This window comes from Bufo bufo, chromosome 4 (genome assembly GCF_905171765.1).
Source record: "Bufo bufo chromosome 4, aBufBuf1.1, whole genome shotgun sequence".
NCBI lineage: Eukaryota > Metazoa > Chordata > Amphibia > Anura > Bufonidae > Bufo > Bufo bufo.
The window spans coordinates 117310394-117428108 of NC_053392.1; the positions used below are offsets into that span (position 1 = coordinate 117310394).

General features: G+C 44.4%; 1 protein-coding gene across 1 annotated transcript; it reads left to right on the forward strand.

The window, feature by feature from the left end:
* Nucleotides 1–17910: 17910 nt before the first annotated feature.
* RAB6B (RAB6B, member RAS oncogene family) lies at nucleotides 17911–88306 on the forward strand. The gene is made up of 8 exons (XM_040427699.1): nucleotides 17911–18133; nucleotides 54210–54268; nucleotides 57544–57597; nucleotides 61018–61123; nucleotides 74995–75106; nucleotides 84638–84731; nucleotides 85381–85447; nucleotides 87503–88306. The coding sequence occupies exons 1-8, from the start codon at nucleotides 18064–18066 to the stop codon at nucleotides 87565–87567; spliced, it is 627 nt and encodes a 208-aa protein (XP_040283633.1). The 5' UTR covers nucleotides 17911–18063; the 3' UTR covers nucleotides 87568–88306.
* Nucleotides 88307–117715: the final 29409 nt, after the last annotated feature.

Here is a 117715-nt window from a genome sequence, read left to right on the forward strand (position 1 = left end):
TCCCAAGAATATTGCTGAACTGAAACAGTTCTGTAAAGAGTAATGGTCAAGAATTACTCCTGACCGTTGTGCACGTCTGATCTGCAACTACAGGAAACGTTTGGTTGAAGTTATTGCTGCCAAAGGAGGTTCAACCAGTTATTAAATCCAAGGGTTCACATACTTTTTCCACCTGCACTGTGAATGTTTACATGGTGTGTTCAATAAAAACATGGTAACATTTAATTCTTTGTGTGTTATTAGTTTAAGCAGACTGTGATTGTCTATTGTTGTGACAGATAAAGATCAGATCACATTTTATGACCAATTTGTGCCGAAATCCATATCATTCCAAAGGGTTCACCTACTTTTTCTTGTAACTGTGCACCAGATGTGAGAAACAAGACCAGTGGAGTAAAAAATGGAGGTGCGTGAGAGGCAAGAAAGCCGAACCCCTGAATATACATATACACCCAGTATAGAATGGCGGAGAAGCATGGCCCCCTGGCTGCGGTCCAGCTCCCGGCCTTACAAAACAACATTTAAAGAAAAATATATATTTTTAATTTATTAATTATTTTTTTTAAAACTTTAATTGCAACACCAAAACACAAAGTAGCAGTCTCCCGGGAGAGCCCTGCCATGCGCTGCTCGAGGAGCCAGGCGATAAACGAGGGAAAAACTACCAGAGGGGCATTGGGCTGCCCTAATGAAATATGAGCGCCCCAACTGGAACTGATGATACGCTGCGGCCGCGTAACCATGACAATGGACGCCGTTGACAGGGGAACCCCACCCCCTGACGCTACGCCGAGTGGCGCTGCTGCCAGAGAGGAAGATAGCTCGGTGGGACACGTGCAGGTGATCGGTGTCCTGCCGGAATGGAAAGATGAGAGAGAGCCGCCTGCAGGCAGCCACCCGCAGCAGCCACCGGGGGCTCTTCTTACTTACCCGGACGTACGGGGAGCAGTCGCTGGGAGGAAGGTAGGACGCCGAGCCTGACCTGTCCGGCGAAAGACCAGGGTGCCACGAACTTCGGACTGGAAGTGAGGCACAGGAAGTCTGTGCGTACCCTGGTACGGGGCAGCAGGGATTTTTAAAAGCCCTGCGCCCCTCCCACAAATGCAGGCTGAAATCAGCCTGCTAGATTTGTGTGTTAGCTTGGTGTACGTTAAGCTAAGTTTCGTGTCATCGTTACTTACACAATCTTGTATAAATCATTGGCAGGTTCGGACCCTCTATTTCCGTCGTATTTAGCTTGTTTTTCACCAGGGTTCTGGTAAGTTTCTTCGCCAGCTGGCGGTTGCCATGCATTGGCACTTCTCTTTCTTTGCATGCACCTTACAAAAAAAAAAATATATATAATATTCTTTTGGCATGTGATTCGCACGAGCTAAATGTCACGCTCAGGGGTGGGTCACGGTTTAGCATTGTCACAGGGCTGGCCTAGGTTTGCACGTTTCCACCTCCTCGAGGCCTTCTGTTGAGGTTTTGGTCTCCACAGTCGGCTTCGGGGTGCATGCATGCCTCTCGGTTCTGCAGCGGCACTCAGTCAGTTTCAATTTACTACAAATTGGGCTCATATTGACACTGAGCTCTTCTGCAGACATTTCGCAGGGCTTAAAGCACCGGCATGTTCTTTGTGCCAATCTATATTACATACGGCCGAATGGAGTCATCTTTCTGCTGTCGGTGCAGAGACAGCCCCTAGAGCCCCTTCAGCTGGCCCATCGGATGCTCTCAAAGGTACTGGCACGGTCGATAAATTAGGTCGCCCTATCAAATTTTTAGGGAGATCCCAGATTTAAAACAACTTCAACTTCGCAGCGTGCAACTACGGTCAATGTTGTCTGCTCCATGTGTGTATCAATTGTTTCCGAGCTCATCCTAAGGTAGGGTGTACATTAAAGTCAGACAAAGCGTACATGAGTGTCGTTAACACTGATTATTTACAGTCATGTCTGCTAGGTCATCATGACCCGGAGTTTGTTAACTTCCTGGTCACAGGTTTCGTGCCAGGTTTCCACACGGGACTGGTCGCGCTGCCTGAGGTCACGCATGAGTGTAGAAACTTGCAGTCTGCCGAGAAAGCACCAAAGTCAGTTGACAAAGTTATTACAGACTGAGGTCGAGAAGGGGTTTCTTATAGGGCCTTTCAAAGTGTCGCTGTTTGAATGGTGGAGGATCAGCCCGATAGGGGTAGTTACCGGCAAGTTTAGCAAGAAAGAAAGGCTGATTTATGATCTATCGGCCCCGCATGGGTCTCATATCACTAGTTTAAACTCCCTTATCCTGTCTGAAGAGGTGAGCATGAAGTATTCCACTATAGACCAGGCCATAGCAACTATTATGCAGTTAGGTCTGGATGCCCACCTATCCAAGGCTGACATATCTGATGCTTTTAAACTCCTTCCCATCATGCCTGCGCTCTGGCAATGGCATGGCATTAAATGGAGGGATTTTTATTATTTTGCCACAAATGTAACTTTCGGCTCCAAGAGTAGCCCTTGGTTATTTGATCAGTTTGCGCAGGCCCTGCATTGGATCCTGGAGTCCAAGTTCCACTGCGAACATGTTATACACTACCTGGATGACTTTTTATTGATTGAATCCCCAGGTGGTACACCGCACAGACTCAAAACTTTGTTGGCTGTTTTTTCTCAGCTAGGTGTGCCGGTGTCACCTAAGAAGGTTGAAGGCCCTTCCTCTCTTATCACTTTTCTAGGGATTGTGTTGGACTCTGAAAATATGTTAGCCAGACTGCCAGAAGATAAGTTAGTTAGGATCAAGGAGGTCATTCACAAGTTCACCGTAGTGAGGGTGACAACGAAGGCAGATTTACAGTCATTATTGGGCATGTTAAACTTTGCGATGCGTATTATTCCCCAGGGTAGGTCCTTTATTTCCCGATTGTTGGCCCTCCTTCCCGAGGCAGCGCATCAGGATAGCTCAGTGCACTTAGATGCACATGGCCAAGGCAGCCCTGGCCACGTGGGACCATTTTCTGAGCCACTGGAACGTTTTTTTTTTCTTCATCCCGGCCACCAGTAATTAGTCTCCCCATGGTCTTTTCTGACGCGGCAGCTGGTTATGGTTTTGCTGCCATTTTTGGCACCCACTGGTTGGCGGGTACTTAGCCCAATGAAGTTAGGCAGGTTCCGAATTTTCTGCAGACGTCTGCTCTGTTTGAATTATACCCTATCGTGGCGGCTGCGTATGTGTGGGGTAGCTTGTGGGCCAATTCTACAGTCGTGTTTATTTCAGATAATTCATCCACTGTGGATATTTTAGCGAAAGGGAGGTCTAAATCACCGTACGTTATGTCTCTCGCGAGACGTCTAGTTCAGCTCTCTCTGCTACATAATTTTCATTACTGTTGCTCCCATGTCCCAGGCTCACAGAACGTCGCGGCTGATGGGTTGTCATGGGCTAACTTCTCCTTTTTTTCGCAGGCCAGAAGCAGACGACATAGGGGCCACAGTTCCTCCCTACGCAGCACTAGTTCTGGACTAACTCGTTATCTGTTGCCTTTTCCCATTGCACCTCTCACTACCTCTCAGTTTGTGGTGCATGTCCGCATTTTAGTGTCTAATTTAGGCTTAAATCCCTACTTACGTGTCGGGGCACTCTTTCAGGATAGGAGCTGCTTCAGTTGCCTCCAGAAACAAGGTCCCGGCTCATGTTATCCGTAAGCTCGGTCGATGGCGCTCCTCTTGTTTTAATAGATACATTCCGTAGCCTAAACATGAGATGTTGTCGGCGTTTCAGAAGTTGGTTATGTGATACTGTTGGTAATAAACTTGCTACTCCCCAGTTGTGGTGTTTTGCCCTCTTTCAGGTGTCCCTCCTACGCAGCGGTTATGGCACAAATCAAGCCGCTTAGTCCAGTTAGATCGGTAGGTGGGGGGTTGTCCAGGGGCTTGTCTTTCCTAGATAGCCCCGACTACAAGTGTTAAGGCCGATTTATTGGCCTGTGTTTGTGGGAGGGGTACCTGGAGCCTTCATTAACAGACCAGGCTTCCTCCCCTGCGTTCTGCATCAGAGCGGCGTTCCCTCCTAACCCGCCCTTATACTGGTTACATTCTCCAGGGTATGCCCTCTTTCAGGTGTCCCTCCTACGCAGCGGTTATGGCACAAATCAAGCCGCTTAGTCCAGTTAGTTACGTAGGTGGGGGAGGGGGGTTGTCCAGGGGCTCGTCTTTCCAAGATAGCCCCGACCACAAAGTATTTGTGTATATAAGCTGTGTGCATGTGTGTATATGCTGTGTATGTGTGTGTATATTGTCTGTATGTGTGTATATAAGGCTACTTTCACACTAGAGTTTTTTGCGGATCCATCATGGATCTGCAAAAACGCTTCAGTTACAATAATATTATACAACCGCCTGCATCCGTCATGAACGGATCTGGTTGTATTATGTCTTATATAGCCATGACGGATCCGTCATGAACACCATTGAAAGTCAATGGGGGACGGATCCGTTTTCTATTGTGTCAGAGAAAACGTATCAGTCCCCATTGACTTACATTGTGTGTCAGGACGGCTCCGTCTTGCTGCGCACCACATAGCGGACAGAAAAACGCTGCTTGCATCGTTATTCTGTCCGTGATGGGAGCGCAACAAACGGAACGGAATGCATTTTGGTGCACTCCATTTAGTTCAGTTCAGTTTTGTCCCCATTGACAATGAATGGGGGCAAAAAGGAAGCGTTTTCATCCGCTATTGAGATCCTATGACGGATATCATTAGTGGAATTGAAAACAATAGTGTGAAAGTAGCCTTAACTGTGCATATGTATATTTGTTACAGGTGTGTTATTGACTATACTGCACACCTTTTCCTGGTTATATGGCAGGATATCTGGATTCAGCTCCTGCAAGCCAAGATCAGGGCTGCCAACTGTCCAGAAATTCCTGGACTTCACCACAATGAGCCATAGTGCTACCTCATCCTCTCTGCTCTGCTTGTCAGGAATCATGATTCTGAATACAGGTGAATCCTTGTGGGAATGGAGATAATGAGGAGACATGAGAGGAGGGTGAGGTGTGGATAATGAGCAGCAGCACTTGTATGCAGTCTCCATTACCACAGCAACACATTACCACAGCCTGTCCTGTCCATCCTCTCTGTACTTCATGTCTCCTAAAGTTCTTATCATCTGTATTCAGGATGATAATCCCTGACAAGTAGAGAGGAGAAGGAGTATGAGGTAGCTCTTTACCTCAGTGCTGTAAAGTAACTTGTCCTCATGTGTGATCAGGGCAGGTTTTGTGTAAACTAATGGGACAGCTGCCATTTTGTTTCCCCTGATGATTGCTCCACAGACAATACTATCCATTATAACTAATGAAAGGAATTTGAGAATATATTTATAATAAAGTAATATTTAAATATTTTCATTTTCTTAGTTCCCGGAGAATCCCTTTAAACCTAGTACTTTTGTCTATAAAAGCTGCTCTGATTTTCCTACTCTGCTCCGATTTTCCTAACCCTGCTACTGGAGTGAGATTGCGACTATTTTTGCAACTTTAAAAAAAAGTCTCAGTGATAAATCTGGAGTGAAACTCATTAACATAGCTAACCATGTGCACTTTACAGAACTGGAGTGAATGGAGGAAAAATGCAAAAAGTCGCCAAATGTTTGCTGAAGTGAGCCTGAAAAAAATCGCAAAAGCCCCATTTTGAAGCCAGAATTCTGGAGTGAAGGCATGATAGATCCGGGATGTTATTTGTAGGCACTGCACTGCTGTTCCTACATGCAAAATACAAACCTAAGGTTCTGTTCACATGGAGTTTATATGTTCTCCCAGTGAGAAATAACCAGTACTGCTCATTGATGCCAAAATGTTAGCATTCTTCTTAGGCCTTGTCCACATTTCCATTTTTCACTGTTGTGTGCTGTCTGCATTTCATGTTGACAGAACACGTACCCATTGATTTCAATATGTCTGTTTACATTTCAGTATTTTTACTGACCGTAGATCCGGCACTACTTTGATCCGTGATGCGGCCCAAGCACGCCATGGCATCCGTGTTGCATCTGTTTTTTCACTAAAGACTGATAGGAGATTCTTTGGAAATTAATTTTCAGCTGAGCAATGTCAGTGAATTACGGATGACACATGGATGGTAAAACAGACACCCGGACCAGCCACGGATCCTTCATGGACATCTTCATGGATGAAACACGTATGCTTTCTTTCACGGATGTTACGCTGATGCAGAAATGAGGATGAGGCCTTAGGCTAAGTTCACACGAACGTGTGTGATCCGTGGCCGTATTGCGGCCCGCAAATCGCGGGCCGCAATACACGGCCACAGTTCCGTGTGAATTCCGCATCACGGATGCGGACCCATTCACTTCAATGGGTCCGCTAATCCGGAATCGCGGAACGGCCGCACGGGACGGGACCCCTCGGAAGCACTACGGAGTGCCTCCTGGGGTTACGTCCCGTTGTTCCGTTCCGCTAAAAGATAGAACAAGTCCTATCTTTTCGCGGAACGGCCGGATCGCGGACCCATTAAAGTGAATGGGTCCGCGATCCGATGCGGCTGACCTACGGCCGGCGAACAAGCATTGCGGCCCGCTATTTGCGGGCCGCTTCACAGGCACGGGTCACACACGTTCGTGTGAACCCGGCCTTACTCTTGTCTGCACCCCAGTTTCAAGTGACTGTTCTCAAAGCGGAAAATTGTAAAAAAAAAATCAGCTGTGGTCCTTGATAAAACAGGAACTTTTAGAGGCACTTATTTTGTTGAACATTGGGCGTTATTTTACAAGGGATTTAAATTATAATAACATTATTAAAGGGGTATTGCAGTTGGTAAAAGTTATCTCCTATCCACAAGATAGGGGATACCTATCAGATCGGTGGGGGTCCTACTGCTGGGACCCCCACTGATCACAAGAATGGGGGCCCCGTACCCCCTGCAGCTCACCTAAAAAGAATGGAGCATTTCTATGGGAGTTCTGAAGATAGTTGAGTACAGCACTCATAGCTGTAGCAGGCCACGGAGCAATGAGAAGGCCCGAGGCTGCCACAGCAACCAAACAGCTCCCTCGATCTTGGAACTGGGGTGCCATGGGGCCCAGGAGCGCAGTGCTCCCAGGAAAGACCTCTCAGATACTGTGGTCGCAACTGACCACTGCATCTGTGGGGTTAAATGTCCGTGATTGGTGCTGATCATTGCTTCCGTGTGTCTGCTGTGTAAAACAGCAGTCACACAACTATGTGAGTGGGCACTATGTTTAAATACCCAACTTTTGCCGCACATGTATGGCGGAGGTTGACAGGCTATTGTCAAAATTCTTTTTTAATTCATCCAATAGAATCTGCATGAGCCATAATCAGTTAGCTCCTTTGCCCATCTTTTAAAAAGGCAAGGGGATCTAGACCTGAAAGCAGGAACTATTTGAATTCTCAGTCCCTTGGGCACTATCTTGTTCTTTTTTTTTTTTTAATAGTGTTTATTTAACATTTTTGCATTTAATACAACACTCCCTGAGGGAGAACAAAGAAGAACAATCTTCCATGAAACATGCACTCACATCGGCAAGTCCATCATTAACATGTATCTTGACCATAAAAGACATATAAATGACTATAATACAAGGTGTCACTGTTGTCACTAAGTTGCTTCTAGAGCTCACTCATACACAAACACTCACACAAACATACAATGGGTGATACATTCGCCATCGTCAATGACTTCAAGTCGTACCCTCCGCCCGGACCCAAAGGCCCCAGATATTATTAAATCGATCAGTCAATCCCCTTGCCTCGTATGTCAATTTATACATTTGCAGGTCATTATTTATAAGGATTACCCATTGGCTCACTGTAGGACACTTGGGCGGTTTCCAGTTCAAAAGTATATTCTTCCTCCCATAGAACATCAACAATCTTAACAGTATTCTATTATATTTGGAAGGAGTAACTTCAGAAACTAACCCTAGTAAGCATATTACTGGATTACAGATCCCTGGGAGCCCCAACTTAACATTAATAAAGTTACAAATTCCTTTCCAATATGTCTTCATCACCGGGCAGAGCCACACCATATGGAAGAAAGAGCCCCTCACCTCCCCACATCTATCACATCCTGGATTCGGCAACTGCCGCATCTGATAGAGACGCAGTGGGGTCAAGTACACTCTGTGCATCCATTTCGCTTGAATGAGCTGATCTCTCGCACTTATAACCGACGTTTTCCATCTCAGACGCCACTCCTCCAAATGAGAATCTTCCAACTCGGGAATATCCTCAGCCCATTTAACAAAGGATCGTCTAATAGGAGATTCTTGCATTTTAACAATTTCAGCATAAAAGGAAGAAATAGGTTTACATGGGACTTTCCTCCTGGCTACTGACTCTAGTGGGCCGCACTCTAAATTTAAGGATAGGGCTTTAAATTGTTTCTCACAAGCATGTCTCAGTTGGAGGAAGCGGTAAAAGCTCGTCTGGGGCAGCTGGAACTCCGCTCGCAGGCTCTCAAAGGAGCGGAAGCTCCCTTCATGAAACAATTGTGTCAGATATTTAAGGCCCTTCCTAGGCCAGAATTCAAAATCGGAAAGGTGCAAGAGCTCTGGAAGGAGCTTGTTACGCCATAGTGGAATATAAGGGGACCAGGTATCCCCCTCCAAACCCTCCGTATGTATCTCCACAAACCTCACCCAAGCCTCGCTAACTGTCATCATAGAGTCCGTATAAATCCCAGGACCTATGGGTCTTCCCCTCCTGTATACCAGATTAGTTAAAGCTTCATATGATCCAACCAGCGCCGCCTCTAATACCACCGCGGGGTTATTGGCATCTGCCCTAATCCACCAAGATGCATACATTAGGCGCGTAGCTATGTAATAAATATACATATCTGGAAGCTGCAAACCCCCCTGTACATAGGAGGCCTTCAGCGTCTTTCTCGCCAGTCTAGGGGACCGATGGAGCCACAGGAAACGGGACAAGGTTCTATCCAAAATATCAAAGTGGGACTTAGGGATCCTTACTGGCGCCGCTCTATAAATATACAGAAGTTTGGGTAGCAACACCATCTTAACAATGTTAATTCTTCCCACCAGGGTCAGCGGAAGATTTTCCCAGGCCTCCAGCTTACGCGTGACATATTCCATGGTAGGCCTCAAGTTCAATTGACAAAACTGTCTAGGGTCCCTATGAATATGTATCCCTAGGTAAAGAAAGCTATCCACTACTCTCAGGGGGGATACCGGGGAAATATCTACAGCTTCATCTACATCTATTATACATAAACTAGACTTCGCCCAGTTTACCCGTAATCCCGAGTACCTCCCATAACCATTCACCACATCCAGCAGAGTTTCTAGGGAGGGGCCAGGGTCGGCCAAATAGACTAACAGGTCATCCGCGTATAGTGATACTTTCTCCTGAATCCCTGCCACCGTCCACCCCTCTATCAGAGAGCTGTTATTGATCAGTTGTGTCAACGGTTCCATTATCAGGGCGAACAACAATGGGGATAAAGGACACCCTTGTCTAGTGCCTCTATACAACCTGAAGGGCCGGGATATAACTCCATTCACTCTAATCCGTGCTATAGGTGTCTGATATAACAATTGGACCCACTTGATAAAGGAGGAAGGGAAACCCAGACAGAACATTGTCTCCCAAATAAAATGCCACTCCACCGAGTCAAAGGCCTTCTCATTATCCAGGGACGCCAAGGCTCTTGAACCCGCATTATCGTGCCTGACCTGTAAGTTAGTAAATAATCTCCTTAGATTTATATCGGTCGTCTTCCCGGGCATAAAACCAGATTGATCTGGGTCAATAATGGACAGTATCACCCCGTTAAGACGCCTAGCCAGGACTTTGGCTAAGATTTTCGCGTCCGTGTTTAGAAGGGAAATCGGCCTGTATGATGCACACTGATCCGGAGGCTTCCCGACTTTGTGAATTACCACGATGGTCGCCTCCCCAAAGGAAGAAGGCAACATCCCGGAATCACATGCATAGTCAAAAAGCCTGAGTAAACGTGCAGAATGCAAATTAACGTCTAACCTGTACCATTCAATCGGGAAGCCGTCCGGACCAGGTGACTTCCCAGGTGCCATGTCCTCGATTGCTGCCCTGACCTCCCCATCATCAATAGGTCTCCCTAGATATCTACTATCAGCCGCAGCCAAAGGAGTAAGTGGGATGGATTGAAGGAATGAACGGATCCCATCTGGGGAGGAGGTGGATTTAGAACTGTACAGGTCAGTATAGAACTGAACAAACTGTTCACAAATATCCGCCGGCCGATATACCTTCAAGCCATCCCCACAGGTAATGTGCGGAACTACCGTCTGCGGTGCCTCAGTCCTAGCCAGGAAAGCCAAGGCACTCCCATTTTTGTCACCATCTGCAAAGACCAGGCGCCTCTGGAACAGCAACCTCTTCTGTGTATACTCAGTGAGATGCAGGGTAAGATTCCTCTGTGCCTCATCCCATAAACCACGGTTCACATCATTGGGGTCTGAGATGAAAGCCTGTTCCTTTCCCACTACCTCATCTTCTAGTTTAGTTCTGGTGGCACTCAGCTCCTTCCTGTAAGATGCAATTGCCTGAATCAACGTACCACACAGGACAACTTTAAAAGCCTCCCACTCCACCAGAGGGTTAGTAGAACCCTCATTAAGTTCCCAATAATCTTTCATCCCCTGTTGCGCAGCCCAAGCCACCGGTAGCACCTCAAGCCATTTACTATTTAGTCTCCATTGCCTTTCGGCAGGTGCAAGCGGTTGTCTCAGAACCACCAACAGGGGGGCATGGTCAGAAATGCCTCTCGGCAAGTATTCCGTGGCCACTAGTGAGGGCAGCAGTTCCTTACTGAGAAACACTAAATCTATCCGGGAGAGCGCTGCATATGAAGCCGAATAGCAAGAGTATTCCCGAATATCAGCGTGCATATATCTCCATCCCTCTGTAAGAGCAAATACCTCTGCCCAGGAGTTCAACGCTTCAGTATGTGACCCCCCAGGGCGAAGCCTATCCATTGACCGGTCCAACACCGCATTATAATCCCCAAGCACAATCAGAGGCACCGGAGGCAACGTTGCAACTCGTTTCATAATTTCATCCAACACATCCCTCTGAAAAGGGGGGGGGACATATACTCCTATCACAAGATAATCGATGCCTCTGATTGCAGCGTGTAGGATCACAAAACGCCCCATCATGTCAATCTGAACAGAGTAGGAACGGAAGGGGAGGGACCTCGCCACCAGAATTGACACACCTCTCGCTCTGGAACTATACACCGAATGATAAGCTGCTCCCACCCAAGGCTTCTTCAACGCTAGCAGCTTCCGCCCCTGCAGATGTGTCTCCTGCAATATCAACATATCAGGGTTATGCTTCTTTATAAAATTGAAGACAAGAGATCTTTTAATTTTATCATTTAGTCCCCTGACATTCCAGGAGACAAACCGACAGATAGCCATTACGGCGGAGTGTCAAAATTATACCATACGAGGAAAATGCACCACCCAAGCCATACATACACACAGTCATACCCATACATCAAGAATGCAGTAAAAACATCCCAAGCTGCCCAGAACAGCGGGCAAAACCCCCCACCCTGCCCAGATAACCCCAACCTATCCAAGCTTAAATAACCCATGAACAATCTCCTCTCTAGTAGATCAGGACGGGGAGGCCCGTGCTGCCACCCACCCCTCTAGGTAAACCCAAAAACTGAACCTAGGCAGTAGGGCAGCACAATTTTAGCACATTCAGCTCCCACATATAAAGTGACCATCCTGAACATAAAATAAGACTCTCAGTACACAAGTCCCATTATACTCAGCCCCTGCGGTCGAGCTAGTCGGACGCCTCCTCTGGGGTGGCAAAAAATTTCACCACTTCTCCATCCTGGACTCTGAGACGTGCTGGATACATCATGGCGTAGACAAGGCCTTTCTCCCTCAACCGAACTCTCACTGCTGTGAATTGCCTGCGTTGTTTCTGCACCTCTGTAGAGAAGTCCGGGTAGAAGGAAATCCGGACGTTATCAAAATGAATGTCCTTCATACGACGGGCCGTAGCCAGAATAGCGTCCCGATCCCTATAATTTAGCACTTTAAAGATAAAAGGACGTGGCGGGGCTCCAGGGGGCAAAGGACGAGTAGGGATCCTGTGCGCCCGCTCCACTGCAAAAGTCCCCGATAAGGTGATTGGGTTCAGGATTTGTTTGATAAGGCGCTCCGTAAATTCCTCAGGGGACGGACCCTCTGCCCTCTCCGGTAAGCCCATAATCCTAATATTATTTCTCCTGTTTCGATTTTCAGCGTCTTCCACTTTTGCCGCTAGGGTTTTAACTTGATTCTGCAAGGCACGGACCACCGAATCTTCACGTTGAACCGTATCTTCCACCTCTCCCAGCCTTCTCTCCACCTCAGTTGTTCTCTCACGGATCTTATCGATATCATGCCTGAGGAGGGTTAGGTCGGCCTGTACATGGTCAATTTTGACCGTGAGTGTCGTTTGGCAGTTAGTAATGGCCGCCATGACTTTTGCAAGATCCACCTCCGGACGTTCAGAAGAAGCCCCAGCATCGCGGCTATCTGTTTGGCTCATATTGTCGAGCATCAGCTTAGGAGGGATAGCAGGCCCTGAGGTGCCCGTTTTGCGGCCCATAAAATCTTCAGTACACCCCTCGCTTTGATATTATAAAAAAGGGGGGGAGAAGGAAGCAGCACTCCAGCAAACAGCGCCTGTGGCCTAGTATAAAGGATGCACCTCTCAGTGCTGCGGATCGCGTAGGCCCAGTGACCCCGACCGGCGTCACACCGCCCCAGGTAAGTCTCTATGGTGGTACAGGAGCAGCGAAGATTCTCTACCTGGAACGCTGGCTACAGAGGGAGAGGTGTCGCCTTCTTCAGCGCTGCGGCCAAGATGGCGCCCGCCGCGCCAAACGTGCAGGATACGCCGTGTCACCGTCCAGCCAGGGAAGAAGCCAAGGAACCCACCGGATTAAGCCTCCCGGCTCCTCTCGACCTCCGGAGCAGATAAGTATGGCAGGGAATCCCTTTTCACCAGGTCCCCCACCGATAGATCCGGCCAGCAGGCAGGGAAGCCGTCTGGTATGTAGGCCCGGCCCCAGGGTATTGTCCGGCAGCCGCCGCAGGTCACAGGGTCGGACAAAACATAGGGGGGACAGTCACAGAGACTCACTGAGGGTCTTTAGATAAAAAAAACAGGGTCCACCAGAGCGGATGGTCAGGATATGAGCAGGATAAAGCCGGAGCTGAAGCGACCTGCGTCTTCACTCCATGCCGGTCAGGCCACCACTATCTTGTTCTTTAAGTAAATTTCCAGGGACTGAATCTCCCGCCACTATTTGATATTTTCACGACAACCTTCGAATGCAGGTTTAAGAGTATCTGTACTAAGGGAAAATTTACTGATGTCCCATTCAGAAAATGCTTCTTTTGCTTCATTAATCAATGCCTCGCAAGAAAAGTGCCAGACAAGAAGGCAACCATAGTATACAAAAACCAAATCACAGTTCAATAGGGTCAGAGAATTGAAATACCCATATGCATTCATACAACAGTTATCCTAGGGTCACTACTTCACACTATTACATTTAAAACGTTCATTTTATTATTTCTCTTAAAAGTTAACTTATTCCAAAAAAATAAGGAAAGAAAAGACCACACACCCTTTTCCCCCAAGAAACAAGCAATTAGAGCTGCTGGTGTGCATAGTATTAGTAGTGTCCATGCTTATAATTGCTTTATGGAGTGGGGCTGCAGTGAGTGTGTGACTATGAGTAGCCCAAGTATTGCTGATATTGTTATTCTCCACAAATGTGTCTGGAGAGCGATGAAATAGGTACTTCTCATAGTATCATCATACTTTTCAAGTTCTCCAAAGTTTTTTGGATAATAGTGAATATACCACAAAGTGTTAAAAGCTGCTTTCCAAGATTTTTTAAACTGTTGACCTATCCTCTGGATAATTCATCAGTACCTGATCAGTGGGGGGGAGGGTTTGACATCTGGGACCCCCGCAGATCAGCTGTTTGAGAAGGCAGTGGTGCTCATAGTATTTCTCCGGCCTTCTCTAAGCTCCAAGCACAGCGCCATACATTTTTAGTGGTCATTCTTGGTATCGCAGCTCAGCACCATTCACTTCATGGGGCTGCTCCTAAGCCATGTGACCGATGAATGTGACATCACATGGCCTAGGGAAAGCTGCGAGAAGGATGTGGTGCTGACGTGCCTTCTCAAACAGCTGATTGGAGGGGACCCCAGGTGTCAGACTCCCACCGATCAGATAGTAATGACTTATCCAAAGGATAGGCCATCAGCTCAAACATCTTGGAAAACCCCATTAAAGTCACTGTGATATTTCAATTGGTATTGCAGCATTCCTGTCATACAAGCCTAGCATTCAGTGCAGGTTGCTCTGGTGGAGTCTAGTCCGGCTGCAGTCCGTATGCCAGATCATCCCTATGCTGAAGTACACCAGCTCTTAAAATGATTGTCTACACGCTTTGTCAAGAGTATAGAGCAGGGATGGCCAACCTGAGGCACTCCAGCTGTTGCAAAACTACAACTCTCTGCATGCCCAGGCTACCTACCGCTATCAGCCTACAGCAGGGCATGGTGGGAGTTGTAGTTTTTCAACAGCTGGAGAGCCTCAGGTTGGCCATGCCTGGTATAGAGGCTTATGCAGTGTAATCGAGGGTGTGGGATGTATTTATAGGCTGGTGGTGATGTCATCAATGAGGTAACATCCCACTGGACCAATCAGGAGCTTCCACATGATGGGCATGTTTTAGCTGTGGAGCGACATTTCTCCCGGCCTATTGTGTAGCAGAATCATAAGAGTATTGGAAGCTGTCTCCCATCCTACCTTCTACCTAATGCATGCTGTTTAGAAAGCAGTCTACCATTCCCCATGTTACCCTAGGGCAGTGATGGCGAGCCTTTTAGAGACCGAGTACCCAAACTGCCGCCGAAAAAACCCACTTATTTATCGCAGAGTGCCAACACGGGTATTTAACCTGAACACTACAGTCCAGTATACTATATCTTCCATGTACTTTATCATTTCGCTATAATATCCTGCCTACATTTAGTGCTGCCTGTGCTGTTCATAGTGTGCCCTGCGCTGATGAATGGCAGGAAAAGTCCAAGGCATATTGGTACATCATAGACTTTTTCCAGGGTGCAGGTGCCCACAGAGAGGGCTCTGAGTGCCGCCTCTGGCACCCGTACCATAGGTTCGCCACCACTGCCCTAGTGCATGCTGCATAGCACCATTCTTTTACCATCCTAGGTCATGCCGTTTAGTATTGGATTTCATTTGTTTATAACCTGCAGCTCTCCAGATGTTGCAAAACTACAACTCCCAGCATGCCCAGACTGCCTACAGCTATCAGCCTACAGCAGGGCATGGTGGGAGATGTAGTTTTACAACAGCTGGAGAGCCGCAGGTTGGTCATGACTGGTTTATATGATGCACTGCAGCGCAGGTTCCTAAAGCAGAGAATTTTACATTTGTATAGGGATCGATAGGGTATGGGATATGGGGTAGACTGCACATGATAATAGGATAGTGTATCAAAGGTGTCTGTAATTATATCCAACTATTATTATTACAAAAGACAACCGAAAAAATGGCAGTGGTCCAAAATGAAATGATTTTCACATTAACTAGATCCCAAAACAGCAAACTATACGAAAATAGCCCGTATGTAATTATACTGATCCTATTAGGAATTCACAGTACTCAGGGGTTAACTATTCCCTATGGTTAATTCTTTTTTTTGTTGATGAAGTAAAAATACTCCAGCCAATACTCACTATTAGTGGTGGTCTGGATGATATATCAGGATGATAAGAAACTTACCATAAACATTCAAATGAGGTTAGATCAAAGTTCCTTATAAAAATGCTGCAAAGGAGAACCCTTCATTTATACTTAAAGGGGAGAAGGAGTCCGGTCTATATATCCATTTTATCTCTTGAAATAGGCGTTTGTCAATATCAACTTTTCTGTTGGCAGATACCCCAACTCGGAGAATAATAATATTAGCAAATCATTTGTTTCTCGGGGGTTGTGAATAAATTGGTCACCAATGTATAAATAAATAAATATATATTATGTGGCCCCCAAAGGTGCCAAAGACTTTTTAAAAGTGATTCTACAGGATTATAAAAAGAAGCAACGCCACACCTGCCCATTAGTTGTGTCTGGTACTGCAGCTCAGGTCCACGGAAGTGAATGTGCTGTAATACCACAGACAACCAGGTACGCTGCCATTTTTGGAAGAAAGCAGACACGTTTTTCTAATCTTTAAAGGGGTTCTGCACTTTGTTTTAACTGATAATCTATCCTCTGGATAGATCATCAGCATCTGATCGGCGGGGGTCCCACACCCGGGACCCCCGCCGATCAGCTGTTTGAGAAGGCAGCGGCGCTCCAGCAGCGCCGCGGCCTTCTCACGGTTTACCGCAGGCCCAGTGACGTCACGACTAGTATCAACTAGCGTGGGCGGGGCTAAGATCTGTTCCCTTGAATGGAGCTTAGCCCCGCCCATGCTGGTTGATACTAGTCGTGACGTCACTGGGCCAGCGGTAAACAGTAAGAAGGCTGCGGCGCTGCTGGAGCGCCGCTGCCTTCTCAAACAGCTGATCGGCGGGGGTCCCGGGTGTCGGACCCCCGCCGATCAGATGCTGATGATCTATCCAGAGGATAGATCATCAGTTAAAACAAAGTGCAGAACCCCTTTAATAACCCCCTTGAACCTGTACCCACCTTTAATTACAAATAATGCTGGAATGGAGCGGGTGTGATTCATCTCCTTTGCAGATGTCCAACCATAGAGCAAAGAAATAGCAGACATAAATGCTAAATATAATATATCCATGCTGTGGAGGTCACTGTTAAGGGGGCAGGCTGCTTGGGGGGGGTCACTGTTAAGGGGATGGGGCCCTGTGGAGGTCACTGTTAAGGGATAGATTGCTGTGGAGGGTCACTGTAAAGGGTGCAGGCCACTGTGGAGGTCAGTGTTAAGGTGTCAGAGTACTGTGGAGGTCAATGTTAAAGGGGCAAGGTGCTGTGAAAGTCACTGTTAAGGGGGTGGGCCACTGTGGAGGACCAGTGTTAAGGGAATGGGCCACTGTGGAGAACACTGTTATGGGGGCGGGGGGCTGTAAAGGTCACAGTTAATGGGGTGGGGCACTGTGGAGGTGACTGTTAAAGGGGCAGGCTGCTGTGGAGGTCAAAGTTAAGGGGGTGGGCTGCTATGGAGGTCACTATAAAGGGGAGGGGTGCTGTAGAGGTCTTTGAACCTCACACACAAACATTAAAATAAATAGTTGAAATATACCCGTGTGAAGCCGGGTCATCCTGCTAGTACAATATATATATTATCAATTGTTAGTGTTCTGGGACAGGGAACGAGTGATGACAATCTTAATACAGCGATATGGAATACGATGGCGCTATATAAATAAATAAATACAATTCACATCTCACGGAAAATGTAATTATTATAATTGCAAAGAACTGTTATTCGAAAGGGTCATTCACTGAGGAGAGCTATACGGTAGATATAGAATCCTATGGAAACGTATTGCTATGTCTGTATGATGAGGCCTGGCGGCACTACCGGGGCTGTGTCTGCTCCAGCTGCACAGCAGTGCAGGTATTTCTACAGCAGCGTTCTTCGGTTTCTCTGCCTCCCCTGCTCCTTCAGTCTCTGAATCAGCCTGTGCACTGACATCAGCAGAGTGTGTGTGAGGGGGGAGAGGGGAGACGCAGGCGTATTGCACATGGGTGGGGAGGGGAGAGCTGTTGAGCAGAGCTGCCTAAGGCATCCTTCTTCACCTACTGTATTGCCTGCTCTGCCTCTCCTAGCGAAGATATTAACCTATTCTGCAGACACCACCCAGTTAACCCACATCTCTTCCTGCATCTCCAGCCTCCATTCAGCATCGCAGTCTCCAGAGCAGACACACAGGACCAAGAGAAGAGAAGACCATCCTGCAGAAAGGGATTTGGCTGCTCTTTTTCCTGGTCCTGTCTCCTGGTCCTTCCCCGAGCATCATGTCTGCAGGGGGAGATTTTGGAAACCCACTGAGGAAATTCAAGCTGGTATTTCTAGGAGAGCAGAGCGGTAAGTGCCGTTACTTTATCCAAGGTACCTCGCTGCTTTTTCTTTCCACAATAGGCTCCAGTACAGGTAATACTATATTGTATTTCCCCATATAGACAGGTAGATGGGATTTACACCACCTACCAACCTTTCTTCATCACTGAGAATATTTCATCCTCATATAGTCAAAGCCCCCAAACCCATTTATAACCGAGGGGGACGAACAGGTGAGGTTTATCCCCTCCCACATTGACGCAGAAGTGTCGCCCCATACCGGTTGCCCTGTCTTGCGGGGATATAATAGGGTAACTAACATTTTGGTAAAATTTTATTTCAGATCTTATAATTAATTTGGTTTAGGTATCATCATTAAATTGGCTGAAGGGGTTGCCCATTGTAGAAATTTCAATGCCCTCTAATACCAGTCAGACCATTACTCCACATCATACATTACTTGTATTGAGCCAGGGCCTAATGCTTCTGTTAGAAGCTTCTCGTAAGACAGACGGTAATTAGATTTTTTTTTTTTCTTGAAGAGACATAGAAAGAGTTACTGCACCCTTAAAACCGCCTGATACCCACAGCATTATTTTATTACACAGCAGGTTGCAGGCTTCCTATGGTGTAATGTACATTTTTTTCAGTCGGACACACCCTTAATGACTCCTGGGATATGTACAGGAGACACAGACGCTTCTGTTATCTGTAGAGCAGGGGAAGATGTGTTAGTCCAAGGCGGTGGTAGACATACCTATATAGTTATTATACCGTATTAATCCCCTATACATAAAGTAGTGAATTACTTTATATTTACTGATGTCTAGCAAGATGGAGCAGAAAACTAGCTGCTGTTTTAGGGGTTATTAATTGAAGGGGGAAAAAAACAGATCAATAGATATTAACCGGCTTCATACCAATGGCTTCAACTCAACAGTGACTGCTGTCTGCTAAACTAGGTCTACGGTTAATGGTTAATTACAAGACTGATGACTAGCTTCAACTTTCTTGAGGTTTTAGGAATGTACAGTGGATTTATTCATAGTATAATGCATCAAGATGATCAAAGACTCCACAGTGATTCAGCCAAACTGTGCTGAGATGATCTTTGTGTGGACCATACCATTGTTTCAGAGTCAGACCTTTGGAAATCTGACGCATCAATCACAAAAAATTATCAACCTGTTTTTTATACGACATATAATATAACAAGTGGGGAATTTTACATATGGTGCATGGTAAAATGAATCTTAGGGCTTTCACCACCATCTTAAAAATTGTACCTCAAGGAAAGGACTGGCTTCAGGTGTATGTGGACCCTTGATTTGGCAAGTTTAATGCATGTTCACCATCTGCCCTGACGGCTGACGCTGACTCCACCTGGGTGTATATACTAAATCTGATGTATATGTGATCATGGTTCAGGAATTTCCACCTAAAATAAACCCAGGAACTTGAGCCACGGTGATTCCAACAGCAAAGAGTACATTCTGCCTTTGGTAAAGCTTGGAGATGTCATTGCATTTGAGACAAACTGATATTGAGTTCAGTGGATCTGAATCACCACCCTTGTATATTAGACATTTTCTGTGACAGTAATCTCCAAGCAGCACTGAAGAGGTTCAGGTATTTTACAGAACATGATGGGAGTTGTGGTTTTGCTTAGTTGAAATAGTGGGGTTCAAGGATTAGATAGGCAGGGGCGTTGCTAGGGTCTGAAAACATCCGGGGCATAAGCCCACTGTGTTGAAATTGCACATTAAAGGCATGCTTAAAGGGGTGTTCTGATTTACGCAAATGAAGTGCAATACTACAGACTGCAGTCATCATATAATACAACATTCGGTAACTTTCCAATATCTGTTATGTTTCATTTCCTAACCACTGCAGAAATCTTTAATATTGATGGGAGTGGACCCTGGGCAACCCCACAAATCATCCCCCCACCCCCCTTCTACTTGTTCCGCTGAACCGCTACTTGCGGGCTGCACGGGCATGAGTTCAGTCACTTTGGAGCACAATCCCGTCCTGCGGCGCGTGATCCCGCGAGACCCATGACCTCCCACGGCGGGTCTTGCGGGATCATGCGCGCATGACTGGATTGCGCACCGAAGTGACTGAACTCATGCCCGTGCAGCCCGCAAGTAGCGGATCAGAGCAACAAGTACAAGGGGGGTGGGGGGATGATCTGTGGTGGGTTGCCCAGGTCCAATCAATATTAAAGGGCCCTCTGATAGGCCTCTGATGATGTTGTCTACTAAAGTCACATTATATCACTTGCAGATGTTGTGAATGGTCAGTCCACTTTTTTAAAATCAGAATGGTCGACACTAAATAATCAGATCATAGATTGTCCTACTGTGAGACCCCCTAGTTATCTTTGTGGGCCCTTGACAGCAAGTATTTTCAATTTCTCAGCAGCGCCACCACAGGGAAAATCAAGCCTTGTAACCAGTGGTCCATTCCATTCATCTTAGCTGAGTGTGTATGTTTTCTGAATTGGATGGGGAAGAAAACTGGTGCCGGACACCTCTGGTGGCTTTTATCCTCAAGAACAAAAGGTTCAGGCACTTGAAATCCAACTACCCAATCCTTATCTACCCCAATGTCTGGTGTGGGAAAGGCGGGCTGCCCCTATACACATAAAATGGTTGCAGATTCTTGCTGAAAATCGGGCAAGACACATCTAACTTATATTACCAGCTTAGGCTACTTTCACATTAGCGGCAGCCTTCACCGGCAGGCTGTTCTGGCGGGTGAACAGCCTGCTGGATCCGTTTTACTAGCAGCAATACGGATCGGGCAGGCTGTTCACCCGCCGGAGAAGGCTGCCGCTAATGTGAAAGTAGCCTTAAAGTGGTTTTCTGGGATTCTTTGACTGAAGACCTATCCTCTGAATAGGTCATCTGTATCTGATTGGTGGGGGTACAACCCTGTCAATCAGCTGTTTGAGAAGGCAACAGTGCTTGCAGTACTACCGCGGCCTTCTCTCAGCTCACCTAGCACAGCACTGTACATTGTATAGCGGCTGTGCGTGGTATCGCAGCTCAGCCCCATTCACTTCTATGGAGCTGGGCTGCACCTAGTGTTGGGCTCGAATATTCGAATAGCAAATATTAATCGAGAATGTCGGCACTTCGAGAATTCTCGAATGTTTAGAATATAGTGATATATATTCGTATTTTCGAATATTCTAGATTTTTTTATCTGAACCCATGATCCCGCCCTGCTTCTTGCTTGTGGGCCAATGAGAAGGCAGCAATGTCTTTGTCTGAGCTTAGCAACATCCCTAGCAACCAATAGGAAAGTTGCCTACCCCTTACTATATAAGAGCCTGCCCAGCAGCCATTTTCTACAGTTTTTTACAGTTCTAAGAGAGAGAGAAGTGTCATTGCTGTGCTCTGTGCTTTCCACTCATTACATTAGATAGTTAGTTAGTTAGTTAGTTAGTTAGTTAGCTTATATATATAATACAGATAGTTAGTGGGAGATAGTCAGTGTAGGTTAGATAGTGATATAGTGTAGCTGATAGGTTCCAGTGCAGGGTGTTAGGTAGTGTGATAGGTTCTGCTGTCCATACATACATGCTACAGACACAGTGCTGTGATGTCACAACAATACAGTAATATCTACTCAGACCTGCTAAAATGTGAAGTTGCACGTATTGAGCCAAAATATGCGCATCATTAATTGCTGATTAGCGCAATTGCGAATATATTGGAGCACTCTATCTGCATATAAAGCTATTGTAATGTTCTGCCGTGCCAACCATTTTCTCCAGTTTTAAGAAACTTCTAGCGCGTTTTACGTGAATATTACATTGCCTATTTTCGCAATCAAGAAAATAATAGCGACGTCTCAAATTCGCGAATATATGACGAATATTCTACAAAATCTTCGTGAAATATCGCAAATTCGAATATTGCCCCTGCCACTCATCACTAGCACCTAGATCATGTGGCTGATAAATGTGTTGTCACTGGCCTAGGGAAAGCTGAGTGAAGGTTGTGGTGCTACCGCCAGTGCCGCTGCCTTCTCAAACAGCTGATCGACGGCAGTCCCGAGTGTCAGACCCCCGACGATCAGATACTGATGACCTATCCAGAGGATAGTTCATCAGTAAAATTATCTCAGAAAACCCCTTTAATACACAGATGGGTCAGGTCCTTCAATGATAGACATACGTTTTGAAGCCATTTCTGCTCGAACTAATTGAGAATAGTCCCAAATTAAGGATCCTCCCATATTAACTAAGACTGCCCTAATGGGATATTTAAAACTAGGCTCCCAAAACCAGGCTACCCCTTTATGTTTCCTTAGGAGGAAGAAGATTGTACATTTAGAGCATTCAATCTCAATAGAAGGGAGGTCCAGTCACCTTGCATGGAGAATATATGAGCATTGAAGGACGGACACTAAATGGCACATGGCTGTCTCGTGAGCCTTTCACATTAAGAATATTTGCCCGCTTTGTATAACACATAAAGCTTCAGGTCAGAGGTGACAGCTCTGGACTAATATTTAGGGACCCTTTGACCCGGGACAATCTTTATTCCTAGAAGCTTTTATGTGCAGCTGTTATTAGAACGAGGCTTGTGTATATGGACAGAGGCGATGGTGGAGGAGTATGTGTGTATATATAGCATATAACAGCAGCTGTATCTTTATTATCCCTCCTTCGTTATATAGGCCACTATATTCTACAACACTGTGTGGTATTCATTCATTTCAGTTACTTTTGCAAATGTCATTTATCAAAGTCGTGCACAATACACTCTGGCCTACTTAGGCTGCTTTCACATGGAGGGAAATTTATCAAAACTGGAGCAAAGGAAAACTGGCTTAGTTGCCCACAGCAACCAATCAGATTCCACCTTTTTTTTTCCCAGAGGTTCCTTGGAAAATGAAAGCTGGAATCTGATTGGTTGCTATGGGCAACTAAGCCAGTTTTCCTTTGCACCAGTTTTGATGAAGGTTGCGTCTGATATATACCTCCTGCTCATGCCACAGTATATACGCACAGTATGAAAATCACAAAAGACTGCATTCTGTCATATAATTTGTTATGTGCCAGGTGGAAAGGATTGGATCCTGACTATAGTCTGGCGTTTCGGTCGTGTTGTGAACCTTGGTCACACAGTCACGGTCTTTATTCCCAAAAAAATCGATATCTTGTGATATACTTGTCTTACTGCGTGTGTCAGTATGGAATAGTACAGTTTGCAGCAAACATAAACTGCAAACATACATGTACTGTGAAAGTTGCCCTGAAAAAGAGTGATCGTTGATAGGTGGCACTAGTAGCTGCATACTTCAGGCAATTCTCCCAACTTACGAAAATCGCAAAGAGGGACAATATGTGTGGCGTGCATCACAGCAATCTTTTCTTACTAGGCCACGCCTCTGAGTACGCCCAAAGCATAACACCGCGCAACAATGATTTTGCTATTGAGAGAAAAACATGTGATTTATACTAAAATGAGCGCACTGATTCCAAATATGAACTCGGAATTTGCCTGACGCGTCTAGATTTTAACCCCTTAAGGACCCTGGGATTTTCCATTTTTGCGTTTTCGTTTTTCACTCCCCGCCTTCCCATAGTCCTAATGTTTTTTTATTTTTCCATTCACATAGCCTTATAAGGGGGTTATTTTTTGCAGAACAAGTTGTACTTTCTAATGGCACCATTTACGGTTGCATACCATATAGTAGGAAGCGGGAAAAAAAATCCAAATGGGGTAGAATTGGGAAAAAATGCAATTCTGATAAAGGTTTTTATTATTTATTTTTTTACACTGTACACTATGCGGTAAAATTGACCTGTTATCTTCATTCTCCAGGTCAGTACGGTTACAACAATACCACACTTCTATAATTTCTTTTACATTTTAATACAGAAAAAAAAAAATGAAAACCTTTGAGGAAATTTTCTTTTTTAGAACCTTATTCTGACCCCTATAACTTTTTTGTAGTTATGTGCACGGGACTGTGTGAGGGTTCATTTTTTTGTGGAACGATCTGTTCTTTTCAGTGATAGCAATTTGAAGTGTGTGCGACTTTTTGATCACTTTTTATTAAAAATTTATTGGGTAGTTGAAGTGACATTTGCCGTATGCCATTAATATTGTTATATTTTAATAGTATGGGCATTTTCACACGCGGCAATGCCCATGATGTTTATTTTTTTATTGTTTAAATATTTTTATTTAAAGGAAAGGGGGGTGATTTGAATGTTTATTTTTTTATCTGTGGGTGACACTTATGGGGGATCTGTGGGTGACACTTATGGGGGATCTGTGGGTGACACTTATGGGGGATCTGTGGGTGACACTTATGGGGGATCTGTGGGGGACACTTATGGGGGATCTGTGGGGGACACTTATGGGGGATCTGTGGGGGACACTTATGGGGGATCTGTGGGGGACACTTATGGGGGGTCTGTGGGGGACACTTATGGGGGATCTGTGGGGGACACTTATGGGGGATCTGTGGGGGACACTTATGGGGGATCTGTGGGGGACACTTATGGGGGATCTGTGGGGGACACTTATGGGGGATCTGTGGGTGACACTTATGGGGGATCTGTGGGGGACACTTATGGGGGATCTGTGTATGACAGTTATGGGGGGGATCTGTGGGGGACACTTATGGGGATCTGTGTATGACAGTTATGGGGGGGATCTGTGGATGACACATATATAGCATCTTATGCTATGTGTCATCCACAGATCCCCTCCATAAGTGTCCCTGTAGTGAATGACCCTCAATACACGGGCTGGGGGCTGGCATCTGCTTTTATAATGACAGCGGGGCCCGTGCAGTGACTGTATTCTACTACACGGGCCCCGCTCACTGTACATTATTGTATCTCTAATAGTAAATTGTTATGCATATAATCGCATAATGAGCGCTGTGTATTACTTACAACTACAGTACAAGCGCTCGCCGCTCGGTAGGTAGCAGAGAGGAGGGAGGAGGCAGGCCGGGAGGACGGGCCCTGGCAGCATGAGTCATACGTCAGGCGCCTGCTTCATTCATAAAGTAGGCGGCGCAGGCGCGTGACGTATGACTCACGCTGCCAGCGCCCGTCCTCCCGGCCTGCCTCCTCCCTCCTCTCTGCTACCTACCGAGCGGCGAGCGCTTGTACTGTAGTTGTAAGTAATACACAGCGCTCATTATGCGATTATATGCATAACAATTTACTATTAGAGATACAATAATATACAGTGAGCGGGGCCCGTGTAGTAGAATACAGTCACTGCACGGGCCCCGCTGTCATTATAAAAGCAGATGCCGGCCCCCAGTCCCGCCTCCCTCACAGCTGATACACCCGCCGCACGGCATCGCGGCGGGTGTATCATTGAAAACTCGGCAAAATCAGCAGCATTCGCCGTATAAGACGCACTGCTATTTCCCCCCCACTTTTGGGGGGGGAAAAGTGCGTCTTATACGGCGAAAAATGCAGTAAGTATATAAGGCAAGCTGGACAGATTTTGATAAAGTGATCTGTTATAGTGCTATCAGTTTTGAAACTTAAGATGGATAAACACAAATGTTAACGATCCAGACAATTTCTGCTACATATGTGGCAAATACACTACTTATGATCAGCACAAGAATCTGACAAAGAGAGTGCGTCTTGCAGCTTGGGATGCATTTGTGCTAGTAGTGCACAACTTCCTTGGGAACAGACGAGCTGCAAACTATGCTGAATTAGTAGACAACATGCTTACAGCATATGAACAACTTGGCTGCCGAATGTCATTGAAAGTGCATTTCTTACATTCCCATCTTGACTTTTTCCCACCCAATTTGGGACACTTAAGTGACGAACATTGAGAGCGGTTCCATAAAGATATTTCTACAATGAAGAACAGGTATCAAGGCCGCTGGAATCCCAACATGATGGGGGGACTACTGCTGGGTTTTGCAATGGGAAAATATGACCGTTCACAAATGCAAAAGCAGATGCCTGAAGCACTATTAACAGTACTCGGCCTTGCTCAAGTAAGACTTTTAAACTGAAAAACGAGACTTTTTGAAATGTTGTTATTCCATTACATTTTCATACACTGTTTTACTACGCAAACTCGTTCTGTTCAAAATTATTCAATGCTTTGCAAGTGCTTAATTCATTTAGGCATACTTATGCATAGCAAAATTTTGGGACGTGTTACAACAATTCTGACTTCGGATTTGTAATCCGCACACTCAATTTAGTATAGGAAAAATGTTTTTTGCCCAGTAGCAGACAAAAAGTTTTTTATTTTATTTAGGTGAATAAAAGTTCCTTTTTTTTTTTTTTACAGCATTGCGCTTCAATATCTATTTAAATATTAGCTCATAAATCATCGGATTATAGATATTTTAAGGTCCAAATTGCAGCAAATAATGAAGTTCTGGTCTAGTATACAGTACAGGTAGAAGCCCTACAGATAGTTTAGTAAGGAGCAATTTAGTAAATGTAGTAATGCACATTTAAGCATTTTTCCCCAGGTCAAAAAGAGGGACATTTAAGGATCAAAGAGGGACAGAGGGACCTGGGTCAGAAAAAGGGACTATCCCTCCAAAAGAGGGACACTTGGGAGGTATGCTTCAGGGCATGTAGACCCGCCACCACCCCTTTCTGGGAACACCCACTTATGGACATAGTTTGTGTCAGCCCCATCCATTTTCGGTTCAGAACATCACAAATTTACCAGGGCTATGAAAATCAGGGACACTCCCGCCAAATTCGGGACAGTTAGCAACTATGTAGCTAGTGATCACTGATAGGCGGCACTAGTACCTGGTGACCAAAGATAGGTGGTAACTTGTACCTGGTGACCACAGATAAGTGTAACTAGTAGTGGATGATTACTAATAGATGGCACTAGTAGCTAGTATTCAGATAAATGTCATCTGTACTTGGTAATCACTTAAAGATGGTGTCGTAGCTGGTAATCACTAATATTTGGCACTAGTATCAAATAATCCCTTATAGATGGCACTAGATGGGGACTAGTAACAAGTGGCCACTAATAGATGGCACTAGTAACTGGTTATCACTAATTGGGGGCACTAGTAGCTGGTAATCTTTGATAGATGGCACTAGTAGCTGAATATCTGATAGATGGCACTAGTAGCTGATTAGCTGATGATCACTGATAGATGGCACGAGTAATTGGTGGCACTACCTGGTGATCTCTGAGAGATGGCACTAGTAGTGGGTGATCACTGATAGGTGGTACTACTAGTAGGTAATCACTGGATAGGTGGTAATAGTAGCTGGTAATCACTGATAGGTGGCACTAGTAGCTTGTATCACTAGGAGGTGATACTAGTTGCTAGTATCACTAGGAGGTGGCACTTATGGGGGATCTGTGGGTGACACTTATGGGGGATCTGTGGGGGACACTTATGGGGGATCTGTGGGGGACACTTATGGGGGATCTGTGGGGGACACTTATGGGGGATCTGTGGGGGACACTTATGGGGGATCTGTGGCGGACACTTATGGGGGATCTGTGGGTGACACTTATGGGGGATCTGTGGGGGACACTTATGGGGGATCTGTGGGGGACACTTATGGGGGATCTGTGGGGGACACTTATGGGGATCTGTGTATGACAGTTATGGGGGGGATCTGTGGATGACACATATATAGCATCTTATGCTATGTGTCATCCACAGATCCCCTCCATAAGTGTCCCTGTAGTGAATGACCCTCAATACACGGGCTGGGGGCTGGCATCTGCTTTTATAATGACAGCGGGGCCCGTGCAGTGACTGTATTCTACTACACGGGCCCCGCTCACTGTACATTATTGTATCTCTAATAGTAAATTGTTATGCATATAATCGCATAATGAGCGCTGTGTATTACTTACAACTACAGTACAAGCGCTCGCCGTTCGGTAGGTAGCAGAGAGGAGGGAGGAGGCAGGCCGGGAGGACGGGCCCTGGCAGCATGAGTCATACGTCAGGCGCCTGCTTCATTCATAAAGTAGGCGGCGCAGGCGCGTGACGTATGACTCACGCTGCCAGCGCCCGTCCTCCCGGCCTGCCTCCTCCCTCCTCTCTGCTACCTACCGAGCGGCGAGCGCTTGTACTGTAGTTGTAAGTAATACACAGCGCTCATTATGCGATTATATGCATAACAATTTACTATTAGAGATACAATAATATACAGTGAGCGGGGCCCGTGTAGTAGAATACAGTCACTGCACGGGCCCCGCTGTCATTATAAAAGCAGATGCCGGCCCCCAGTCCCGCCTCCCTCACAGCTGATACACCCGCCGCACGGCATCGCGGCAGGTGTATCATTGAAAACTCGGCAAAATCAGCAGCATTCGCCGTATAAGACGCACTGCTATTTCCCCCCCACTTTTGGGGGGGAAAAAGTGCGTCTTATACGGCGAAAAATGCAGTAAGTATATAAGGCAAGCTGGACAGATTTTGATAAAGTGATCTGTTATAGTGCTATCAGTTTTGAAACTTAAGATGGATAAACACAAATGTTAACGATCCAGACAATTTCTGCTACATATGTGGCAAATACACTACTTATGATCAGCACAAGAATCTGACAAAGAGAGTGCGTCTTGCAGCTTGGGATGCATTTGTGCTAGTAGTGCACAACTTCCTTGGGAACAGACGAGCTGCAAACTATGCTGAATTAGTAGACAACATGCTTACAGCATATGAACAACTTGGCTGCCGAATGTCATTGAAAGTGCATTTCTTACATTCCCATCTTGACTTTTTCCCACCCAATTTGGGACACTTAAGTGACGAACATTGAGAGCGGTTCCATAAAGATATTTCTACAATGAAGAACAGGTATCAAGGCCGCTGGAATCCCAACATGATGGGGGGACTACTGCTGGGTTTTGCAATGGGAAAATATGACCGTTCACAAATGCAAAAGCAGATGCCTGAAGCACTATTAACAGTACTCGGCCTTGCTCAAGTAAGACTTTTAAACTGAAAAACGAGAATTTTGGAAATGTTGTTATTCCATTACATTTTCATACACTGTTTTACTACGCAAACTCGTTCTGTTCAAAATTATTCAATGCTTTGCAAGTGCTTAATTCATTTAGGCATACTTATGCATAGCAAAATTTTGGGACGTGTTACAACAATTCTGACTTCGGATTTGTAATCCGCACACTCAATTTAGTATAGGAAAAATGTTTTTTGCCCAGTAGCAGACAAAAAGTTTTTTATTTTATTTAGGTGAATAAAAGTTCCTTTTTTTTTTTTTTACAGCATTGCGCTTCAATATCTATTTAAATATTAGCTCATAAATCATCGGATTATAGATATTTTAAGGTCCAAATTGCAGCAAATAATGAAGTTCTGGTCTAGTATACAGTACAGGTAGAAGCCCTACAGATAGTTTAGTAAGGAGCAATTTAGTAAATGTAGTAATGCACATTTAAGCATTTTTCCCCAGGTCAAAAAGAGGGACATTTAAGGATCAAAGAGGGACAGAGGGACCTGGGTCAGAAAAATGGACTATCCCTCCAAAAGAGGGACACTTGGGAGGTATGCTTCAGGGCATGTAGACCCGCCACCACCCCTTTCTGGGAACACCCACTTATGGACATAGTTTGTGTCAGCCCCATCCATTTTCGGTTCAGAACATCACAAATTTACCAGGGCTATGAAAATCAGGGACACTCCCGCCAAATTCGGGACAGTTAGCAACTATGTAGCTAGTGATCACTGATAGGCGGCACTAGTACCTGGTGACCAAAGATAGGTGTAACTTGTACCTGGTGACCACAGATAAGTGTAACTAGTAGTGGATGATTACTAATAGATGGCACTAGTAGCTAGTATTCAGATAAATGTCATCTGTACTTGGTAATCACTTAAAGATGGTGTCGTAGCTGGTAATCACTAATATTTGGCACTAGTATCAAATAATCCCTTATAGATGGCACTAGATGGGGACTAGTAACAAGTGGCCACTAATAGATGGCACTAGTAACTGGTTATCACTAATTGGGGGCACTAGTAGCTGGTAATCTTTGATAGATGGCACTAGTAGCTGAATATCTGATAGATGGCACTAGTAGCTGATTAGCTGATGATCACTGATAGATGGCACGAGTAATTGGTGGCACTACCTGGTGATCTCTGAGAGATGGCACTAGTAGTGGGTGATCACTGATAGGTGGTACTACTAGTAGGTAATCACTGGATAGGTGGTAATAGTAGCTGGTAATCACTGATAGGTGGCACTAGTAGCTTGTATCACTAGGAGGTGATACTAGTTGCTAGTATCACTAGGAGGTGGCACTAGTAGCAGATGATCACTGATAGATGGCACTAGTAGCTGGCATCACTAGAAGGTGACACTAGTAGCTGATATCACTAGGAGGTGACACTAGTAGCTGGTATCACTTGGAGGTGACAATAATAGCTGGTATCACTGGCAGGTGGCACTAGTAGCTGGTATCACTGTCAGGTGGCACTAGTAGCTGGTATCACTGGCAGGTGGCACTAGTATCTGGTATCACTAGGAGGTGACACTAGTAGCTGGTATCACTAGGAGGTGGCACTAGTAGCTGATAATCACTGAGAGGTGACACTAGTAGCTGGTATCACTAGGAGGTGACACTAGTAGCTGGCATCACTGTCAGGTGGCACTAGTAGCTGGCATCACTAGGAGGTGACACTAGTAGCTGGTATCACTGGCAGGTGACACTAGTAGCTGGTATCACTGGCAGGTGGCACTAGTAGCTGGCATCACTAGGAGGTGACACTAGTAGCTGGCATCACTAGGAGGTGACACTAGTAGCTGGTATCACTGGCAGGTGACACTAGTAGCTGGTATCACTGGCAGGTGGCACTAGTAGCTGGTATCACTGATAGGTGGCACTACTAGCTGGTATAACTAGGAGGTAGCACTAGTAGCATATGATCACTGATATGATCACTGCTGGCTGATAATCGCTGCTGCAGCATTTTTTTAGCAAAATATGACTAAGGCCTCATGCACACGACCGTATTTTTTTGCGGTCCGCAAAACGGGGTTCCGTTTTCCCGTGATCCGTGACCGTTTTTTCGTCCGTGGGTCTTCCTTGATTTTTGGAGGATCCACGGACATGAAAAAAAAGTCGTTTTGGTGTCCGCCTGGCCGTGCGGAGCCAAACGGATCCGTCCTGAATTACAATGCAAGTCAATGGGGACGGATCCGTTTGACGTTGACACAATATGGTGCCATTTCAAACGGATCCGTCCCCATTGACTTTCAATGTAAAGTCTGGAGTCCCTTTTATACCATCAGATCGGAGTTTTCTCCAATCCGATGGTATATTTTAACTTGAAGCGTCCCCATCACCATGGGAACGCCTCTATGTTAGAATATACTGTCGGATATGAGTTAGATCGTGAAACCTCATTTCCGACAGTATATTCTAACACAGAGGCGTTCCCATGGTGATGGGGACGCTTCTACTTAGAATATACTACAAACTGTGTACATGACTGCCCCCTGCTGCCTAGCAGCATCCGATCTCTTACAGGGGGCCGTGATCAGCACAATTAACCCCTCAGGTGCCGCACCTGAAGGGGTTAATTGTACTATCATATCCCCCTGTAAGAGATCAGGGCTGCCAGGCAGCAGGGGGCAGTCATGTACACAGTTTGTAGTATATTCTAAGTAGAAGCGTCCCCATCACCATGGGAACGCCTCTGTGTTAGAATATACTGTCGGAAATGAGGTTTCACGATCTAACTCATATCCGACAGTATATCCCTCCCCAGTTTGAATATCATTGGTGGCCAGTGCGGCCCCCCCCCCCCCTCCTCCCTCTATTGTAATAATTCGTTGGTGGCACAGTGTGCCCCCCCCTTCCTCCCTCTATTGTAATAATTCGTTGGTGGCACAGTGTGCGCCCCCCCCCTTCCTCCCTCTATTGTAATAATTCGTTGGTGGCACAGTGTGCGCCCCCCCCCCCTTCCTCCCTCTATTGTAATAAATCGTTGGTTGCACAGGGTGCGCCCCCCCTCCCTCTATAGCATTAACAACATTGGTGGCCAGTGTGCGGCCTCCCATCTCCCCCCCCCCCCCCGATCATTGGTGGCAGCGGGTTACTAGCAATAGTACAATAGTAAAAGATTCATACTTACCTGGGAGCTGCGATGTTCGTGTCCGGCCGGGAGCTCCTCCTACTAGTAAGTGACAGTTCATTTAGCAATGCGCCGCACAGACCTGAGGCTGTCACTTACCAGTAGGTGGAGCTCCCGGCCGGACACGAACATCGCAGCAGCAGCAGCCAGCAGCAGGTAAGTATGAATCTTCTACTATTGTACTATTGCTAAGTAACCATGGCAACCAGGACTGTAGTAGCGTCCCGGTTGCCATGGTTACCGATCGGAGCCCCAGCGATTAAACTGGGACTCCGATCGGAACTCCGCTGCCACCAACGATGGGGGGGGGGGGAGATGGGAGGCCGCACACTGGCCACCAATGTTGTTAATGCTATAGAGGGAGGGGGGGCCGATGGGGGGCGCACACTGTGCCACCAACGAATTATTACAATAGAGGGAGGGAGGGGGGGGCGCACACTGTGCCACCAACGAATTATTACAATAGAGGGAGGGGGGGGGGCCGCACTGGCCACCAATGATATTCAAACTGGGGAGGGGGGGGGAGGGTCTGCCCCCTGCTGCCTGGCAGCCCTGATCTCTTACAGGGGGCCGTGATCAGCACAATTAACCCCTTCAGGTGCCGCACCTGAAGGGGTTAATTGTGCTGATCACGGCCCCCTGTAAGAGATCGGATGCTGCCAGGCAGCAGGGGGCAGTCTTGTACACAGTTTGTAGTGTATTCTAACTAGAAGCGTCCCCATCACCATGGGAACGCTTCTGTGTTAGAATATACTGTCGGTTCTGAGTTTTCACGAAGTAAAAACTCAGGTTTGAGAAAGCTTTTATGCAGACGGATCTTCGGATCCGTCTGTATAAAAACTAACCTACGGCCACGGATCACGGACACGGATGCCAATCTTGTGTGCATCCGTGTTCTTTCACGGACCCATTGACTTGAATGGGTCCGTGAACCGTTGGCCGTGAAAAAAATAGGACAGGTCATATTTTTTTCACGGCCAGGAAACACGGCTCACGGATGCGGCTGCCAAACGGTGCATTTTCCGTTTTTTCCACGGACCCATTGAAAGTCAATGGGTCCGCGAAAAAAAACGGCACAACGGCCACGGATGCACACAACGGTCGTGTGCATGAGGCCTAATACTGTACATATTCTAATTACAGGTAATAAAGATTTTCATTATCCATATTATAAGGCTACAGGGAAACCCGTCTTAGCTGCCGTCATGAATACAGAGGCTGTCATTTATTATCATAAGCAGCATTTCTTAGAAAATTTTAATTAAACAGTAATTCTCTTGCTACAGGTATCATCGGTCAGGTTCACCCAGTTATTTGACAATACACATTAATGTGATGAATATTAAAGGGGTTCTCGAGGCTATGGATATTGATGACATCCTCTGTTTCCATTCACTGTTTAAGGGGCAATCACACGACTGTGTTTTGTGGTCCACAAAATGGATAACGGCCATGTGGACGTTGCATCATGGTGCAGACCTATTGACTTCAATGGATCCGTGGTCCGCGTGTTGCAGTGAAGTATAGGACTTATATATCCCATATTTTACGTTGTGGCCACGCAGATCCTATGCTTCACTGCAACACATGGACCACAGAAGAACCATTGAAGTCGAGGGGTCCGCACCATGATGCAGTGTGCACATGTCCGTTATTCGTATTTTGCAGATCCACGATTTGCGGACTGCAAAACACTGCAGTGGAAAAGCATGGGGGGTACCGGGTGTGGGTCTCCCACCAAACTGATACTGATGACTACTACCGAGGATGTCGTTGGTACAGTGTTAGTGTATGGAGTGGGCTCCTATGCTGCGGCAAGGAACAGGATTAGAGCTAACGCCAATTCCGTTTATTTAACCTCTCACATGGCACAACCAATAATGACCATGGCATCTGAGTGGTTAGACAGAGGAAGGGGACTCCCTCTGTCCTGTGATTGCAGCTCTTGCGGCAAAATTACAGGGCTTCAATCAATTGCTATGACAGCCTGAGGCCTTGTGAATGCTCCCAGAGCTGTCATAGTGACCTGCCTGCAAAGCCACGTGTAACGCCCCAGAGGTGCATTACCCCTTCTGCACCCTGCTACTATCTCTAATGGGTTAGTGTCATGTCATTTATGTATTTATTTCCAGGCCCTGTACAATGTGCATTCATAACCTTGTTATGTAACTGTTCAAGTGTAACATGCCCGGTTCACCAGCAGGTGGCAGCAAACATGGCAGAGCTATCTCACAGAGAATGGAGCTTTTCCTTCCATTCTAACACCCCCCTCTGTGGTGTGGTGGACATGTCCTGCTTGCTGCAGGGAGGGTAGAGTCCAGTTCCTAGTCATTTCAGCTTATCTCCTTCTAGGGGAAAGTCTAGCTTACCCCCTGCTAGGGAAAGGAAGCAGGAGCACAACCCTGTTGGACGAGCCCTGTCTGCACCAGCTAGAGCACCTTCAGCTCTGCTGGATGTGGGGTCCACAGCTGGAAGCCTCTGAAGCCAGGAAGTAAAGTTCCCTGGACAAATTAGAGTCAGACTACAGAGAGAAGTTGCAGCACCCAGAGAAAGCTAAGTTATAAAGCTATCCTGTCAGCACAGCAGAGCCAGAGAGCAACAGACGTAGCAGAGAGGAGTTTGCCTGCCACAGTTCATGCTAACGCCTGCTGGAACCAAGACAAAGCTTGAAGATTGTTTCTTATGAACATTTATTCAAGTAAAGCTGCTGTTCAACTATATACAAGGTCTGGACTCAAGTTATTTTTTCATCTCCTACTACAACTACCCTTTTTTTGTCTGCTTTCGGAAGGCAACGCCTGAGGTCCAGCGTATCCAGGTAGGAGCACCGTGACACATGCACAAAACCTTAAGGTACATTGTAGGCTGCCCTACACCACTCTGGCATTCCTATACCTGGGTACCATCTACCACATAACTAAAAGGGGCCCTGTGCCCTTGTTGCTTCACTGCAGCTGGCGTCTTGACAAACATGTACTTTAAGGGACTCCTTGCCGTGCACCCGACGACTGCACATGCCTTAGACACGGTCTAACAGGCAGCCTGTGAAAATCACATAGGATGCAAAAGTATTCTGTTGCAGTCTATGGTACAAGCGATCATGAGATCGCATATACAAGTCCCTTGAGTGAATTAAAAAATACAGTAAAACAAAAGGGAAAAAAAGTCTTTTTTTAATTTGAAAAATACAAAAATATTAAACATTCAAATAAATCACTTTTCCAATTTTTACATAGAAACATAAATAAAAAAGAAAATAAACTGCTATTGCCACGTCCGAAAATGTCCACGCTATTAAAATATGTCATGCCGCCAGCCAATCAGCCATCCCCTGTGATGTCACAGCCCTATAAAACTCTCATCCCGCATGGTCTCCACTATTGTCTTGTGAGCTGAGCATTGGGAGATACGTGGCAAGTACTCATGCGCTAGGGACAGTGTTGCTAAAATAATCCAGTGGCCATGTTTGATCCATACACCATCTGCGGCATCTGGTTTTAACTCTAATTATTTTAAAAGCGAAATACCATTAGATTCATAGTAAGGAGGGGTCCTGGACCTTTTGGATAATGGTCACCCCTGTTGTGAATCCCTCAATTTTATTGCTTTGAGGAAGGTTTTCCTGCCTCGATGCATTATACCACCTCTGGTACCATCACACAGGAGGACAGGGGCTGCTGCATACATGCTCTGGCTCCCCCGATCCCCACTGGGAAGAGCCAGAGCACACCCAGATGACCACGGCATCTGAAGGGTTCAAAGTCCGCGACCGGCATTACCGCCGGTCGCGGACATTAGTGCAGGGCGTATGCTCTTTAAAACAGCAGACACTTGACGGCCCTGGTGCCTGCTGCACGTGCCAGTGGGCGCCATTTTTAAATGCCCGACTGCCTATGTAAATTTACTGTTGGTGGCCGGGAAAGGGTTAACTTCCAAGCCTTCCCACTGAGATTGAACCACCAAGTGGGAAGAATATGATTAGGCAAAGTCGCCTGGGTATACCTGATTTATAGTCATTTGGAACAGATCAAATTTCTTGGTGAACTTCGGCGAATGGGCCAAATCGAATTTTTCAAATCTTCGCTCCTCTCTGATTGTAATCATACTGATCCGCAGAATAAGGTTGTTTTTAGTGCACAGTAAACAAAACAAAAAATAATAATATAATAATAATGGTAATTTTTTTCCAATTTCACCCCAAATAGAATTTTTTTATCCTGTTTTCCAATACACGCTATGGTAAATCAAACGTTGCTATTAAAAAAAATACTACTTGTCCCATAAAAGACATGTCCTCGTACGACTATGTGAATGGAAAACTAAAAAAGGCAGGGAGAAAAAAAGGGAATATTAAAAATAAAAATAGGTTGTGTCCTGAAAGGGTTAATGTGATAAGTACACTCATAATGTCCTATTGGGGCATATAAACATCATAGATGGGGTTTGCCACTCGGGACCCTCCTTTATGACCCAGAACAGGGAGCAGCTTTGTAGGAGCGGCTCAGGGTTTGGTGGACCTGGGTTGCCTTTGTATTGCAAGACAGCAAGTCATCTGAATGGCCACCATGTCATACTACATATCCCCCTCAGCCGGAAAACTCCTGGCTGGCAGCGCCATCCGCTGGCAGAGTCAGTCTTTGGCCAAAGATGCTGGGGTTTCGGGTCTAGTAGCTATGTATCATGGGGGGGAGATTTATCAAACTGGTGTAAAGTAGAACTGGCTTAGTTGCCCATAGCAACCAATCAGATTCCACCTTTCATTTTTCACAGCTCCTTTGGAAAATGAAAGGAGGAATCTGATTGGTTGCTATGGGCAACTAAGCCAGTTCTACTTTACAACAATTTGATAAATCTCCCCCATGTCTTTATAATGGCTCATGCCCATGACCGTATGTATTTTGCGGTCCGCAAAAAATGCATCCACAAAAAATACGGATGACGTCCATGTGCATTCCGTATTTTGCGAAATGGAACAGCTGGCCCCTAATAGAACAGTCCCATCCTTGTCCGTAATATGGACAATAATAGGACATGTTCTATTTTTTTTTGCGGAACGGAAATACGGACATATGGAAACGCAATGCACACGGGATTGCAGACCCATTGAAATTAATGGTTCCGTATACGGTCTGCAAAAAAAACCGGAACGGACACAATTAATATGTCCGCTTATCTGATACAGAACCTCAACAATGTTGTGTCTCTGACATTATGATGTGATCTACGGTACCAGGCAATGCAGGACTTACTATGTGAGCAGGAACATAAACTGCTTACTATTACATCTGAGGCTCTCTTGGATGTTAAAGGTGGAATAGTGCAAATGCTGTAGACCACCATTCCTAACCGCCATGAAGCTGTGCGTGCTTAATCCCAGAGTGCACCAATTTCCTTCTTAGGTAATCAATACTTAATGAGGTCTTCGGCTGAATACGGTTAATGGCTTCCAAATGAATCTTCCTCCATCTTCTCTCTCAGTGTTGTCACGTGTTCGCTTTCCCTGCACTCTCTATTGAAATGGTCTTTTATTTAACCATAAAAACAAGCATAATATCATATAATAATAATAAGAGTATAGTAAAAATACTATACTGAAGTAAAATAAAATCTCGCAAGTTGTGAAAAATTCATTATTATTATCTGTTGCTGGGAAAGGCGGGTGACAAGTATATAGTGGAGCCATCATAGCACTTGGTATGTAACCCAGCTTTGCTAGTATTATGCGGAGGTATAGAGTTGCAGTATGGTAGACAGATTTACTATTTACCATTTAGGTGTCTAAAAGCACTTTCACATGGGCTGAGGATCGGGCCAATTATCCTACGAATGCTCGTTCCTGTTAATTGGCCTGTGTAAATGTGCCACTGATCCGATAGTTTATGCAGCACTAATAGTCTCTTATGTCAGCCGCAGATCATCCTGTGTAGACAGAGATCTGCTTCTGACAATGAATCGGTATGGGGATGAACAATTGGAGTAGCGATCATTCATCCCCACAAAGAGAGGATAATAGCCGTTGAGCGAATCGAAGCAAAACAAAATAACTTTGATCCAAATTTCAGGAAAAATTTGAATTTCCTTGCTCGTTGTGGTAACAAATATTTTTCCTGAAAAATGATGTCACCACGCCTGGCCAACATGATGATGTCATCACATCACCGAGCGAGATTTTGCGTGGTGTCTTCAATCAAGATGGTCGCAACAACCTATACGCGAGCAGATGTATGAGATGAGTATTTATTTATTTTTTCTTTTAACCTGATTAACTCCTGAAGGGCCAAAATTGTAGCCTCAGATGCCGCGATCAGCGATGAACGCGGCACCTGAGGGGCTGAATGTTGGGGGACGGCACGATCGCCATTCCTCTCCGTTGCGCCCGGGACGTACAAAGGAATGCGCTTTGTGAGAAAGTAATTTATCACAGTTTCCTTGTGAAATTCGGCGAAGCAGCCGAATCGAATTTTTCAGAACTTTGTTCATCTCTAATTGCTGCACGTAATTGCAGCTCACACAATCGGGAACGGTTCATTCCCAATCATTGCCCTGTGTATCAGCCTACGGCATCTGGAAGGAGTTGCAGAGGCAACCATATTAGTTATCATCCTGTTTTCTCAAAAACAGATAAGACCACCTTGAACATCTTGTAAGAAGAGGACAACTCAAGGGCTCCCTTTTACTGATTTTCTATTTTGATAGGGAAGTGCCCTTTATATGTCCTTGTAGATGTTTTCCCAGTAAAATGGCCTCCTCTAATATTCATCTCTAAACAGAATAATAATGTCAGGTAGCTCTCGGCTTCTTGACAGCCAGGCTGTTCCTGCAGACAGTGTCGGTGTTGTTATAGGGGAGCTGTCAGTCATCCAGACCAGACATGGAAAGTGCTTTGTGCCGGCTACAAGGTCTGCAAAGCGATCACCTTTCTCTGGGATGCGAGCAGTTCACAGAAGGACACAGCGTCTTTGAGGAGAATCCTAATGACTTGGTTCAGTCTGGGATTAATTGTTGGGCATCTCAGTTCACTGGAGAAATGACTCTCTCACAGTATGTTGGACATTACAGTTAGAGATGAGCGAATCGAAGTGGAATTTGATCCGTATTTCAGGATAAATTCAATTCGCCTAGAAGCCGAATTTCCTCGTGCTTCGTGTCAGCGAATCGATTTAACCTGAAATAGTATTAAAAAAAAATAATAATAATAATTCAAACTCCTCCATTTGCTCGCAACGGGCCGCCAGCCTACATCTTGCTTGAAGATCTCGGTCGAAATCCTGTGCAGCGCGAGATGACATCATCACGCTGGCTGGCGTGATGACATCATAATCTAGTGCTGCGCAGGATTTCGGCCAAGATCTTCAATTAAGATGGCGGGTGCTGGCCCGTCGCGAGTAAATTGAGGCGGTAAGTTTAATTTTAAAAAAATTATTGTTAATTTTACACTCAGATGCTGTATGAATGCGGCATCTGAGGGGTACAATGACGGGGGTGGCGCTATCACAGCTCTCTGTCATTGCACCCACTACTTACAAAAAAATGCGATTCGTGACAAAGTAATTCATCACGAAGCAAATATTTTTGTGAAATTCGGCGAATCAGCCAAATTTTACTTTTATAAAATTCGCTCATCTCTAATTACAGTTCTAGGAACATATAGATTTTATATCACTTAGGCCTCATAAATACGACCGTATGTATTTTGCGGTCCGCAAAAAAGGATCCTCAAAAAATACGGAACGGACAAGGAAAGAATATACGTTTGTGTGCATGAGGCCTGCCGCCTTACAGTTGAGCTTACAATGGACACGGATGAGCGGCCTGGCTGCATGGTGTGTTCAGGGCTGGTATACTGGGCACTGCCTTTCCTGCAATGTAGCTTCTTACTATTGTGGACCAGAAGAAAGATTTCATTAGGAATATTTACTCTGAGGGTTGTTCTCCTGCAAGGTCTCTGGGGAAAATCTGAAGTAAGGCTGAAAGGTCCCTTCTGTCTTTGTTGCTTAGTTACAATACAAAAGAGACGGGCGCCTGTCAGACCCTCTCGGTCAGTTAAGGTGGCTCCTCTGCAACAAATATGTGGAGGTTTTATTTTAACCTGATGAATACTGGCAGTAACTAGTAACTACCGTCACAGCAATTCCTTAATGCTTATGGAGTTGTTCTCTATACGAACAGTGATCCAGCTTTAATGTGTAACTGGCCTTCTTTTTTTTTGTAATGTGTAGGGGCAGTGATATAGGGGTCCACTGTCAGTTCTACATAGTTGCAGGACAGGCTCGTGATACTGAGGAAGGTCCCTTCTTGGACCGAAACGTCTTAAAGGGTAACTGTCATGTTTTCATCAAAAAATCCATTTTAGCATATGTTACTACTGCAGCAGCATTAAGCATAAAACAATCTTTAGTTTCTTCACATACCATTTTCCTTGAGTTTTTTCCTTAGTTACGGCTGTTTAAACATTTACAATATGATGACCTTCTCAAGATGGCTTCTCTGCCAGTTCTCTGAGGCCAAAACTGCTTTCCCTCACTTCCCATACACACTTGCTGTATCCTGCAGCTCCCTGCCAGCCAATCAGATTGGATTACTGAGAGACACACCTCCTCACTCTGAAGCCTAATGCAGGCATGCAGTGTGTCTTCTGTTTACATTAAAGGGAAGACAGACAAGCCCTAGCAACGGTCTTTTAATGGAGCAGTGGAAAGGGACAGAGGATATTAATGAAAGCTGTTATTATAAGGTAATTACAGATCTTTTGACAATCATTGGCAGACTAACTCAGGTATACATGCCTAGCTCTAATAAACTAGCAAATAAAGAAAATATGACAGTTACCCTTTAATAATGTGAGCCGTATCAATTATTATAATTGTTATACTTTATGGACCAATACTAATAATCGAACTGATTTATATTATGAAATAAAAAAGCAAAAGAAAGACGAGTGCTGTGGTGATATCTTATGTACTATGGGCAACAGCCTTCCATTGTCACCATCGATCCTACTTGGCGTGCAAGTAGCATCACGTTATAGGGACAGTGATACTGACCATTTTTCTAATATATTTAATTATTGAAACCAAACATTTCTATGAGAAAAATATCTCTGAAGTGGCTAATTTCTTGTATTAGCAACGTCCCATCTTCTGTTTACTTAACTGTGGAGACGCACTCCACACTGACTGCTGCTGCCCTCACTGCCTCTCTCCATATATATGGATGTATATACAGTCAGGTCCATAAATATTGGGACATTGACACAATTCTCACATTTTTGGCTCTATACACCACCACAATGGATTTGAAATGAAACATACAAGATGTGCTTTAACTGCAGAATGTCAGCTTTAATTTGAGGGTATTTACATCCAAATCAGGTGAACGGTGTAGGAATTACAACAGTTTGCATATGTGCCTCCCACTTATTAAGGAACCAAAAGTAATGGGACAGAATAATAATCATAAATCAAACTTTCACTTTTTAATACTTGGTTGCAAATCCTTTGCAGTCAATTACAGCCTGAAGTCTGGAACGCATAGACATCACCAGACGCTGGGTTTCATCCCTGGTGATGCTCTGCCAGGCCTCTACTGCAACTGTCTTCAGTTCCTGCTTGTTCTTGGGGCATTTTCCCTTCAGTTTTGTCTTCAGCAAGTGAAATGCATGCTCAATCGGATTCAGGTCAGGTGATTGACTTGGCCATTGCATAACATTTCACTTCTTTACCTTAAAAAACTCTTTGGTTGCTTTTGCAGTATGCTTTGGGCCATTGTCCATCTGCACTGAGAAGCGCCGTCCAATGAGTTCTGAAGCATTTGGCTGAATATGAGCAGATAATATTGCCCGAAACACTTCAGAATTCATCCTGCTGCTTTTGTCAGCAGTCACATCATCAATAACTACAAGAGAACCAGTTCCATTGGCAGCCATACATGCCCACGCCATGACACTACCACCACCATGCTTCACTGATGAGGTGGTATGCTTAGGATCATGAGCAGTTCCTCTCCTTCTCCATATTCTTCTCTTCCCATCACTGGTACAAGTTGATCTTGATCTCATCTATCCATAGGATGTTGTTCCAGAACTGTGAAGGCTTTTTTAGATTTCGTTTGGCAAACTGTAATCTGGCCTTCCTGTTTTTGAGGCTCACCAATGGTTTACATCTTGTGGTGAACCCTCTGTATTCACTCTGGTGAAGTCTTCTCTTGATTGTTGACTTTGACACACATACACCTACCTCCTGGAGAGTGTTCTTGATCTGGCCAACTGTTGTGAAGGGTGTTTTCTTCACCAGGGAAAGAATTCTTTGGTCATCCACCACAGTTGTTTTCCGTGGTCTTCTGGGTCTTTTGGTGTTGCTGAGCTCACCGGTGCGTTCCTTCTTTTTAAGAATGTTCCAAACAGTTGTTTTGGCCACGCCTAATGTTTTTGCTATCTCTCTTAAGGGTTTGTTTTGTTTTTTCAGCCTAATGATGGCTTGCTTCACTGATAGTGACAGCTCTTTGGATGCCATCTTGAGAGTTGACAGTAACAGATTCCAGATGCAAATAGCACACTTGAAATGAACTCTGGACCTTTTATCTGCTCATTGTAATTGGGATAATGAGGGAATAACACACACCTGGCCATGGAATAGCTTAGAAGTCAATTGTCCCATTACTTTTGGTCCCTTAACAAGTGGGAGGAACATATGCAAACTGTTGTAATTCCTTCCTTGTGGTGGTGTATAGGGCCACAAATGTTAGAATTGTGTCGGTGTCCCAATATTTATGGACCTGACTGTGTATATATATATATATATATATATATATATTTATATCAGCACTCCACACTGACTGCTGCTGCCCTCACTGCCTCTCTCCATATATATGGATGGATATATATATATATATATATATATATATATACACACCTAAAGAATTATTAGGAACACCATACTAATACCTTCAGAACTGCCTTAATTCTATGTGGCATTGATTCAACAAGGTGCTGATAGCATTCTTTAGAAATGTTGGCCCATATTGATAGGATAGCATCTTGCAGTTGATGGAGATTTGAGGGATGCACATCCAGGGCACGAAGCTCCCGTTCTACCACATCCCAAAGATGCTCTATTGGGTTGAGATCTGGTGACTGTGGGGGCCATTTTAGTACAGTGAACTCTTGTCATGACAATTGTCATGTTCAAGAAACCAATTTGAAATGATTCGAGCTTTGTGACATGGTGTATTATCCTGCTGGAAGTAGCCATCAGAGGATGGATACATGTTCTCATTCTGTTTACGCCAAATTCGGACTCTACCATTTGAATGTCTCAACAGAAATCGAGACTCATCAGACCAGGCAACATTTTTCCAGTCTTCAACAGTCCAATTTTGGTGAGCTCGTGCAAATTGTAGCCTCTTTTTCCTATTTGTAGTGGAGATGAGTGGTACCCGGTGGGGTCTTCTGCTGTTGTAGCCAATCCGCCTCAAGGTTGTGCGTGTTGTGGCTTCACAAATGCTTTGCTGCATACCTCGATTGTAACGAGTGGTTATTTCAGTCAACGTTGCTCTTCTATCTGCTTGAATCAGTCGGCCCATTCTCCTCTGACCTCTAGCATCCACAAGGCATTTTCGCCCACAGGACTGCCGCATACTGGATGTTTTTCCCTTTTCACACCATTCTTTGTAAACCCTAGAAATGGTTGTGCGTGAAAATCCCAGTAACTGAGCAGATTGTGAAATACTCAGACCGGCCCGTCTGGCACCAACAACCATGCCACGCTCAAAATTGCTTAAATCATCTTTCTTTCCCATTCTGACATTCAGTTTGGAGTTCAGGAGATTGTCTTGACCAGGACAACACCCCTAAATGCATTGAAGCAACTGCCATGTGATTGGTTGACTAGATAATTGCATTAATGAGAAATAGAACAGGTGTTCCTAATAATTCTTTAGGTGAGTGTATATATATATTAGCGCTCCACACTGACTGCTGCTGCCCTCACTGCCTCTCTCCATATAGATGGATGTATATATATATATATATATATATATACATACTAGAGCGCCACACTGACTGCTGCTGCCCTTACTGCCTATCTCCATATATATGGATGTATATATATATATATCAGCGCTCCACACTGACTGCTGCTGTCTTCACTGCCTCTCTTCATATATATGGATGTTGTCACGATCCCTACTCAATAGGTCACATCACTGGGGTGAATTATACTAATGAGCTCATCAAGTGACCACAGAAATTCCCACCCACCTATTCTAGATGACGGAATTATGCTAACTTACTCCCCTAGATTCTAACACCCCAATATTTTCTATCACAATAGCTGCCACCACCTATACTATAAGGCAATAGGGGCCTATACTCAGATATTCTTTCAACCCAAATTTAACACCGTAACACAGGTTATCTATATAGGACCTAAAATACTCTGAAACACTACTGGTAACGTTATTCCCTCCGAAAGAGCAAGTTCTATAAGACCACAAGGAAGGGACTTAATAATGTTTAAATTTAATACACAATAGCGCAGTGCAATACAAAAAGAAAATAAAAAGGGGGTCAGTCAGCACATCCCAAAGCGCAGGGGCACGTTGCTATGGCTGAGAACAACACTGTAAAACAAAACATTCAATGCAACAGCTCTCTGCAAACCAAATAAAGTACAAAATTGCATAATAATTGCAAGTGTTATACTAATAAGTTAGAGATGCTTGGCAAATCATTTTGTACAAAATTATTTGAGCCCGTCTGCCGCACGTCAAGGCGATCTCTGTAAGACTGGTTCCTAACACTAAATTCTACCTGTTATGTGCCATGACGGCTACCATACAATTCAGGGAGTGTAGGTTCCACATGCATGCTGGGCCTGCTTTAATTTCTCTCATTTTTGGTGCCAAAATGGCCTCCATTATATCCAAGGAATGCAGGTACCAACATGCATGCCGGGCCCACCCCACTCCAGGTGCCAAATGGCCACCAAAGACTGCAATGAGAGTCCACAACTATACCTCTCCTGGTGCCAAATGGCTTCCAGTGAGTGAGGGAGAGCAGGCCAAGCTATATACTCACACTAATTAAAATCAGCCTATGGGGCAGACGAGCTGGTCAGGAGTGCACGACTGAGGTGTCAGCCACACATCCAGTACAAACTGCAAAGAAAAAGGGGGTCAGTCAGCACATCCCAATACGCAGGGGCACGTTGCTATGGCTGAGAACAACACTGTGAAACAAAACATGCAATGCAACAGCTCTCTGCAAACCAAATAAAGTACAAAAATGCATAATAATTGCTAGTGCTATACTTATAAATTAAAGATGCTTGGCAAATCATTTTGTACAAAATTATTTGAGCCCGTCTGCCGCACGTCAAGGCGATCTCTGTTGGTACCTGCATTCCTTGGATATAATGGAGGCCATTTTGGCACCAAAGATGACAGAAATTAAAGTAGGCCCAGCATGCATGTGGAACCTACACTCCCTGAATTGTATGGTAGCCATCATGGCACATAACAGGTAGAATTTAGTTTTAGGTTCCCGTCTTACAGAGATCGCCTTGACGTGCGGCAGACGGGCTCAAATAATTTTGTACAAAATGATTTGCCAAGCATCTCTAATTTCTAAGTATAGCACTAGCAATTATTATGCATTTTTTTTTTACTTTATTTGGTTTGCAGAGAGCTGTTGCATTGCGTGTTTTGTTTTACAATACAAAAAGAAAGTGTCAGATAAAAGATAAAAACAAAATATACATACAATAACAATGCAATGAACAGATAAAATAAACAGGATAAAATACAGAATATTGGCTTACTGGGATGCAGCAGTTATATTCTGGCTGTGGGGACAGCTGAAGATATGGGCAGTCACTCCAAACGATGTGGATCCCCAAAATGGCTGACCATTACCTGTTCCCAAACACCCATTTTTATCCCCCCTCAGCCGAGGGGTGGGCTGTGAGGGAATCTCCCTCCTTTTGGTCTGCCTTCTGGGACATCTGATATTATTCAGGTTTCTGCCCCACCTTCCCAGAAGACTGACTGAGGTGGCAATATGAATCACAGTGATTCCTCGCTGTATGACAGGGACTGCGGGTACAGGCATGATCCCTCCAACTCGGTAAAGGAGGAGAGCATATTTAAAAGAAGAAAAACTACCACAAGAGGACACAGTTTTAAATTAGAGGGGCAAAGGTTTAAAAGTAATATCAGGAAGTATTACTTTACTGAGACAGTAGTGGATGCATGGAATAGCCTTCCTGCAGAAGTGGTAGCTGCAAATACAGTGAAGGGGTTTAAGCGTGCATGGGATAGGCATATGGCTATCCTTCATATAAGATAGGGCCAGGGGCTATCCATAGTATTCAGATATATTGGGCAGACTAGATGGGCCAAATGGTTCTTATCTGCCGACACATTCTATGTTTCTATGTTTCTATCCCATAATCTGAGTTGCTTCGTCCCGGTCATACAGACACCAAATATGATTGAGTTATGATTTCCAGAAGGCCAGATCCTGAATACCGAAAAATGCCTTCTGTCCAGTATGGCGTGCATAAACTCTGCCCGAAGCCCATGTCAGGCTGAACACAATTATTAGGGTTCTGAGGCTGTGGGTGCCATGAGGTCGGAGTTATGGCTTCTGATATTATTTCATTCATCTACTGAATGGGTTAGACCACCCACTGGTCTAGCAGCCAACATGTCTAGGGTGGCTGTGCATTTTAAGTATCCCCCTCCCAGGTCTTCATTAGGATGCCCAAATAGTTTGCAATTAGCAGGCCTGTGCTAAATGGGGGCTTCCTCTGAGAATGTGGAGTTTCTCACCTAGTCTTCAGACGGGCTGGCATCTAGAGGCACCATTTGCATTTGCTCAATAGATCAATTAGCCACTGCTATACAATTAGCTATTGATAATGTAAGTTTAGGAGAATATGAGATCTATCTATCTGTCTATCTATCTGTCTATTCACCTCAGATTTCATTACAGAAGTGTGTGTGTGTGTATGTATATATATATATATATATATATATATATAAATGGCAGCACTCCATGAAGTAAAAAAATGCAAAAAAAAGTTTATACACCCATACAGGCAATGTGACGTTTCGGCTCACTACTGGAGCCTTCCTCAAGGAAGGCTCCAGTAGTGAGCCGAAACGTCGCATTGCCTGTATGGGTGAATAAACTTTTTTTTGCATTTTTTTACTTCATGGAGTGCTGCCCGTTTTTCTATTTCTATATACTGGGTTTGCTTATCCCAATTGGGCCAGTTGCACCCTTCTGTTTTTTCATCAGATGGTGCTGCCACTTTTTTCTATATATATATATATATATATATATATATATATATATATATATATACACTGCTCAAAAAAATAAAGGGAACACAAAAATAACACATCCTAGATCTGAATTAATTAAATATTCTTCTGAAATACTTTGTTCTTTACATAGTTGAATGTGCTGACAACAAAATCACACAAAAATAAAAAAATGGAAATCAAATTTTTAACCCATGGAGGTCTGGATTTAGAGTCACACTCAAAATTAAAGTGGAAAAACACACTACAGGCTGATCCAACTTTGATGTAATGTCCTTTAAACAAGTCAAAATTAGGCTCAGTAGTGTGTGTGGCCTCCACGTGCCTGTATGACCTCCATACAACGCCTGTGCATGCTCCTGATGAGGTGGCGGACGGTCTCCTGAGGGATCTCCTCCCAGACCTGGACTAAAGCATCTGCCAACTCCTGGACAGTCTGTGGTGCAACGTGACGTTGGTGGATAGAGCGAGACATGATGTCCCAGAATGCTCAATTGGATTCAGGTTTGGGGAACGGGCGGCCAGTCCATAGCATCAATGCCTTCGTCTTGCAGGAACTGCTGACACACTCCAGCCACATGAGGTCTAGCATTGTCTTGCATTAGGAGGAACCCAGGGCCAACCGCACCAGCATATGGTCTCACAAGGGATCTGAGGATCTCATCTCGGTACCTAATGGCAGTCAGGCTACCTCTGGCGAGCACATGAAGGGCTGTGTGGCGCTCCAAAGAAATGCCACCCCACACCATTACTGACCCAATGCCAAACCGGTCATGCTGGAGGATGTTGCAGGCAGCAGAACGTTCTCCATGGCGTCTCAAGACTCTGTCACGTCTGTCACATGTGCTCAGTGTGAACCTGCTTTCATCTGTGAAGAGCACAGGGCGCCAGTGGCGAATTTGCCAATCTTGGTGTTCTCTGGCAAATGCCAAACATCCTGCATGGTGTTGGGCTGTAAGCACAACCCCCACCTGTGGACGTCAGGCCCTCATATCACCCTCATGGAGTATGTTTCTGACTGTTTGAGCAGACACATGCACATTTGGAGGTCATTTTGCAGGGCTCTGGCAGTGCTCCTCCTGTTCCTCCTTGCACAAAGGCGGAGGTAGCGGTCCTGCTGCTGGGTTGTTGCCCTCCTACGGCCTCCTCCACGTCTCCTGATGTACTGGCCTGTCTCCTGGTAGCGCCTCCATGCTCTGGACACTACGCTGACAGACACAGCAAACCTTCTTGCCACAGCTCGCATTGATGTGCCATCCTGGATAAGCTGCACTACCTGAGCCACTTGTGTGGGTTGTAGACTCCGTCTCATGCTACCAATAGAGTGAAAGCACCGCCAGCATTCAAAAGAGACCAAAGCATCAGCCAGGAAGCATAGGAATTGAGAAGTGGTCTGTGGTCACCACCTGCAGAACCACTCCTTTATTGGGGGTGTCTTGCTAATTGCCTATAATTTCCACCTGTTGTCTATACCATTTGCACAACAGCATGTGAAGTTGATTGTCACTCAGTGTTGCTTCCTAAGTGGACAGTTTGATTTCACAGAAGTGTGATTGACTTGGAGTTACATTGTGTTGTTTAAGTGTTCCCTTTATTTTTTTGAGCAGTGTATATATATATTTATATATCCACACTGACTGCTGCTGCCCTCACTGCCTCTCTCCCTCTATATATATATTTATATATATTTTAAGGAACCGTACCCACTTGACCAGTCTACAGAAGCAGGGACACCACAAAGTTCATCAAAGTCTTCTTTATTTAGATAAATCCGGATCACAGCCGGGTCCAACAAACAGGAGCACACACTGACAGTGTTACCTCACACTGTCTACCTTCTTCCCCAGACTGAAACACACCTAAGTCCAACAGCAGGATTAAATAGAATCTCTGGACATGAGCATGCCGCAAGTCCCGGACTGGAGCATGGGGAACAGGCACCCACCCAGCACATTGCCTGTTCTTAGTAAAAGCCCGACCCGGACTAGCTGGAACCAGCTATGCTATCTATCAAGGTGTCCACCAACTACCTTAGTGGACACCTAATCTAGGGGCCTTTACTCCACCAAGGCCGGGCACCTTGGTGACACGTTCCCGGTGCAAACAAAACCTCTTTTAGAATGCTTCCTGCAGCATTCTGGGTGACACATATCTCCCATCATAAATGACTCCTGTCACTGCCTCACTATATATATATATATATATATATATATATAGTTGCAAGAAAAAGTATGTGAACCCTTTGGAATGATATGGATTTCTGCACAAATTGGTCATAAAATTTGATCTGATCTTCATCTAAGTCGCAACAATAGACAATCACAGTCTGCTTAAACTAATAACACACAAATAATTAATTTAATTAATAAATAATTTCAGTAAATAAAGTACATTACAAAAATAGTCATTATCACTGCCTCTACATACTAAAAAAAAAAAAGAAAAAAAAAAAAAAAAAGAATTATCGTTACACTTCAAGGGTAGAGCAGGCAAAGGAAATCCAGCATCTCTTCCTGGCACTGTTGATGCAATACAGGTAGTGTTTATGGAGCCTGCAGTCTGTAAATGGTGAAAGTATGGAGACTGCAGTGGTGTAGCAATAAAGGTCACAGTCATTAATCTCCAATAGTATATACGTGAACAGAGGTGCAGTCAATATGGAGATTCAGTGATGCATTTTAATAGTAGATGTAAATAAATCCAATAGCTCCAGTTGTGAGTGTTTAATCTGCATAGCAATGTGCACATCCACCTGCTGTGGTGGTCGCACATGCTCAGTTCCATTTTTCAACAGCCACCAGCCGTATCTACTAAAGCTGTGACAGGCCCCATTCACATGACCGTATTTTTTGCTCCACATCCGATCCTATTTTTAAAATGGGACCACAAAAAATGCGGACAGCACACAGTGTGCTGTCTGCATCCGTATGTCCATTCCACAGCCTCGCAAAAAAGATAGAACATGTCCTATTCTTGTCTGTTTTGTGTAAACTGCTTGTTTCCATGGTTATGACTACCCCTGCAATCTGTCACCAGTGGCCGTGCTGGCACAATACAGAAAAAAGTATTGCTTTCTCTGGTGGCCGGGACCGTGGGAATGTACATAGGCTGGTGCTTTTTTCTATGGTGTGCAAGCACAGCCACCGCTGATGGATTGCTGGGTGGTCGTAACCATGGAAACAAGCAGTGTATAATGTGATGGAAAAATGAATCCAGCCAGCAAAGGAGGCAATATGGGCAATCACAATAAATTTGTATATTAACATTCTATACATAATAAATGCTATTTGTGAAGTGACACAACCCCTTTAAAGTGACCCTGAAAAAAAACTAAAAGTAGCCCCATGTAGTTGGAAGCACAAAATACCATCCCAGCAGAAACAAATACCACAGTGCAGCACAAATACCATCCCAGCAGAAACAAATACCACAGTGCAGCACAAATACTGCCCCAGCAGAAACAAATACCACAATGCAGTATGAAATACTGCCAACCCCCCATGCAGTATTCAACTGTATCACCGTCCTGAGGATGGCAATACCGTTGAATTTAGGAGGGGATCTGCCACCGCCAGCCAGGTGCATAAGTAGCTGATGCTCCTAGCATTATATTATGTATAATTACAGGCATGAGGAGGGCTCGGGCAGCCCCCTGGGTATCGGCCCACCAGGACATTTCCCTGTAGGGTCTATGCCCAGTCTGCCCCTGTATATAAACAAACCTATACTCCTGGGAGCATGTTGACAGCCCCACCCTGACATCTGCATAAGATCTGGCACATTGGATATTAACATGGCAGATACTTTATTCCTCTTGGCAAAGGTTTATTCCCTATCTTCATGTTGAAATAAAACTGCATGTTAGGCCAGTCTGAGCTTACATTTTGAAGGGGGAGATTGTATTGCCAACCTAACACCGGGCATGTTCTGAAGAAAGCTCTTTGTCTGTCCAGCATCTTCTCTAGTATACTCCCAGTCAGTGCAGACAAGAAAATAACAGGCAAGCAATGTAGGACAGTGGAGAGCACTGAGAATACCTGGATGCCAAGTGCAATGTGAGGAATGATCCTCACTCCTCACACTGGATCAGTCCAGGAAGAAGGAAGGTATGGGGGAAATCTCTATATTTTCTGTATGGTCAGCATAACACTGGGCAGGCTCTGTAGAAAGCTCTTTGTGCTACATCTTCTCTAGTATACTCCCAGTCAGTTCACACAAGGAAAAAACTCAAGAATGAAAATGTTGTGAAAATGTTCATGCAAAGAAGATTGTTAGACTCCTCAGTCTGAAAGACCTTCTTCTATCACAAAATACAAAGGTTTATTCTTTGTCATTTAAAAGAATGCGAATTTCAGAGTCTAAATAACATTTAGTAGAGATTCCAATACTGCAGGAAATGGACATGTGCAAATAATATAAACCCTTCGGATGTCGACTCTATGGGGCCACACTTTTTTCTTCAGTTGTAGAAAATGCTATTCAGCCACAAAGCTGGTTAACTCCCAACAATGGCGTCTACAGTTCCTATAGGCGTCATTAAAAACATCTGTTTTAGTGTCCTGTATACACCTTGCCTATAGATGCTGTTTGTATGAGAAAGCTGAGGGTAAGCCGCTGCAGAAGCTCTAATGGTGGCCATATTGGAAGGTCCTTCAGCTTCCCTGGAAACAGATATAACTAAAAGCTGCCCTTCATATTCAATAGCTGTCGGCCAATGCGTTCGTTCGACAGCATTCGGTTTGGCCAAAACGTGTATATATCCCAGGAGAACTGGAGGATTGGGTGAAAAAATTCACTTTACAAAATATGTCGGAGGAGAGTCAGGAGCTTCCCATACAGATTAGACTGTTTGCCAAACCTGCCATTCTTGGAGGGTTAGGTCGACAATACACTAATGTGTATGGTGACTTTAAAGGCTATGTACACCTTTGGAGGCAATTTTTGTTTGTGATTGCATTTTACTCATTTTTGGCTAAAAATCTTATTTTCAATTGACTTTTATTAAAAATATTTAGCTGTTCTGTCACAAAGGCTTAACTGTTTTTCGAGCTGTGTGACTGGTACTTTCACTTTGTGCGGTCATCTAATAAACCTTATCTCTAAACTACTGAGAAGTCATAAAAACTTATTTAAACTACATTTCTATCAGTAAGATAAGAACTGAGCTACAATGAGTGTTTATAAGGTCAGAGAGCAGAGATAAGTAGTCCGTCCGCTCCTGGTCTGATGGGAAAGACAGAAAATCCACAGGCTGCTACTACAGCATCTCAGCTATGTACACAAAAAGGATTCCATATTTCCATATTTTTAATAAAGACCTATTAAAAGTTCTTTTTTTTAGCTCAAAATATGTACAATGCAATAATTTAAAAAATGCCCCCAAAGTTCTACATAGCCTTTAAGAATGGACAAATTGATTTTTTTTTTTATGACTTGACAGCAGCTACTGGTAAAGGGTTTTTTCCTGGTGCTGCAGCTCCTGGACTCCAATGCAAAATCAGTAACAGGTCCTTCACTTACCAGATGTAGTACATCATATTGGTATCTTATCTTATGGCAGAGGGACCCCCGAAGGCAACAGGGCCGATGTGCGACTTCTACCTCTACACCCTCTATAGCTTCACCCCTGCTTACAGTACTGCCACCCAAACTTTGGCACCAAAGTGTAAAGCTTCCTCACTATTGGCAACTGCCAGTGCTGTGTCAGTGACTGCCTTTGACTCCATGTACATGGTCAAAACAGGCATGTTACTGTATATACTAAACTTTTGGGGTAGATTTACTAATTCAACAGTCAGAATTCTGCCACACCTGACCTGCACCACATCTATTAGGCTTCTAGAGACTTTTTGCACAATAGGGCATGGCTTAGATGAAAAGAGGGCATTGTGCGAAAATTTTCGCCAAAAAAATGGTCTAAAGTAAGGCAAAGTAAGGCAACCAAGGACGGGCATAAAATAAGACAATAGTGTCTAAAGATGTGCCAAATTTATCATACCGCATGATCCATTGTGATACGTTTAGAACATCTAGTCTAGTTCTAAGATGTATAAATTTAAGGGGCCATAAAAAAATTATGGATGGCTGGACATGATGTGTTGCATGATGGGGTGACTCTGTCCCTGCTTGGACGGTTGCGTTGATGGCACATGATGGTTGAGTCGGCACATTGCACTTCCGGCCAGGCAGGGACCAGAAGCAGCGAGGATAATGCAACGCTGCAGGAAACAGGACAACTTGACCAACACAAGTGGGTTTCATCTTCACACACATATCTTCAAATTTTTTTTTTCAGAGTCTCACCCAAACTCTTTAAGACAGTATTAATAAATCTGCTCCAATGTCTTTGGTTTTTTAATGGTTTTCTTATTAGTAATAAGTTGTACATTATTGATACATTTAACCTGTATAAATACATGCAGTTTTAGCTGCTGCTTTGCTATAATTGTGTTTATGGTTTTTGTAAAAGTGAAATTTCACCTACCGTAGTTGGACAACCCCTTTAAGTGCAGGTTCCCTGACTGGTATGATGGGAACAACATCCCAATAAAAATGTGAATTACAGCGCTTGCTTTAAGCCCAGCCATGTTCCTTTATGTCATGTTGATTATACTATTACTAATCCATTTTTTTTCTCATCTTACAGTTGGAAAGACGTCTCTCATCACGAGGTTCATGTATGACAGTTTTGACAACACGTATCAGGTAAGTGTGACACGGCAACTTTAGTGAGTATTGTGGTTTCACAGTTATGATGATGCAAATATTCCATAACTGACTTGATCCAATCTGAAATTAACTTAACTCCTTATTGACCAGCTATTTTTTCCCTTTTTTGCCTTAATTTTTTATTTTTTTTTCATCAACATGGGTGTATGAGGCCTAGATTTATGCAGAAGACATTTCTTATTTTGGTGCAGTTTGAGAGTACATATACATTACTTTGTAATTTTATATACTTTTTTTGCTTCTCAAGTCTAGAGAAAGCAATTTTTTGACATTGCTTTTTTACTTTATTGTTTACATGTGCATATTTCACAACTGATAACCTGTTAAATTGGTTGTTCTGGTTATTTTGGGTAGTTTTTTTGCTTTTATGTAAAGTATGCACAATAAAATATATTTTATGTAAAATAATCACTTTTTAATTATTACTTTTATGAGCTTTGTTTTTTTCTTACATATTATTCCCACTCCTGTATGCTAATACATTATGCTCTCTGTCTCTACAGCACCGCCTGTGGTTAGGGCAACGCTAGTGTGCCCTTATAGTAGGATTACTAATTTTACAGTCCTGAGTCCTTTATAGATCCCCAGGGCTGACTGCAGAGAGCGTACTAATACATAAAGGGAATCAACAAGGAAAAAGAGGAGAGAATATTTAAAAGAAGAAAAACTACCACAAGAGGACACAGTTTTAAATTAGAGGGGCAAAGGTTTAAAAGTAATATAAGGAAGTATTACTTTACTGAGAGAGTAGTGGATGCATGGAATAGCCTTCCTGCAGAAGTGGTAGCTGCAAATACAGTGAAGGAGTTTAAGCATGCATGGGATAGGCATAAGGCCATCCATCATATAAGATAGGGCCAGGGGCTATCCATAGTACTCAGTATATTGGGCAGACTAGATGGGCCAAATCGTTCTTATCTGCCGACACATTCTATGTTTCTATGTTTCTATGTACTCAGCCTCCGATCAGATCAGTGGGACCAAATCAGAGGGGGAAATACCCTATGATCATGCTGCAATCACAGACCGCGGCAATCAAAAGGTGAACAGTTGGGATTGGAGCTACCTCCCTTCCTGGCTGTAGAGTAAAAGGTCACTCTACGAATCTGAACTATTCGTTTTAGTTTATTCGTGGAGCAGAAGTGCTGACAGAAGCGCTCTGCTCCATCTAAGACAGCAACGACAAAAGTCAGTGGGTGGTCATTTAGGGGAAAACACTAAAATAAAATACTAGCAACATTTACCATGATCTCTGTTTATAAGGGTCTATTCAGGGTCTATTCACATTCAGAATGCTATTATTTTCCCTTATAACCATGTTATAAGGGAAAATAATACAGTGAATAGACTGTTACCTAGCAACCATGCGTGAAAATCGCACCGCATCCGCACTTGCTTGCGGATGCTTGCGATTTTCACGCAACCCCATTCACTTCTATGGGGCCTGCGTTGCGTGAAAAACGCAGAATATAGAGTATGCTGCGATTTTCACGCAACGCACAAGTGATGCGTGAAAATCATCGCTCATCTGAACAGCCCCATTGAAATGAATGGGTCCGGATTCAGTGCGGGTGCAATGCGTTCACCTACCGCATTGCACCCGCGCGGAAATCTCGCCCGTGTGAACGCAGCCTAAAAGTGCTTATTTTATCAGAACGGCTGCAGGGAGAAAGGTAAAAAACACTTGTTAATGTCAGTCAGCTACATAACAGTATTTCTGATGGTAGAAACCCTTTAAGCAGACTTTTCTACAAATTAATAGGTTGCATCAGGGGGGCTTTAAATGGGACATGGTGTAAAAAAGAAACAGTCCAGCAAAATCTGCCTTCCAAAAACCGTATGGCATTCCTTTCCTTCTGCGCCCTGCCGTGTGCCCGTACAGTAGTTTACGACCACATATGGGGTGTTTCTGTAAACTACAGAATCAGGGCCATAAATATTGAGTTTGGTTTGTCTGTTAACCCTTACTTTGTAACTGCAAAAAAATTATTAAAATGGAAAATCTGCCAAATTTTGAAATTGTATCTCTATTTTCCATTAATTCTTGTGGAACACCTAAAGGGTTAACAAAGTTTGTAAAATCAGTTTTGAATACCTTGAGGGGTGTAGTTTCTAGAATGGGGTCATTTTTGGGTGGTTTCTATTATGTAAGCCTCGCAAAGTGACTTCAGACCTGAACTGGTCCCTAAAAATTGTTTTTTTTTAAATTTCTGAAAAATTTCAAGATTTGCTTCTAAACTTCTAAGCCTTGTAACATCCCCAAAAAATAAAATATCATTCCCAAAATGATCCAAACATGAAGTAGACATATGGGGAATGTAAAGTAATAACTATTTTTGGAGGTATTACTATGTATTATAGAAGTAGAGAAATTGAAACTTGGAAATTTGCAATTTTTTTTAACTTCATTTTACCAGTGTCATGAAGTACAATATGTGACGAAAAAACAATCTCAGAATGGCCTGGATAAGTCAAAGCGTTTTAAAGTTATCACCACTTCAAGTGATACTGGTCAGATTTGCAAAAAATGGCCTGGTCCTTAAAGGGAACCTGTCACCAGTTTTATGGTGTCTTAACTAAGGGCAACATAAATAAGTGACTGATTCTCTTAGCACAATGCTCTGACACTTTCTTTAATTGACCCAGTCAATCTGCCAACATCTTGTATTGAAAAGCTCCAGCTGATAATGATGAGTCCTGAATATTCATGAGCTCCTGACTCTCCCCGCCTACCTGCTGCTGAATGACAGTTTTTTTCCATATGAATCAGCAGCAGGTGGGCAGGGGAGTGGCTATAGCTCTGAATTAAATATACGCTGGACTCACTGACGTCACGCTGGACTCCAATCAGCATTAGCATGCGGCATGTGGCATCTTTGTGTGTATATTATGAGGTAACCATCTGTCACACCAGTAAGTGAATACATCTAAGGTACTTTTTAGTAGTTAATGATTGTATATAATTAGTTAGATTATAATCAAATATCCACATGACAGGTTCCCTTTAAGGTGAAATAAGGCTGTGTCCTTAAGGAGTTAAAGAAGATTGCTATGTCCTTCTTACGTAAGACCCGGACCCCACCCTCCCCCGCAGTCCTATTAAACACAACTGAGATTACAATACATTTGTATGGTGATTTGCATTTAATTGAGTAAATATGTGGTGGGTCAGGGTGAAGTCAGAATGGTTTCCGCACAGCGCCCACCCTATGATATTTTCATGTCACTCTTGCCTTGTCTCTTTCGCCTAGGCTACCATTGGAATAGACTTTCTGTCAAAGACAATGTATTTGGAGGATCGGACGGTGAGCTTCTTCTTTCTAAAACTTTGAACTATTGAATAGAGTGACAATGAGAGTTGGATCCATGGGGTCTAAACACAATTATTGCAGCACAGTATATTGGATCCTGCCTATCTTTAATCCAGCTTATCTTTCTATTTTGTTCTGACCATGTATCTGCTGTTCTTTATATTGCGCCAACATATTCCACAGAGGTGAACAGAGATTGTCATCACTCACATCTACCCTGTCCTACAGTGAGATCCACAGTCTAAATAGGAAACTCCGTTTTTGTTGGACCCGACACCTTTGTGGGCAATATTTGGTTATCATTTCATTTTATTCATTAGGACTAAAAACATTTTTTCAAATGGTCTTTATTAACAATTTCACCAGTTTTTCTTATATAACTTTCACTTTCACTACATCTACAGACTATTGCTCTCAGCCTCACACTGAATCTGTCAGGGAGCTTCTCTGACAGCTCGATATGTAGCTTTTATCTCTGGACTCCTAAAAGCTCATAAACACTCCTGTAAGCCAGAATTTTTATCAATTAGATAAGAATATAGCTATAATGAGCTCAGAGATAAAGGCTACATATCGAGCTGTCAGATCAGCTTCCTGATGGATTCAGCTCAATAGTCTGTAGATGTAGTGAAAGGGAAATCTGTAGAAGAAAAAGAGTTGCAAATTCTTCATAAACACCAATTGAAGAAATTATTTCTAGCCCAAAATAAGTAAAATGCAGGGTTAAAAAGTGCTCCCAAAGGTGTCTATAGCCTTTAAAAAGTATCTATCATCAGATTTGTACCTATGACACTGACTGACCTGTTACATGTGCACTTGGCAGCTGAAGGCATCTGTGTTGGTCCCATGTTCATTTGTGCCCGCATTACTGAGAACAATGTTTTAAAATATGCAAATGAGCCTCTAGGAGCAACGGGGGAGTTACTGTTACACTTAGAGGCTCCGGTTTCTCTGCAACGGTTGCACTCTCTGCCCTTTGATTGAGAGGGCCAGACAGTGAATTCATCATCACACCTGGCCCTGTCAAACAATGTGCAGAGGGAGCGGCAGTTGCAGAAAAAGCACATCCTCTAGGTGTAATAGCAATGCCCCCATTGCCCCTAGAGGCTCATTTGCATATAATAAAACAGCATATTTCTCAGCAATGCGGGCACATATGAACATGGGACCAACACAGATGCCTTCAGCTGCCAAGTGCACATGTAACAGGTCAGTAAGTGTCATAGGTACAAATCTGCTGACAGATGCCCTTTAAGTATGCAAAGTACCATAAGGAGGATTATCATGACACATCTTAATTTTATAGATACGAGATAGATGATAGATAAAAGATGGGATAGATAGATAGATAGACACCTAGATAGATGATAGATAGATAAATAGATAGACTGAACAAAAGTATAAATGCAACACTTTTGGTTTTGCTCCCATTTTGCATGAGCTAAACTCAAAGATCTGAAACATTTTCTACATACACAAAAGACCTATTACTCTCAAATATTGTCTAAATCTGTGTTAGTGAGCACTTCTCCTTTGCCGAGATAATCCATCCCACCTCACAGGTGTGGCATATCAAGGTGCTGATTAGACAGCATGAATATTGCACAGGTGTGCCTTAGACTGCCCACAATAAAAGGCCACTCTGAAAAGTGCACAGTTTTGCCTTTCTGGGGGCGGGGGGGGGGGGGGGGGGGTTGTTATCTGGTGTGGCCCTCATTTGCCTCACGCAGTGCAACACATCTCCGTTGCAAAGAGTTGATCAGGTGGTTGATTGTGGCCTGTGGAATGTTGGTCCACTCCTCTTCAATAGCTGTGCGAAGTTGCAGAATATTGGCAGGAACTGGAACACGCTGTATACGCCGATCCAGAGCATCCCAAACATGCTCAATGGCTGACATGTCCGGTGAGTATGCTGGCCATGCAAGAACTGGGATGTTTTCAGCTTCCAGGAATTGTGTACAGCTCCTTGCAATATGGGGCTGGGCATTATCATGCTGCAACATGAGGTGATGGTGATGGATGAATGGCACAACAATGGGCCTCAGGATCTCGTCACGGTATCTCTGTGCATTCAAAATGCCATCAGTTAAATGCACCTGTGTTCGTTGTCCATAACATACGCCTGCCCATACCATAACCCCACCACCACCATGGGCCACTCGATCCACAACGTTGATGTCAGCAAACCGCTCACCCACATGACGCCACACATGCTGTCTGCCATCTGCCATCTGACCTGAACAGTGAAAAACGGGACTCATCGGTGAACAGAACGCCTCTCCAACGTGCCAGACGCCATCGAATGTGAGCATTGCCCACTCAAGTTGGTTACGACGATGAACTGCAGTCAGGTCCAGACCCCGATGAGGACGACGAGCATGCAGATGAGCTTCCCTGAGGCGGTTTCTGACAGTTTGTGCAGAAATTCTTTGGTTATGCAAACCGATTGTTGCTCCAGCTGTCCGGGTGGCTGGTCTCAAGATCATGGAGGTGAACATGCTGGATGTGGAGGTCCTGGGCTGGTGTGGTTACACGTGGTCTGCGGTTGTGAGGCCGGTTGGATGTACTGCCAAATTCTCTGAAACGCCTTTAGAGATGGCTTATGGTAGAGAAATGAACATTCATTGCACGGGCAACAGGTCTGGTAGACATTCCTGCAGTCAGCAGGCCATTTGCACGCTCCCCCAAACGTTGCAACATCTGTGGCATTGTGCTGTGTGATCAAACTGCACATTTCAGAGTGGTCTTTTATTGTGGGCAGTCTAAGGCACACCTATGCAATATTCATGCTGTCTAATCAGCACCTTGATATACCACACTTGTGAGGTGGGATGATTATCTCGGCAAAGGAGAAGTGCTCACTAACACAGATTTAGACAGATTTGTGAACAATATTTGAGAGTAATGGGTCTTTTGTGTATGTAGAAAATGTTTCAGATCTTTGAGTTCAGATCATGCAAAATGGGAGCAAAACCAAAAGTTATATTTTTGTTCAGTGTAGATATAGATAGGAGATAGACAGACAGATATATATTAGATAGATAGATAATAGATTAGATAGATAGAGTATAGATAGACAGATAGATAGATGATAAACAGACAGATAAATATTAGATAGATAGATATACACATAGAAAGATAGATGATATGAGATAGATATTAGATAGACAGATGATAGATAGATAGATAGATAGATAGATAGATAGATAGATAGATAGATAGATAATAGGAGATGGATGGATGGATAGATAGATGATAGATAGATAGATAGATAGATAGATAGATAGATAATAGATAGATAATAGATAGATAGATAGATAATAGATAGATAGACAGATAATAGATAGATAGACAGATAATAGATAGATAAGGAATACGTTGCTGTCTCCTCTATCACTTGTTATGTTGTCCCAGGTCAGACTGCAGCTCTGGGACACAGCCGGACAAGAGAGGTTCCGCAGCCTCATCCCAAGTTATATCCGCGACTCCACCGTGGCTGTGGTAGTATATGACATTACAAGTGAGTATATTGTAGATTCCGCCATGTAGACGTGTACGCAGCTCTGTGTGATCTCACTGAATATGGTGGCCTATTGTCAGCTGTGTATATTGTTTGATTGGTCTGTCCATTCACTGGAAAGCACTGGCATATGTGAGGCTTTACTAGGGGTTTTTAATGTACTGTATTCCTATCACAATCATTGATTACAGTGTTGGTAGGGAATAGGTTGGTTTATACTGCTATTCCCATCATTCTAAAATTACAGTATTTGGCTGAGCCTGTCTATGTTTTTCATGGGGTGAGAGGAGAAAGCCGCTGCCAAGTATCTCCAATGGTGGGGCAGTGAAATTCAACATGTCTGATCCGTTTATGCCCCAACATCCTCTGTCAGGGGAAAGTTGGAAGCTCCTCGTACACATTACATTGTTGGCTGGCCCCTCTGAAACAATACTTTAATATATAGGGGTCTTTAGAGCATCTGAATACTCTTGTAATTGGATGTAATTAAACATTTAGGCTATGTTCACATCTGCGTTGGGGGCTCTGTTCGGTGCCTCCGTCACAGAATTTGTTAAACATTGTGGAGTGAAAAAGCCCTGCATGCATTTTCCTGAATGGAAACCAAATGGATTCCATTAAAGTCAATGGAAGAATAACTGTAATAACTAACACTGATGTGAAAGAGCCCTTAGTATAGTTATTCAATAAATTCTGGTCGCACATGCTCCGTGCCAACTTTCAACTGCCACCAATCTATCTGCTGTTAGAAGCTGTGACAGCTACAGGAAGAGAGCTGCATCAGAAAGGCCACACCCTCTTATAAAGAATCCCAAAAGGACAGCAGCTGCTATAGGGCCCAAATATCTAAGGGGCCCATCTTATAAATGTACGGTGATACCATTGTGACACCACTGTGCATTATCCCACCATTGTGACATCACTGTGTGCATTATCCCACCATTATGACATCACTGTGTGCATTATCCCACCATTGTGACATCACTGTGTGCATTATCCCACCATTATGACATCACTGTGTGCATTATCCCACCATTGTGACATCACTGTGTGCATTATCCCACCATTATGACATCACTGTGTGCATTATCCCACCATTGTGACATCACTGTGTGCATTATCCCACCATTGTGACATCACTGTGTGCATTATCCCACCATTGTGACATCACTGTGTGCATTATCCCACAATTGTGACATCACTGTGTGCATTATCCCACCATTTTGACATCACTGTGTGCATTATCCCACCATTGTGACATCACTGTGTGCATTATCCCTGTGCATCAGGAAAAACAACATAATCATCCGCTACTCCTATCCATACTAAAGGAAGTAGGTCATGGTGGAGCGTGGCCCCATTCCAAGTTTTGCTATGGGTCCCCGCGGGTCCTTGTTAGGCCCCTGTTTCTTCAGCTGTTTCCCAGTTCTAAGTTGGTTTACAAGCAACACATCCGCCATTTTAGCTCCCACACGGGTGGGCACTCTGCATTATGATTTTCCTCCCTGTGCACCGGGCGTGCCTCTCTGCCACCAAACCATTCGCCTCTGGTAACCTTACTAGTAATAAATGCAAATTTCTAATTGTAAAAGGAAAGAAGAGATTGCTTGTTTGCAAACATTCATCCATCCATAAGTAAGACAAGCGCTTGATAACATTGCCTTTCCAGACTGATAATTAACATTCAGCCTGTGTCCAGGAGAAGAAAAGCTTGTGCGGGGAGGACTGCAGGACTGAATTAGGACAGGGTGTGCTGCTCCCTGGGCACACATGGAGGGTGCTGCCATCTGCAGGCGCTGCCAATTACTGCAGTGTGTCACTAGCTGCTTCTGACCCCCTGGGGGGACGTTATTTCTCAAATCTGAGAAACACTATCAGCCGCTTAGACAATTAACAGTTGCTATTTAGTGGCTCTTTTACATCTTGTTAACATGTTTAAATGCCCTTCTTATCACATTCCTCCGAGCTGTGATCACAAATCCAGGCGTGTGTGCATTAGCAGCAGGAAGATACATTACTGTAATTATACCTCTCAGACAGGCGCTGTCTGTTAGCTCTGCTACAACATAAACTGAGACGTGTTGTTTGCAGCCTCCGCCAAGCACGGTTCACTCCTGCTCAGCAGGGCTTTTCACCATGTCGATTCCTTTCTTAAAGAGGACCTGTCGCCTCTCCTGACTTGTGTTTTAGTAACTTCTTGCGTTCCCCATGTAATAACAATTCTGGAGCATCCACAGGTAATTATAGACCTATAGGCTTGGAAAGTATAGTTTGTAATTGGATTGAAAACTGTCTGAAGGACCGTGTCCAGAGAGTTGTGGTCAATGATTCCTATTCAGAATGGTCCCAGGTAGTGTTGAGCGAACTTGTGTTTTAAGTTCGGCGTCTAAAGTTCGGGTTATCGAAGAATTGCGTTATGGATTCCGCTACCACGGACTATAACGGAATTTAGAATCCATACCGCGATTCTTCGATAACCCAAACTTTAGACGCCGAATTTAAAACACAAGTTCGCTCAACACTAGTCCCGGGTTATAAGTGGTGTACCCCAAGGTTCAGTGCTGGGTCCTCTATTATTAATTTATTTATTAATGATATTGAGGACGGGATTAATAGCACCATTTCTATTTTTGCAGATGACACTAAGCTGTGTAGTAATGTATAGTCTATGGAAGCTGACTTGAACACTCTGAGCGATTGGGCATCAACTTGGCAAATGAGGTTCAATGTGGACAAATGTAAAGTTATGCATCTTGGTAGTAATAATCTCTGTGCTTCATATGTCCTAGGTGATGTAGCATTGGGAGAGTCACTTATAGAGAAGGATTTTGGTGTCCTTGTGGATGGTAGATTAAATAACAGCATACAATGTCAATCATCTGCTGCTAAGGCCACCAGGATATTGTCATGCATTAAACGAAGCATGGACTCGCGGGGCAGAGATGTAATATTACCACTTTACAAAGCGCTGGTGCGGCCTCATCTGGAATATGCAGTTCAGTTCTGGGCACCAGTCCATAGAAAGGAAGCTCTGCAGCTGGAAAAAGTACAGAGGAGAGCGACTAAACTGATAAGGGGCATGGAGGGTCTTAGTTCTGAAGAAAGATTAAAATAATTAAATGTCTTGCGAAGAGACATCTAAGGGGACACATGATTAACCTATACAAATATATAAATGGGCCATACAAAGAATACGGTGAAAAACTGTTCCATGTCAAATGCCCTAAAAAGACTGGAGAAGAAAAAGTTCAGTCTCCAGAAGCGTCAAAACTTCTTTACTGTAAGAACTGTAAATCTGTGGAATAGACTTCCTCAGGACGTGGTCACAGCAGGAAAAGTGGACAGTTTTAAAAAGGGTTTAGATGAATTCTTAAAAGTAAATGACATTAATGCTTATGAAAATGTGTAGAAATCTGAGTCTCACTTCCTTCTGGGATTCGCGTCCCCACCTATCCCTTGGTTGAACTTGGACTTTTCCAATGGTATTAACTATATAACTATCTATTCTTATGGCTCTATGTTGTGCCATTCCTTTATTATTCCTGCTAGAATTATGTATGAATTGCAACTGAAGGTCCAGATGGGTGTTACCAGTTGGGAGTGTGTCACTGCACAGTCTGACACTATCCAATCAGTGCTGCCAGTGTCAGACCCCTAACTGGGCAAACCCATCTAGACCTTGTTTGCAGACTGGCAGTAATTTATTCATAAATTCTAGCAGGAATAATACAGGAATGGCACAACATAGAGACATAAGAATAGATGCTCCAGAATTGGTATTACAAGGGGAATGCAAGTAGTTACTAAAACTGAAAAGTCAGAAGGAGGTGACAGGTCCTCTTTAAAGGGCTCCTTCACACACAAGTTTTATCCTGGTGAATTCATCTCTGGATTTGCGAACCCATTGAAATGAATCGGTCCGCATTCCGTGATGCAGAATGACAACGAACAGTGCCCATGTATTGCGGATCCGCACATGCGGTACGCAATACGGGAACGGGACACCAACGGTCATGTGAACAAGCCCCAAATCTGCATAATGCTGTGTGCTCCTGAGAAACGAGAAGGCTCCATAACGGAGGATCGCGCACAGAACACGTTCGTTTGCAAGAGTCCTAATAGTGGGTTTTAGCACCTGCCATTTTCTATGGCATTTTTTGAATGCCTGGCTTTTTGTTTTTAGAGGAAAGCATGTGTGTACGTCCATTTCATGTCGCTTTCTCTGTAGAGCAGTGTGGGAAAAATGCATTGGTAAAAGAAACACCAACAAACATTGCACATGCATTTCTTAAAGCTGAAAAAAAAAAACAATGGAGGTCCATGAGAGAAAAAAATGTCAGGTAATGAGATTGAAAAAAAAAACAACAGAGCAAGAGCATGCTGCGATATGAAAAAAAAAAATCCCATTGACACAAAAAAAGCACCTTAAAGGCTCTGCTATAGCCATTTGTAAATATATTTTTATCTCCAAATCAATCTTTACCTCCCAAAAAACAAGTTTTTTATATGCTAATTAGGTGAAATGACTCAAAAGAGAAGCACTTATCCATGCTAGAGCCCAGCCGCACCCATTAGAATGGAGCCACGCTCCTCCTCTTCTTTTCTCCACCTCCTAGACGCAGGCGCATGTCTCCTTTCTATGTGCGCCCACACCGTCTGCCGACAACGGCTTAACTGAACTGAACTGCACTTGCGCCAGCAGAAGATAGCACAACTACCTGCGGAGTAGAGATGAGCGAATTTCTCAAAAATTCGATTTGGTCGGTTTGCCGAATTTGGCGAAAAGATTCAATTCGATCCGAATTTATTTTTGGCGAATCGCTTTAAAAAACAGCTATTTCCTGGCTGCAGAGAGCCTTTATAGTGGTGTAGAACACTGTGCCTTGCAGTAACACGCAGGGAGTCTGCTGTGGTAGTAAAACAATACTGTGAGTCCATATGACATGCAGATGACAGGCGTCGCTCTTAGAATCACTGCACACTTCACTTATTAGGGCAGTTATGGGGCCAAAACTGACCAAATAACTCAAGCGTGAACTCAGCCTTACAGGTCGATGTTAGCGTCAGGTATTAAGAACCATGCAGAGGCCCAAGATCCTACTATAGCGTGAAAGAGCGCACTTCTTTTACACCGTCATCAGCTGATTCCACATAGATGTCTACAGAACCTATTCTATTAAACGCTTATACAAGTAGAGCCCCCCGACAGAGTGGAGAGGGTGTCAGCAGTAAGTTTGTGTTGACGTCACTGATTATTTTGCCCTTCCTCTGGTCCGTCAGAACAATAACCCCCATAAAAACGGATCCTGTCTGTTGAGCATCCGCCTTCACTCGGTCAGCATTTAGTCAGTAATCCATCAGTATTGCTAATGCCAAAATAAAACAGGAGTGGATCCAAAACAGAGATAACACGTGAATGGAATATTTGCATGTCTTCTGTGTTTGGTACCCACTCCTGCTTTTGGCTACCAAATCATAAGCCAATTCTGATGGGACCATACAGGGCTTACAGCTGCTACACAGACAGGATTCGTTGTGCGTCTCATTTTTCCTTCCTTCTGACAGAATAGAAGAAGGGTAAAATAAATAATGATGTCAACCAGGCCAAAAAGGCAAAATAGTGGCCCGGTTAGAACAGCATGAGAGGTCCACAGAGTGGCACAATGACAGAGTGTGGAGGTGGAAGAAGCATCAGGAGACCACAGAGTGGCAAGATGACATAGTGTGGAGGTGGCAGCAGCATCAGGAGACCACAGAGTGGCAAGGTGACATAGTGTGGAGGTAGCAGCAGCATGAGGAGGCCACAGAGTGGCACAATGACAAAGTGTGGAGGTGGCAGCAGCAGCATGAGGAGGCCACAGAGTGGCAAGGTGACGTAGTGTGGAGGTGGCAGCAGCATCAGGAGACCACAGAGTGGAAAGGTGACATAGTGTGTAGGTGGCAGCAGAATCAAGAGACCACAGAGTGGCAAGGTGACATAGTGTGGAGGTAGCAGCAGCATCAGGAGACCACAGAGTGGCAAGGTGACATAGTGTGGAGGTAGCAACAGCATGAGGAGGCCACTGAGTGGCACAATGACGGAGTGTGGAGGTGGCAGCAGCAGCATGAGGAGGCCACAGAGTGGCAAGGTGACAGTGTTGAGGTAGCAGCAGCATCAGGAGACCACAGAGTGGCAAGGTGACATAGTGTGGAGGTGGCAGAAGCATCAGCAGACCACAGAGTGACCCGGTGACAGAGTGGGGAGATGGGTGGCACTAACAGTACCCGCTAACAATGCTGGGTGTAAGAAGGAGCATTTTGCATCAGATGTGTGGCATCAGGTGGGTGGCAGCATCACAATAGTAGATGAGGCAGGTAGCCAGAAGAAACTGGTCTCTTTTGTCAAGGGCATGGATGATCTAATCTGATGCATCAGGCATTGGTGGCTGGCTGATCCCCGCCTGATTCATCTTGACAAAGGTCAGTCTCTTCACATTTTCACATTTTGGATGGACAAGCGAGTTTTCCTTGGGGTAACTATGGTCACCGCCAAACTAAACACCCGCTCTGATGCCACACTACCAGCCGGGCAGGACAGCTTTTCCAGGGTAAACTCAGCCAGTTGTGGCCACAAATCCAATTTGGCTGCCCAGTAGTCCAGCAGGTCTTCAATGACGGCTGTCAGGGTGCACTCCAAGTATGCCACCACCTGCTAGTTCAGGTTCTGCTCGATGTCTAGCTGCTGATGAGTAGTTTCTTCACTATGTGGGTGAAGAAATCGGCTCATCAGTGACTCTGCTGATGGAGCTGGTACTGCTCCTGCCACCCCACCCCCCAGCAGCCATGGCAGTGGAACGTGAGCGCAAAGGGCCCCCCTTCCCGGTCAGACCTGTGAGATGTCTCTATAGTAGTTCAGTTTGTCCTCCCTCTCAGCGGGTGCAAAAAAAGCCCATATTTTGGATTGGTAGCGAGGGTCCAACAAGGTAGAGAGCCAGAAGTCATCCCTCTGCCGAATGCTGACAATTCGGCTGTCACTACACAAGCAAGTGAGCATGCATTGGGCTATTTGTGCAAGTGACTCAGAGGGACTCCCTGACTCCATCTCCACTGCACACTGCCACAGTGTATCTGGGTCCTCGTCTTCATCATCGCCCTGTAGCTCCTCTGGCTGCTCCTGCTCCTCCTCTGTGTATAAAAACCACCCATTTGACTACACATTGCTTGTGCTCCAATGTCCTCCTTCTCCTCCAGTTCAGCCTCCACAGGGCTCATGTGGCCGTGAGATGTAGGCGCCAGGTCTCCAGTCCCCTGACCAGCCAGATTTACCAGCATCTGTTCCAGGTCTTGAAGCAGTGGAATGACGTTGTTCATCCCTTAGTCCTGGCGACTGACAAATAATGTGACATTCTCTGTTCTTACAGTCGGTCCAACATATGGAGGATGGAATTCCAACGGGTGGAAACGTCGCATATCAGCCTATGTTAGGGGATGCCGTTCTGCCGCTATAGCTCAAGGAGTGTGTGCTTAGCGGTGTACGAGTGGCTGAAGTGCATGCAAAGTTTCCTGGCCATTGTTAGGATGTATTGCAGATGGGTGGAAGACTTTAGGAAACGCTTGATAACCAGATTGAACACGTGCACCATGCAGGGTGCATGGCTCAGCCCTCCTTGACACAGCGCCAACACCATGCTCTTCCCGTTGTCGGAACCATGGTTCAAATTTTGAGTTGTCGCTGAGAAAGCCAGGATTCGATTTCTTGATAAAAGACGTGGAGCAGTTCCTCCCCTGTGTGACTCCGTTCGCCCAGGCAAACTAGGTGCAAAACAGTGTGACACCACCGTGTCCTGCACAAGTGGTATGCTGGTGGGGCACTGTGAATTGTCCCTGCAGTGGAGGCTGGGGACATGGTGGGGACATGGTGGAGGATGAGGAGGCAGAGGCGAACATTGTCGCAGGACCAACAGCGTGAAAACGTGGAGGTGGAAGTGGCATCACCTGGACAAGTTTCTGGTTTGACTGGGCAGGAACCACATTTACCCAGTGGACCGTAAAGGACATATATTGTCCTTGACCGTAGTTATAGCAAAACACGTCGGCGCTGCCGTGCACGTTGACAGATACCGACAGGCTGAAGGACTGGCCCACCTTCTGTTCTACATATGTGTGAAGGGCTGGTACTGACTTTTTGGCAAAGAAATGACGGCTTGGGACTCTCCACCTCGACTCGGCACAAGCCATCAGTTCTCTGAAAGGTACAGAGTACACCACTTGGAAAGGCAGGGACTGCAGTACCAGCAACTTTGCCAGAAGCACATTCAGCTTCTGCGCTGTTGGATGAGTGCATGCATACTGTTGTCTCTTGGCAATCGCAGAATCCGGACCAGCAGATGATGGGAAGGACAAACAGCTTCCTTCGGCTGAGCTGGTGGAGCCTTGACTGCCTGAAATCGGGTGCGTGCCACTGGGTGATGCAGCAGTTAATGCAGCAGGCTGGACCACCACATCGGAGCCATGGTTCTCCCAGGCCACTTTATGGTGACGCTGCATATGTTGACGCAGGTCCGTGGTGCCAACATTGGTACCCTGGCCAAGCTTCACCTTCTGCCCGCAGATTTGACAAATGGCCATGTTCACCTCACCTGGCGGTTTAACAAAAATCTGCCACACCACATAGTAGGGGATTTTACCCCCATCACTCTGCACTGACTGACTGCTACCGCCACTGCCTCCGTGAACCCCTGCACCACTACATTTCGGGCCGGTAGGCTCCTGCAAAGCGGGTGGTCTACGCCGGGCACGTTTGGCTCCCGACCTCCCACTGCTGCCACGCTGCTGACTCTTGGCCACGCTACCGACTTGCTGGCTCCACTGCTGCCTCACGCGCAAGTTGCCACCCTCTTCTCCCGATGATGATAAAGCCCCTTCGTCACCCGGCTCCCAAGTGCAATCAGCTACATCATCATCATCGAGTACTGTCTGCAAGTCACTGATGTCCTCCTCAACCGTCTCTGGGTCAGGAGCCTGACTGCTCGCAACACCAGCTCCTACGCCACTTTCCTCATCACTACTTGCCCGCCTAGTGGAGGAAGCAGCGGATTTCTTCTCCACATCTTGGTTTGCCAGTAGCTGCTGATTGTCTTCTAGTAGCTCGTCCTCACTGTGTAGTGGAGCTGAGCCCAAAGCATATAATACTTCTCTGGCTCAGGGAACAGAAAAGGACAGAGGCAGGTTGAGGACAGGTGAGGGCACAGGGTCTGCTCCCGGGCCATGCCAACTAAGGGTTGTGTCTGACGAACACACCGACTCTTGGCTGGGGGTGTCTGATGTCACTTGCGATGAAGTCGAGGATCGAGTCAACCATTCAAGAACCACTGGGTTGCTGGTCAATTTTTTTTTTCTATTTTTTCTTCTGGTGCCAGTCAAGGGCTAGAATTAGCCACAATCTATGTAACAAAAATTGAGGCACACAGATTACTAGGTTTTGCGTTTCAAAAGAATATATTTTTTCACACAGTGGTTTCATGATCCAGTTGCCCAATACTCTACATCCAAAAGAAATAACATAAATCCTTGACCGTACATTTCTGTCTGAATAGACCTTCTTTAGCGGTCACATATTTTCTGTAGCACATGTGCGGCGAGTGGCTGGGCGCTGGATGTATCCGCACATGTGCTACAGATAATATGTGAGCACTGAAGGTCTATTTAGACCGAAACCTACGTTCAAGGATTTATGTTATTTCTTTTGGATATAAAGTATTGGGCAACTGGATCATGAAACCACTGTGTGACTAAATATATTCTTTTGAAACGCAAAACCTAGTAATCTGTGTGCCTCAATTTTAGTTTCATGGGTTGCTGGTCAAGACACGAACGCTAGCTGACACTGGAAACTCAGGCCTCTTGAAGTGACCCCTACTGCCAAGCCCCCTTACTCTGCTGCGACCTGTGCCTGCACCAGAAACATTTAGGCCTCTGCCCCTCCCCTGTGCAGGGCCTGGCACTTCTCTGTCTGACATACTGTTAGATCAAATAAGTAAATAAAAAGCAAATTGATACATGCGAAAAAGGGCTGTAATTTTCTCACTTCACCACACAACAGCTAATAAGCCCCTTTTTTCCCCACTAATACACAACAAAAAAACACTTTAGAACAAATAACTGCGGCCGTGAACGACAAATAATTTTATTTTTTTGCCACTAATACACACCAAAAAGGGCTGTAATTTTCCCACTTCACCACACAATGGCTAATAAGCCCCTTTTCTTTTTCCCCACTAAGACACGCCAAAAATAGGCTTTAGAACATATAGCTGCGGCCGTGAACGGCAAATAATATTTTTTTTGCCACTAATACACGCCAAAAAGGGCTGTCATTTTCTCACTTCACCACACAACGGCTAATAAGCCCCTTTTTCCCCCCCACTAATACATACCAAAAAGGGCTTTAGAACATATAACTGCGGACGTGTAACTGCAAATAATACTTTTTTTTGCCACTAATACACGCCAAAAAGGGCTGTAATTTTCTCACTTCAACACAAAACGGCTAATAAGCCCCTTTTTTCCCCTCCACTAATACACCTCAAAAAAAGGCTTTAGAACATATATATAACTGCACTGCACAAGGGCTAATAAGACCTCAATAACAAGAACGGTTTGCTGGAATTACAGAGGTATTGCAAACCTGAAATGAGCAGCAGTATAATGGCACTTTGGATCTGCAGTCAGTGCAGCAAGGTGTAATAGGATTGTTCCTATTACCCAGGCCGTACACTCCCCTATTGGACCCTGTTCTGCTTCAATACTGTGGAATAATACCTCCCTATCCTTTCCCTACACTTCTAATGCTCTTTCCCTGAACTTCTATTGAGCAAAATATAAGTTTTCAAGCCTTTTCTAGCACTGTCTCTAGCTCCTGGTAACATCTTTCCCTGCACTAAGTTCACTGGAAAATGGCTGAGGCTATTTATAGGGCTGTGACATCACAGGGCTCGCTGGCTGCTGATTGGCTGCATGCATGGCATTGTGGGTGATCCCTCGTTCCCAGAGTTCCTTGCTCCATGTCCTAACATGTGCAGCAGCCATTTTAGGAAAAAATGTGATTCGTTACCACAAAGGGTCAGGGAATTCGGATTAGGTGCAAATCGAATAATTCCTGAAATCCTGATTGAATTCCACTTTGTCAGCTTCTAGTCCTGAGGATACACAAGGCTGCCATAGAGGTGCATGAGAATTCTGCTGAATGCCTCTGGAAGTTTTCTTCTGTCAAAATCTGAGAGAAAAAAACTTGTGGCAGGTTCCCTCAGACGTCGTTCATATGAGAGGATTCTGCCCTAGAAGCATTGGTTATGAGGAAGAATGTCTCTGCACATATGGTTCCCGAAGGAGACCCTACGGCAGCCCACGAAGGCTGCATGGCAATGTACTGGACGTATTTTGGGCCTGTTAGCAACTATGCAAGAAGTTACCAAATCATGGTGTACATGTGGGCCTTAGTATTTCAGTTCTCCACCAAAAGAAATTATGGTTTGCATCCTATGCCTAAAAACCAGGACAAGCCTAGAGGGTTTGGTCATGTCCAGGTCTAGAAATCAGATATTGTATGACATACGGATGCATAATATGTGCCCACAGGTTATGAATAGAGATGAGCGAATTATTCCAAAAATTTGATTCGGCTTAAAAAAAATTGCTTCATCACAAAGAGCATTTCTTTGTAAGTAGTGGGTGCAGTGACAGGGAGCGGCGATTGCGCTGCTCCCTCATCATTGTACCCCTCAGATGCCACGTTAATACATGATTGCGGCATCTGATACAGTCCTGATCAAAAGTTTAAGACCACTTGAAAAATGGCAAAAAAATCATATTTAGCATGGATGGATCTTAACAAGGTATCAAGTAGAACTTCAACATGCAACAAGAAGAAATGGGAGTGAGACAAAACATTTTTTGAGCATTCAATTTAATGAAAACAACGAATAAACTGAAACAGGCTGTTTTTCAGCTGATCAAAAGTTTAGGACCACACCTCCAAAAAAAAACTACACCCCCTTAAACAGAAATCCAACTTCTAAACATGAACTTAGTAATGAGAAGCTCCGCCGTTATTGTTTATCACTTCAAAAATTTGTTTCGGCATGCTTGATGCAAGCGTTTCCATGAGGTGAGTGGGAACATTTCTCCAAGTGGTGAAGACGGCCAGACGAAGGCCATCTACTGTCTGGAACTGTTGTCCATTTTTGTAACCTTCCCTTGCCATCCATCCCCAAAGGTTCTCAATTGGATTTAGATCAGGGGAACACGCAGGATGGGCCAAAAGAGTGATGTTATTCTCCTGGAAGAAGTCCCTTGTCCTGCGGGCATTGTGTACGGTAGCGTTGTCCTGTTGAAAAACCCAGTCGTTACCACACAGACGAGGGCTCTCAGTCATGAGGAATGCTCTCTGCAACATCTGGACATAGCCAGTGGCCGTTTGACGCCACTGCACTTCCTGAAGCTCCATTGTTCCACTGAAGGAAAAAGCACCCCAGACCATTATGGCGCCCCATCCACTGTGGCGCGTAGAAAACATCTCAGGTGGGATCTGCTTGTCAAGCCAGTAACGTTGGAAACCATCAGGACCATAAAGGTAAAAAAAATTCTCATCAGAGAATAAAACTTTCTTCCAACTTTGAATGCCCCATGTTTGGTGCTCTCTTGCAAAGTCCAAACGAGCAGTTCTGTGGCGTTCAAGGAGACGAGGTCTTTGAAGACGTTTTTTGTTTTTGAAGCCCTTCAGTCTCAGATGTCATCTGATGGTTATGGGGCTGCAGTCAGCACCAGTAAGGGCCTTAATTTGGGTCGAGGATCGTCCAGTGTCTTGATGGACAGCCAATTGGATCCTCCGGCTCAGTGCTGATGAAATTTTTTTGGGTCTTCCACTTGACTTTTTTGTTCCATAACCCTCAGGATCATTTAAGAATTTCCAAATGACTGTCTTACTGAGTCCCACCTCAGCAGCGATGGCGCGCTGTGAGAGACCCTGCTTATGCAGTTCAACAACCCGACCATGTTCAAAAAGGGAGAGTTTTTTTGCCTTTGCCATCACAACGTGTGACTACCTGACAGAAAATGACAATGAATCCACATCTTTGCACAGATTTGGCCTTTTAAACGTATGTGGTCCTAAACTTTTGATCAGCTGAAAAAAAGCCTGTTTCAGTTTATTCGTTGTTTTCATTAAATTGAATGCTCAAAAAATGTTTTGTCTCACTCCCATTTCTTCTTGTTGCATGTTGAAGCTCTACTTGGAACCTTGTTAAGATCCAGCCATGCTAAATATGATTTTTTGCCATTTTTTAAGTGGTCTTAAACTTTTGATCAGGACTGTATAAATAAGTGTAAAACTTTTTTAAAAAAAATTATACTTACCTGATCCATTTCTCCGCAACGGGCCGGCCGCCCCAATCTTGCTTAAAGACCTGGTGCGAAATCTCAAGCAGCCCGTGGTGACGTCATATGTCACGCGACTGCTATGGGGCCCAGGGCAAGAGGAGGCACAGTTAGGATCATCTCCTCTTCTACTGAAGGTGAAAACTTGGTCAGGACTCTACCCTCTAAAGGAACAAGTTTTAGCAAATGAGGCAGTGGAAAAATGGCCCAAGGGTCACTGAAAGGGGTTAAGGTAGAAACCCTTCTGTTCTGTGTGGGGGGCCTGGTTTGATCCTTGCTTGGTTTGATCCTTAATTCTCTATGTACGCCACTGCTTCCAAATCATCCAAAAGTCTTTACGTCCATCCTTGTTTTGTGTGGATACGTCTCTGCAAACTAAGTGATAAGAAAATACAAACTATAAGGTCCAGTTCCCTGCCTTCTTGCCATATGACAATACTGATCTGCTTGTTTTACAGATTTGAATTCCTTTCATCAAACATCTAAATGGATTGATGATGTCAGAACAGAGCGAGGAAGTGACGTCATAATTATGCTGGTTGGAAATAAGACAGATCTTGCAGACAAAAGGTACCAATGAGAAAAAAAAAATTAACTGCAAAGAACTGTACGCATGCCTGAAGGAAGAGATTTATCAAAACTGGTAAAAAGTAGAACTGGCTTAGTTGCCCATAGCAACCAATCAGATTCCACTTTTCTTTTTTCAGAGCTCCTTTCGAAAATGAAAGGTGGGATCTCATTGGTTGTTATGGGCAACTAAGTCAGTTTTCCTTTACACCAGTTTTGATAAATCTCCCCCAAAATGTTTTAGTCTAGGGCTCCATGGTGAGCCACAAGTCACAGTAATATTTTGGCAGTACTATGACTTGTACCTCAAATTCCAGGTCTGAACATGATAAAAAATTTAGCCATTAATAACACTACTTTAGCATATTTTAAAGACAATCCTACATCACCCTGGCACCCTGCCTTTATAAGTTTGACCATTTTCTTGTGTGTTTTCAGTCTAGTAAAAAAAATGACAAGAAATGAATTTTTTTTTTTTACGTCTATAGGAAAATGGCAAAAAGCTAGAGCACGATGAGTTAAAAAAAATGCATTTGACTGAAAAAAAAAAAAAAAGAAACCCTCTAGAAAAAACACCACAAATAAAAAAAATATTGGTGGAGATTTATCAAACTGGTGTAAAGTAGAACAGGCTTAGTTGCCCATAGCAACCGATCAGATTCCACCTTTCATTTCCCAAAGGAGCTGTCAAAAATGAAAGCCTACTTTACACCAGTTTGATAAATCTCCTCCATTTTTGTAGTCCATTTTATAGATCACTACAGACTTATGTCTCATTCACGTGTCACACGAAGATGATTGTGCTCAAATTTGTTTGGATGAGATCGTTTACTCACTTGAGGACTGTTCACGGCATAAGACAACAACGATTTACATAAAACACGCCTGTTTTTACAGTGTTCACATTGCCAATTCCAGAGGTGAGGGGTGACGATCTAAGATCCAGATGGTCAGTCCGTCTCAAAGTGTGGCAGGTGCTCGAGCAATATATGCCTTTCACCTCCTGTACCTTACTGATGTTAGCTTGCATGGCCTTAACGTAGTTCTAGACCTCATAAGATGCTTTGCCTCCTTCTCTCAGGGGTACTTTGGTGGTAAAGTTGTTTCTTAGGCAGCTGAAGATTCAGAGATAGAGGTTCTCTGAATAGATAATTTCTTTTACAGCAAATCACAACATTTAACTTGGTAACATTAAAGAGGACCTGTCACCGCTCCTGACATGTCTGTTATAATAGCTTCATGCATTCCCTGTGTAATAACAGTTCTGGAGCATCTATTCTTATGACTCTATGTTTTGCCATTCCTTTATTATTTCTACTAGAAGTTATGAATGAATTGCTATTAGCCTTCAGTAAGGGTACAGAGGGGAGGTAACCATCTGGGGGTGCTGCCATTTTCAGACTGTGCAGGTACACCCCCCCAACTTGTTACCTCCCCTCTGTACCATTACTGAAGGCTAATAGCAATGAATTCATAACTTATAGTAGAAATAATAAAGGAATGGAGCAACATAGAGCCATAAAACTAGATGCTCCAGAATTGTTATTACATGGGGAATGCATGTAGCAATTAAAATAAGCATGTCAGGAGTAGTGAAAGGTTCTCTTTAAATTCACTCTTTATTAATGATTAACCCTTTGAAGTGGCCCTCTGGGGTACTGCACATGGGCAGTTAGAGTTTGGCAATACTGCATGTGCTTTACCATAAATCTACCACTGTAGTTTTTGCAGTGCAGTTAATTAGTGGTTTTCAAAGGTGAGACATGTTAAAACTATGGCAATTCATTCATTGGCCCGTGGTGACTAGTCACCCAATGGCTGTGGTGCAGTTTATCCAATCCCTCCCAGATTGGTGCCTTTACACACCTCCACCAACAATATAATATAATAAGCATCTTTATTTCAATAAGGAAAGGGGAATAAGCTGCATTCAGACCTCTATGGTAATGGCTTGTGTCCTGTTGGAACAAAGATGCGTGTAAATTCACTATAGGCAAATGGACTTTGTAGCTACAATGGAAAACTTGAAGTGCACCACCCCAGCATGACGTGCAGGATCTGTATCACCATTTACTGTATTGTATCAGTCAGTATTGGGCTCTATTATCTTCAATATACTTATTAATGATCTTGTAGAAGGCTTGCACAGTAAAATATCAGTTTGTGCAGATGACACAAAACTGTGTAAAGTAATTAACACTGAAGAGGACAGTATACTGCTACAGAGGGATCTGGATAGATTGGAGGCTTGGGCAGAGAAGTGGCAGATGAGGTTTAACACTGACAAATGTGAGGTTATGCACGTGAGGAAAATTGGTTTCTGAGAAAATGTGATCAGGACTCTATTACATTGATTCCACCAACACAAAGTGCAAAATAATCAAATCTGATAAATCAAAGCCAGATAAACCAAAGCCAGATGACATTGTATGTTGATATAGTCACAATGAATGGTGCCCGTTTATCTAGAGTGCTATAAAAACGGAAACAAATTTTAGCTGTATGGTACCGTTTCTGCAGCTCCCTGCTGTCCAAGGTCATATGTTCTCGACTTGCACATAAGACAATGATATATGTATTGCCGGATACAGACCTCATTATCTTGATGCATTATCTTACTCTACTGAGCAGCATCTTGGAGAAGAAGCCAATTCTTCTTTAACCTTTGGCTCTCAGCTTGTGGTATATCAGTTCAATGGATCCTTAGACAGTTTGAGGTTAATGCAAGCAATGACAGAAAAGCTAGCAGTAACATCCTCACATTGAAAGCATCTTTTCCGCAAGCTGCTTTCTGAGTTCACGGTCAAGAAATATAACATTAGGATCGAGATAAATAGGCTGAAGCACCTATACGAAATCCTGAGCCCACCACAGACTCTCTGAGGACCATGTAACCACCATTTGTAATGCGATGACTCCTATACTATATACATATTATAGCAGGGGGTTTGTACTTTATTGCTTAATTGCTGCTCACATATTATGCAGTGCTGTACAAAGATTGGCATCGTTCAGATTAGTCTTTGTAGCCAATGGCGCTCACAGTCTAATTTCTCCATCTCAGACTAACACTAGGGCCTGGGATGAAACCAGTATATCAAAAAAGCCGTAGAGACATTTGGAGAATATACAAAGACAATGTGGTAAGGCATACAGTACAGCATTCCGACTCCGATGACCAATGAGTGGTGCAGAGGTGAATATAGAGCAATACAATAAAGCTGTACTTATATTCCTGCCTTGTCCCAGTCTACACAGAAAAGCATCACACCAAAATGGAAAATCACATAAAAATGCAAAAAACATTTAGAAAAAATAAAAATACTTGGATAATAGCCATTTCTAATTCTTTGCCTTTAAGTATTGTGGGGTTTTTCTTTGGTAGATAGGGTAAGCGGGCGCAGTACAGAAGCAAAATACAAGTTCTTAACTCAAAACGTCACTGTTCACACTTGAGGCAATTGCACAAAACAGCACGTAACTTTGCAGTCTTGGTGTTAATTCACACACAATGGAAAGTTCTGCCTCTAGTAGTCCACAGCAGGCTTTAGGGGGCCTGTTTCCCCAGCATGCGGCTCTCAGCCCTCCAGCACGGCACAAAGCTTCAGATCCCAAAAACAGAGACATCTCTCCTGAGCCCAGATGCCTATTTAAGGGCATCCAGGTGCTGCCAAAACCCGGACCAGCACTTAAACTCCGGTCGGGTACTTGACCTCACCTGGCTGGAAACCAGCCCAGCCACATATGCTGGGAGGAAAATGCCTGCCTTGCCAGACAAAATCCCTCACTGTGTCACATACCCCTGAGGGGGTGGACACACGCCAGACAATGCACCCGGGACAGGGCATCCGCATTTCCAACCGGCCTGCTCCGTGTTCTACCGAGAACTTAAAGTTCTGCAGAGACAAAAACCATCTGGTGACCCGAGCATTCCTGTATTTGGCCTGGCTCCTCCCCAGAGAGGGGAGTGGTCGGTCACCAGGCGGAACTTTCTCCCCAACAAATATTAGCGGAGAGACTCGAGTGCCCAGCACTCTCTCTCCACTATACTGTACCTGGTTTCGGCTGGGTGAGCTTGCGGCTTAGGAATACAACAGGACGCTCCTCCCCGTTGACTTCCTGAGACAGTACAGCACCGAGGCCTACTTCGGAGGCATCCGTTTGTACCACAAACTCATTCTTGAAGTCGGGTGTCACCAAACACAGGGCCGACTTTAAAGCGGCAAAAGCCTCTTATGCCCTATCATCCCAGCGAACCATCACTGATTTTCGTCCCTTCAAGAGCCCTGTCAAGGGCGTGGCTAGAGTAGCAAAGTGGGGAACAAATCTCGTGTAATAGCCCACCATTCCCAGGAATGAATTTATTTGCCTAGTGGTGACAGGTAGGGGCCAATTCCGTATCACCTCTATTTTGTTCACTTGGGGGTTGATCATTCCGCACCCAATGACATACCCCAGGTACTTAGTCTCTTCTAACCCTATCGCACATTTTTTGCCTGAGGCTCAGTGACAATGTCATGCTGGGTTATGGAAGTGCGTCCAGGGAGGTCCGAGAACACATTAGTGTTCCGACTATCAAACTCCCTGGCCTCTTGAGTCCGTTTAGAGGAGAGGCTGTCAGCAATTTTTACTGCCGGTACCTCCTCTCCTAGAAAACCCGGCCGCAGGCTGTATTCTGTACAGGTTTCCCTGTCTTTCCACAGTTTGAGTAAATTCACATGGTAAACCTCCTCTGGCTTTCGCACCTTGTAGTTTACATCTCCAATTTTCTTGAGTACCACGTAGGGCCCCTGCGCGCCTAGCCAGGAACTTACTGTCCACGTTCGGCACCAGAACCAAAACCCGATCACCTGGGTTAAAGATCCGGACCCGAGCCTGTCGATTATAGACCAGACTCTGGGTTCGCTGAGCTGCCTCCATATGCTCCCTAACAAGAGGCAACACTGTCTCTATCCGATTTTGCATCTGGGTAACGTACTCAATGACACTTTTATGTGGAGTGGGTTGTTCCCACGCCTCTTTGACCACGTCCAAGAGACCGCGAGGGTGTCTGCCATTTAGCAGTTCGAAGGGAGAGAACCCAGTAGAGGCCTGGGGTACCTCTCGCATTGCGAACATGAGATAGGGTAGAAGGAGGTCCCAGTCCTTCCGATCTTTAGACACAACCTTTTTCAACATATATTTTTTAATGTTTGGTTAAACCATTCTACCAGACCGTCCGTTTGCGGATGGTAAACGGATGTCCGTAGTTGTTTTATGTGCAGCAACTTACAGAGTTCCCTCATCAACTTGGACATAAAAGGGGTCCCTCGGTTGGTCAGAACCTCTTTAGGTTGTCCCACTCGGGAAATCGCCTCCATTAACTCGAGTTTGGCCGAGGTATGTCGCAGTGGCACCGCCTCCGGGTACCGAGTGGCATAGTCTAGAATGACTAAGATGTGTTGATGCCTATGACGGACTTCGGTACTGGGCCTATGAGGTCGATAGCTATTCGGTCAAATGGTACTTCGATAATCGGGAGAGGTACTAGGGGACTATGAAAATGTGGCTGGGGGGTAGTTATCTGGCAGGTCGGGCAAGACTTAAAAAACTCTCCCACTTCTTTGAATATGCTGATGCAGTAAAACCGCTGTAGAATACGATCCAGAGTTTTCTGCAGCCCCAGGTGACCCCCGAGAACATGTTGGTGGGCTAGATCTAACACAAGCTTGCGATAAGCCTTGGGGACCACCAACTGTATAATAGGCTCACCCGGTAGTTGGTTTACCCGATACAACATATCCTGATGAACCACAAAACGGGGAAACACTGACTCTGCCCCAGGTTGTTGTGATTCACCATCTAATATTAACACATTTTCTCAGGCGCGGGATAGGGTTGGGTCCTGACGTTGGGCGGTACCAAAATTATCCCCGGAGACATTGAGGTCTGCCAATTCAGGACCAGGCGGAAAGTCCTCCGAGTCTCCCACCATCACACTTAGCGTGGTTGTCTCCCCCTCTTCCACCGAAGTGGCGGTCACTCCTACCACTGGCCCTTCGGTCTCAGGTTCCCAGGGTTCTGGTCTCCCCCCTGAGCCAGGCCCCTCTGCTAGGGTTACCCCTGTCTCATGGCTATCAGTCACTCTCATAGCAGGCCACAGTGTCGGGAAGTCTCTCCCTATTATAAGTTCGTAGTGTAAATTTGGGGCAACTGCCACTTCGTGAGTCCATCTGCCAGCCCCTGTGGTTAGAGACACCAGGGCGGTGGGATAGTCTTTTAAGTCTCCATGGATGCACATGACCCCGACTTTCCGTCCAGGATACTCCGCTGACCATATATGGGGAGCCCTTACTAGGGACACCAGACTCCCTGAGTCCAGCAGAACCTCCACTGGAGTGTCTCCTACCTCCACCTGGCACAGGTGGTTTAGGGTTTTTGGGGTGCCTGCTGCAAACAGCTTCCTGGCATATAGCGACGGTAATCCTGGTCCGTAGAGGGTACACCCCGGGTGGGTTTGGTTGGTACAAGTCGCCGGGTCTGGGATGGAGATTTACGGGGTTTGACTGCCCCCCTCCCAAAAGAACCCATTGTAACAGTCTTAGTAGCCTCGTAGCGCTCCACCAGGTCCACCATTTCTAGGGCATTGCCAGGAGACACCTTGCCAATCCACTGCTGGAGAGGGGGAGGCAGAGCCCTCCAGAACATATCAGCTAATAGTCCATCCAGCATAGCCGTGGGACTCAGCACATCAGGCTGTAGCCACTTTTTCAAGAGGTAGAGTAAGTCATAATACTGGGTCCTCGCAGGCTCAGCCGGCTTAAACCCCCACTGATGTACCCGCTGGGCCCGGACCAACACATTCACCCCCAGTCTTGCCAAAATCTCACCCTTTACTTTTTGTTAGTCGGCCGCTTGATCGTCCGGCAAGTCAAAATACACCCGCTGGGAATCGAATGCCAGGAACGGAGCGACGATCTCAGCCCACTGGTCACTGGCTAGCTTTTACCTGATGGCCACTTTTTCGTACATCGTCAGGTAGGTTTCGACGTCGTCTGCGGGGGCCATCTTAGGAATCGCGGCAAGGACTGCTTTCCGGGCATCGTGGATGCTCCGGGTTGCTCCTGCTGTCTGCAAAGCCATCACATTTTGTAGCAGCAACTGGTTAGTCTCTTGCTGCTGCTCATTAGCCTTGCGTTGCTGCAGGTTTTTCTCTCACTGCTGCAGGCTAGCCTCCATGAAGGCTTTCACAACAGCCTCAATTTTGTCGTGGGGCACTGGTTGTAATACAGCTGGTTTAATGTACGACATACAACCGTGCGTGAAAAATGCAGAAACCAAAAATATCGGCGTTCACACCATCCTCACTGCTCTTGCCCACATCCTCCACCAATTGTGGGGTTTCACTCTGGTAGATAGAGTTAGCGGGCGCAGTACAGAGTTCTTAACTCAAAACATCACTGTTTATTCACACTTGAGGCAATTGCACAAAACAGCAAGTAACTTTGCAGTCTTGGATTTTAATTCACACACAATGGAAAGTTCATATAACACAAGTCACCTTGCTCGTAGTTCTGCCTCCAGTAGTCCATAGTAGGCTTTAGGGGGCCCGTTTCCACAGCATACGGCTCTCAGCCCTCCTGCATGGCACAAAGCCTCATATCCCAAAAACAGAGACATCTCTGCTGAGCCCAGCTGCCTATTTAAGGACAGCCAGGTGCTGCCAAAACCCGGACCGGCACTTAAACTCCGGTCCGGTATTTGACCTCACCTGGCTGGAAACTAGCCCAGCCGCACATGCTGGGAGGAAAATACCTGCCTTGCCAGACACAACCCCTCACTGTGTCACAGATACAGTAACTGTATTTAACACAATTAGATTAATGTGTACATGAGTAGGCATCTTCTCATGTATCAGAGCACCCCCAGGTTTAGGGTCATATGACCAGGTTTAGGGTCAGTTGCTGAAACCTCTGTACCAATTGTTAGGGACCCACATTAATGAGGACTCAAATGTTTCTTGTAGTTGAGTTGTAAGTAGATGAACTTTTAATTAAGTGCTGACAATTTAATTGCTCATTTACATGGACTCAATTACAGGTTAATCAGAGCCCTCATTTATCCTAGCGTTCCCATGATGGCTTTCATTCTCCATCTAATATATTTAAATTTAGTCTCATTTTCTTTCACGACCCATGATTAACAGGACAAGCGGGAACAGCTGTAATATAACTATAGGGCTTGCGGCTGGTTTATGGTAGGGAACACTTTGATCACATGGGAGCTACAATTTATTTTATTGAAAATGAATGGATCTTTATGACTATAAAATAAAATAGAGCTATAGAAATATCAGCATCTAGAGATACTGTAGTACAATTACACATTATCTAAAGACAGCTACATAGGGGTCAATGATCTCTACTGAATATCAGTGCAAAAATTGGTATGATGATGCTTGTATAATGCCTCCTCCTTAGGGCTCATTCACACGGCCGTATGTGTTTTGTTGTCTGCAAATTGCGGATCCGCAAAACACTGATACTGGCCCTTGTGTGTTCCACAATTAGCGGACCGCATATGGCCGTCCTGTCATTGAAAATGCCTATTCTTGTCTGCAACTGCGGAATAAGAATAAGACATGCTCTATATTTTTTGGGGGACCGCCGAATGGAACAACGAATGCAGACAGCAACACGGTGTGCTGTCCGCATCTTTTGTGGCCACATTGAAATGAATGGGTCTGCACCTGTTCCGCAAAAATGCAGAACGGGTGCGGAACAAAACATATGGATGTCTGAAAAAGCCCTAAAGGTGTACTGATACAGTAAAAGAGCCCTGAAATTGTTTAATCTTGGTTTTCTTTGGTTTAGTTCCTTCAGTAGGAAATAATGTTGGAACTCCTTCTTTGGAAAACTGCATAGTATTTGTACTATAGTTTTTATGTGGAGTTGAAATGCTTTATAATACTATTTAACAACCTGTATGAAACTGAATATACCTAAATTCCTTAAGCCCAAGAATAATTCTGAGGCAAAGGAATGAAGAATGCAACTGTACATGAAGCTTAAACAGGGTTGGGGGCTATAAGTGTCATTTGGACAAACAAGGGACGTGTTTAGGTCTCCTAACCGTGGATGTATTGGCCAAACTGTGTAGTTCCCGTACGTCTCTAACAATTGGCAGCAATGGTGTAGCTGAAACCTATTTGGAGATGACTTTGGAGCCAATGACTTAGCACTAGGGTTGTTTGTTACAGACTGATTCAGAAATGGCCCATTTAATGATATGTTCTGGGTGTGCAAAGAGCAGCAAAGACTACAATGGTATAAAAAGTAGAGGTGCAGAATGATGTTCTGTATAGGTGGAAGGTGGGCCCTCTTCCTCTAGCAGGCCCAAGGTACAGCAAGTCTGACATTGATCTTACATCACACAAACCACACGTCTGGTTAATACTAAGCGGTTTTGCCGCAGTGCTATATTGGGTTGTGAGAGTTTTTGGATGTTCTGAGTTTCAGCATAACCTTACATGAAAGTACTCTTGTGTTTCCTTAGGCAGATCAACATTGAGGAAGGAGAACAACGGGCTAAAGAGCTGAATGTCATGTTTATTGAAACTAGTGCCAAAACCGGATACAATGTTAAACAGGTAAGATGGTATCATTGTATGTATATTAGATTTATACTACTTTTCTGTTTACTATAGAAAAATGTTTAAGGCATGACTAAATAGCTGCAGATTTGCCATTGCAGGTTTTTGTGCCGCAAATTCGAAACGTTGTACAGTACTAGCAAAGTGGAAAAGAATCTCTGAATTCTCTACCACACCTTGCTTAAAAAAATGCAGCGGAAAATGTGCAGAATTGCGGATTTTAAATGTGCAGCATGTCAGTCTATACTGTGGCATGTCATTTTATACTCAGGATAGACCATCAATATCAGATCAGCAGGGGTGCTGGGAGTGGGCAACCCCACCAATCAGTTGATTGAAGAGAACGCAGAGCTTGTGTGATGTCATTGGCGAGCAGGTTGGATTGAATGGGCCAGAGTGTAACTATAAGTGCTCCTTCCCATTCAAGTGAATAGGATGGAGGAGATGTAATTACACTGCTCAACACAATGCCAACGGCGAGCAGGTAAATGGTGAAGAGAACAGAGCTGATCGTGGGGGTGGGTGCTGGGAGTCAGAGCCCCGCCGATCTGATATTGATGACGTATTCTGAGGATAGGTCATCAATACGGGAAAAGACACAAATGACTTCCAACGGCAATAGTCTACCATCTGCTTTCCTTTTCAGCTGTTTCGTAGGGTGGCTTCTGCCTTGCCAGGCATGGAGTGCACAGAGGAAAAGACCAAGGATGGAAGTATCCTTTACCAGAAATGCTGCACTTGGCCACGTCTCCATTCACAGCAGCCATGAGATGGGACTCCTATTCTTGAGACTGGTGTGGTTATGGCATAAATGTCATGATGTCATTTTCCCCATTTAGGCCTCATTCACACTACAGTATTTGATCAGTATGTTTTAAGCCAGGGATGCCCAACCTAAGGCACTCCAGCTGTTGCAAAACTACAACTCCCAGCATGCCCGGACAGCCTACAGCTATCAGCCTACAGCAGGGCATGGTGAGAGTTGTAGTTTTACAACATCTGGATGGCCGCAGGTTAAGCATCACTGTTTTAAGCCAAAACCACGAGTGGGTCCAAAACAGTTACCAAATCGTGCCTTTCTTTCCAGTTTCTGTGTATCTGATGTTGAAAAAGCTATATACTAATGAGTTTGCAAGTGCCCAGGGATGTTTCCCATTGCTACAAGTTTTATTAATAACTCTTCCCATCTGTCACTATATGACAGCCCAGTGTCCTTACGACACTATGGGCACTTGCAGCAATGGGATGTTGTTTTTGCCAAGGAAAGGGGAGTTAATAACCTCTTTAAAGGGAACCTGTCACCATGAAATACAGAGTAATCAGCAGGCAGCATATTATAGAGCAGGAGGAGCTGAGCAGATTGACATATAGTTTTATGGGAAAGGATTGCGCAAAATTTGTAATTTATACATTTAAATGTGCATTCACGATCATATTGGCATCTAAATGTGCTGCTGATCACCCAATGAACGCAAACCACTTGTTCATCGGGTGATCCTGTCACTCATGCAGGCACCACTGATCATTGATTTATAGCATTCTCTGTGTAAGTGTGTATACATAGATAGCTTTCAGTCACTGGTAGTTGTACACAGGGAAGGTGTTTTCAGTGATTGATAGCATTCTCTGTGTAAGTGTATATACATAGATAGCTGTCAGTCACTGGTAGTTGTACACAGGGAAGGTGTTTTCAGTGATTGATAGCATTCTCTGTGTAAGTGTGTATACAGAGATAGCTGTCAGTCACTGATAGCTGTACATAGGGGAGGTGTTATCGGTGATTGATTGCATTCTCTGTGTAAGTGTGTATACAGAGATAGCTGTCAGTTACTTATAGTTGTACACAGGGGAGGTGTTATCAGTGATTTATAGCATTTTCCGTGTGTATAAATACATAGCTGTCAGTCACTGATAAGACAGACACTGTGTAAAATGGAGATCAGAAAGAGCAGAGACTTAAAGAGGACCTGTTTCCTCTCCTGACACGCCTGTTTCAATAGCTACATGTATTCCCTATGTAAAAACAATTCTGGAGCATCCATTCTTATGGCTCTATGTTTTACCATTTCTGTGTTATTTCTACTAGAAGTTATGAATTAATTGTTAGCAGTCTGCAGTAAGGGTACAGAGGGGAGGTAACCAGATTGGGGGGGTGTACCTGCACAATCTCACTTTATCCAATCAGTGCTGCCATTGTCAGACTGTGCAGGGACCCGCCCCCCCCCCCCCCCCCCAAACTGGTTACCACCCCTCTGTACCTTTACTGCAGACTGCTGGCAATTCTTTCATAACTTCTAGCAGAAATAATAAAGGAATGGTACAACAATAGAGCCATAAGAATAGATGTTCCAGAATTGTTATTACATGAGGAATGCATATAGCTATTAAAACAGGAATGTCAGGAGTGGTGACAGGTCCTCTTAAAATGTATAAATTACAGGTTTTGCTGAATCTTCTCATAAAACTATAAATCTGCTTAGCTCCTGTTGCTCTATAACATTCTGCATGTAGATTGCACTGCATTTTGTGGTGACAGGTCCTCTTTATGCTAATACAAGGGTACAAAAATATAGCGCCCAGCAGTAACAGCACCCAACTTCATCCGTTGGCATAGAAGCTACTTCATCTGAATTCCTCATACGTTAGGTAAGTACGGTAGCTTAATATAATCTACATATATATTTAATTAGGAATATATCATTATTCTATCTTCTCCATTCTGCAAAATGTTCTTTTCTGTTCATGTTCCTTAACCAACTTCACCACAGTGATTGACATAAAACTTGACAAACCCCAAGAACCGCAAGTTGCTGATGCTGGGTGCTCTTGTTAATATGCAGCGCATGACAGGTGAGAGGTGAGAGGCCAGAGGACATGTGCTTAGCCCCAAGATGCTTCCTATTGGTTAGCCTGGAAAAACAAACATTCGGAAACCACATCTAGAGAAGTTCAAGATCCACCACTGTTCCTGATCTCTTCTTTCCCTGGAGACCTAGTTTGCCTTTTGTCTACTTTCTTTGGTTCCTGTGTTGGTCTTGAGTCTTTCCCCCTCTCTTCAGAGATGTTTGACTCATTTCACGTTTATTCCACCATGTCTCTTCTTTCTGACCCTCCTGTGCTCACATTCCCAGTTCCTTCTAAATGCACCTTGAGATTATTTGCTAACACGTGTACAGTATCACTCTCTTACTACCAAACAACTAGATGTAGAAACCTAGAACAGTTCACCAAGTGGCTTAAACTCTACTGACTAGTAAAAGCCAAGAATAGCCAAATAAGTGTAAATTAACTTGATCTAAATGCACACGATCTCCCCAGTAGTTCACTAAGATTAATCTGATTGAATTTGTAAGTTTCTTTTCTCTTCCCCTTTCACACCAAAACTGTTTCACTTCTTATAAGAATACAAAAAAGTTCCTGCTGTTCCTAACATTGACCTTCTATTTTTATTTTCACTTTTTTGTTGTAATATATATATAATTGTACTTTATTAAAATTGCCAAAAACTATATGACGGGATGTGTGTAGCACGTTGTAATTTAAGGGGTTGCGTTTCATTAGGAGACACAGGTGTGCATTTTTCATTTGGCGACTGAAATGCGGCTTGTACACATTTACAGCAATGTGCTCGATAAGACAATTTAATGATCTACTATCTGAATGTAGCACTGGGTGAATAAAGAATGAATCCAATTCCAACTGCAGAATTATGTGTACACATTATAGGTGATAATGTACAGGTTCCTAGAAGAACATGCTTTGAGATGACCGTGTCCTGCCCCTCGTAAAGCATTATTCCCATTACTGCGTTTTTTTTTTTATATCACACAATAAAATCCTTTTACTTTCATAACATTCATTTCATAATTCTGATAGCTGTTTCCATAAGAATTAGAGTCAATGAATCAGAGAACTAAGGTGATGTAACATGGAGAAGGAATAACACATTGGACAACTGTGTCGGTGATGTGGACCTACTGCTATAGGGATATGCACCATAGATGCAGACCTGCGGAGAGGCCCTAATCAGACTGGACCCATCATACCTAGGGCTCCCTAGCTGTTAGAGGGTTCATACACAATTGTGCACAAGTGGTTCCAAGGAGACCATATTACCAGAATGTGGAACCAAAGTCAAAAACTAAATCACTGGCTGTTAACACTAGGGTAAGAACCATATCACTACATCATATCTAATAGGCTTCTTGACTTTTAAAATTCAGCATTGCTTTTCAAGGCCCATCATATTGGAAAGCACCCTTTGAAAATGTTGGTAACCTCCACCCTAGGTGGTATGAACCTATGCAGGTCTCTACCTCTCCAGAGGCACTTCACTGTGATGAGGTAGAAAGTGGTGGCATGAACGAACACTAATGTGGAGACTATGAAAAATGAATATAACACTGCGCGCTACCAATAATTATATAAGATATATTAGAGTGGGCAGCCGACAAACTGCAAAGCCATCTACCACTCAAGCATGCAATGCCGCAACAACGCTATAATATGTCCAGGTCCTACCTTGACGCACGTGTGTTTGCAGCGGTGCAATGTTCTGCAGCGGTCCTCCTCTTGTATTCTCTGTGTAAAGCGGGAGAAGTAGATCCAAGGGGAGGGGATGGCCAGCATAGGCTAGTAGGTATTAGTATATTATAAGTATTGGGAAAAACTTGCCCCGGCCGGTGGCAGAGTATTCCCGTTACCTGTGGGTTAGTGCTCACGTCTGAGCCAGTGACGTCACCGCAAGTGAGCTACGGGTTGTAGTGGGGGTCAAACTTCCAACGCGTTTCGAGTACAGGCGGTACTCTTCATCAGGGAACGTTACACCCACTACGTATGTTCTCATTATTTATAGTACATGCTGTGCCTTACTCCCTCCTCCCCATAATAATTATTGCTAATCAAAACCAAATAGCTCGATTTCTGAGTTGAGGCCCTTTGGCCATCAAATGCCCCTGTCACAAACTATACATTGGACGCACCAAAAGAAAATTAAAAAAACGGATAAGTGAACACATGAATAATATAAGAAAGAAATCAACAGAACACCCCCTATCTAGGCACTTCATTGAGTTACATGGAGGAAAAATAGAAGGCATGTCTTTCTTGGGCATAGAAAAGATAGAAATGGATGCCCGTGGTAGAGACTTCATCAAGAAGCAATCAAAGAAAGAGACAGAATGGATATTCAATTTAGATACTATGTTGCCAAAGGGCCTCAACTCAGAAATTGAGCTATTTGGTTTTGATTAGCAATAATTATTATGGGGAGGAGGGAGTAAGGCACAGCATGTACTATAAATAATGAGAACATACGTAGTGGGTGTAACGTTCCCTGATGAAGAGTACCGCCTGTACTCGAAACGCGTTGGAAGTTTGACCCCCACTACAACCCGTAGCTCACTTGCGGTGACGTCACTGGCTCAGACGTGAGCACTAACCCACAGGTAACGGGAATACTCTGCCACCGGCCGGGGGCAAGTTTTTCCCAATACTTATAATATACTAATACCTACTAGCCTATGCTGGCCATCCCCTCCCCTTGGATCTACTTCTCCCGCTTTACACAGAGAATACAAGAGGAGGACCGCTGCAGAACATTGCACCGCTGCAAACACACGTGCGTCAAGGTAGGACCTGGACATATTATAGCGTTGTTGCGGCATTGCATGCTTGAGTGGTAGATGGCTTTGCAGTTTGTCGGCTGCCCACTCTAATATATCTTATATAATTATCGGTAGCGCGCAGTGTTATATTCATTTTTCATATTTGCGATTTGTACAGCTTGCCTGCACAGTATCCTCTATAGCAGGTACGGGACTGCTATAACACCGCTGCGATCTCATATATGGTGAAGCGCCAGTTGATCATTCATCATAATGTGGAGACTATTCTCTAAAAATCATTCCATCAAAGAGTATATAAGGCTGATGGCACTCTAAGGTCCTGATTTATCAACAAGGGACACATTAAAGATTGTCTCCACATTACTCTATTTGTGTAAAGGTAATGGTCCGTGCTCCAAAATTATGAAAGTGACACACACACAAACAGTTAAATTTAACACAGGCAAACTATCACATTCTGACTAGGGATGAGCGAACCCGAACTGCAAAGTTCGGGTTCGTACAGAACTTTGCGAGTTCAGGTACCCGGACCCGAACCCGGACTTTTTCACTGAAGTCAGAGTTCGGTGCTTGGGTGATTTTATTATTTTTCGTTATACAGTAACATGGTTATAGCGGAAAATAATAGCATTCTTAAGACAAAATGCAAAAGAATATGGCCATTTAGGGGTAAAAAGAAAAAAAAACTCACCTCATCCACTTGATCATGCTGCCGCAGTGTCTTCTATCTTCTTTCAGCAGGACCTGCAAAAGGACCTGCGATGATGTCGCGATCAAGTGGATGAGGTGAGTTGTTGTTGTTTTTTTTTTTACCCCTAAATGGCCATATTCTTTTGCATTCTGTCTTAAGAATGCTATTATTTTCCGCTATAACAATGTTATAACTGAAAATAATAAAGTGAAGTTGGGGCCCCCATTGACTTCAATGGAGTTTGGGTTCGGGGTCAAGTTCGGGTCCCGAACCAGAACTTCCACTGATTCGCTCATCCCTAATTCTGACTTATTTCCACCTGCTACATCTATGGCAGGTCGGGGGTGGAGTGCAGTTGAGACAATTTTTTGGGACTTTTCCAATTGTCCCAATAAGAAGACCAAAATCCAATGTGATCCATAGGAACACCCACAAAAAAAGCTGGATTTCTGAAGTTGGCTTAGCCGACACTTAAAATAACATTGGCCTGTCGCAGAATATTGATAAATTTATCTTAAAGTGAAACAACAGAAAAGTCACAATTTACTTCAAATAAAGACAAAACCAGTTTGATAAATCAGGACATATGTCATTTTCTTCACATTTTTAGGCTTGTAAAAAATGCCAGGTGTTTTTTTACTAGTAGAGGAAAAGAAAAGGTAGACTTTGTTCGGCACTGATGAAGTAGGATGTTGAAGACGTTTTCCTCTTTATTGCTTCAGTGATGTGTTAAAGGCAATAGCAAGCGTTGGTGTGCTTGTGCGTTTTTCTCTTGAGATTCATTCATTCTCACGCATGCGCAGTGGATTCTAACCAAGCTAGGATCACGTGCCCAATGTATGGCACATGATCCCAGAACTGGGAGCTGCACTGGAGCGATGTGCAAGTCGGATAACCCCTTTAAGCAGACTGTCCAATCAGGGTGGATAATGCCATGCTCTCTTGACAAGGGGAAAGCCATTTCCTGGAGGAACAGCAAAGGACTGGCACAAGAAAAGATGCTCTGGAATTATTTCATACAATTATTTACTAAGACAACTACTGTTCAACTGCATAGTAGCAGCAGCAGCAGCAGCAGCAGCAAAGCATGGCATCCTTTGCCAAGGTAAAGAAGTAACGGCCAATCAATCCCATATCTTTTTTTCACTCATTTGGAGGACTTTCTTCCCTTTCTGGGGTTGGGCAACAGCTCAACAAGCATCTGCATCTTCCAGAATGCATTTAAATTAGAATTGTTAACCCTTTCCCCTTTCCTACCTAAAAAATAATCCCCCGGCGATACATATGGTATGGTATGGTATGGCCCCACATTTTCTTTATCCACTATCTAGAGAGAGATATAGCTACATATATGTTTCTATGGATTTAGAAGTAGGGATAAATCAATGATAGATGTCTGGACTGTTTCACCAGTTTAACCATGAGATCACTACACCGGTGTGATGAATACCGTACCCCGACTGACGTCAGATGTCAACTACGTAGAGCCAGCGAGATACGGTATGGTCACTGGTTACCAAGGTGTGACATTACGCTGTCCCTGAGGAGCAGGTCAGGTCAGCTTGGTACAGTGTTCACAGACTCCTCCTGTCCACACGAGCACAGAGAGGCAACAAGCTGAGAGAGCCTTTTCACTGCCCCAGTGAAACAGCGTGTTCTCAGCCCGCGTATACTGCCACCAGTTTCTTGTTTGATATAAGCCCGGTCCGCTAACGGGATTATATAGGGTAAGAAACTAACCCGCGGTAGCGTATTACTAGACCGAAACACAGATGTGGGGATTTGTGATCGAGATACAAGACATCACAAGATTAAATTATATAGTTAATTGCCTTAAGGGCGCACTAGATGTAACACAATATACACACAAATAATATATACAGTGGTCTGAGGTTACAAATACAGGTGGTATGGTACAAACAGGATTAAACAGAGCGAAAGTCAGTTTACCAGGTGGATGAGTCCTTTGCTGTGGTCACATGGAAGGCAGTGATGTCAGCAGGTTGCAAGTCCCTCTAAACACATCGCACGATGTGGCCCTCCTTCAGAGAAAAGACACGCCCGCTTGCTGACACAAGCCTTTTAACCTGTAGCCGGCCCTTCCCCTCCAGGCCTCTGGGAGGGGTCCATTCCCCCTCTTCTGGGCTGGCAGCAAATGACCCACAAAGACAGGGAGATGGTTCTGGGACCAATGTCTGTGATGGACAGGTGATTCATAATTCCTTATGAACCACCGGTTCCAGAAAGTCTGATAATTTTCATTGAACTTAGGAATGGCCTAGACCCCCTGCAGGGAAGTTTTTCCTGTTCAATTAGCTGGGCTCCTGGCTGGCTAAATGAAGGTGAGAAATGTAAACAAAGGTGGACTGCTAAAGGCTCTGAAGCAGCCCCCCCCCCCCCCCCCCCCCCCCCCTGTGGAGCTCACTACCTCTGCTACCTTTCAGCAGATGGTTGGTGGGGGAACATGGCTGACAGTAAATATTAATCCATATTCCTCACAACCGGAACTTAGTGAAGGAATAGACTGAACATGTTAGTCCACCCCTGAATGCAGGAGATGGTGGAACAGAATGATAAACAACAGGGGGTGCTACCAGAGAGGAAAATGTAACGTACATAAAAAGCTAAACAATATTTTTATTGCATTTAAATAGTACTTCCATTTAAATGCCCTATTCATTACATGGTAATACGTTTTGTAGGATAACACCTATAAGAGTGGGATGTCTGTGCACCAATAAAGCAAACCAGCAGGTATAGATTTGTGCTATGAGCAGCATAGGTTTTGTCCATAATTTATGCTAATTTCTGACAAATTATGGAAAATTTGCCAAGCCTTTCTGCTAAATCTCTCCCATTTTTTTTTATTTTATAAAAGTGACGAGAAAATTCGACCAGTTTTTGTATAAAATTCCCCCAACTGTGTCACTCGTACAATCAAAACTTAATTCTGGTTAAGTTATTCTCTGGCCACAGAATAGAGGACAATTATTAGGTTGTGGGGGTCAACTGGGACCCCCACCAATCAATCATAAGAACAGGTACCCCTCAAAGTCTTCAAAAATAAACAGAGTGGCAGGTCGAGTGTGCGTACTGCCGCTCCATTCATCTACAGGAGTTCTGGAGACAGCAGAGTACAGCCATTTCCAGAACTGCCATAGAGATGAATGGAGTGGCAGTGCGCATGCCTAACATGCCTGTGACTGGTGGGATCCCAGCAGTAGGTCCTCCACCTATCAAATATTTATCCCTTATCCTGTGGTTAACTTTTAATGACCGGAATACCCCTTTAATTTCTAAGATATACCTCTAGAAATCAACTATGACATTAGGTCTAAACATCAGGAAAGGTTTCCAAATGGAGCCTCAACAGATGGGTTCTTCAAGGCATCTTGGGTTTTATCACATTATTTGCTACAGAGCATTCATGACCAATCAATGCATCCATTATCATAAAGAGAGGCTCTTCTTTGGAGCTACTTTACATAATATATTAGGGGACTGCATTATCAGCACTTTCCTCATATAACATTACTATCATCATTATTCCCTGTACAAAAGAGAGTAATGCTGACATCAGACCAGGGGTAGAACAAGTCCAATTCACTGAATCCAAGCAGCTTGCGTTTTGCAGTGCCAGCTGCTGCCCTACATTATTAAGGACTATGGCTAGAAAGAGAGACTTGAAGCAGCAGGGTATTAAGGATAATGTGATTTCTGTAACAGTCACAGGAATGGTGGATAACGGATCTGCGGTCTAATTTCATAGTGCTGTAAGAGTACATTCACACCAGGCACTAACTCTGTGACCCATAAACTGCAGCAAAAGAAAAACAAACAAGTACATTTTGGTGAATGCAAATATGGCTTTAGAGAGACCTCAAGGTCCACACTATACAGAGAACTTCCTCACAGCAAGACCAGAAGGTGTAACACTGTACACTGAAGAATAATAAAAGTAAACAGGAGATAATCTTACCCACTGTAGGCAGATGGCAGGAATTGTATTGGACGGAGTGTATATCTCGCCCAGAAAGTTGAGCTGGGTGAGATATTGAAAGCCGGATAGTGTTGTTTTGTTCAGGAGCCTAGTTTCTGAACTGTTGGTAAATGATAACATCTGGACCGGCTTTGTTAGAGTGGTGAAGAGGTGGTGGTGGGACTCACCACTCTCACTCCACTACAGAGAGTGTGGGAAACAGTGGCTGATCCAGGGGGGAAGGGGCAACTGGGCAATTGCCCTCCCCGAGCTGGCGGCGGGGCACAGGGAGATGAACGCTTCCATTGTGGAAGCCCTCATCTCCATAGTCATCTGTATCGCCGTCCTCAGGACAGCGATACAGATGGCTGTGCTGAGGCAGGGGAGGCAGAGGCGTGTCCCTTTCCCTTCCTCTAATAGGCTGCAGGCACTAGGCCCGGCAGCCTATCAGAGGCCGGCGCAGGCGGCGCGATGACGTCATCGCGCCGCCTGAGCCGTCCATCGCGGGACACAGGCCGGAAGAGGCCTGCATCGTATCGCTGACATGGAGGTAAGTATGTGTTTTTTTTAAATATATACAATACTTTTACTGGCACATGGGGGGGCTGTTATTACTGGCACGGGGGAGGGGGGCTGTTATTACTGGCACGGGGGGGGCTGTTATTACTGGCACAGGAGGGGGCTGTTATTACTGGCACAGTGGGGGGGGCTGTTATTACTGGCACAGTGGGGGGGGGGGGCTGTTATTACTGGCACAGTGGGGGGTGCTGTTATTACTGGCACAGGGGAGGGCTGTTATTTCTGGCACAGAGGGGGCTGTTATTACTGGCACATGGGGGCTGTTATTACTGGCACATGGGGGGCTGTTATTAATACTGGCACAAGGGGGGCTGTTATTAATACTGGCACAAGGGGGGCTGTTATTAATACTGCCACATGGGGGGCTGTTATTAATACTGCCACATGGGGGGCTGTTATTAATACTGCCACATGGGGGCTGTTATTAATACTGCCACATGGGGGGCTGTTATTAATACTGCCACATGGGGGGCTGTTATTAATACTGCCACATGAGGGGGGGGGGCTGTTATTAATACTGCCACATGGGGGGCTGTTATTAATACTGGCACATGGGGGGCTGTTATTAATACTGGCACATGGGGGGCTGTTATTAATACTGGCACATGGGGGGGCTGTTATTAATACTGGCACATGGGGGCTGTTATTAATACTGGCACATGGGGGGCTGTTATTAATACTGGCACATGGGGGCTGTTATTAATACTGGCACATGGGGGCTGTTATTAATACTGGCACATGGGGTGCTGTTATTAATACTGGCACATGGGGGGCTGTTATTAATACTGGCACATGGGGGGGCTGTTAATACTGGCACATGATTGGGGGCACTATAGGGGCATCTACTGAGGCCACAAAGAAGGGGTATTTTATATGGGGCGCTCTGTACAGTACAATTTTATACTGGGACACATTATGCTGGGTACTATGGAGAAGGGGGGAGAGGAGTACTATGGGGTCATCTACAGGGGGCACTAAGAAGGGGTATTTTATACGTGCAAATTATGGGGGACACTGAGGGCATCTACTTAGAGCATTTTATACTGGTACATTATGGGGGGCACTAGGAGGAAGGAGGGTGTGGAGCACTATGGGGCATTTACTGGGGGCACTATATAGGGGTATTTTATACTGGCACATTATGGGGGCACTATGGGGACATTAGCTCACCTGGGGGCATTACAAGGGGGTATTTTTTGCAGTCACATTATAAGGAGAATTATTTCTACTGGGGGGGGCATTATGGTGGGCTTTATTATTCCCCCATGGTATGACCCCCTAGTAGCAGCGCCAGCCTCTCCCTGCTCTGCTATTCCTTTGCCCCTTCTCCAAATCCTTATTATGAAATCTTTCTCATTAGGATAAAACACATCAGCTCCGCCGAGCCCCCGGCCAAAGTGTTGAAGTGGTGTCAAAGATCCCCAAGGGCCAAGCCAAGTAACTAAGTTTTCATGTGAAACAGAAAATAATCTGAAAGTGCCCCTCCCGAGACCAGGCTCTGGATCCGCCACTGGTGGGGAACTCAGCATGTTCAGCTGAGGAAAAAGCGTGTCTCATTAGAGGTGTTTAAAAGCCTGAGTTAACCAGTAGGGCTTGCTGGGAGAAGAGCCTAGCTGACAGACACAGGCAGTCTGCAGGCTGGTAACAGGTCCGAGTCTTACCGACGTCCATGAGAGCGGGAGGCAGGAGTGCTCAGTTACTACAGGAGCCGAGCCAGGTGAACGCTGTTTGGTGCTGTTTCTGTTTTTATTTTTTGTGTAGCTCGTCTGGAGCTGAAATAAAGCTTTACGTTACTTTACTCAGACTGGTGCATCTGTGTCACCACCACGTGGCTCTATCACGCTTCCAAACCTTACACCATGTAGTACATCTATCTATATAGCACCCGATGACGCGGATTCGGCTCATTGCGAGTCAGGAAGAGCTGCGCTTAGGAAGGGACAGATAGTGTAGGGAGATTGTGATCGCAATATTTTTCAGTGAATAACGTTTCGAAACCCCAAAGGACTATTGTGTGTGGTGGCAGCAATTTAATCGTGCAGAGTTGTACTCAAATAATTTTTTTTATACTTTTGCGAAATAGCAATTCTTTTGCTATATAGAAGGTGTCTGCAGTGACTTGTGACATCTGTGCAGCAATACCTTCTGTGTGTCAGGGGCAGAGATAGGAAGAATATTAGTGAAAACTATTTTTTTTCCCATAAACCACATTTTTGCTGTAAACGGAGTAATCCGTGAATTGTGTGATCTGCGCTTCAACACCTTGTGTGGTTGTCAGGCCCAGATATAGGGGAAAAAAATATAATACAGAAAACACAATTTTTTTTTTCCCCATAATCGATCCACCTTTTTGCTGTCAACGGTGTAATCCAGGAAATTTTGTGATCTGCGCTTCCACACCTTGTGTGGTTGTCAGGCCCAGATATAGTGAAAAATATAAATATAAACGACATAACAAAACAGTGCCTGTACCGCAGATTCCAATAATCTGGGCCTAATATAGTGTCCATATTCTGTGGTGTTCTGTGACATATACTGTCCTGCATCCGAAAACTCTTTCTTTAGGGCAAATTCCAATAATCTGGGCCTAATATAGTGTCCATATTCTGTGTGTTTCTGCGACATATACTGTTCTGCATCAGAAAACTGTGTCTGTAGCGGACTGTAAAACAATTTGCGCCACATCTAGTGACAAAACCATTAATATGAAGAAGGTGAGCACTAAGGGACGGGGAAGTGGGCGTGATGCTAATGGTGCACGCAGAAGAAGTGGCCCTGGGAGCAATGAAACTGTGCCTGCTGCCAGTGCACCAGAAAAAAAACAAAAAAAACATCCACCGTACCCAGCTTGATGTCCAGCTTGATGTCCAACTTAGCTGGGCCGCGCAGGACAACACTGTCCAAGTCGGACCAGTGCAAACAGTTGGTCGGTTGGATTGCTGAAGATAATGCTTCCAGTTGGTTAAGCACCACCCTCTCTTCCACCAAGTCCAGTCTCTGTAGCCAAGAGTCTGGTCAACCGAATCCTCACTCTGATCATCCTTCCTCCCACCATGGAGAGGCTTGCCAAACGAGTGATCCCACACTCGGATATTCCGAGCAGCTCTTTCCAGCGTCATTATTACATTTGGCCCTCTCGCCCAGCAAGCTTGAAGAGGGACCTGAGATATTGTGCCCTGATTCCCAACTTCTTGAGCCTTCACAGTATCAAGAAAATGACGGTGGTGAACGGCAATCATTCGTTCACAAGGTGGATGATGATGAGACACATTTGTCAATCACTGAGGTTGTGGTTAGGTCAAGTCAGGAGGATTAGCAGAGTGAGGAAATGGAAGAGGAGGTGGCGATGAGGTCACTGACCCAACATGGGAAGGTGAGAAGCCGAGCGAGGGAGAGGGAACTGCAGCACCGCAACAGGCTGGAAGAGCCAGTGGGGTTGCAAAAGGGAAAAGTCGGCCCACAACAAACAGGCCCACAACCGTTACACCGAGTACCCCAATGCGGAAATCTACCTTGCCAAAGGGTAGGTGTTCCGCAGTATGGCGCTTTTTTGAGGAAAGTGCAGACGACAAAGGAGTGGTAGTTTGCAACCTGTGCGGTACCAAAATGAGCCAGGGCGTGAACACTAGCAACCTCACCACCACCAGCATGATCCGCCACATGGCATCCAAGCACCCTAACAAGTGGGCCAAACGCCTGGGTCCACAATCTGGGTCTGCGGGTCACACCGCTGCCTCCTCTTCCCCTGTGTTACGCACTGCTGGCCAATCCCCTGTCGAAGGAGCAGTCCCGGATGCCACTCGCCCTGCACCTGGATCTTCGCATGAATCATCAGCAACAACATCCACTTCCCTGTCCCAGCGCAGCGTCCAAATGTCCATAACACAGTCATTTGAACGCAAGTGCAAATACCCACCCACCCACAGGCCATAGCACTAAATGTGCAACTTTCAAAATTACTGGCCCTTGAAATGTTGCCATTTAGGCTTGTGGACACTGAGGCCTTCCGCAGCCTGATGTCGGCGGCCATCCCTCGGTACGCAGTCCCCAGCCGCCACTATTTTTCACGGTGTGCCGTGCCCGCCTTACACCAGCATGTGTCCCAGAACATCACCCATGCCCTGACAACACAGTTACTGGGAAGGTCCACTTAACCACGGACACATGGAGGTGCTGGTGCCCATGGACGCTACATTTCCCTGACCGCACACTGGGTGAATGTTGTGGAGGCCGGGAGTGAGTCGTACCCTGGGATGGCACAGGTGCTACCCAAGCCCAGGATTGCGTGCCCTACTTCCATCAGGGTCTCCGCCAGCAACTATGTTACTGGCTCCAACCCCCACTTCTCCTCTGCCGCATCCTCTTCCACTTCCACCTCCAGCAGCAGTCAGCCATCAGTCGCTAGCTGGAAGCAGTGTAGCACTGCTGTGGGTAAGCGTCAACAGGCCGTGCTGAAGTTGATCTGCTTAGGGGACAAACAGCACACCGCTGCAGAGCTGTGGCAGAGTATAAGGGACAAGACCGAGCTGTGTCTCTCGCCACTCAACCTACAACCAGGCATGGTTGTGTCTGACAATGGCAGTAACTTGGTGGCGGTTTTGGAGCTCGGCAACCTGACACACATCCCATGCCTAGCCCACGTCTTAAACTTAGTGGTTCAGCGGTTTATCAAAACCTACCCCAATCTGCCAGAGCTACTAGTGAAGGCGCACCACATGTGTGCCCATTTCCGCAAGTCGTCCACAGCTTCAGCAGGTCTGTCAACGCTGCAGCAGCGATTGCGACTTCCAGCTCACCGACTGTTTTGCGACATGAGCACGCGCTGGAGCTCTACGTTCCACATGTTGGCCAGGCTTTTTGAGCAGCAGAGGGCAGTTGTGGAATACCAGCTGCAACATGGTCGTCGCCTTTCGAGTCAACTGCCACTATTCACAAGGGAAGAGTGGGCATTGATGTCAGACCTCTGTGAGGTTTTAAAAAACTTGGATGAATCCACACAGATGGTTAGTGGCAATAATTCTATTATCAGCGTAACCATCCCACTGCTGTGTCTATTTAAACGATCGCTGCTTACAATTAAGGACGATGCTCTGAATGTGGCAGACGAGGAAATGGGGGAGGACATTACACAGGGTGATAGCCAGACCATCCACAGTTCGTCTTCTCAGAGCGAATTGGACCATAAAGAGGAGGAGGAGGAGCTGGATACAGTTACCTCTGCTACAAAGGGTAGTACCCATGGAACTTTAATTCCATCTGTTCAGCGTGGATGGGCAGAAGAAGAGGAGGATGAGGAGATGGAAAGTCATCCTAAAGTCGACATCGACATCTTACCTCACATGGCTGACTTCATGTTAGGCTGCCTTTTCAGCGACCCTCGCGTTATATTTATTTTAGATAATACGGATTACTGGGTGTTTACCCTTCTCAACCCCTGCTACAAAGAGAACTTCTCATCTCTCATTCCTCTGGTGGAGAGGACGAGCAAAATGGTCCAATACCAGAAGATCCTTGTTGGAAAATTGCTCCAAAATTTTTCATCTGACAACGCTGGCGGCAGAGTCCGTACTTCCTTGGCCAACCGAGGAGGGGAGACAAGGGGAACACACAGCAGTTCCAACAGAGGCATGGCAACCCTCTCCAAAGCCTGGGACAGTTTAATGACACCCCGCCAGCACCCTCACCCTGGCCTACTGCCACAAGGAGAGAAAAATATTGGAAGATGGTGAAGGAGTACATAGCAGACCGTGTCAGCGTCCTCAATGATCCCTCAGTGCCTTACAACTACTGGGTGTCCAAGCTGGACACGTGGCACGAACTGGTGCTCTATGCTTTGGAGGTGCTGTCCTGCCCTGCCGCCAGCGTTTTGTCTGAGCGTGTATTTAGTGCTGCTGGTGGCATTATAACAGCGTATCCACCTGTCAACTGAAAATGCTGACAGGTTGACTCATATAAAAATGAACAAGGCCTGGATTGACTATAACTTCTCGACTCCACCAGAGGAAAGCTGATGAACATAAAGGCAGTTTACATGTGTTGTTTTTAATGTAGTTAATAGACTGTATTCTCATGTACCCATTCCACCACAAACAAGGGTATATGGTTGAATCTTTCTTTTCTCATCCTCCTCCTCCTCTTCCGTCATATCAACATGCATTGCTTATTTGTCACATATAATGCACTCACATACTGTATATGGCCTTTGAATATAATTTTTTAGAGGGTCCGCTCACCAGCAGGCCCCCAGATCTAATTTTTTAGAGGGTCCGCTCAACAGCAGGCCCTCACATCGAATTTTTTACAGGGTCCGCTCACCAGCAGGCCCTCACATCGAATTTTTTACAGGGTCCGCTCACCAGCAGGCCCTCACATCTAATTTTTTACAGGGTCCGCTCACCTGCAGGCCCGCAACTCAAATCTTTTACAGGGTCAGCTCACCTGCAGACCCAAACCTAAAATCTTTTACAGGGTCAGCTCACCTGCAGGCCTGCAACTCAATGTGAATGAGGCCCTCCTTTATGCAATATACAGGTTGTATCGGAGTGCCTCTTCCGTAATTTTTGGCAGCGCTTGCACTTTATATACAAGTAAATATATAGGAAAGAATGTTTTCAATCAATTTTTCCTATAAAATCGATTTTTTACTTTGGTTTTGTGCATAAAACCTTAATTAAATTGTGGGCCTGGTGATCAGTTTAAGGCCTTTTAAGCAGTATCAGCAGCATGGTGCTAAAAATGAGTGGCAAGGTGACATGGTATGGAGATGGCAGCATGAGGAGGCCAAATAGTGGCACAATGACAGAGTCTGTATAAAAGACTGAGGCCACAGATTGTTGAGAAAGATGCAGGTGGAAACAATCTGTGGAGCTGTATCACGGTCACCTGCAGATTAACCCCTTCCCGACTGCCATACGGCTATATACGTGCTAGCTGCACATGTATAGACGTTATGGCAGCTCTTTAATTCAAGCGCTGCAAAACGCTTTGATTAAAGCTTCTGCCCCTGCCCTGCAGCATACAGTTCAGTAATGCCGGCAAGGGACCACAGTGCTCCCTTGCCGACAATCGATCCGATTGGTTAGTCTGTGCAGACTAACCAATCAGATCGCGGCAGTGTAAAAGTGCCTGTTCCAGGCTCTGATCTGCATTCTGCAGATCCGATCCTGAAATCAGGTAATGTGTCCTGGTGCCCCTCGATCTGTACCCCCCTGTGCACCTCCAACCCCCTCACCCTGTGAGCCCTGCCTCTGCCATCTGTCCCCATCTGCCCCTGATGCGGCCCCCCCCATCCATGCATGCTGCCACCATCTGTGCCCCCTCAATGCTGGCCATACCCCCCTTTCCAGCACTGCCCCATTTGTGCCCCCTGCCCCCGATGTGGTCCCCCTGCTGTATTTGATGGCGGCAGCTCCATTCCTGAGCCGCCGCCATCAGCAGCGAGTGTCAGCTGTATGCTGACACTTTGTTGTAACCCCTTAGATGCCATTGGGACTGCCATGGCAATCGGACGCTTTGCAAAAGGTGTCCGGTGTTGCCATCTACAGGAAATCTAATAGTATTATACTTTGCAATGCAAGAGCATTGCAAAGTATAGTACAGCCATCAGCCCCACTGGATCTTCAAGATCCAAGTGAGACTTGATAAAAAAATAGTGAAAATAATAAAAGTAAAAATAAAATAAAAATATTTAAATAAAAAAAAAAATTGCCTTTTCCTATAAAAAGTGAAAAAAACAAAAAGACTACACATATTAGGTATCACCGCGTCCGTAACGACCGTCTCTATAAATATATCACATGATCGACCCCGTCCGATAAAAAAAAAAAAAACTGTGTCAAAAAAAGACATTTTTGGCACCTTACATCACAAAAAAGTGCAACACCGAGCGATCAAAAAGGCGTATGTCAAACAAAATGGTACCAATAAAACAAACAGTCACCTCATCCCGCAAAAAATGAGACTCTACATAAGAAAATCGTTAAAAAAATTAAAAAACTCTAGCTCTCAGAACATGGAGACACTAAAACATCATTTTTTTATTTCAAATATCCTATTATTGTGTTAAAGTGAAATAAATAAATAAAAATGTACATATTAGGTATCGCCGTGTCCGTAACAACATACTCAATAAAAATATCACATGACCTAACCCTTCAGATGAACACCGTAAAAAAAAATTATATATATATATATATATAAAAACAGTGCCAAAAAAGCCATTTTTGTCACCTTACATCACAAAAAGTGCAACACCAAGCGATCAAAATGGCGTATGCCCCCCAAAATAGTACCAATCGAACTGTCACCTCATCCCGCAAAAAATAATACCCTATTTAAGACAATCGCCCAAAAAATAAAAAAGCTATGGCTCTCAGACTATGGAGACACTAAAACATAATTTTTTTGGTTTCAAAAATGCTATTATTGTGTAAAACTTAAATAAATAAGAAAAAGTATACATATTAGGTATTTTTTGGTCACCTTGCCCCATAAGGTGTAATAATAAATGATCAAAAAATCCTATGTACCCAAAAATGGTACCAATTAAAACCTCAACTCTTTCTGCAAAAAACTAGCCCCTGCACAAGACGATCGGCAGAAAAATAAAAAAAAATATGTCGTTCAGAAAATAGACACACAAAAACATAATTTCTTTAAAAAAAATGCTTTATTACGTAAAACTGAAACAAACAAAGTAGACATAGTTGATATCATTGCGTCCGTAACAACCTGCTCAATAAAAATAGCATATGATCTACCCTGTCAGATGAATCTTGTAAAAAAATTCAAAATAACAAAACGGTGCCAAAACAGCCATTTTTTGGTTACCTCACCTCACAAAAAAACTTAATATAGTGCAATTAAAAATTATATATACCCCAAAATAGTACCAATAAAACTGGCACCTTATCCCCTAGTTTCCAAAATAGGGTCACTTTTGGGGAATTTCTACTGTAAGGGTGCATCAGGGGGGCTTTAAATGGGACATGGCATCTAGAAACCAGTTCAGCAAAATCCGTCTTTCAAAAACCATGCGGCAGTCCTTTCCTTCTGCTCCCTGCCGTGCGCCCTTACATCAGTTTACGACCACATGTGAGGTGTTTCTGTAAACCGCAGAATCAGGGTAATAAATATTGAGTTTTGTTTGGCTGTTAACCCTCAATGTGTTAAAGAAAAAAATTTAATAAAATGGAAAATCTGCCAAAAAAGTGAAATTTAATCTCCATTTTCCTTTAAATCTTGTGGCCAGCTAAAGGGTTAACAAAGTTTGTAAAATCCGTTTTGAGTAACTTGAGGGGTGTAGTTTCTACAATGGGGTCATTTATGGGGGGTTTCCACTATGTAAGCCTGACAAAGTGACTTCAGACCTGAACTGGTCCTTAAAAAGTGGGTTTTGGAAATTTTCTTAAAAATTGATTCTAAACTTCTAAGCCTTCTAATGTCCTAAAAAAATAAAATGACATTTCCAAAATGATGCCAACATAAAGTAGACATATGGGGAATGTTAAGTAATAAATATTTTATGAGGTATCACTTTCTATTTTAAAAGCAGAGAAATAGAAATTTAGAAAATTGCAAATTTTTCGAAATTTTGGGTAAATTTGGGATTTTTTCATAAATAAAGGTGAAATATATTGATTCAAATTTATGACTATCATGAAGTACAATGTGTCACGAGAAAACAATCTCAGAATGGGTTGGATATATAAAAGTGTTCCAAAGCTATTACCACATAAAGTGACGAAAGTCAGATTTGTAAATTTTGACCTGGACACTGGGGCATCAATGACCCTTGGTCATGAAAGGGTTAATACAGCCATCAAAATCAAGTTGGGTTTGTCGGTTCCACCTAAGCTCACCAGCAGGCCCACACCTAAAATATTTTACTGGGTCACCTCACATGCAGGCCCGCGACTGAACTTTTCTAGAGGGTCAGCTCAGCTGCAGGCCCTCGCATATAATGTTTTACAGGGTCAGCTCACCCGCAGGCCCAAACATAAAATCTTTTACAGGGTCAGCTCACCTGCAGGTCCGCAGCTCATGCTGCCGTGCTTTGAAGTAGTAGCCGTTTATCAGGCTCCCTCTCCGAAATCGAACAATGATTCCCTGTTACCAGTGGTCACTATGTTAGGCGCATAAAAGAACATCGAAAGTTGATAGGGGAGATATCCAAATGGATCATGGACGTCACGGGGACGTGCGATCAGGCCGAAGTTATCTAGAGTTAACAAAGCGGCAGCAGGGCTGTATAACCTTTCCTCATCCAAAATACTGCAGTGACATTCCCTGTAATTTTTTATTACTCATTCCAATAACAGGGCATCTTAAGAGTCCTGTATTGTTATTTATCGTCAATACCTCCCCGAGTCGGGAGTGGGTAATTGCCGCGCGCCTGCTGCCTTCCTTGGATGTTTCTGCTTTAATAACTTGACCTACCCTCGCTGGGTGGTTCACAATTATGAAACAAAAAGCGGCAAGGCAACAACAGCCAATCAGATTTCAGCCATTGACCTCCCTTGGATGTGGTATCCCTTTCTCAAGCTCCCTCTCCGGCATGGAACCCTGATTCCGCGTTACCCGTGATCACCATGGTAGGTGCAGAAAAGAACATCGAAAGCTGATAGGGCAGACATCCAAATGGATTGTCGCTGTCACAGAGACCTGCAATTGCCCAGAGGTTATCTAGAGTCACCAATGCAGCAGCAGGCCCTCGCTCCTCAGGTTTTAGATGGTCAGATCAGCAGCCCTTGCTCCAAATGTTTTTGAGGGTCACCAGCAGGCCATCAATCATAATTTTTCAAGGCTGTGTATGATGCCCTCCTTTATGTGTAACAAAGGGTGTTTTGGAGTGTCAGTTCCTTGTCATTTTTGGCAGCCCTTTCACTTAGTGATTAGGCTTTATGAGTGTAGGAGTCCCACTACCTGAACAATTGTACCACAATGTGAATGAGGCCCTCCTTTATGTGATATACAGGCTGTTTCGGAGTGCCTCTTGTTTGTAATTTTTGGCAGCACTTGCACTTTATATACAATTGAATATACAGGAAAGAATGTTTCCTAACAATTTTTCCTGTAAAATTGATTTTTTGGGGGGGGTTTTGTGCGTTTTTTTTGGCAGTCTGTAAAAGTGGCGTACAACTCAGACAACATGGTTCCCAGCAGCGACCTGGGAGTCCAAGATGCATCCAGACATCGTCCCCATGGTGTTCCCGATCCATTTCGGTGGTGATTCTGTCACTTTCGGACCTTTTCCAATGGACCAGGCACCCTCTCCTCTTCAGAGCAGGGGGTGCCTGGTTGTCAGGCCGAACTACCGAATACTTTGGTGCTCGATCATCACTAGTGGCTACGCTTGTGTGGTGCACTTCCCATTTATTTCCATGGGACTTTTGAAGATAGCTGAGCATCTTGCTTGGCTATTTGTGGCACTCCCATAGAAATGAATGGAGGGAGGCCGCACATGCGTGGTGTGCCCTCATTCACTTTGCGGGCTCTGTTCTTAAGATAGGTGCAGGTCCCATCTTTATCAGACATTGGGAGCATATCCTAGTAAATAAGCATATGTCCCCAATGTATGAGATGACACAACCTCTTTAACTTTCCTGCCAACCTCTACTAGTCTCAGCTAGTAAATGTCTGAGGAGGCAAACTAGAGGTCCTTTTACACATCCAGTGATCGTGTCTTTCAGCCGGCACTAACATCATTGTATCTGTTCAGCAAATCGTGCTGTGTTAACAGGGGATCACTGCCTAGGAACAATGATTGCTTGTCCTCATACAGCGAAGGTGACTGCTGAATGTAAATGCAGACCTTGTCTCCACTGATATCAGGCCATTATTGGGAATGTTTGTTTCGTTCCCGATCATTGTCTGAAAGATTGGTCTATGTAAAAGGACCTTTAACCAAGAAGGCAAGGTTTGGCAACCTATGTCCTACTGGAGACAGGGGTGGCTTCAGCATTAGCCAGTTGTTTCACAGCCAGCCTTAGGATACTGAGAAGGAGGAGAGGAGAAATGGATAAGGTCCTGGGAAAAAGAGAAGATTCCTTTAGGCATTTTTCAGTTTAAATAATACAAGACAAAAAAAGATCAATGTTGAGGAGGACATTAAGGGGGCTGATCTATGAAAGAAAGACAAAACAAAAAATATTGTCCTTAAATAGAAAGGCTTGTAATATAGTTGAAGACATATCCCAGCTTTGGCAAAACAAAACACATTTCATTCACAACCTAGCCCAATATAATTTAACAAAAATAACAAAAATAAAAACATGCTTAAAGGGGTTAGGCTTCGTTCACATCACCGTTCAGCCTTTCCGTTCTCCTGCTCTGTTTAGGAGCAGGAGAACGGAAAGGACGGATTCGGCACATAACTGAGCCGAACGGAACCTAAGGACCCCATAGTCTATAATGGAGTCCGTTAGGTTTCCGCTCAGAAGATGATTTTGGAGCGGAGACAAAAGTTGTGCATGCAGGATTTTTGTCTCCGCTTCAAAAATCTTCCTTTGAGCGGAAACCTTACGGACCCCATTATAGTCTATGGGGTCCTTAGGTTACGTTTGGCTCAGTTATATGCCGAATCCGTCATTTCCGTTTTCCTGCTCAAACGGAAAGGCTGAACAGTGATGTGAACGAAGCCTTATCCAGGAAATCGATATTGGCAGCCTATCCTTAGGATGGGTCATCAATATCAGTACAAGAGATCTGAGATTGGATATGAACTGACTGCATAATAAAACACTATGATACTGACATTGACGTTTAGGGAAGCTGTTATCGGCCTGGTTGATCAGGCACACACACAGACCATGTTTCCCGGACCAATCACATGTGCATGAGTCCTAAAATGAATGCTCCTAACATATAATATTATGGCTGAGATCAGGTAACTTGATTGATTTGGCAGGAATTAGGACTACATACAGTTGCAATCAAAATTATTCCCACTGCAATTATTAACTCCACTGCAAATTAGCTTTATTAGGCAAATTTGCAAACTTTCAACTATTTGCAAACCAACCAACAATACAACTAATATAAAAAGTGGTTTCTCCAAATTCCACCCAAAATACTACTCTTAAGAATTACTGCAGAATTCTACTATTACTACTAAAGAAAATGGTTTGGTACCGTGTTAGCCAGTAGTGAGAAGTCTTGATGCTCTCAAAAAGAGAAACAATATTAAATATTGTTATTTGCTTAATTGCTACCTTTTAATGGCTAACAAAAATAAATAATGTTATAAGGCAACCTTTCAGGACTCTGAGGTCCCTTCTTCAGGCCAGAAATGGAAAAAAATAATCTCTAAAGAAACATGGATATACACAGGAAAGAACAGAGAGGCGGAGTAATAAATTGTAAAACACCAACAAACATAGGAATGGTCTTGGAGAAACAGTCCTTAATTAGTTTACAAATTTGTTAGTCTGAGTTTAGAGAGGAGACAACCCTTGTTACTCCTCAGATGTTGTAGCAGGTCATAAAACCTTTAGACAAATTCAGTCCTGTGTTAAGTATATCAAAGACAGTCATAAATTTGTATTCCCAAACTCATCTATCCCTTTGGGTTTTGAAATCACCCTTTAATATTAAGACTTGGAGGTCCAATGCTATGGCAAGGATCACTAAAATGTTTGGCAACAGGAAAAATTGTCTTTTTCTCCCTTATAGAATGACGGTGAGACCATATCTTCGCCCCGAGTGTCTGTCCTCTTTCTCCCACATAAAGACCCTGAGTTAGACATTTAGTGCACATAATGAGGTACACCACATTAGATGCAGAACATGTGAATGTTCCAGGAATCTTATAGTCCTGCTGGGTGTTGGGGATATTTATCATGTCTGTGGTCAGTATGTGTGGACAAGTTTTGCAGCTCCTCACATTGCAGGGAAGAGTTCCTTTCTGAATATTGGATAGTAGTGAACTCCTGATCATCAGATTGCTTAAATTTGGAGGTTGTCTGAAGCATAGCATCGGAGAGTCTGGGAATATTGTCCTAAGACGGTCATCTTTGAGTAGGGTGTTGTGTAGTTTTCTTGCGGTTTTTCTTAGTACCTGTAGTTGCGGGATGTAGGTCACCAGTACAGGTACACGGCCATTACCTTCTTTTTGTTTATATTCATGGAATTGATTTCTAGGGATCTGCGTGGCTCTGTTGATTTGGTTTTTAATTGCGGTCAGATGGTAGCCCTGGTGTAAAAATATCCTATCTAGGTGGCCCAAGTGTTCATCTATGTTTGTTGGGCTAGAGCAGATATGATTGTATCTGATGGCCTGGCTGTAGAGTGATCAATGGGTTTCTGATATAGGGTTTTTTGTATTAAGTTGTTTTGAATACTTATGGTAGTGTCCAGAAAGTTGGTAATTCAATGTCAGATTTATGGTGGGATTAAAGTTGTTGAATCTTTCGTGGAACCTTGGTAGTTTTTCTTCAGAGTCGGCCCAGACAATTAGCATGTCATCAATGTAACGGAAGTAGGCCAAGAGTTTTGTGGAGCAGGAAGCCAAGAAATTGCCTTCTAGTTTTGCCATGAAGAGATTGGCATACCGCGCTGCCATTTTACTGCCCATAGCGGTTCCCATGCACTGTAGGTATATATCCTCACCAAACAGGTAATAGTTATGTTAGGATGAACTTGGTGAGTTTTAGCACCGACTCCGAAGTAATATTTGCAGCCTTAATGTGATGCAAAGCCAGACACCAACTTCTAGCAGCATTCCTGAGGAATCTTAGCCCGTTCCTCATGGGCAATTGCCTCCAGTTCACGGATATCCTTGGGTTTGCATGTTGCAATCGCCTTCTTCAAATCTCACTAAAGATTACGAATTGGGTTCAAGTCAGCTGACTGTGATGGCCACTCCAGGGTCTTCCAGGACTTCTTCTGAAATTAAGCCTTGGTGCAATTTGAGATATGCTTGGGATCATTGCCCTGTTGGAAGGTGCAATGATGTCCAACCTTCCAAATTCTCACAGAAGCAAAGACACTTTCTCCTAGGATTTCCTGATACTTCATTAAAGCCACCTTGCCTTCCACACGCTGCAGGATTCCAGTGCCAGAGGAAGCAAATCTGCCCCTGAACAACACAGAGCAGACACCATGCTTCACTATAGGCATATGCTTCATTCTTCCTCCTCTAGACATATCACTAATCCATAGGTCCGAAAAGTTCGAGTTTTGTTTCATTGCTAGTCAGAAAAGAATTATAAAACTTCTGCGGCCTATTTATATGCTTTTAAGCATATTGAAATTGACTTTTCTTTTTAAATTCTTTTTATTGAATTTCGAAAAAGTCTTAAGTACACAGTAGTATAAAATACTTTCATATGGAAAGGATATACGGGAGGTTGCATCAACTGTTTCATTCTCTGCAGTTTTGCCTGTGCAGAACCTTCAGCATGACAGGAAGATGCGCATTAAGGAATTCAATGTATGGCTTGGTGAATGGTGTCTGAACCAAGGAATTGGCTTTGTGTCTCATGTTAGCTCTTGTTGGAATGGAAAAGAACTGTACAAGAAAGATGGTTTGCATCTTTCTCTCAAGGGAACGAATGTCCTCGGTGAACAGTTCAAAGTATTTGCTAAGGAGCATTTAAACTAGGAAAGGGGGGCAAAAGAGTGATAATCCAGCAGTCCAACTGCCCCTCGGAATAATGCCAGAAGATGCCAGTAGCACAAAGGTTAAGAAATGACAAGCTCAGATTCTTGTCTACAAATGCTCGCAGTTTAGGGAATAAGATCAATGAACTTGAGGCTATAATGGAATCTGAGAATATAGATGTAGTGGCTGTTACTGAGACGTGGTTCAAGAGGAGTAATGACTGGGATATAACAATACCAGGGTTCTCTTTATACAGGAAAGACAGAGAAGGCAAGAAAGAGAGGGGTGGCCCTGTATGTGAAAGATAGCATAAAATCTAATTTGATACAAGTTAGCGAGAACAATTTAGAGTCAGTTTGGGTTACCTTGCAGCTTGATAATCATAAGGTAACTCGTGTAGGTGTGTTATATAGACCACCTAGCCAAGTCAAAGAATTAGATGATCTACTAGTTGAGGAAATAGCTAAAATGACATTGAAGGTGGAAGTTATCATTATGGGAGACTTCAATCTTCCTGATGTAAACTGGAAAACCAAAATAGCTAGTTCTGCCAGGAGTACAGATATTCTAAATTCCCTACTGGGATTATCTCTACAGCAAGTAGATGAGGAGCCAACCCGGAAGGAGGCCATTTTCGATTTAGTATTCACAAATGGGAATTTGGTATATGATATTACTGTAGGGGAAAGCTTGGGATCTAGTGATCACCAGTCAGTGTGGTTTACTATAAGTACAGTGACTGAGTCACACCACACAAAAACAAAAGTTTTAGATTTTAGAAAAACTGACTTTTCTAAAATTAGATTAGTGGTATACGAGTCCCTATCAGATTGGAACAGTTTCATTGGAGTCCAGGAGAAATGGGACTACTTAAAAGTGGCACTATTGAAGGCAACAGAAAATTGCATTAGGCTTGTCAGTAAAAGCAAAAAAAGGAAGAGTCCTCTGTGGTACTCAGCAGAAGTGGCCAAAATCATTAAAAACAAAAAGATAGCATTTAGGAATTATAAAAAAAAAAAAAAACGAGGATGACAGGCAAATTTATAAGATTAGGTAGAGAGAGGCCAAACAAGTTATAAGAGCTTCTAAAGCACAGGCAGAAGAGAAATTAGCTCAGTCAGGGAAAAAAGGCGATAAGACATTCTTCAGATACATAAATGAAAAAAGGAAACTAAAGCAAGGAATTACCAATTTAAAAACAAAAGAAGGATGGTATATGGAAGAAGATAAAGAACTAGCTGACTGCCTCAATGAATATTTCTGTTCAGTCTTTACGAAGGAAAAGGACCTCAGTTAGGAAAGAAGACTAATGAATCTTTTGATGCATGTGTCTTTACAGAGGAAGAGGTTCTAAGTCAGCTGTCTAAAATTAATACAAATAAGTCACAGGGACCTGATGGGATACACCCAAATCTATTAAAAGAGCTCAGCGGTGAACTAGCAAAACCATTAACAGATTTATTTAACCAATCACTGGCAACAGGAGTCGTCCCAGAAGATTGGAAATTAGCAAATGTTGTGCCCATTCACAAGAAAGGTAGTAGGGAGGAATCGGGCAACTATAGGCCAGTAAGCCTGACATCAATAGTGGGGAAATTAATGGAAACCATACTTAAAAGGGGTTGTCCGGGATTGGGGACATTGCTCTAATAGTACAAGTGTGGCATACACTTTACATACAAGCAGGTAGTACCTTTGTCACAGATTTCTGCAGCCCCGTTTTCATCTTTGAAATTCATGGCCGGAAGTTACTGTTTTCTTCTCCTCAGTGACGTACCGGGTCCCTTGCAGGCAAGCAAAGCTTCCTCTTCCGCTGCTCAGGGAGCCCGGTGACGTCACTGGCAGTAAATGAATTGAGGTGAATATTGATGAGGGGCGGAGTTACAGCGGCTGGTCGACATCCCGCTAAGCCCCGCCCCTTAACCCGCTAAGCCCCGCCCCTCCAGTCCGGTGAGCTTCAGAATAAATTGAGGTGAATATTGATGAGGGGGTGGAGTTACAGCGGCTGGTCGACATCCCACTAAGCCCCACCTCTTAACCCGCTAAGCCCCGCCCCTCCAGTCCGGTGAGCTTCTGAATGAATTGAGGTGAATATTGATGAGGGGGCGGAGTTACAGCGGAGCAGAGAGACAGCTGTAACCACCTCATGCTGCGCTGCCCCAGGACCCACAGGGCAGTGCAGCCGGAAGTCAGGTAAAGATAAACAGATATATAAACAATGAGTGGGGGACCGTTGGAGCCACATAGAAGTGGCAAAAATAGCTGAAAATGTATGGAGGCCTTTACTTAGATGTACATTGTGAGTAAACGTGTTTTTTTTAAAAACATTTGGTCCCGGACAACCCCTTTAAGGAGAGGATTGTGGAACATCTAAAATCCCATGGATTGAAAGATGAAAAACAGCATGGGTTCACTTCTGGGTGATCATGTCAAACTAATCTTATTGATTTTTTTGACTGGGTGACTAAAATAATAGATGGCAGAGGTGCAGTAGACATCGCTTATCTAGACTTTAGTAAGGCTTTTGATACTGTCCCACATAGAAGGCTAATCAATAAATTGCAGTCTTTGGGCTTGGACTCCCATATTGTTGAATGGATTAGGCAGTGGCTGCAGGACAGGCAACAGAGGGTTGTAGTCAATGGAGTATATTCAGACCAAGGTCTTGTTACCAGTGGGGTACCTCAGGGATCTGTTCTGGGACCCATATTGTTTAATATCTTTATCAGCGAAATTGCAGAAGGCCTCGATGGTAAGGTGTGTCTTTTTGCTGATGACACAAAGATTTGTAACAGGGTTGATGTTCCTGGAGGGATACACCAAATGGAAAAGGATTTAGAAAAACTAGAGGAATGGTCAAAAATCTGGCAACTAAAATGTAATGTTGATAAGTGCAAGATAATGCACCTGGGGCGTAAAAACCCAGGAGCAGAATATAAAATCAGTGATACAGTCCTAACCTCAGTATCTGAGGAAAGGGATTTAGGGATCATTATTTCAGAAGACTTAAAGGTAGGCAGACAATGTCACAGAGCAGCAGGAAATACTAGCAGAATGCTTGGGTGTATAGGGAGAGGAATTACCAGTAGAAAGAGGGAGGTGCTCATGCCGCTCTACAGAGCACTAGTGAGACCTCATTTGGAGTATTGTGCTCAGTACTGGAGACCATATCTCCAGAAGGATATTGATACTTTGGAGAGAGTTCAGAGAAGAACTACTAAACTGGTACATGGATTGCAGGATAAAACTTACCAGGAAAGATTAAAGGACCTTAACATGTATCGCTTGGAAGAAAGACGAGACAGAGGGGATATGATAGAAACTGCTAAATACATAAAGGGAATCAACAAGGTAAAAGAGGAGAGAATATTTAAAAGAAGAAAAACTGCTACAAGAGGACATAGTTTTAAATTAGAGGGGCAAAGGTTTAAAAGTAATATCGGGAAGTATTACTTTACTGAGAGTAGTGGATGCATGGAATAGCCTTCCTGCAGAAGTGGTAGCTGCAAATACAGTGAAGGAGTTTAAGCATGCATGGGATAGGCATAAGGCCATCCTTCATATAAGATAGGGCCAGGGGCTATCCATAGTATTCAGTATATTGGGCAGACTAGATGGGCCAAATGGTTCTTATCTGCCGACACATTCTATGTTTCTACATACAAGTCAAAATGCACTAGATCAAATTTCCTCAAGTGAGCAAATATTATTATTCTTAATCAATGAGAATGAAAACTATATAGAAACCGAAAAAATTTAACTTGGACATAGGAAGGATGAGGGGTGGAGATGTCAAAGGGGTCTGGGTATCAAAGCTTAGAGAGCAGATATTTGGAATCTGAGATGCAATGCAAAAGTTCTTCCAGTCTAGTAATGAAATTTACCTTGTGATTTGCAGTAAGTAAACGGCCTGCTGCTATAAGCAGTCTGATTAGATTTATAGCTTTCCCATCAATGCAACACCCGGGTTAGCATGAAGGTTTGTCTCACATACGGAGTTAATTTGAGAAAACGTATAATTCCAGAACGCTGAGATCTTGGGGCGTGTCCACTAGATGTGTATGAAGATACCCATTTGTATTTTCTTAAAGGGAACCTGTCACCGGGATTTTGGGTATAGAGCTGAGGACATGGGTTGCTAGATGGCCGCTAGCACATCCGCAATACCCAGTCCCCATAGCTCTGTGTGCTTTTATTGTGTAAAAAAAACTATTTGATACATATGCAAATTAACATAAAAGAGTCATATCTTACTTGTGTGACCAGAGAAGAGCCATATTTTTAAGCTCTGACTCATCTCAGGTTAATTTGCATATGTATAAAATCTGTTTTTTTTACACAATAAAAGCACACAGAGCTATGGGGACTGGGTATTGCGGATGTGCTAGCGGCCATCTAGCAACCCATGTCCTCAGCTCTATACCCAAAATCCCGGTGACAGGTTCCCTTTAAATAGTTACACATCTCGATATGGATGTAGATGCTGAAAGGACAGTTTTAATGTCTCTTGGTGACAGTTTAATATCTAGGTCACTTTCCTGTTCTTTTATATCATACTAGCAGAAGGACCTGGCTTCGCACGGGTATATTTAATCTATTTCATTTAATGTTTGCGTGTGTCGTTAAAAGATATCACAGCGAACTCCACAGTCCCCCACCCCTTAACACCGACCCCACCAAAGTGCCCCGCCAGTTTAAAATGGGACCTCCACAGCAGCCCGCCCCTTTAACAGTGAGTTTCACAGCACCCTATTCCCTTGACAGTGACCTCCTCAGGAGCCCGCCCCCTTAACAGTGACCTCCACAGTACCCTGCCCCCTTAACAGTGACCTCCACAGTGTTCGCCCCTTTAACAATGACCTCCACAGCGGCCTGCCCCCTTAACAGGAACATCCACAGTGAACGCCTCTTCAACAATGTCCTCCACAGTGCCCACCCCTTTAACAGTGACCTCCACAGCAGCCTGCCCCTTTAATGCTAGGGCTACACGACGACGTGTAGCGCGGCATTTTGTCTCAACAATTTTTATAATGATAGGCTATGGTGTCGCACTGCGACATATGACATGCTGCGACAGTCACAAAAAATCCATCCAAGATGGCTTTTTCTGTGACTGTCACGTCGCAGCATGTCACATGTAGCAGTGTAGTTGTGCCCTATGTGTCGTGCGACACATGTCGCTGTGTAGTCCTAGCTTAAAGCTGACCTACAGCAGTGAAGAAAAATGGCTTGGTTGTTATGAAAACCTGGAGTAAAACTGTGTGTATGTGGAGACTAAGGGCCTGCGAGCTTCTATTGGCTGATAAGGGACATGTGACCGTGTGTATGGCAGTTGGGATATGAAGAGAAAGACTTGCAGGCTTATATTTTTTGGGGGAATATCTCAGAAACGGTACGTCCTAGAGAGTTGAGACCCAGTCTTGAACCTTCCCGGACACCTGATGTACCTGTGTGCCAAATTTGGTGAAGATCGGTCCAGTTGTTTGGGTGTGCATAAAGAAGGGACAGACAGAAACTCATCGTGTATGGATATGTAGAGAGAATCTCTAAATCGCACATCCTCATACCTATGCTTCTGATATACAACTGTTTTCAATTATCAGCATTTCTTATGATAAAACATGGCTATACAGCGATGCTATCAATCATTTGCTGTGCACTATAAAGAGGCAATTAGTATACAGTTTGATCAAAGAGCATAGGCCCACTTACTGCGACAAGGTTACCTCTTGTTTAAGTGGGAACCTACTCTAACCATGGCGCAGAGCCGTGCGGCGACCACCACGCCTCCACACCGCTCCAGCAGGCAATGGGACCCAGCAGCCCCACTATACAGTGAGGCCACCTGGGCCCCGGGTCCCATCACTCCACCAGCACGGCACAGAAGCAGCGACGGCCACCGTCCAGCGCCGCATGTGAACTGGTGCAAATGGCTCACCTGTTCACAGCCTCTCAGGAACTCCAACTGGGATGTGGTAGGAATTTATAGACCCTTTGCAGACTTCTGCTAATTAAAAAGCACCTAAGCCACATGGGGAGGAGTGCTGATTCAGAGGGGGGAAAAAGAAGTTTATAGCATAAATTGTATGGATATGTAGAGAGAATCTCTAAATCGCACATCCTCATACCTATGCTTCTGCACAGCAAATGATTGATATAACCGCTGTATAGCCATGTTTTATCATAAGAAATGCTGCTTATTACATACAGTAGTCAATAGTATAGGAATGAGGAGGTGCGATTTAGTTTCACTCTACAAACCATGATTTATTCGTTCTATAGTCTTTCTCCCCCCATACTAAGTCAGCACTCCTCCCCATGTGACACAGGTGCTCTGTACTTAAATTAGCAGTAGTCTGCACAGGGTTTTAATTCCTACCACATCTCAGTTGGAGTTCCTGAGAAGCTGTGAACAGGTGATCCTTTAGCACCAGTTCACATGCGGCGCTGGATGGCGGCAGTCGTTGTTTCTGTGCTGTGGGATCCGAGGCCTAGGTGGCTCCG

Excerpts from the sequence above, each read along its gene's own strand:
- RAB6B (XM_040427699.1), top strand. The coding sequence starts at position 18,064 with ATGTCTGCAGGGGGAGATTTTGGAAACCCACTGAGGAAATTCAAGCTG. Across the intron at positions 54,269-57,543 it reads GTTTTGACAACACGTATCAG|GCTACCATTGGAATAGACTT; the intron begins GTAAGTGTGACA and ends TCTTTCGCCTAG. Across the intron at positions 75,107-84,637 it reads ACAGATCTTGCAGACAAAAG|GCAGATCAACATTGAGGAAG; the intron begins GTACCAATGAGA and ends GTGTTTCCTTAG.